The 144,179-nt window shown below is 46.6% G+C and overlaps 4 protein-coding genes and 1 long non-coding RNA gene across 25 annotated transcripts in view; 1 reads left to right on the top strand and 4 right to left on the bottom strand.

Annotated features, from left to right (window-relative positions):
• Positions 1–7,338, bottom strand: part of Glis1 (GLIS family zinc finger 1) — a 191,884-nt gene extending 184,546 nt beyond the window's left edge. Inside the window, exon 1 of the mRNA XM_052176926.1 lies at positions 7,083–7,338. Within this exon, the coding sequence (XP_052032886.1) occupies positions 7,083–7,338 (256 nt within the window). The remainder of the gene's footprint in view (positions 1–7,082) is intronic.
• Positions 7,339–27,434: 20,096 nt separating this feature from the next.
• Positions 27,435–76,423, bottom strand: Ndc1 (NDC1 transmembrane nucleoporin). 2 transcript variants are annotated; one of them, XM_052176924.1, is made up of 18 exons: positions 76,076–76,423; positions 75,291–75,411; positions 71,787–71,888; positions 68,857–69,031; positions 68,061–68,199; positions 63,698–63,806; positions 60,720–60,771; positions 57,475–57,610; positions 56,237–56,329; positions 54,415–54,496; positions 51,799–51,954; positions 50,922–51,164; positions 50,719–50,834; positions 48,345–48,395; positions 46,575–46,638; positions 45,580–45,680; positions 32,367–32,527; positions 27,435–29,809 (listed from the first exon to the last, which is right to left on the bottom strand). In XM_052176924.1, the coding sequence occupies exons 1-18, from the start codon at positions 76,133–76,135 to the stop codon at positions 29,746–29,748; spliced, it is 2,025 nt and encodes a 674-aa protein (XP_052032884.1). In that variant the 5' UTR covers positions 76,136–76,423; the 3' UTR covers positions 27,435–29,745. The 2 variants fall into 2 exon arrangements, with proteins under 2 accessions (XP_052032884.1, XP_052032885.1); XM_052176925.1 differs by having other exon boundaries at positions 63,698–63,803.
• LOC127681037 (uncharacterized) lies at positions 61,362–63,312 on the bottom strand. Of its 13 annotated transcripts, XR_007977060.1 has the most exons (7): positions 63,166–63,312; positions 63,022–63,061; positions 62,673–62,832; positions 62,233–62,272; positions 61,953–62,072; positions 61,633–61,752; positions 61,362–61,512 (listed from the first exon to the last, which is right to left on the bottom strand). It is a non-coding gene; the product is annotated as an uncharacterized LOC127681037 (long non-coding RNA). The 13 variants fall into 13 exon arrangements; XR_007977068.1 differs by lacking the exons at positions 62,233–62,272; positions 62,673–62,832 and adding an exon at positions 62,393–62,512; XR_007977056.1 differs by lacking the exon at positions 63,022–63,061.
• An 8,003-nt stretch (positions 76,424–84,426) lies between the features above and the next one.
• Yipf1 (Yip1 domain family member 1) lies at positions 84,427–126,657 on the bottom strand. 8 transcript variants are annotated; one of them, XM_052176916.1, is made up of 10 exons: positions 126,548–126,657; positions 124,996–125,075; positions 120,187–120,350; positions 108,903–108,983; positions 108,574–108,661; positions 103,367–103,483; positions 100,029–100,195; positions 99,488–99,670; positions 94,210–94,332; positions 84,427–84,668 (listed from the first exon to the last, which is right to left on the bottom strand). In XM_052176916.1, the coding sequence occupies exons 2-9, from the start codon at positions 125,024–125,026 to the stop codon at positions 94,243–94,245; spliced, it is 921 nt and encodes a 306-aa protein (XP_052032876.1). In that variant the 5' UTR covers positions 125,027–125,075; positions 126,548–126,657; the 3' UTR covers positions 84,427–84,668; positions 94,210–94,242. The 8 variants fall into 8 exon arrangements, 7 of the variants coding, with proteins under 7 accessions (XP_052032876.1, XP_052032877.1, XP_052032878.1 ...); XM_052176917.1 differs by having other exon boundaries at positions 126,521–126,650; XM_052176918.1 differs by lacking the exon at positions 126,548–126,657 and adding an exon at positions 126,267–126,309.
• Positions 126,658–138,243: 11,586 nt separating this feature from the next.
• Positions 138,244–144,179, top strand: part of Dio1 (iodothyronine deiodinase 1) — a 16,885-nt gene continuing 10,949 nt past the window's right edge. Inside the window, exon 1 of the mRNA XM_052175818.1 lies at positions 138,244–138,598. Coding sequence (XP_052031778.1) covers positions 138,244–138,598 — 355 coding nt within the window. The remainder of the gene's footprint in view (positions 138,599–144,179) is intronic.

Genomic DNA, 144,179 nt, shown 5'->3' with positions numbered 1-144,179 from the left:
TCACAGGAGATAAAACACACAGCAGGGTTAAGATAAAAAGGCACAATGTCAGCCCTTTCCTCTAGAAGAGGGAGGTGAGCCAGGCTTTGGGAGTGGACGCCACACAGTTTCGTTTTACTACATTTAAAATCATATTATCTTATCATTGTCTGCCGGGGGTTGGGGGGGGCAACACCTAATCACCAAAAACTATGACAAAATCTCCAACCCACGGAGGCCTGGCTGCACGCTGGTCCCTTCGTCTGGGGACAAGCCGCCACTGCTGTAGCTTAATCTGCTCACTAGGACAGAAGTATTAAGTGGTTTGGGATAAAAATTAAGCTTCAATTGACACAGTGGATCCTGGCTGCCTCTGCCGGCACGTGTAATTTATTTACAGGGTTGGAAAGTCGGCAAAATACATCATCAGCTCTTATACAAACTTCTACTAGGTATTAAATACCCAGCGCTCAGAGAAGTAATTCATATGGTCCAGCAGCGTTCCAAAGTAAACCCAATCCCCGGCCCTCCCGAGAGCTTAAAACAGCAAATGGGATCTGTCTTTTTCAAGTCAGGCTCGCGGTCCTTGGTTTCTTTCTAAAGCTCTATTTTCCTGCAAGCCTGTTATTTAAAAACAAAAGCAACTGCGACTAAAAACGTAACGTGGTGGCTGAAAGCACACAAATAGGAAGAACACAGGCCATGTCTCCGATGCTGCTTCACGCGGTCCCTTTCAAAACCAGCGTTACCACGGGGACCAGAAAGGCTCCTGCAGTTCTGGTCCCAGAATTAAGTGTGCCTCCTTCAGAATGTACAGGTGTAAGAGTCTTCTGGGTACATGGTGCAAGGCCAGACCAGCCCGGAAGGAGACCTCTGGGCTTCTTAGGACCAGCTCATCTCTTGACACAAAGGATCCACTTCTAAAACAAACTCTCCAGGTCCCTTAGGTCCCTGGTGTGCCCACAGTGACAAGCCTACCTTTATCTCACCAGGTGCTAAAAACAAAATCACTATTTCATAGATTCCTGAGCCACCGACCTCTGGGAGGGAGCCTTCCATAGCAGATGGCCTCAGCCAAGGCTGTAACCTGCAATAACCCTGGTGGGGTGCTGCTCCTGCCTCAGAGAAGGGGGCCTCCGTGGCCAGACCAAGAGCCCTCACAAGACCCCAGCTGCCTGAGGTGTACAGAGCGCTGCGGTGGGGGGCAGGGAGTGGAGAGCAATGCATAGCCAAGCGGTCTCCCCTAAAGCCCCGCTGTGGCATGCTAGCTGAGACTCAGTAAGGGGGACACCAGGGTCCTCAGCCAACCACAGACACAGCGTTATAAAGCTGTCCCGCTTTATGGGTAACTACTGGCCTTGCTTTCAGACAACATGGTACAAACACCAGGCTCACCGCTTCCTGCCTGCACAACCGTGGACAAGGCGCTCTCCTATGACCTAGCTTGTCCTCCATCTGCAGAATTTGGAGAATGTTTCTTCACTTTCCACACAGGGATGCCAGGTGTGATCAATCAAATACACTCACGGCTACACCGTGTCTGACCTGGCACGCAGTAGGTGCTCAAGTGCACCTCCCTTTCTCTTTTCCTTCCGTATTCACCCCCAACAGTCAAGACTTCGAAGGAACAGTCAAAGCCCTGGCCTGGCATAAAGATAAATATAGACTCTTTCCATGCTTAGAGTCCTCCCAACTCCCTCAGCTTAGGTAATGTGAATTCAGAGCAGAAAAGAGATCTGGGTCATCCAATCAAACTGCTCCCCATTCTACACGGGGAAACCAAGGCTCAAGGCAAAAAGCCCAACCCCTGTGCTTCAAAGCTGTATGGTGCACATGTAGGCTCCAGGCAGTTCAACCAGAATCACCAAACAAACTCAGGCCCTACAGGAAATGCGTCCTTCAGTTCACAAGCTGAAGGCTCCTCTCCACGCAAAACACTGGCTTTAACAACACAGCTCATAAGGCTAACACAATCCTCTCGCTCTGCCGCTCTGCCGGAACCTTCCGAAGGACAACGCTTTCGAGTTTAAGGGGAAGACGGAAAGAAGAAAACAGATGCATGCAGTGACTGGAAACTAAAGACCCCTGGGTTAGGGCTGTGCGCTCTCCACCCCCACCCAGCACAGCAGCAGCCTCATGTTTTCTTTCGGTTTCTTGTAAATAAGGCTTTGGGAGACCAAAGCAGCCACAGAACAGCCCCTCCCCTCCTGCTCCCCTTACTCAGTAACTCGGCCCGTCAATGCCCGGACTTTGCTTCCAACGCCTGACCAAGGCTTTTTTTTTTTTTTTTCATTGTAAACTATTAATTTGGGCAGCGGCTGTTGATAAACAAGTACTCCGTTTCCAACGGCTGGGATCAAGAGCACTGGGGGAGACAGTAGAGATACCTCACCAGCCTGGGGGGGGGGTGTTTCTTGGCCTAGAGTTACAGTTTGTGCTTTTTGTGTTATTCAAACTTTTCAAAATCCGCTGCAGTTTGCTTGATTTCTTCTTAAACTGGACAGTTTGTGCTTTTACACACTGAAATAAACTAGTCCCTACCTAAAAACACAGCCTGACTCCTTAGGACCAAATTAACTGCAAATAAAATCTAGTCTGGGAAAAAATTATTAGCAAACCACAGGTAATCATTTATTTAGTGTATGTATGGGGGGGTGCTATATCAGCTTCAAATTTTCTGAGAAAATTCTCTTACTGACAATCGACTTCCAAATAAAGTTTGTTTGTTTGTTGTTTTTGCTTTCTAATCCTATCCAAAAAAGGACTTAAACCCCTCTTCCAAACTTGTGTTTCTCTTCTCCTCTAGGATGTTAGCCAAACTCCACAAAATAAAACTGAAGAAAATGATAATTATGCAACCTTTAGAGCACGGAGCATAGGAATATAGCTTTAAAATGATTCATGCACTTATGTCCGTGATGGAATTTTAACACACTTCAAAAATAATTGCGGGGCTCACTTTGCTTCTCACGCAAATCAGAAAAACGGGATAAGCAATGAGAACAGCACACCCTGTCACCCCATGACACAGCCACGAGGATCCTGAGACCTTGGGCCAGCTAAGCCTACTACAGGTAAAAGACAGGGTCTCAGCAAGGCCCCAACTTAGGCACGGTCCTAAGTGACTGACAGCTCCCTTTCCAGTCTGCAGACCAAGTGTTGACTTCTAGAGAATTTAGAAGGCAGGAAAGGGAGAATTTGAAGGGAATCTCCGGAAACTACATTTCTACTACTTCTTCCGCTACAGAAGATTTGCTGGATCCGTAACTCCTGTGTCTGCAGACGCAACATGTTCCTATCTCGGTTGTATACCCCCACGGTACTTGTTTCTCTTTGTCTCAGTGAGCCTGACATTTGGCCAGCAGGTTTTACTCCCCCTTATTTGAAACCTCAAGCACTGAAAAAATTTGGATCTGATTATTTCCGGATCCCAGGACCAGCACTTTAAAATGGATGAAATGCAAGCAAATTGCCCACCAGAGCCAGAGGGAGAAAACGCTTTAGAAATAACTTATACCTTTCGACTACAGATGTGCCGGCCTCTCCTGACCTCCTCAGAACATGGCAGTAGCTTCCTGCTTTGATGAAAAAAACTCACCCAGATAGCACCCTGAAAGCATCATGCCCTGTTCCACACCAGAGCCTGACACCCTGGCACACAGCCTATAATTGTTCGCTTGCTTCTCTTTTTCTTTTTCCTTTCTTTTCTTTTGTTTATTTGTTTGTTTGTTTGTTAAGCTACAAGACTAACTAACTACTTTTGGAAATTCACAACCATGCTATGGGGACTTGGGGGGGCTGTTTTTTGATAATGGCAGAATTCACATTTGCAATGATTGTCAATCCCCCCTTTTGGCTTGTCCTGTACGATACATGGTTAAAAAAAAAAGGGGTCCAGGCCCACTGAACTGCTGGGAGTTAAACAGTAACATCATGAACTGGTTTGGACAGATGGAATCATCTGGTAAACTACAAAGCCTTCTAGACATGGCATAGAGACGATTACCAATTTCCAAACATTTAAGACAAGAGACATACCAAAAACAAATGCAGTTCAACTCTCCAGGGATGCTCAGAAGGCCCTACTTATGAACGCCAGCTCCCACGCTCAAGAGACACATGGTACAAGTTTCGGAACTAAAAAGAACTGGAGCTAGAGGCCTCGGGAACTGCCATTCACTGCCCATCGCTTTGAACAAATCTTAGACCCTCCATGCATTAATCTATACAAAGAAGTCCATTCCCTGAGAGCCTGCCCAATACACACGTTCCATCTCATCCCGGGATGAGCCCACGAGGTAGGCAAAGACAGAGACGGAATGTGCATGCATACGTTCTGAACCCTGTGACAGGAGGCCTGGGCGGAGGAGAGGCCATCGGTCATGGACACAAGCTGCTGTCCTCCAGGAAAAGTCAGACTGTCTCCCTTCTTCCCTTGCCAGGACTTACAAAACACTGTCAGGTGTTTAATAATAATTTTAAAAATGCAGGATTTGGCAATTTGGCCCCGTCAGCTGTTTGGAATCTGGATAAATGGGACTTGGTCATAAACAGTGATTCTTATCACAACTGATGACGGCGTTAGTCCATGACGTCACTCCATGCCTAGTCCATCCCAGTGCAGACCTGGAAATATTCATTAGTTCAGTCCCTCCCTGTGCTTAAGGTCTATCCAAGGCAGAAGGCATATATCATTTAAACCCTCACTCCACACCAGGCACGGACATCTTCTCTCCTCTCCCTGGCTAACAGAGGCCACCAAAGACCCAAGGCACAGCACCTCTTAGTGCTCTTAGCCTGACCTCTCTTAGCCAGTGTACCAGAGTTAGAGTCCTTCACATTTAATATTTTTAACCCTTTCTGATGCTCCAATCTGCTGCCTCTATCACTGTGTTCTGCAAGTGTTAACAAAAGCAACCCTTTCAGTTTATACAGCATCCGTACCACTGGGCGTTCTGTGCGCCCTGTGATAGACATCATCACTCACTCCATGCAAATGAAAATCCAGAGGCTAAGATCATCAAACACACCACTGCATCAATTCTAAACTGCTCTTGTCTAAGTCAGTCTGAAGGAAGAGACCTGAGGCTCAGGGGGGAGAAATGACTGTCTCACCCAGTGCAGCTCAGCTCCGCCAATAAATATGCTTCAGTCGGCATCTCTACTGGTCTGTTTCTAATAAGCTGGAGTGGATGGGCTGGACGACACACACTCAAAGGACTGCCAAGTCGGGGACTCTTTTGGTGGGAGGAGGCCTGGAGAAGGTGTCCTCTTATCAATGACTTTCCTAAGAGGGCAGCCTGAGATGACTGGGAGAGACTGCTCTTCCCTAGCCTGGCTCTGACGAACATGCAGATTTCTTTCTTTCTCTCTCTCTCTCTCTCTCTCTCTCTCTCTCTCTCTCTCTCTCTCTCTCTCTCTCTCTCTAACCTGTGGTATGCTAGAGCTCTAGGTCTCATAGCCAGAGATGCTACCTCTCCATTTTCTCACCTTTCAAATGGGTGCCATCTACTCCATCCCAACAGTCTCACAGCTGTGAAAAAAAAACAATTTAGAAGCCACTGGGAGGCTGTAGCCAGAAAGACCAGCTTCACATACAAAAAAAGGTCTCCTTCTTCCATTAAATTTCCCTTCTCTGTCCTTTCCAAAGGAAGTCCTGCCGTGAAGATCTTATATATATATATATATACTGAGGCTGAGAAGGAAGAGGCAGGGAATATACAAAGCTCCCAATGATAACATGACTGTGTGAGGGACAGCGATCGCTAGGACGCTGCAGGACTTGATGTGCCCGCGATGGGTCTGGGTCTGGCTGTAAGAAAGAACTGTTTAAGGGACCCGGTGAGCCGAGGGATTCTCTGCAGCCAACATTACTAAGCTCTTGCTACACAACACATTCCCTCTCTCTGTCTCTCTGTCTCTGTCTCTCTGTCTCTGGTAAGAATCCTCGAATATGCATCCCAGCAAAAATACTGAAGAAGCATTTTCCCATGTTCATGCAGTTACCCTTAAAAAATTATCTCTCCTTGGAGAAGAGACTGAAGACAAGAAATGCCTCTCTCCTACAAAGCCAAAGAGAAACCTCTCTACAGTTAGTTCTTCCAACCAGGCCGGCAACTGCAAGCAAGCTGGACTGAGGTGCTGAGGTGTCTACAACTACAAAGCACTGCCTTTCACTCCAAAAGAGGTCCTGCAGCGGATGCGATCAAACCCCAGAGCTGCTGGTGGGGCTAATGGGGACTGAAAGGGCAGATCGGCATTCCCCTTAACAATCTCTAATGTCTGGTTAATTATCTGTTAACATGAAACCTATAAATAACATGTCGGTAATAATTAACTGTGATTAGGTGAGGATGTTCAGGAGAATCCCGGCACCTGTCCCTGAATTTGCCCATAGCGGGTTCTAGGCCTGCCTTGGCTTTACCAAGCACAGAGAAGCGATTTCTAAGTCAACACTTGACCCAACCTGGATTACTGACTCAAAAGAACTTAGGTCAGGAGTCAAAAAATCACTTTAATTCCTGACTTGACTGATAGGGAAACTGAGGTTCCTAAGGGAGAGCGAGGTCCTGCCAAAATCCGGTCTTGTTTTGTCTTTCCTTCTTTCCTTCCTTCCTTCCTTCCTTCCTTCCTTCCTTTCTCCGTATTATTTTGTCTTCTTCTCTTCCTTCCTTCCTTCCTTCCTTCCTTCTTTCTTTCCTTCCTTCCTTCCTTTCTTTGAGAGATTGGGATAGTTCAAAATGTGCCTTCAGCTGCTTAGAAACAATTACTAGTCACAGAATACACTAATGTACAATAAAAATTTGACGTTTCACACAACTTTCACCAGAAACATAAAGAAGCAAAAATATGTAATGCAAGCTTTCCACATACACATCTCCTCTCAAACATGCCCATTTGGTTTAAACTGGATATTTCCCGGCATCAGTTCAGACTGACAGGAGAGTCCCAATTAACTACACAGATACTGAGACACTAAGGAACTCTGAAGAAGTCCCATGAACTTCTTCGAGAATCCCTACAGAGCCAGTGGCAGCGGTGCCGACAGCGCAGCTCTGACCTCTGCATGCCCGCGGTCAGCACATTGGTGCGCTCGGACTCACCCTTGCCGCCGCCGGCCTTGGACACGCCGTAGTCTCGAGGGCTCCGGGGTCGGAGGAGATCGTGGGCGCGTGGTGGTGGCACCGGCAGCCGAGGCAGCAGGTCTCGCGGGTTCCCGTCCCCGCAGCCGCCGCCACTCACGGCAATCCTGAAGGCCATGTGCGCTCCCAGGCCCGCAGGCCCGCGGCCCGGGCCGGGAGCACCAGGGGCCTCCTTTGGCCTCTTGTCCGAAAGTGCCTCGGCCACCTCGCAATGCATGGCGCCGGGGCGGGGCGCACGGCTGGGGGTCGCGCCAGGCTCCTGCGGAGGGAAGAAAGCACCGGGCTTTAGAAAGCGGGAAAGTGAGCCCTCCGTCCCTGGATCACAGTTTGGGTAGTCACGTTCTATTTAGTCCTGATCTCTAAAACAAGTTAGTGTCACCACACCAACCCCAACCCTGAGCCACCTGACCCTGCGCACTGTGGTCGTCGCCCTAGCCCGGCACGTTCCGGAGAAGCCCCCGCGCCCCCCCCCCACCCTTATCCGCTTCCACCCAGGGTCAGCCCTCTTCAGACGAATGGCAAAGCTAAGACCAGGGATAGGATGGGAGTTCGCTAAAGGGACAGGGAGAGGCCAGTAAACTAGGATGGGATGGGAGTTCCTGTCCGGAATTCCCTAAAGGGACAGGGAGAGGGCAGCAGCCTGACTCCCAGAGCAAGGTCCCGGGAGAGCCGGGACAGACTCAGATGGGTCCCTGGCTGCGCACCTCCAGGTGCCCCGGGCCGGGCTAAGCAGAGCCCAGGCACTGAACACGCACCGCCGCCGGGTGCAGACGCAGAATTTCCGCGAGCCCCGCCACTAGCCAGACACCCGGCTGAAGATCAGCGCACACGCCCACTGCGCGAGCCCACAAAGCGCACTCGAGAGACCTAAGTCCGGTAGAACCAGCGCCCGAGCGCCCGCACAGCCAGCGTCGCCCACGCACGCCGGCTCCCACGCACACTCGCGCCCCGTCGATGCGCCCTCCGAGACCAGCCATGCCACACACCCCATTCACCGGCTCACACTCCGCTGCGCCGGCAGCCGCAAGTCTCACGCCGGGAGCCTCGGCATCATTTCCAGCATCATTCCCGCGAGAGCGAGGCCTCAGGGCCCCCAAATTCGCCTCGCCCCTCGGCGAGCCCCCGCGCCACCCCAGAGCTCGCGGATTCGGACGCCGCTGGGTCCCCGGCGCCGGACGCGCCCCTTCTCACCTCGCCGCGGGCGCAGCGGCTCGCGGGGCGCACAGCACGGCGCGCCTCCTCTGGCGCCGCAGCCCCCGCAGCCGCCGCCGCCGCCACCGCCACGGCCGCCGCGTCCAACGGGGCGACACCCCGGGGGCGGGGCGGCCCGCCGCTGCCCACAGCCGCTCGGGCCGCGACTCTTGGGGGCTGCTGGACCAAGCCAATGGCGGCTCGAGGGCGTGCCGCTCGCCTGGGGGCCTGGGCGGGGCGGCGCGCGCTCGGGCCGAGGTTTTGACAGCGGCCGGAGCCCTGCACGCCGGCTGCCGGGACTCTGCCGGACTCTGCGGCTGCCAGAGGAGGAGGCTCGCCGAAGGCAGAGCCGGCACAACCCGGCTTCCTCTGCTCTCGGGCGGGATTCTTGCCCCTCCCCGGGTCTCGTTTTCTCCCGGGTAAATAGATGGCGGTACCTGCTAGGCAGAGGTAACAGTGTTTAGTAAGTTGTTTTGGTTTTGCAAACTCTAACCAGCTCACTTCAAGTCACACAGATTTCACGGCAAGACCTAGCAAAGCTGGAATCCGAACCCAGGCCTCAGCCCACTTTCTCACTTTCGTGTTATTTTTCTAGAAAGGAGCCACCGAGAGGAGAGAGGATCTCAGCGGTTCTCCTGTACCCGTTCCTTGCTTTGTCCCTTCTCAGCGCTCCAGACAGCAGGGTCTCAACTGTAGGAAGAGCCCTCGATGAGGCTTCACAGTGACTAAAATCAATGAGTCAGCCCCCATCTCTGAGGCATGCAAAATGGGGCAGTTCGTTCAGGTCTCTGACAGATTTTCTGGGGTCTACTGAAGGATCCAGGGTAGCCCCAAAATGTCTCTGCATGCTGTCAACACCTCCCACAATGCACTGGTGACAACCTGCCCAGAGTGTTTGAGAATGGAGGGCCTTAATCTTAAACTGTGGAAATGTGTTTCTGCAACCAGTCAGGTTCAGAGACTGGGGTTCCACACAGGAAGACAATCCAAGCAGTTTCCCAGAATCTTGGCAAAACAAAGATTTTCCAGTCACAAAATGTTAAGATTTAATTTCCTATGCCTTATTTGTTTGGAGACTTACAAATAGCAGAAGGAATTGGAAGTACCTTGACGGTTTACTTAACCCCCACCCCCACATTCATGGCCAGAAGCAACAGGTTAGGGTGTGGCAAAGCAGGCTTCCGACTCCCACACCGATGTTCTTCCTCCCATTATTACCAAGGTCAGGTGTCAGCCGACCTTGTGCAGGTAATGCACAGGCTCAGGGATGCACAGACATCTAAGAGGTCTTGCCTCTTTCTGGGGACTTGTCGTCAATGACTGTCACTTTTAGGGCAGGGTGAATGAGTAGAAAGGAGGAAGCTTGCCAACTGGCCACCCCCCCACTCCCTCCCCACCCCCACTCCCTCCCCACCCCCACTCCCCACTCCCTCCCCACCCCCATGTCTAAAGTGTAGGCCCTGGCTCTAGCCCACAGGTACGTGGCTTTAGACAAATAGCCCTACTTAGTTTATGCCTCAAGAAGGAAGACAGCTGGAATTATGCCAGTCTGTGAGGCCAGGAGCTGGGCACTCTGCTCTCTCTCTCTCTGTCTCACTCTCTCACACACACACACACACACACACACACACACACACAGAGCACTGCACATTTAGTTCAGACTGGAAACATTTGCCAGATGAGTCACTTAAACAACAGGACAAGCAGGCAAAAGCTCTCCAAATTTCCCAACAATAGCAACAATTCATTTTCTTATTCTTTACCGCTTTGCTACCTTTGACCAGCCCTTGTATTTGAAGCTAGCAAGGATCTTGTGAGTGCTCGCAGATCTGCTCCAGCAGGTGGCCAGGCAAACCTGCTGCCTGAGCTCAGGGTTCAGTGGGCCTCTCAAACACAGTGAGCAGCAGGACCCGCTTGTGGGTGTGCACACCTGGTACACTTGTGCACAATCTTCCTAGAGGGAGGTGAAGGACCTATTTCCAGTGATGAAGGGGCAAGAAGACACGAGAAGCTTGTACTTTTTTTATTTTATACTTTCCTACACGTTAGTATTTTCTAACAATCTAACAAGGTTAGTATTTTCTATAGAAGATGTGTTCTCCTTAGCTTTCCTCAAGGGTTATCTGATTATGGGGTATATTTTTTCTTCATAGTTTTGACACTAAAACTCATTAATGTTTTAGTCAGAAAGAGCAAGACAGGACCAAACCAAAACTCACTTCAGCAGACTAGACCAGAGATTCTTAAAGCTTTCTACTTGTGGCAACATTTCTAGAGAAAGATTTATACAGCCCAGGTAAATATACTTTTCACACTAGCCGAGTTCATATGCCAGTCCTAGACACGATCTACCAGAGCAGACATCGCTTTCCTACTCTTCTCTTGTCCCTTACTACCATGCCACTCTCTAATTGAATGACCCTTGTCAAATACTCAAACAAGAACCCGGAGCATTATCCCAGGCTCCTCAAGTATCTCAAATGCCCTAACAGTCAGCCCCTCCTCCCCATCCTCACTTTGCTTCTTCCTGTTCTCCTCGGTGCCTCCATCGCCTTCTCTTAATAAGCCATCTTCCACAGTGGTCTCCCCATCAGTCGGAAATGCAGATCTGGCCATGGTACGTTCTCAATGTAAACCTCACCAATGGTTCCCAATGGCCATATAACTAATATCAATAGTTTGTTGTTGTTGTTTTTAAGATTTTATCCATTATATATGTGAGAGTGTTTTGTCTGCATACCACATTTGTGCCTGCTGCCTACAGAAGTCAGAAAAAGGTTCCAGATCTCCTAGAATTAGAGTTAACAAATGTTTGTGAGCCATCATGTGGGTACTGGGAACTGAACTCAGGTCCTCTGCAAAACAGCCAGTGCTCCTAACCACTGAGCCATCTCTCCAACCTCAAAATCAAAGTTTAAAAAAAAATTTAGTGTGTGCATGCCTTTGTGTGTATGTGCATGTGTGTGTGTGTGTGTGTGTACATGCAAATGTGCATGGGCGGACACACCTGTGCTCAAGCATGAAGGTACACATGTGCCATGTGTGGTACATGTGCAAAGGTCAGAGGACAATTCTTGGAAGTCTTTTTTTTTTTTTTTTTTGCGGCCTTGTGGGATTGAACTCAGAACAGGTTACCAGACCTGCATGCAAGTGTATCTTTCCACTCAGTCATCTCCCTACCCATGAAGCTCATATTTAAAACACATGGAGGTCAGAGGCTAGCCTGTGGGACTCAGCTCTCTCTCCACCATGTAGAGGTCCCCAGGGAGGCCGCCAGGCTTCCCAGCTAGCACTTCCCCACTGAGCCATCTCAATGGTCTTTAATCAGAATACTTTTAAGCCTTAGTCCTGCCTAACTAGAACAGTTTCCATCTAGAGCCCAGACTGTATATGGATGCCACTGTATCTGTGGATTTTGTCTCCCAAGCTAACTCTCCCATGTTATACATTTCTATTCATAAGTCACCTAGTGCCCACTACAACTGTACCCTCTGCAAGGCGTTCTCAGGTGCCTGCCTCGGACTGTCTTCTCCGTGCACACACTCAAGGCCTTGCTTGCATCTCAGCACTTCCGTGCCGCTTTACCGTTTGTTTAACAGTGAGAGTGAGAGTTCTGCAAAGGCCGAGGTAGTCTGTAGCCTCTCCGTCCCCAGACCAGAAGAATCTCACACACTGGATTCTTAAGGACAAACCGCTGTTTCACTTATGCCTGCATTTCTGGTGAGTGCTTCTCCTCCCTGGAAGAGCTGCCCTATCCCCTCATTGGCCTTGTCCAGGAATGCAAGCTTACATTCAGCAAACGGATGGGACAAAAGCTCTGTCTAAAGCCCCCTTGCCCTGGAGTTCCCAGATGATAGACGGGCCACTGCTTCCTCAGCTCTGCTGTCTGCCCCTACTGTTTGCCCCGTGCCTGATCTCACAGTCCTGACAAGGCCTCTGAGATAAGAGGTTATAGGTAAGGTAAGTTCAAGATTAAAAAATGTATCAAAGTTCTCATAGTTCAGAGTATCCGACTCTGTGGCCAATTGATTTTCAGGAAGTGTGCCAGTCACTTGCTGAAGAAAGACCTACTACTCTCTCTGCAAAGGCTAACAGGATAGCCACATGCCGAAGAGGGAACCCCTTTCTCAAACCATCTATAAACAGCAGCCCAGGATAGACTAGCACCCTAAATGAAAACCATAAAGCAGAAGGAAACAGGATAAGCCATTACTTTGGAATCAACAATGCATTTATCTGACTCTAAAAACATAAGCAACTGAATCAAAAAATAGATAAACTGGGCTCATCCCCAATTAAAACATTTTTGCACCAGAGGATAGGGAAAAGATGGCTGAGCTGGGAGCTGTTGCGCATGGCTGAGACAAAAGAACTGCTTAAGTTCCAGAGTTCAAGACCAGCCTGGGCAACAGAGTGAAACTGCCAAAATAGAAAAGTATGGTGGCAGGTGTGTGTGGAGGCAGGTGTGTGTGGAGGCAGGTGTGTGTGGAGGCAGGTGTGTGGCGGTGGCAGCAGGTGTGTATGGCAGGTGTGTGTGTGTGTGTGTGTGTGTGTGTGTGTGTGTGTGTGTGTGTGGCAGGTGTATGGAAGTGGCAGTAGGTGTATGTGGCAGCAGGTGTGGTGGTGTGGGCCTTGAACCCCAGCCCGTGGAAGGCTAGGGCAGAAAGACCAGAAACCGATGCAAGTCTGGGCTACTTGCTGAGACCCTATTTCAAACAAGCCTCTCCTGCAAAGACAGAGAGAAGAAAATCTTAAGCCTAAATTGAATGCAGTTTTTATAATGCGCAAAGCTGGACCTGAGGGCACAGAGCCGTATCCTCAACCACTTGGAGAGCGGTCCAGCTCCAGGCCTACACCTGCTACAGAGTGAGTTCAAGGCCAGCACACAAAGCTTTGTGCGGCTCTGATTCACAATAAAGAAGTGAAAACATGTTCTGGGAATGCAGCGCACTATAGAGAGTTTGTCTGGCATACACAAGGCCATGGGCTCAGTCCTTAGGAAGCGGGGCAGGGGATGCAGGCAAGGGTCTGAATTGACATTTCACCAAAAAGACTCACAGAGATGTCAAAAGATGCCCAGCAGCTGGGCAGTGGTGGCGTACACCTGTAATCCCAGCACTTGGGAGGCAGAGGCAGGCAGATTTCTGAGTTCAAAGCCAGCCTGGTCTACAGAGTAAGTTCCAGGACAGCCAGGGCTACACAGAGAAACCCTGTCTCAGAAAATCAAAATAAACAAACAAACAAACAAAAATAAATAAATAAATAAATAAAGATGCCCAGCATTATTAGTCATTAGGAAAATGCAAAACCACAATGGAACATCACTGTAAATTTGATAAAGTGGCTGCAAAGGAGAGATGGGGAGGAGGAAGGGTGTGGAGATCCAGGAAGCCTCATCCATTGCTAGAAGAAATGTAAAATGGTCCAGCCACAATGGACAACAGTGGCAGTCCCTCAGAGACTTAAGCGAACTATCACACAGCCCAGTAACTGCAACTCAAGATAGGAGCCTGAAAGAACTGAAAGCACAGGCAAACACGCGTGTGTGCACTGCAGCTCACTTCACGACTGCCCAGATGCTCACTAACTGATACGTGTCCTGAGAAACTGGTACATGCGTACCCTGGGGTATAGTTCACTTTCCAAGGGAAAGACACCGAGATCTATTCCGCATTGTGAGTGAGCATCAAAACCATGCAAAGTGCAATAAACAGGACATAGGAGGCCTTAAAGTTCGTGCTTCCGCGTACATGGAATAATCAGGGAGGTTTTTTGTTTGGTTGGTTGGTTTGGTTTGGTTTTGTTTTGGTTTTTTGGATTTGGGGTTTTTTTTAATTTATTTATTTATTTTCAGGACAGGGTTTCTCTGTATAGCCCTGGCTGTCCTGGAACTCATCTGTAGACCAGGCTGGCCTCGAACTCAGAAATCCGCCTGCCTCTGCCTCCCAGAGTGCTGGGATTACAGGCGTGCGCCACCACTGCCTAACTGAGGTTTTTTCATGGAGACAAAAGCCCAATGGTGACCATCAGGGGGAAGAGGAGGTGACCGTCAGGGGGAGGAGGAAGTGTCAGGGGTCTGCTTAGTGGGCATGAGTTTCTTCTGGATCCTAAAAAAACAACATGTAGAACTAGATAGAGGTGACATTTCACAACACTAGGAATATATTAAATGCCACTGAACTGTCCACTTTTAAATAGCTAATTTTATGGTACATGAATGTTACTACACGAAACCAATTTTTTTTAAGTTAATAAAACATGGGTTGGAGAGATGGCTCAGTAGTTAAGAGCACTGACTGCTCTTCCAGAAGTTCTAAGTTCAATTCCCAGCAACCACATGGTGGCTCACAATCATCTGTAATGGGATCCCATGCCCTCTTCTGGTGTGTCTGAAGACAGCGACAGTATACTCACATACATGAAATAAATAAATAAATCTTTAAAAAATTAAATAAAATAAATGAAATGTGTCTGAGTCCAAAGCCAGGGCTTCCATTATTAACCCCACTGTGGGCAGTTGCCAGGCATGACCCAGAGCAAGGATTCTGTAGTGGCTGTGGCTGTGAAGCCAGCTAGACCAGGGACATGAACAAGCCCATCTCTAGTTCCTGAACACTATCCCTGCCAAAGAGAGATGGCAATATCTGACCTCATAGGGCTGCCAGAGACTTCGTGCAAATGCAGAAAATATAAACAAGTGAGAAAATGAGAGCTGGTTAATATTATCAAGGCACCCTCCCACCGCCACCACTCTAGAGTCTGTCTGTCAAAGATGTGTGCGTGTGCATGGTTTCTGCCCATAGGAAGCACTAGCACGCACACACACAGCCACAGGCGCGCACGCACTACCGCATCAGGAATTCTCATGGGCTCCAGGTATTTGAACTGAGGTCATCAAGCTTGCACAGCATATGCTTTGCCCACTGACCCATCTCCCCCGCACCAAAGATGCTTTTAAAAATAAAATATGAGACCAGGAAGATGACTCAGTAGGTAAAGTGCTCACTGTGCAAGCACGAAGACAAGAGTGTGGGCCCCTAGCAGCCACTTAAACAGCAGGGCATGGCAGGGCCTGTGATCTCGGCACTAAGGAGGCTGAGACGGGAGAAATCCCAGGGGCAGGGAGGCAGGAGTTTGCTGACCAGCTAGTCTAGACAATCAGTAAGTTCCAGCTTCAATGAGCTACCTTGTCTGAAAAAACAAAATGGAGAGCAACAGAGGAAGACACTAATAGTGACACACACACACACACACACACACACACACACGTGCACACACGGGGGGAACTGTAACAGGAAGATATTGATAGTGTTGATAGTGACCTATACACACACACACACACGGGAGGGGGGGAGGGGGGGGACTGTAACAGGAAGACATTGATAGTGACCTATACACACACACACACACATATGGGGGGGGCGGGGGGGACTGTAACAGGAAGACATTGATAGTGACCTATACACACACACACACACACACACACACACACGGGGGGGGGGGACGGGACGGGACTGTAACAGGAAGACAGTGATAGTGACCTATACACACACACACACACACACACACACACACACACACGGGAACTGTAACAAAGGAAGACATTGATAGTGACCTATACACATACATACATGGGGGAACTGTAACAGAAGAAGACACTGATATTTATCTACACACTCACACACATATACATATTGGGGGAGAGAAAACTGTAACATCTCTTTATTAATCACAGTTATAAGATGGTACTAAGGATGTTTTAGATAAAAGGTATGTATATATGAAAAGATACTGAGCACTAATATAGGACTAGACGGGAACTTTCTGATTAAACGACTCAACAAACAACAAAACCCACCAAACGTATAGCCAATATCACACATGAACACTGCACTTAGTGTAAAGACTTTCCCCTGAGATCAGGAACAGGCAAGGATATGGAGCCCCATGATTCCCCTGCAGCAGCATCCTGGGAGTTCTAGCAAATACAGCAAGGCAAAGAAAAATAGAAGTATTCAAGCTGAATAGGAAAAAAAAAGTCTGTATTGACAGATGACACACATGATCACCTATACAGGAAACCCCAGGGACTCTCAGAAGAGAAGCCTGCCTGGCCTGGAGAGCAAATTGGGTAAAGTGCTAGCCACACTTTTATAAGGACATGGGTTCTGATCCCCAGAACCCACGTGTGAAGCTGGACATGACACACACCTGTAATTCCAGGGCAGAGACGGGGAGAGGGGAGGGACCCAGAAGCCTGAGAGCCAACTGGTCCAGCTCATCAGTGAGCACCAGGCTCAGTGAGAGACCCTGCCTCAGAAGATGAGGTAAAGGGTAGAGGAGGCGACGTCCGATGCTGACAAGCCTTTCCTGGACACTTACCATGCTCCTAGCATCATCCTAGGTTCCAGAGATTGGCGGTGTTTCCAACTGGTGATGCACACAGGTATTCAGCTAGTCATATAAATGGATGTCTGATCACAGCAAGTCCTGAGGGAGAAATGTCCTGTGCTGAGAAGATATGAGACAGAGAGGGAAACCCCATCTAAAGGGCGACAGACTGTTTTCGCCATAGAGTCGGGCAAAGGCTAAGCCAGAACCTCCGAGGACACAGCTTAGGCTGTAGGACTTTCCAGTTCCATAGAGAACAGGTCCACAGGCCCTGACGCTCAGGGAATCAGAGCCCTTCCAGGCAGCAGAGACAGAGTGGTGTGAACTGGACGGGGAGCAAGGGCAGCAGGACACCACTTGCCACTGGGGGAGGGAGCCGGTCAGGTCCTAAAGGCACAGGACTGCGGCTGGAGACAGACACCGTCAGATCTGTTCTGAAAATAGTAGCCCAGCTGTCGTGTAGAAAATGGCAAGAGAAAGAGGCAGGAGTGGGTGTGGGAAGAGTAGGCAGAAGGCCAAAGAGAGTACTGAGGAGCCAGGACTGGGCACCGGGAGATGGGGAGATGGGAGGCAGGTCCGGAAAGCAGCAGAGTTTTAGACTGCAAACGACACGCTGGACAACGCAGGAGAGGGAGAAGAGAGGCTGCAGGACTGGAAAAACAGACCACCCCCCCCCCCCGGGCCGCCTGAAGCATTCTTCATCCCTAATAGCGGTTTGCAGAAGCAAAGAAGATGCCACAACCAACAGGCTACCAAGTCAGCTCCCTTCCTCGTGTTCATTACTTGCTGCTGCTTTGCTATAGAAATTTTAATTGGCTTTCAGCAAGCCACTGTGTTCACGGGGAAAACAGAATAAGACAATGCAAAACGCACATCAAATGCCCTAAGAGAGACAATAAGTTCTGACAGCTTGAAAAATTACGAAGGACCATCAGAGCCGTCTGTAAAGGAGAAGGGGGCCATGGAGGGGCAGCCCTGCCCCTGCGGCAGAGGCCTTCACACAGCCCACTGCAGACATCTATATACCTTCAATCCAGACGCCAATGCAGTGGCAAAATGAGCTCCAAAGACTCAGGGCTGGAAAGCAGCAGGCCAACGCTCACCCCAATGCAGGCTTGAACCTACCATACTATGACCTTCCCATCATGCCCTTTCTCCAGCTGAAATAGGCTCTTCAGATGGCTGCCCCACCCCCAGGACTCCTCATGGCCACTTCCCAATGTGTCCTGCCTTCCCATCCCTGCCCCAAGCCAAGCACACACAGCCTGCACTTTCTAGGATGCTATCCCCATCCGTCATCTAAGAATACTTGCTTTCTGCTGTGTCACAAACCCGTGTGCGCCTTCGCGGTGTTCCTGATACTACACCAAACTCCCCTGCAGGAGAGGCTGCGGGGAACACCACGGCAGTTACACAGCAAACTGGTTCATAAGGTCAAAAAGTAGGTCACTGAGGCTGCGCCCAGGCCTCTGTGAGCGAGCAGACCAGATGAGTCACGCCCGCTCAGTTCTCTCCCTACTTACAAGAGCATATACTCACGACAGAGCCATGCCCATGCCTTTTTTCAGGCACAGCTTGGTCCTCTCTGCAGGCACAAAGCATTCTCAAAACAAGAATGAAACTCTATTCAACAGTAAGTCTGACTACAAGTTACAAAATCTATTACAAAACCAGCTTTAAGGCATTTGAAAGACCTTTTTCTTTCTCCCCGCTTCCCCCCCCCCACCCCCCCATCCCACAGGTCCTCGCTATGTTGCCAAGAGTGGCCTCAAATCCATGAGTTCAAGTGACCTTTCTGTCATGATCTTCCCATAACTGGGACTACAGGCGCACGCCATCATGATGGCTCGATAGACATCTTCTTGCATAAACTTTTTCTCCAACACTTATCAACTCTGCATCTGCTCTCTGTGTGCAGAGCCCGGGGACTGATTCACAATGTTATAGTTACAACTTCCGAGCTGTTCGTTCTGGTTGGAGGGTTGGTGGAGTGGGAACCTCAGCTCAAGGTCATGAGGCTAGCCAGCCCGAGATGAGGCCAGAATGCACTTTCAAGACTGAATCTAGAAAGGAGAGCTGGTGCCCACCTTGTTCATTCTTCCATTTCTCTAGTAATAAAACCATGACTTTATTAAGGGACGGTATGAAACCTCTAAAAGACATTTCCCAGACTCTTGTCATCGAATACGGCCATGTGAGTCTGCTATGGCCAATGAGATGAGTGTAAACACAGATTTTCAGACCTGCTTAGAAAGGGAGAATCATCTCCCTCCCATCTCTCTCCTCCTTGCCGAACCCTGGGCAGCTCAGGGAATCCCATAACAATACCAATAGCCTAGCTTGATTTTTTTAAATGAAAAAAAAATGTAATTTCTGCTCCTTAGACCGCCATTTTGTTGTTGCTGTTGCTTCGGGAATAAGCGGCCAAAGATGACTAACCACTGAGCCGCCCCACCCTGCTCCCTGCAAACCTGTTCCTTAGCTCAGCAAAAGGGAATTCCTTCAACTAGCCAAGCTGGCCAAATCCTTAACAATTGCATCTCCTTCACACCTGCATTCATTCACCATTCTGCTAGCAATTCTTGTCAACCGTCCCTGGAAGACACCCAGTCTGCTGCTTCCCTCCCTGAGAACAAAAATGTGGGGGCAGAGCCAGGAGGGTCACCAGCAAGTTCAGGGACAGCCTGGGCTACAGACTAAGACTTTTTCTAAAAACCAGAGGAATAAAAATCTAAGACAATATCATTTTTATATTCTAAGAATAACTTTGATGGCTAACAGCAACACAAAGCATAAAAAGATTTGAAGACCAACGGCCAGCAGTGTGCCAGGCCATACGGTGTGTGCCAGGCCATACGGTGTGCGCCAGGCCATACGGTGTGTGCCAGGCTGATACGGGAGACTCTGAAATCCAAAGCGCTATCTTAGCACAAAGCTTTTTTCCCAGGAAAAGGGTCAGGCTGCCCACTTGCTCCCAATGGTGACCTAGCTGTCTTCATAGGTCTCTAGCTTCAAAGAACATCCAATTGATTACAATATGAATATATAAAGCCCTTTTCAAGTAGAAGCTTGAATAAATAATCCTTAAAATCCTGAAAAGAAAATACAAAGTCAGGCTACTTCTTCTATGGTTTTGCTTCAAGAATGCACACTTATCGGGCCAGCGAGAAGCCCGAAAATGACTCTGCTCAGAAAAGCACTTGCCACATAGGCCTGACTATGTGAGCTCAATCCCCAGAACCCATGGTGCAAGGAGAGAATGACCCCTAAACAATGTCTTCTGACCTCCACAAGTACACATGCACGAGCCTGCACACACACTCACACACACACACACACACACCATACACACATACCACACATACACATACCATGCACACACCACACACACACATACACACATACCACACATACCACACACATACACACACCACACACATATACACCATACACACATACCACCCATACACACACCACACACATATACACCATACACACATACCATATATACACATACCATACACACATCATACACACCACACACACACATACACATACACCACACATACCACACATACACACACCACACACATATATACCATACACACATACCATACATACACACACCACACACATATATACCATACACACATACCATACATACACATACAACACACATATACACCATACACACATAACACACATACACATACCATACACACATCATACACACCACACACACATATACCCATACACCATGCACACACCCCACACGCATATGCACCAGACATACATATATACACCATATATACCATGCACACATACCACACGTACACAAAGCATATGTACACACACCATATACACATCATACACACCACACACGCAAGAATCATACCCACATATGGTAACAATAATAAAATTAAGAATGCATACGTCTCAGCCAGGCCCAGTGGTGCAGGCTGAGAAAAGAGAAACTCAAGTTCAAGGCTAGCCTGAATTAGAGGCAATTCAAGGGTAGCCTCGGCAATTTAATGAAGCTCTGTCTCGCAGTTAGAAGTGAACCAGAAGAATGGCTCCTTCAGTGAGGTGTCTGCCTTGCAAGCATGAGGACCCGAGTTCCAGTCCAAAACTCCCTGTAAAAATCCATGAAACATGCTATGTACCCATCTAGCGCACCTCGCTCAGCTAAGCGGAAGTGGACGGTGTTCCTGAGGATGACAGCCACCACTGTCCTCCAGCCCAGACACATGCCAACAGTCAGTGACAGAGGGCTTAGCTAGCATGCACACGGTCCTTTACTCACCAGGTTGTTTTTCTTTTGTGTTTGTTTTTTAAGTGAAGAGCTGGAGTAATGGCTCGGTGCTTAAGAGCACGTACTGCTCCTCCAGTGGACCTTGACAGACTTCCCTTCCCAGCCCCCACCACAGACAATTCACAAATGCTTCTCCCTTCAGCTGCAGGGATAGTATGCTTTCTTCTACACACACACACACACACACACACACACACACACACACACCTAAATAAAAATAAATGTTTTTAAAGTGAAAAAAAGAATATACATACCTTCTACATGCTGTGTGGTTGCTGTTTGAAGCCACTGAAATATTCCTTAGGTAAAATAGTTTCCATAAAAGTTAAGAGCTTAGTTTTGAGCACAGACCTCCCTGCATGTGGATCTACACCATAAGTCATTTCGCTTCTCCCCATTGGCTTCCCCAGTGTTGCCCAAGAACCCTAAAAGGCTACGTACATAAAGATGTGTGTGCAGCCGGCAGGGCGCAGGTAGTCGCTATTCTCACTGTGTAAGCAATTGCTTAGAGAAGACTTCTCAAGCCAGCCCCACGTTTCAACCCAATGTATATGAATAACTCACTTTGTAAGGTACTTGGGAATCATGGAGAAAAAAAAATGAATTAAAAAAAAAAGTTCACTCTTGCAAACAAAAGAGGCATGTGGACGATGGGAAAATTCCCACTGACAACTCCGAAACAGTGACCTCTGCTGGCCAGTGGAAACAAGCCTCCCAAGGCTCTCTTCCCATGATTGAACAAGGTTGAGTCTACAAAGATCTAGTCTCTGTCGCTGGAACAAACACCAGGTGTTGCATTACATGGGACAGAAATCTTCACCAGGGTTACCACGATGTAATTGCGATGTTAACAAAATTAAAGGCCGGCCTTTCCACTTGCTCATCCACCCAGAAGATTCTTTTTTTTTTCCTTCAAACTCCATGGTCTCCTATTTTTAAAATACCATAATTGCATGCAAATGTTATAGCAGAAAAACAACACAAGGGGCATTAAAAATCAATCTTCCATGTAAGCCTCAGATTTTCCAGCATGAAGATCCAAGCGCAGAAGTGGTGACAAATGTGGAGAAAGCGGTAAAAAACGTCAGAATGCATCATTAGGAGCGTTACACAAGGAAGGAAGAGTCGGGGGAGCACGTCTGACTCAGCGGGAGTGAACAGCTCACTACAAAGGACGCTTTAAAACACTTCACAACCCCCTTAACACGGGGCCCAGAAACGCCCCTTCCCCCCCAGGAAGCAGTCGAACCCCTTCTTCAGGCAGAGTCTGTTGGCTGAGACGTTTACATATAAAGCACACGCCCATCTTGTAAGGTGTGAGGTCAAACAGGAGCTGTAAACTTGTCACAGGGCTGTGTGCTTTGGTTTGGTATCTACTGTATTAGTATTTTTGTTTGCTAGCTTGTTTTTAGTTAGCTTCTAACCATGTTAAAATGGAGATTTCCTATGATAATTCAACCTTCTGTCTTCTCATAAGCAAACGGAGCGTGCCCCTCAGCCCGGTTAGCCATGCCCCCCCTCAGTCGGCCCCACTCCATTCCTCCTCACCAAATGTTCACATTCACCCTGGGTCAGTGACATCCCTAACAGTGCCGAGGTTAGGTCTGAACAAGGAGCAGCCATGTAAAAGGTCCTTTAGTAGGCACTGGGGATATGAATTGGCCACGGTTCCTGAACCTGAGGAACTCACAGACTGGAAAAGAGAAGCCCCAAGATCACACACTGCAAGGCACAGGCACTGCAAACAGTGGTAGACTGCAGTGAGCACGTTGACTCTAGGCTTTGAAGTCATAATCTGTTCACCTCCAGCCTTTCTTTTCTAATATATGCATTTAAAGAAATCTAGAATGTTTCAACATAATCACTCACTGAAAAGAATTTTTCTTTTTTGTTTTTTTAAAGATTTATTTATTTGTTATATATATGTATACTGTAGCTGTCTTCAGACACTCCAGAAGAGGGTCATTACAGATGGTTGTGAGCCACCATGTGGTTGCTGGGAATTGAACTCAGAACCTCTGGAAGAGCAGTCAGTTCTCTTAACCACTGAGCCATCTCTCCAGCCCAAAAAGGATTTTTCTAACATCTACCTATATTTTCTTCTTGGGCTGTGGGTGATCTAAAAGCATCTTTCCTGATTTCAAAACATGGAAAACTCTATCATTTGGATCTACCTTGATTGTCTTACAGAGATACTTCAGTTTGTTTGCCTGTTTGTCTGTTGAGACAGGGTTTCTCTGTATAGCACTAGCTGTCCTAGAGCTCACTCTGTAGACCAAGTGGGCCTCGAACTCACAGAGATGTGCCTGCCTCTGCCTCCTCAGTGTTGGGATTAAAGGCGTGTGCTCCCATGCCAGGTAAGACATACTTTTAAGTAATTTTGATCCTCAGAAATTGGTTGAGACTTGCTTTAGAAGCAGCATCTGACCAGATGTGTGAACGCTCTGCACTAATAGCAAGGGCTGTTTTTCTCCAGGCACTCCTGTGTGGAGAGCAGGTCCTCTGCCAATCACACCACTCAAATATTCTAAATCTTGACTTCTAAAGTCTAGTCCTGTCTAGAACCGGAAAACACAAAGTGTCTTATTCTAATTACCTTTTTCCTTGTAATTTTGTTAAACTCTGAGTATTTTCCCTTGAGGCACTATGTACATCAAAGTATAGAAATCCTACATTCTCGATTCACTCCCATGATCCAAATGAAGACAATCCACAGGCATTCCTTTCCAAGTCAGCACATGGCCTCTCCCCTATCGCCATTCCGACTTCTGTTATCACGAACTGTCCCCTCCTCTTGAAATGTGTGTACAGAGGCACGGCTTGTGCTTCCTGTCTATTGCTTCCTTCACGCTGTTGCACAGCTTGCCCGTTGGATGACTATTAGCACTGCAAACTTAGTTGATACAGTGAGGCACACCTATAACTCCAGGGTGGCTCTTTCTAAGATAGCCTCAACTAAAAAAGGAAATCATGTTTTTAAGAAATAAGGGTTGGGTAGTGGTGACACCCACCTCAAATCCCAGTGCTTGGGAGGCAGAGGCACGTGGATGGATCTGAGTTCAAGATCAACTGGTCTACAAAGTGAGTTCAAGAACAACCAGGGCTACACAAAGAAAAAAAAGAAAAAAAAAGAGGAAGAAAAGAAGAGAGGAGGGGAGGAAGGAAGGGAGGGAAGGAGGGAAGGGAGGGAGGGAAGAGAGGGAGGGAAGAGAGGGAGGGAGGAGAGGGAGGGAAAAGAGGGAGGGAAGAGGGAGGAAGGAGTGGGAGGGAGGGAAGAGAGGGAGGAGAGGGAGGGAGGGAAGAGGGAGGGAAGGGGGAAAAGAGGGAAGGAGGAGAGGGAGGGAGGGGGAAAGAGGGAGGGAAGGAAGGAAGGGAGGGAAGAGAGAGAGGGAGGAGAGGGAGGGAGGGAAGAGGGAGGGAAGGGGGAAAAGAGGGAAGGGGAAAGGGAGGGAGGGAAGAGAGGGAAGGAGGGGGAAGAGGGAGGGAGAGAGGGAGGGAGGGAAGGAGGGAAGAGAGGGAGGGAGACCCATCTGTCTCTGCCTCCTGAGTGCTGGGACTAAAGCACTATGGTTGCTTTATCTTTTAATTTCATTCTAATTTCTATTCGTTTAGTGGCTATCCTTAAATTGCAGCGCACCTCTTGTATCAGAGCCTCCCACCCTGCACGTGGTAGCGGAGGTGCTTGGAAGCTTGAGAACACAGCATGCCTTTATCTTGCAGACACTGGAAAGGCTGAGAGCACTTCACTCCCAACGCCGACTAACCCGACATAGTGTGCACACACCAGTTCTCTGTGCACTGAAAGCCTGCGATGCTGCTTCTCAAGCCAGTGCCCGCCCACCCACTCGCTCGCTCGCTCGCTCGCTCGGTCCTTCCTCTGCTTTTCTTGCCTCCTTTACCATCTTTCCATTTTGGGGGGATGGAGGACAGGGATGGGGGTGGGGGAGCTACTTCCTAGGTGAGTTCATGTAAGAACGTCTCAATTTTTGTCTGGAGTGCACTTACTGACCATGCTTGAAGACATGAGTCCCGGAGCCGCAGCCCAGTGGGTGGAGTGCTAGCCCAGCACACACAGAGCCTTGAGCTCCATCCTAGCAAGACACCATCTCAGAGGCCTGCAGGCCCAGCAGTGGGAGGTGGAGGCAAACAGACAACAAGTTGTAGGCTATCCTGAGCTACTTGTCACCCCCCTCAAATAAAAAATGCTGGATATGGAATTCTAGGTTAGTAAACTCCTTCCAGGAGTAATTTTTTTGTTGTTTTCCTAGAACTTTTGTGGCTTTTTTACTCGTTTGTATGAACAAAAATGAATTATATGAATTCTGTGTATTCCCATGTTTTCCAATTCTCTGCTGAATTGTAATTCCGCTGAGGAATCATCTTTACTTTAGTGTGTCTGACAGCTCCATCGGGAACCCCTCCACACCTATCTATGATGGCCTGTTGATTTTGTTGGTTTTTACTCTGTCTGCCTTCCTGTGCCTGCCTGGTCACTTTGAATGGTGTGCAGTGTGCTTGTGGAAATCAGGGCCCTACGGTGTTGTTTTCCTCCAGAGGATTCATGATAGCTTCTTCCGGAACCTGGAGGTGCTGGTAGAGACCATTTAATTCAACTTAACAACTACAGTCTTCCTTGTTATACTTTTGCAAAAGGACATACACATTCATTTTTGAAGGCCCTGAGTTCCAAACTTTGTCTCATACCCCAAATCTCTGGCACTGTCTCCATCTTGCTCTTATCAATAAAGGTAGTAGGGTTTTCAGAAGCCACATTAGCGTGCTTCTGGTGTGCATGACCTACGACCTTGCCTCAAGCATAATCGGACACTTGATCCTCTTGGACCAATCTCCTTCCATCAGGAATTCGGATGGCATTCAGAAACAGCTGGTCAGTTTCCATTACATGTAAGCTCAGGAACTAGAGGGCAGCTGCGGGAGCAGTGGAAAGCCAGTGGGCAGGACAAGAGAAGCAAGCTGAGACTCAGACACTGACACTGCTTGAGTTCTTCAGGGGGCTGAGATGTGATCTATCCTTGGGCTCACTGACACTTCCTTCCTGTGCCTTGAGGATCAACTTTTCTGTTTTTATACCATTTGGGGGTGGAAACTGTCTTATAGCCAGGAGCGATGACACTGTGAGGAGGGAACCAATGGAGACCAAAGAATAAACCAATCAAGAGTCAGCATGGCTTCAAAATGCCATCAAGTGTAAGGCTTGTGACGGAGCAGCCATTTCCCAATCACTTCTCCACCAGTGATATCCCATAGGATTTCCAAAACCACACCACCAGCAGGATCGATCAGTATCCAGTAGAAGCTGCAGATGCAGGCCAGGCAGAACCCAGGCACTCGGTAGCAGGCCGCAGCCACACAGCTGTTCCACACACAGCAGAGTGAGCTAGCGCCAGGACACCTGAGCATACCGGTTAGTGATGAAACACTGTGGGAAGCTGCAGCGGACAAAGACAATCCAAACGGATCATCCCTCCATTTCAGGATTGCAGATTCAGGCTTGCTAAAGGTATAGACTGAATTCACTGTAGTGTAGCTCATGGGGCTCGAGGGGCAAACCCAAGCTCAGTCTGACTCAATGCTGACTAGGCCAATTCAATGGCTAGTCAACTTGGGGGCAGGTGAGCAGTCACTGGAATCTGCAGGGATATGTGGAGGTTAAATCCTTCTAAAGAGCAGGGAGCGCGTGCGGGGGGCGGGGGGGGCCCTCGAGGTGACTCGGCAGCTTACTGCTCACTCTTTCCGGAGCAGAGTTGCAGAGTTCACCTCACCGGGCACCTCCCGTAACCTTGGCTTAAGTGATGAGCAGAAGCCAGGCATGGCGAGACACACCTGTAGAGAATCTAGCACTCAGGAGGCTAACCGTGGCCCTGACCATACAAAAGGCTCTGCCTTCAAACTAATTAATTAGGCTAAAACATTCCTAACGATTAGAATGTTAGTAGACACCTGCTGGGAATGGTTGGACTGGTAAGGGATGGAGGTATTAAGTGATTGACTTTAAAGCTGACTGGGGGCTAGGAGAGCAAGAGCGAGCCTTCGCACCTAAAGGTGAAGTTCAAACTACTCTAAGTAAAGCTGACAGGACCATCGGCCTGGGGAATACAGAATGTTTAGAAATACTATTTGGCAAGAAAAGAAACCTCTGTTAAGAGATGGCTTTCAGCGCCTGCTGCCTTTGTTTATTTAGTTTTGAAAAAAAGAGCCAAGACAGACAGACGAAGAGAGGGAGAAAGAGAGTGTATATGTGTCACAGAATTCAGGCTCTTTGAAATTACTACAAACACAGATTATCCATCAAATTAGTCTGGTGTAGGGCCAAAGCTGGCTACTCTAAAGCTAGCCCCTGCAGGTTTCATAAGTGCCGACTCAGAAGCCAAATGGCAATGGTTAATGACACACACAGATTCAGCGTTCAATGAACAGTCTCAGTTAGGAACTGTCACTTTATTTTTCTACCAATTCAGTATTGATGATATACAGAAGGATGTAAACAGATTATCATAAATACTAACAGGAAGACACACAAAACACTCCTGAAGAAATCAAGCACGGGAACCCAGTGTGACTTCTCCCCGTCCACTCACTGGATAGATAAGGCTGAGTTCGCCATCACTATGTAGCAGCCTGTGGCTTTATATGTCCCTCTAGAGACACAAACAGAGGGGCTGAGAGAATGGTCTGTACTGACAGGAAGGAAGGCTTGCAAAGACTAATTTCAGGCCACTCCTTCAGTAGTCTTGTCAGCAGCTTGCAAATGCTTCTTTCCTGCTGGCCTCTCAAGTCCTCATTACGTGCAGGAGGAAAGGTGCCTTTTAGAAAGGGGTGCCCACCAATATACAATGCAGAAAAAGAATGAGTCCTCACCTTCCAAAGACAACACAGGTCTGAGGGATGGCAGTGTCCTGCTCCCCACCAGGCACGGTGGGGACACGGTGTAGTCAGTACCTCAGACACAGCACATCCAGAAAGATTTATATTGCTATCAAATATACTTTCACCCAGAGGATGTGGGAATGGCAAGAACCTAAAGTAACCAGACATTTCACAGGAGTAAGTCCAGGTTAAAATGAACGCCCTCTCTGGTGAGCTGCACACATGCCACAGTTCTTTATGGAAACAGGACATTGAGATTTGTCTCCTAAAGTGTCTCAGTCGGAGGCAGCCAGCCAGCATAAAGGCCTATGGCTTTAACTCATGGACTACGATGGTGCTCCGTTATCTAGCCAGGCTTCTCTGATTATCTGAAGAAACCAACATACTGGAAACCCAATTTTCACACTGAAAAACAGATCAAGAGAATTTCACACAAGGTAGAGGGGGTACTTAAAAGACCCAAAACTTAACAATCAAGGTGAGGAATTGTGCCACAGAGACACTTTTAAGGCTAGTGGGATTCAATTATAATTCGCCATGTGCTGGCTGAATGGGCAGTAGATCTGGAGCTAAAATCCACTACTCTAAAGGTGTAATATGTCATGAAGCCGACAAAGGCTGGGCATACACATCACCTTTAAGATTCATATACAATACTGTGCTTACTTTAAAGAAAAAGATAACAGGAAATGATGCATAAAGGGGGACGTGGCCCAAGGCCCATGCATGTCTGCCGCAGGAGCTCCCATGAGCCATCTCCAGAGAAACGATCTCATACATAAAATGTGTATGTCCACTCAGGACGGACATGCTCCTGGGGACAGTGGCACCTGACATTCCAGCTTCACTTGCTTATGTGATGACTGTGTATGTCTGGCTCTAAAGCTTGTCCTATTATATTTTAATTAGCCAGTTAACACAGCAGAGGCTGCTCCCCACATGAAGAGACTAGACTCACAACATAATTTGATCTGGTAAAGACAAACAGTAGGGAAAGGAAAGTTTCCAGGTCTTCTTACAGAACCTTTCCCCTCATTTGAAAACCTCTGCCAACTGTTTAATGTTATTTCAAAAAAGAAACCAAAACTGGCGGGGAAACAAGTCACCCTCACCCTTCCCTAGCATGATGCAATGAATTCATAGATGTTGCTCAAATTATTTCTCAAAAACCAAATGTGAATGCTTAATCATGTACCTTAAGATTTCAATTTTTCTGCATTCCTTTATATAGAGTTAGCATCTGTAAATCGAGACTCTTTTTGGACAATCATGCAAATTTAATTTGTCCCTGGAAACAAAAACACAACCTAACAGATTAACAAAATATGTCCTGTAGACAACATTTTTACTGTGAGTTTTTCTCCACTGTAACCATTTTTATCCTTTAGTAAACAAACTAATCTTAAGTTTATGTACTTTGAGTTTACGAAGAGCTAAGCTCTTAGAGCAGCAGGGAAAGGCTAAGCCAACCACGCTGCCTTAACTTCTGAGCTGGCTCCACTCTGTTCAAAAGTAAATTCTAAAAACAATTGTGAGTAATTATTATCAAGTTATATGAGCAAGAGACAGCTCCACTGCCATAGATGCTCCTGTAAAACTGAATAAAGATTTTATTATACCACACACACAAAAAGCATTTGGTACAGAAAAGGCAGTTTTCGGTTATTCTACTGAGAATTTCTTTCCATGATTTCTCCCATTAAAGTATAGTTTTCAAAGCAAGCACCACGACAAAGGAAGCATCTAATTAGTCCATTTTCTTCTGATCCAAGAATGCTGAACATTTACTGTCCCATCTGTAGTTGTATCAGCAGGGTAATGAACACAGTTTATATTACTTAGCTATTCTTTGAACTCCAAGAACTGCTGAAGTCTTCTCTGATGTTCTGCAGATGCCTGCACAGCACTAAATGAAACAGAAATGCAAAGCATAAGTTGCAGTCTGCATTAAGTGAACCACAGAGTGCAGAGTCAATATTTTTCAAAACAATTAAAAATGAATAGAAATCTTCACTTATTTAGTACTTCTGAAAAAACCGGATGAAACCCTTTTTTAATCTAATGAAGGCAAGGGCTTACACTGGGCAACGGCGTGTTTCTACCTTCTCAAAGACCAGAGCAAATTCAGACTGACAAGTGCAGGCATCGCGGTAACCTGCTCTACTATGGAACCTGCTGTGCAGAGTTCCAGGCCCTGCAGTACATTTTCTGGATTTTATTATTTTATTCAAACCAGATTCAAACATTATCTTTGAATTGTGGAGTATTTGAATTGCCTTTAATATAAAATCCTTTAAACTAAAATGTTTGGTTAAAACACAATAGATTCCATTAATCGTTTTCAAAGGTAACAGCTTGGTGGCTTAAATTTATTTCTCCCTTTGAACATGCACTATGTTATGGAGGGGAACAAAGTTTTCCCTCCACTCTCCATCACAAAAGCACATACCTTTGCAGAAGGCAGGCAAATACACCCTAGAAGTAGTATACAACTTCTTTGTAAACTTTTGGATAAAAATTGAATACATTAAAAATGTTGGTTTTCTAGTTCTTAATTAGTAATAGAATCATTGTTGAATATAAAATTCCAGACAGCTGAAGATCACCCTTTTCAGTACCACAAAAATTCTTGTTTGAATGCTTTTGATACAGATTATCCTGAACCATGAAGAAACCTCCCACGGAGCCACTAGCCATCAAGCTGCAAACTCGCCCTGTACTAGCCACCAAGCTGCCCCATAACTCCCCTTGCACTAGCAGACAGGGACTTGCCCTAAACTCAAAGTTCTGCTACTCAAGTACATTTTGATGCTGTAACCTGGAAGTAAACCAAATTTGTCTAATTTTGAGCCAATGGAGCTGGCTGTGATGGCTCACATCTGTAATTCCTGCATTCAGGAGGCAGAGGCAGGCAGATCTCTAAGATCAAGGCTAATCTGGTCTACATGGCAAGTTCTAGGACAGCTAGGACTACATAAAGAGACCCTGTCTCAAAAAATAGAGTTTACCTCGTCTGCACCTAGTTCACAGGGTGGAATTCCAGATAAATAATTAGGTATTACACAGTCATAGAAAATGTATTCCAGGCTTTAGACATATGCATGATCCCATTTTTTTTCTCTATCAACACCAAACAAAGCAAAGTAGGAACCTAAATACCATCTACAGGTTCAGAGCTAGGGACCAGGGGCTCACTGATAAGAGCACAGACACTGCAGCTAGAATCAGAGTTAGCAAGATCTGGTCTGAATCCTGGCTCTATAACTGACTGCCTGTGTGTCCTGGCCCTGGCTAAGATGCTACAGTAACTTCCTCACAACCAGACAACCGAACCTGTAACTAGATATAAACCCACCTGAATACGGCTTTCCTCAGAGGAAGGAGGAAGGCAGAATCTCAATCCGCCACCTACCACCTTTCTAAACTGATAAATCCTTGTCCTCAGTACTTGGCAACTAGTTAGTGCTGGGAATGGAGAGGAGAGATTTTTAAGAGCATGCTTTCTGACAAGATCTGACTGCTCCGTCTCCGCTGACACACCTCTGTGTCAATAAGGATAACTCCTGCCTCTCACTAAATTGTTGAGAAAAATAAGCAGAAAGCTACAACCCATGGCCATTGTACTGGACAGCATGGGTCTGAACATTAGTAATTTTGGTTTCCTTTTAGGCAATTAAATAAATGTCTCAATGATACAGGATCATTTACAGTTCTTTTCTATTCTCACACATAACCAGTGTGTACCAGGACTATCTGCTGTTACTACTACGAAAGTAGAAGAAAACAAAGCAGGCAGTATACAGTCTTCTGTTTACTGCCTGCATTCAGAAAGGCACAGCAAGCTCTCATGCCTTCTAGAGCGAGCTCATTTCTAATTACAATAAAGATAGCTTAGTTAGGAAGCCAATGCCCTTCATCCCTAGGCTAGAGAAGTTCATGATGGCAAAGCAGTAAACATCAATGAAACTAAATATAAACAGGCCTGGCGTTCGTGGTTTTGCTCTGGTTCAGTTTCTGAAGGTGTTGTGATCTGCCGGGGTTTTTCCAGCATGATTCACAAAGTGCCACAGCCTCATTTATGGAATATTCTGCTCACCCAAGTACCCAAGTCTTAGTTTCCTTACCAAAATGTAACAAGAAAATTATTTTTGATACTCTTTTTTGGAAAGGCACTATGGATTTTTTTCTCTTTTAAGAATCTTTGGTGACTTTTTAAAAAAAAAAAGTATGTATCATATACACACTATATTTGCTATTTTACAATTTTGTCATTTTCAAGAAACCCCCAAAGATAGTCATAAACAAAAAGTTTAAATATAAATTCCAAGTCCATATGTAAACTCTTAATCCCAGAGACCCATCAAGGACTTAGAAGAAAACTTTCAATACACAAGCCTTCTCATATTAGCTTGTGGAGAACTCCTGAGAGTAGGCCGTCAGTGTGCTCAGATGGGCTAACTTACTTCAGATGTTCACCAAACGTGGTGGTTATACGGTAGATAGCGGTTTTCAGTGAGGCCCTGAAAGCAAATCTTAATGTTTTGTAGGATGTGTCCACAAGGCTTCCTGAAATTCGGGGTGGTTTGCTAGAAGCATGAGGCAGCTTGAAGGACTTGTCGACAGCCTAGACCAGAAGGGAAGAAAACACATTAGTTCAGACTATCACGAAAGGCCTGCAATTCCTCAGTGGGTAATGACACTTGTAGGAAAACCAGATGACCTGGGTTCACCGGAGTCAATGTCCACACTCCACATAGGAGCGATCTAACTCTAAAGCTGTCCTCTGATTTCTACATGCACACTGCATGCCCATACTAAATAAACAAATGCAAAAAAAAAAACCAAACCAATTTTTAAGTAAAATTTAAAGTCAATCTAACAAATGAAACTGTTATTATAGATAACATATACATTTACAAAGTCTTGTGTGTTCTTTCATGAACCAATCACAATACTTTCAAAACACCTGTTCAAGGATGCAGCAGAGCCCCAAAACCCTATGTTCTGTTTATCACTGGTGACAGGATGATTTTTATCCCAATCTCAGCACAAAGGACCCAAATATTAACCTCTAATAAAAAGCCAAAAAAAAAAAAAAGAAAAGCCAATACCAGGCTCCTTTCCCTTTCTTTTTGATGAGCAGAGACTAAACAGGATGAAACTGATAGTTAGGAAGCGAAAACTTTTGAAAGGCCAAGGACAGATAATATAATTTAAAAATAACACAACTGCCGGGCGGTGGTGGTGCACACCTTTGATCCCAGCACTTGGGAGGCAGAGGCAGGCGATTTCTGAGTTCGAGGCCAGCCTGGTCTACAAAGTGAGTTCCAGGACAGTCAGGGCTACACAGAGAAACCCTGTCTTGAAAACAAAACAAACAAACAAACAAACAAAACAACCCACAAACAAACAAAAACAAGCAAAGCACAACTACCCCAGCAAGAGGAGGGAAAGTAAACTGAAGGACGCAGCCTCTGACGCAGGACGGAGTTCAGTGAGAGCACGTCGCACATACTTTATTCACACCGAAGACACAGCCACCAGGAGTGAAAGTACTCCAGCTGTCCTGTTGTCACTTCAAGCCCTTGTGTGTCATCTTGTTGTCCTTTCTTATTTTAGCTCAAGGATAAACATCCTGTGTTCTGTGGATTTTGAGGATAGTTCTTCGGTTTTTTTATACCTTCCTTGTTTGCTGCTTGTGGCCTCTATCAGCCATATTAGAGACTTTCCTCAGACCAGGTGATGCTTGTCTCCTGACTGTAAATGGAACCTCCCAAGGAACTGACTAATGCTTCCAGGAGCTGACAGGCTTCCCGGAAGGTGATCAGCATGGACTCTGAGATGAACTCCACCTCAGTCATTTGAAGTCTTTGTCCCTACGTCACCCTGGAAACAGTTACCTACTACCCTGTGTGACAGGTTGGGCCCAGTATTCAGTAGAACTCATGTTGTGCATAACCCCCACACTGCCAGGCCTCTGCCAGCCCAGGCCCATGTCCTGGTCTCTAGAGTATGAACCTCAGAGCAGGTGGCATTAGAGGACCAACTGGTTTCTGATTCACCCTCTTTGGAACCTAACCTTGGTGTAAAGGTACCCAGCCTTTTCCACTGCCAACACAGGACCTGCCTTTGGAATCTGGAAGCACATCAGTTCAACATCTGCTTTCCAGCTTCGCAAAGTGCTGCTATTGATTCCAAAGTGCTGCTTATGGATTTATGTATTTTAACAATAGTAGAATTTTAGAAAAGGAACAAAATTTAATGCATATGTTAAGTCTGCCATGTTAACTTCAAGTCCAATCATTTGTTCTTTTGCAACAATCACTTATTAGAGCATTTCCTGAGGCTGGGGCATACTTGAAAATCTTTTAGGCAGTATGGGAGGTGGTGTTCAGAGAAACCTTTGCGCAATATTAAGTAACCCTGCGAGTCATAATGGAAATGTTATTCTTGCTGTAATTTTCTCAGCCATCATTAGTTACTACCTGGATCCACTACACTTACGATTTTGATAGTGTAAAGTTACATTACCTCCTGGATTCCACCCTTAGGGCCACACATCCACACGCATGCATGCACACACGCAGACACATACAGCAGCCTACAAAACACTGACAGAAGAATGATGTGATAATGTAAAATAAATATACAAATCTAAGTCAGAACATAAAGGTAGCAAGCTTTACCCACCATTTTGCAGTTTTAGTCTGAAAGACAAAAATAACAACAACAACAAAAACAACAACAAGCAACTAAAGTATTACTATGCAATCCTGGCTGGCCTGGAGCTTGCTGTGTAGACCAAGCTGACCCTGATCTCAAAGATGTCCCTGCTTCTGCCTCCTGTTTGCTAGAATTAAAGGCCTGGACTACCACACCCGGCTCAGTTTTCAGTTTAAAGGTAAGATGCAACTGATATGGGAAGTTATCCTCTGTATGCAACTAGCTGCCCAACAGTTGCCAAGCAAAATCTGAAACACATCTCATCTGTAAACACTGATTTAAAACTAAAGATGTATTCCTAATATGTTCAAGCTCACCAATAGTTGTGTTGTGTTTGGACAATCAAAATGCAATTACTTTTTAAAATTTCAGGATTTTGTTGAAAAAAACAGACATTTCCTTTGCAATATAGTTACAAACAGTTCTACCGTCAGGTCAGGTTTATGAATACAACCCAAGGGACTGATACAAGGGCCACATTCACTTCCCCACTGTCTGTCCTTATTTGAACATCTCCACTACCTGCCATGCTCTCATAAAATGTTTGCTGCTGAGTGACTTACTAGTGGGAATCCACATATATTTTTCTTTCTGCTTAAGAAAAGATTGTTCTATGGCTGGCAAGACAGGGCAGCAAGCAAAAACCTTACGGCCAAGCCTGATGAATGAGTGTGAGTCTCAGAACCCATGCTGTCAAAGGCAAAGGCACACTTGTATACATACCAAAAAAACGTAATAAAAAAAGTGTTTGGCACCTAAGAATATTCTCTGGCCTCTGAAGGGATGCATGCATACATGCATGTGCATACAGTATGTGTGTATTCATGTGTATGTATGTATATATAGACATACACACACACACACACAGACTATTGTTCTGTCAGAACTATTTATAATGTATGTGAAGTACGTGTGACACAGTGCCCATTTGCAGGTCAGAGGACAGTGTCAGATGTCAGACTGCACTTTCCATCTTAAGACAGTTTCTCACTGTATATGCCAAGCTAGATGGCCAATGGACTTCCAGGAATTTTCCTGTCTCTGCCTCTCATCTTGCCATAGGCATACTGAGGGACACTGAGGCTGGAGATGGCTCAGCAGTCAAGAGCACTGGCTATTCTTCTGGGACTCATGTTCTATTCCTAGCACCTACACAACAGCTCACAACCTTTTCAACTCCAGTTCCAGAGAAACTAACACTTCTGGCTTACACAGCAAGCACTTTACAAAACTATCTCCCTAGACTTAATCTGTTTTTAGATAGAGCGTCTTTCCATGTTTCTAAAGCTAGTCTATAACCCAATGTGTATGTAGTCCTAGCTGGCTTCAAACGAGAATTTCTCCTGTCTGAGCTGCCCAAGAGGTAGTTTTTTTTTTTTGTTTGTTTGTTTGTTTGTTTTGGTTTGTTTTGGTTTTTTTGGATTTTTTTTTTATCGAGACAGGGTTTCTCTGTATAGCCCTGGCTGTCCTGGAACTCACTCTGTGGACCAGGCTGGCCTTGAACTCAGAAATCTGCCTGCCTTTGCCTCCCAGAGTGCTGGGATTACAGGCGTGCGCCACCACTGCCTGGCCCAAGAAGTAGATTACAAGCATGTGCTGCCATGCTTGATTTCCAAATCTTACAAGATAATCGATGTCACAATCATTAATTATCGGATCCATGCTACCCAACTCAAATCTCCTGTGATAAGGAGACGCGGACTACAATAACCTGGGTCAGGTCAGTCAGGTCTTTCTGTCAGATGGTGGAAGTTCAGGTCAGTTTTTGCCACCAGAAGAGCTCTATAAGTTTGATTTATTTTAGTTAGCTCAGTCATTTTACTGTGATCTGTGTACAGTTGTTAATGAGGTATTTTGTGCTCTTCACGCTGTCTTTGGATATCCAATGTGTATCTCACTGTACACCTCGTCTGAATGCAGTGCTGTCACATTTCAAATCTCACAGGAGATTTTTCTTTTTAGGGGACCCACCTCAGATACTGTAAGGAGCATAACAGAGTTTGCTTATGTAGAAGTCTAAAATGGTACACTTAAAATAATCCTTAGGGATTGGAAAGAGGACCCAAGTTTAGTTCCCAGCACCCACACAGCAGCTCACAGCTGTCTGTCTGTAACTCCAGCTGCAGGGGTCTCACCAAACACACATGCAGGCAAAACAATAATGCACACAAAATAAAAACAGATCATTAAAACATAATTTTAATCTGAATTCTCAAAATATATGATATGGTTTGAGACGCCATACTATCTTAAACATATGTCCTAGCTACAAGAAGCCAAATTAGATTTCTACTTTTAATAATAGTTGTTTCCTTTTAAAATTAAGTTAAAATGAATGACGTAAAATAGTACACGGACAAAAGCTCAAGTGACTAAGCATGGGAGGACAAGGAACATGTGGTGAGGAGCAGCTGAGATCAAGTTTGTGAATGTAGCTTATCAACAGGTTCAACATAGGCAGCTGTGGTGATAACAATCAATGTGGAACCTGCAGTTAGGAGAACTAAAATACCCATCAGCCCGCTCTACACAAGCATCCCTCACACGTGGTCCTTGCTCTCCATGTAGACCACGTGCGTGAGGAGAATCTCAAATAAGAAGCAAGTATCTCTGCTGAGCAGTGGTGGCGCACGTCTTTAATCCCAGTGCTTGGGAGGCAGAGGCAGGCAGATGTCTGAGGTTGAGGCCAGTCTAGTCTACAGAGTTCCAGGACAGCCAGGACTACACAGAGAAACCCTGTCTCGGAAAAAACCAACCAACCAAACAAACAAACAAAGCAGCAGCAGCAGCGGCAGCGGCAGCAGCAAGTACCTCAAATGAAGAGCGATAGCCAACACAGCATGCTGGTGCACAAATACCTTTGCAGAAAATGTACCACGACTTACACTTTTGGGCCCAAAGAAGCCTACAGAGAGACTGCTATTATGAAAGTAATTGCCAACTTATATTTCCACAGTCATACATTAGCAAAAGCCAAAATAAAGACAATCAGAAGTGTCTTCAGACATTGCTAGATGTCTCCAAGGGGACAAAATGGCCTGTGGTTGAAAGCACTCTCAGTAGTGATGACTTGACTAAAATAAGGGACTACAGTTACTGTGACAACTGAGGTAAGCGCTTCCAAAGCACCATCTCACATAACAATCTGCTAAAGCAGCCATGGATGGCAAGCTATGCTCGTGTTAATAGCAGCTGCTATTTAACCATATTCTCAACAGGAAAAGAAACCATTTAGACACTCATAGCTAAATTATTCCTAATAATTTAGGATTACAAGATACAGGATTATGAATATCACAATCTAAAATTTTGGAAGTCCAAAATGCTTTGAATCTTAAGTGCTCCAAAATAGATCCTGAGATATTTCAGATAAGGGATCCCCAATTACTAAAGTCTACCCAAATATTCTCAAATCTGAAAAACCTCAAAATTTAAAATACCATGTGTGCAGGTTCCAGAAGTCAACCTCAAGTAGCATTCCTCAGTCACTGTTTGCTGAGTCCAGCCCCTCACTGGTTAGACAGGCTGAGACTATAAACCAGCAGCCTGCTCTTCTGTAACAGCTGAGGATCAAGTTCACCTCACCATGCTGTGTGGAAGCACTTGACAGACTGAACTATTCTCCCTATCCCCAGAAACTGAAACCATTTCAGTACCCTGCACTTCAGAAGTGACAACTGACATGTATTTCCACTTTATGGTTATGACACTGACCCACTCAGAAAGCAGTATGAATGTGGAGCTGTCCATGCTGTGTGCTCTAGCCTGCTTGCTGGTGGCACTCCCTACAATGTCTTAGGGAGAAACCCTGATGTTGATGTGGAGGCTCTGCTGCACTGCACAGGTAAGAGCACAGTCATGAGAACAAGCTCTTACTAACCACTTACGAGGCCAGATAACCTGAATGCTGTCCAGGGTGGACACTTGACCCTCCACACCTCCTGAGGTGGGAACTACCCAGATGTGGGCCCTCAAATATATCCTTCTGTGTGTTTCATAATTTCCGACATGGATATGTAGCTTCTAATGAATGAAATCTTGAATGTGAAGAAACACAACAAACGAATTCTCCAATAAAACCCAACTCTGACTCCAGATCTGACACTGGCACTTGTTTCAGATTACCATTCCTTCTTAAGAAAATAAGTGAAGAAATGTTCACCCCTGCCCAGCCCTACAGAGGTAACCTGATACATGGACTGCTCGGGATTTGGGTCCAAAAGCCTGGTTTCCAATTCTGACTCAACCATTTACTGGGTATGATCTTGATTGAATAAATCATAGCAATATGTAGACTTAAGAAAAATTCAGTCATGTAAAACAAGCCTTGCTTCAACTTCCCAAGCTGTTACATTTTAATAAAGCATTTCCTTCCGAGTAAGGCCAATTTTCACTGTCAACTTGATGGGATTAAGAATCACCTAGATGTCTATGAAGGTGTTACAGGATATGTGTTCACATTGTGAACCTTGAGATTGGGTTATTTACTGAATAACACCCCCCCCCCCCCCGTTTCTGATTGTGGTGTGGCTCAGCCCTTAGCAAACACCTTTGATTCCCCACCCCTACCGTCAGAAGATAGACGTGACCTTGGTACACACCTGTAATCCCAAACACCAAAGGTAAGACGAAGTTTGCAGAAAGAAGCAGCCATGTTTGAGAGTGATGTCTAATTGGAGGAAAAGTGATGAACCAGAGAGAGATTTGACAGAACAGGATCTGCACAACTCTCATGAGAAGGGAGAGGGAAGGGAAGCTACTGAAGGGACAATGCAGAGAGTGTAGTTCTACGGACACAGGCTGAAGAGAACACGCTAGACACAGGTGAAGACAGAGTGAACCAGGGGATGACAAGGAGCCAGAGGATCAGAACAGTGTGAGGCCAAGCAAAGCACCTGAGGTGAGGTCAGAGAGAGAAGGCAGATTGAACCAGTCAGTTGGAGAGGAGTTCGAGCCAGAACAGCAGAGTAGAATCAGCCAAGTAGAGTTTGGAAAGAACTAGGAAAGGGTGAGCTTATGCAGCAGCAAGTCTCAGAAGCTGAAATCCTAGGCCTGGATTAGATTGTAGGAGGCCAGCCACTTCCAGGACCAGGCCTAGGTTAGCAGGCTAAGACGGTAAGCCTTGGAGATGACAATCAGGCAATTAAAAGGTACTATTACACGAAGGGGGTGTCCAGAGGTAAGATTACTTTCCTCAAATGTGGGTAACCCCATGCCAGAGATGCAGTGATGTCCAGACTAAATAAGGAGGACAAAGTGACAGACGATCATTGTCACTGGAAATCTCTTCTTTGCTTTTTGGTTGGTAGCATGGACAAAGCTGTTCCTATCGTCCTTCCTTCTTTGCTATGATGTTGTACTGTTTGCCTCTGAATCACACAACCCCTTCCTCCCCTAAGTCATAGCGAGGAGAAAATTAACCAGCACATCTTCAAACTTAAAGCTCTGGTCCTCAAGAATATGTCTTTCCCCCTCAATTCCTTCTAACCTCTTTATCCTCAAGGAAGCTACAGGCCAAGGACCCTTTCTACCTCTCATGCCCAAAACCATCTTAGTTTGGTTCTTACCAAACTATGACAGTTTAGTAGATAAAGGGACTTGCTATCAAGCTCGCTGCCCTGAATTTGATCCTTAGGACACACATATGGTGGGCAGAAAACCAACTCCTGCCAACTGTCCTCTGCCCTCCACCACAGGGCACATGTCCCAAGATATCAGTTTAGAATTATCTGTCATGTTCTGTCATCATCCAGCATTTCTATGCACCGAGTCCTTACAACAGTAATTAGTTCTAGCCTGCGGAATCCTATTGGACAAGAATCATGTCTATAGTTCCTACTCTATATGTCATTCCATGGTAACTCCTGGATAGCCAAGTATTTGTTGGATGAATGGATCTGTGAACAGAATCATGTTCAATGTTCCAAGGTCAAAATCTAACTTGGAGATGATGAGACAAAAACTAGACAGTACAGCTCTCCCGACGAACAGGACAGATGTGTTGAGGGTTGCACAGGATGAATGAATATACCATAGGCCACAACTGTCCAGAGACTTTTCTCCCCATCACTACTAGAGAATGTAGCCTAGAACTTTGCCTTTAGGCATACTAGAGGCAAATGCTCCACCCCTGAGCTAACACCGACTAACCTTGACCTCATTTTATAGCCAGGATGAGGAAAGAAGTTGCTCATCCTAGCATCCTCCCAGAGAACTGAAATTTCATGCCTGCTCATTAGGCCAAATTAAATAAAAGGAAGAAGGAAGGAAGGAAGGAAGGAAGGAAGAAAGGAAGGAAGGAAGGAAGGAAGGAAGGAAGGAAGGAAGGAACGAAGGAAGGAACGAAGGAGGGAGGGAAGGAACGAAGGAAGGGGGAAGGAAGGAAGGAAGGAAGGAAGGAAGGAAGGAAGGAAGGAAGGAAGGAAGGAAGGAAAGAAGGAAGGAAGGAAGAAAAAAAATATTTTTTTTGTTTTTTTTGGATTTGGTTTTTTTCGAGACAGGGTTTGTCTGTCTGTCTGTCTGTCTGTCTGTCTGTCTGTCAGCCCTGGCTGTCCTGGAACTCACTGTGTAGATCAGGTTGGCCTTGAACTCAGAAATTCACTTGCCTCTGCCTCCCAGAGTGCTGGGATTAGAGGCGTGCGCCACCACCACCCAGCTGGAAAAAAATTTTATTTTGTCTTTTTTTTTTTTTTTAACAGAGCTGAGGACCGAACCCAGGGCCTTGCGCTTGCTAGGCAAGCGCTCTACCACTGAGCTAAATCCCCAACCCCTGGAAAAAAATTTTAAAGACAGGATCTCACTCTGTAGTCTTGGCTGTTCTAGAACTTACAACCTAACCAGGCTGCCCTTGAACTCATGGATCCAACTGTCTCTGCCTCCAGAATGCTAAGATTAAAAAATGTGCATCACCATGCCTGGCCTTAAAATAAAAATGTTTAATTTAATTAATAGTATATAATTATTATATATTGATATATTATATTATAGATACTAATAATATTTAATTATAGATAAGATAGAGATAGATAGATAGATAGATAGATAGATAGATAGATAGATATAGATAGATCTTAAAATTCATAGCCAGATGATGATGGCACTCACCTTTAATCTCAGTACTGGAGAGGCAGAGGCAGGCACATCTCTGTGAGTTCGAGGCCAGCCTGATCTATAGAGGAAGCTCCAGGACAGCCAGGGCTGCACAGAGAAACACTGCCTTGGGGAGATGCGGGGGAGACACAAACAAAAAACATCTTAACCCACAACTTTTTCCCTCTAAGGACCTCTTAAAGACAACAACAATTACTGCAATGAAGCAAGAGGCAGTTGTTCCCTACTGGCTGACGACAAATGAACTGCCACAAACTCAAGAGTGCTCTCAAATGAATTTCTACTCTGACTAATCAAACCCCGGGGGAAGTAACCTGTTAGGATACAGGGTAACTACTCAGATGTGGACACCAGCAGAAACAACCTCGGGATAACTATCTCTCCATTCTTTGCCCTTGAATAGCTTAAACGGTGAAAACCTCCCAGGCCTTTCTTAAAAGGGGAGAGCCCCCCAGTCCTTGGTGAGAGCCCCCCAGTCCTTGGTGAGGGCCCTCCAGTCCTTGGTGAGGGCCCCCCAGTCCTTGGTGAGGGCCCCCCAGTCCTTGGTGAGAGCACCCCAGTCCTTGGTGAGGGCCCCCCAGTCCTTGGTGAGGGCCCCCCAGTCCTTGGTGAGGGCCCCCCAGTCCTTGGTGAGGGCCCCCCAGTCCTTGGTGAGAGCACCCCAGTCCTTGGTGAGGGCCCTCCAGTCCTTGGTGAGGGCCCCCCAGTCCTTGGTGAGGGCCCCCCAGTCCTTGGTGAGGGCCCCCCAGTCCTTGGTGAGGGCCCCCCAGTCCTTGGTGAGGGCCCCCCAGTCCTTGGTGAGAGCCCCCCAGTCCTTGGTGAGGGCCCCCCAGTCCTTGGTGAGGGCCCTCCAGTCCTTGGTGAGGGCCCCCCAGTCCTTGGTGAGGGCCCCCCAGTCCTTGGTGAGGGCCCCCAGTCCTTGGTGAGAGCCCCCCAGTCCTTGGTGAGGGCCCCCCAGTCCTTGGTGAGAGCCCCCCAGTCCTTGGTGAGGGCCCCCCAGTCCTTGGTGAGGGCCCCCCAGTCCTTGGTGAGGGCCCCCCAGTCCTTGGTGAGAGCCCCCCAGTCCTTGGTGAGAGCCCCCCAGTCCTTTCCATTCTGCCTTTAAAGGCCCATGGCTAAATGACTGATGCTATTGCCACTGAGAAGTAAAACAGACAGACAGACAGACTAGTGCCCCGCAAATGCCCCTTAGTAACTAGCCAGAAGCTAATGCCACACAGTTTGCCTTGAGCTGCTGAGATGCAAGTTCTCTCTTCACTATGAGCAACTGCCCCCTCAGAATCACAGAGCATAGAAACAAAGACATAAGAGAACTGGTATGATTGGCACATCTCTGTGTCCTTGAAGTAAGGAGCAATCAGCCCAAGGCATGAGAACTGCCACTCAATTGAACACCCAGAGGAGATGACTTCACTTGCTTATCCAGTAATCAAGCAGATCAATAGGCTAAGCACTGTCACTAGCCAGGCACCACAGCATATGCTAGGAGTAAGAAAATAAGAAGATGGGCTGGAGAGATGGCTCAGCAGTTAAGAGGTCCTGAGTTCAATTCCCAGCAACCACATGGTGGCTCACAACCATCTGTAGTGGAATCTGATGCCCTCTTCTGGTGTGTCTGAACACAGCTACAGTGTACTCATATACAGGGAATAGGAAAATCTTTAAAAAAAGAAAGAGCACAAGAGAACTAATCTTGGAGGACTGTGCCTGGAGGGCCGTGCCTGGAGGATGGGCTCTTGTCCAGTCTTTACTACATCTACTTTCCCAAAGCTCTAAATTATAATTTAGTGTTGACTTTAATTATGAATAGGGACATCAAATCAGTGAAATTTATTAAAGAAGTCACTACTATCTCCACATCCTATTATTGCTGTTACAGTTATCTCAAAATACCATTCACCCAACTGTTTGACGACAAAGCATGAACTCATGGACAGAGCCTCCTACTTAAACCAGTCAGAAAGCACTCGTATCTTGATAACTACAACTCAATATAATTAATTTCCTTCCTAGCCCTAAGGGCTTTAAGAACACTTCTCGACTGGTAGGATGGCTCAGCAGGCAGTAGTGCTGGGGTGCAGGCCTGAAGATGTCTGCAAATGCGACAGGAGCCTCACAAACGGACCTGAGTTCTCACAACTGTCAGCCCCCTGGTCCTAGTAGTCTCTGTCCCTCTGACTCTCAACTGCAGAGCACAGGCCTCTGCAAATCTGAAATTGTATCTTCCCACTCAAAGGTATGAGTAACTGCAATAACTATAAGCAGTTGCTTTTTTTCTAGAACCCTAACAATGGGGTAGGTGTGACCGGATAAGTGAAGCACAGAACACTTGTAGGGCAGAGAGTGAGGTCACCTGCTCACCTACAACATCATAGACTCAATTTAATGAGTTCAAGCTAGTACTTTTTATGAAAATTAAGCAACAAAATATTAAAATACATTGCAAGCAAAGTTAAGCACTGGGCCAGGAATCTTGTTTCTATTACTTACACACACACACACACACACACACACACACACACACACACACACACACACACACACACACACGAACAGTTGAATATAACATACTATATAGATGAGCCAAAAGGATAGAATCATTCTTTCAAGAATGCTATGTGGAGTGGGCATGACGTAGGCAGGGTCAGGAAGGATGATGGATGGGACCTGCTGCTGTTCTTCCCAGGGGCCACCCCACTGCAGCACCCCGCCGCACCCCCTCGTCTGTCAGGAAGATGCTCCAAGGGCAGACAGCCCTTATGCCCACATGCCAACTGCTCTCCTGCATGGCAGTGCTGGGCGGGAGTGAGTGGTGCAGAACTGTGCAACTATAATGCCATCCTTGGACGGCAAGGGCAAGATGATGAGGACTTTACTGGGTAATGTGAGCTACCTAGTAAGACCCCATCTGAAAAGGTCCCCAAAATAAAACACTCAGAATATTCAAAGTGACAATAATAAAAAGGAAAAGAAAGTCAGTGGTTTTACTGAGTATGTGGTGATATGAACTTCCTAAGTGATGACAAGAACTAAATTTTAAACAGAAACTATGGAGCAAACTTCTTCCTTCTTTCCAAAATGGTTCCCCAGACCAAAAGATACAATTGTACTCTTTGGGCCAAGCTTAGCACCTCCTATAAAGTCTATTGCACTCAAACACTATTTCCATATGCCCCAAGTTCCTTGTTTATACCTCTCATAGACAAATCACTTAAATTCGAAAGGGTTAGGTGTGGCAGCACTTTTCGTCCCAGCGCTGAGGAGGCAGACAAGTTAGAGGCTGCCAGGACTACAGTGAGACCCTATCTCAAAACCAAGCAACCCAACAACAACATCACCAACACACACACACACACACCACACTCACACACAGAGGAGGGGATACGGAGGCTTACACCCACTGCACTTGGGAGATAAAGGCAGAAGGGTCAGAAATTCAAGGTTATCCTTGGCATACAGTGAGTTTAAGGCCAGTCTGTGATACAGGAACCTGAACTTGAACAAGAAAGCCTGGACTAGCTACCTGAATTAACAGACTTTCTTCTTCAGTCTCTGGAAAAGTTTTTTTTTGTTGTTGTTGTTTTGTTTTTATTTTTTTTTTAAACAGAGCTGAGGACCGAACCCAGGGCCTTGCGCTTGCTAGGCAAGCGCTCTACCACTGAGCTAAATCCCCAACCCCTCTGGAAAAGTTTTAAGTAAAGTTTTTCTTGTTCTCTCTTTTAGATTGTAATTTCTTAAGGGTCAGAACAGGATTTTCATTTCCAACATATTTTATTACTGGCCTGGAGAAATAAACTGGGCACTGGAGGACAGCCTGCACTCGTGCCCAACACCGCCACTTACCTCCTGCAGAGTCAACAAAGTACTCAGGATAGCTGGAAGTGTGGTCTGGACAACTCCAAATCTATCTTCTGTAAATGATGCTGCTACTAAGTGAGACAGACCTCAAGAGGGGGAGAAAACAAAAAAGCAAAATTAAAATTAGACAAACCCATCTAGAATATATCTATTTGGGAAGACACTGACAGTCTAGGTATAAAGGGAATTATAAGAAGAGCTATAATACAAACTGGACAGCAGATGGGATAAGCCCCGAAGAAGCACTCAGATGCTTTCGCACCACAAAACACGGGGGAAAAGAAGGCCTGACAGCTGTGAGGACATTAACATGGTGAGGTCAAGAAAGGCCTCCCTGAAGCCGGGCGTGGTGGCACACGCCTGTAATCTCAGCACTCTGGGAGGCAGAGGCAGGAGAATTTCTGAGCTCGAGGCCAGCCTGGTCTGCAGAGTAAGTTCCAGGACAGCCAGGGCTACACAGAGAAACCCTGTCTCGAAAAACCAAAAACCAAAAACCAAAAAAAAAAAAAAAAAAAAAAAAAAAAAGAAAGAAAGAAAGGCCTCCCTGGGTCTCTATATCACAAAGGTAGTATTCATAAGGTGAAACAGTTCTTTACCAACCAAGTTTTCCTATTTCCATGAAAGCAACCGTAAAGTAAAGATTATCTATTGGTTGCACTTTAATTACATAGAAAGATATGGAAGGCTCTCAGCTTCAACTTCTTTATGTACAAAAACAATTCTAACCAAATGGAAACCCATCTAATCTTCTAGCTGAGACGCAGTGGGAGTGCTTGCCTAGCAGTTATGAGGCTCTGGTTCTGGGCCTAGGACTGGCAAGCCAGGAAGGAAGAAAAGAAAGATATCCCTAGAAAACAAAGATCAACATTTTCTGAAAATTCAAGAACTGAAAACCCAATACCAGAGCTGACCTCTCATGAACAGACTTCAATATTAACTGATTAGTCAGTCACCTATTACAGTTCAAAGATATTACTTACCTTCTAAAGCCCAAATATGCATTTGGGCTTCTGAAAAAACAGCCTGAATGGAGGCCTCTGGGCGCTACAAATAAAACAAAAATCTCTCAGTAAATTTCAAAAACTGCCATTGTACGACCCGTGTGGTCTGTAACAACAAGACTCACAGATGTCTCCCAAATTTTACACTGACAGAATTTCTTATGTAATATTAAATACAAGGGAACATCCAAACTTACTCATTTAAGGTAAGAGTTCCCAGCTCAGGAAGTCAGCACAATGATCACTCAAGGAGAGTGTTATTAAAGTTCTTTTTAAAACAAAAGAACTGCCTAACCAGGGTTACGTCTCATAACCGTCTACTACTCTCAACCCAGTAAAAAGAAACCCCATGTGACTTTTTTTAATTTGCCCTGGGTTAGACATTATGAAGCAACAACTGGCCCATCTAAATAAACGCAGGCAGGACTGGGCTGCACAGGCTAGCCAGCAAACCCAGTCACCAGGGAAGCTACAGCAGGAAGATCTGAAGCTCAAGCCTACGTGGGCTACAGAATGAATTCAAGACCAAGTGCAACGTATTAGGATCATCTCAAAACCCAAACTACAGGCGAGCACACTGGCTCTGGGTATGGACGGACTGAAGACTGGGCTGGTGACCACGCCGCTGCTCTACATACATCGTGTCCACTCACACCACATAACAGCTCCTGCAGAAGGAGAATCAAGGCAGATTCTGGCTTTTACTTGGAGGGAAAGGTTTTTCTGCTTGGAGCTTATCTTCTTGGTGAGGGCTATGACCCTTGTTGCTAAGATGGTCCTCGGTAGACTAGTTTGGAAAGGCACCTAACTGGTCGTTCTTAGATAGAGAGCCCTTCCTTCCCTGAACTGAGAAGGCGCATGAGGAGCTGAAACGGCTCTCACGCATGGGCACCTGCTCCTATCAGGTTGCTCCACTCTTCCCCATCACTGTTTGGCTTCAGAGAGTAAAATAAATAAGGAAAGCCTTCGTGTGTGTGTGTGAAAGGCTCCAGAGCCCAGCCAGCAACACTGCGGGATATACAGAGAGAGGTAAGGCATGGACACTAAGGGCAAAAGCACTCTGCCCTGTCTGTGCACAGAGGTTCTACCTGAGAAAGAACTGACACAAAACTGCTACAGCTAACTGAAAACACAAATAAACCTTTAATTTCTACAACTTAGATGTCCTGCCCAGAGACAGCTCAAACAAGTGGTAAGCCAGCTGAAAGGTTGTTTGTTCAGGAGTTTGAGGGGGATGGGGTGTGTGTGTGTGTTGGGGGGGGTGTCTTGGGACAGGATTTCACAAGTTGCCAGGTCTACCTTCAAACTCTCCATCTTCCTGCCTCAGCACCCGGAGTGAGATTACACCATGCTGGCACATAATACAACTTTGTGGTCTGAAATACAATGTTTTAATCCATCAAAATTTCAACATCTATCATCTAATTTAGTCTCCTCCTTTTTAACAGGCCACAAAGACGTGAGCAGGAAAGTGAGTCGCCAAGTACCCAAGAGCTGGACTGCTCGCCAGCCAGCATGGAAGGGTCAGAGCTGAAGCCAACATGACACTGCCAACAGTCCCAGGAGCCACGGGAACCAGCGCTGAGGTGAGGCCAGGCACCATGGTGGCATGTGTGTGTCTAGGCAGAGGGCAGAGATGCCAGCATGGCTTGCAGGGCGTGTCTGTGAATCCTTCTACATTAGATCCCGTCTTCATCTCACACCGATCTCCTCCCTCACGTTCTCAAGGCTGTAACTTTATAGTCTTACCTTACTGAAAAAGTACATTATCAGCACCCGTTTTGACAAAAAATTCTTAATCTGAGTTGGAAAAAAAGAATGAATGTGGTTATACTTTCAAGTCTACTCAAGTGTAGTACACATTTCTAAGTCCTTCCTGGAGAAGTTTTCTAAATTAAAATGTAGCCACAAACAATATTTACAATAAAGTTAGTAAGTAACTAAAGTTAGTAAGTGTTAGACTAGATAACCACAACCAGCCATCTCACCGTAACTGTGTTCCCATGTGAGTACACAGGACACCCAATTAGACCCTAGCCATAATAAAAGGAAATCTAAGCTGTCTGGGCAGTTTTGTCGATTCTTTTAAACTTATTTTTATTCCTCAGTTTGAAACAACTGCTGGCCCTTTATCACCCCCAACCTAAGACATTTCCTATAAGGGGACATTTACAGAAACTAAGTTTTCTATAGCAGACTCTGAGGCCACCGACTGGCTCTCCTCTCACCCACAGCCACAATAAAGCACAGGGAAGCAGAAGGCTGCACTGTCTAGTCACTATACAAAAACTAGCAGGACCAGAACTCGTGTCACATCAGCCCCTCTATTTAACCTCCTCGTTTCACCAGCAAACATGTTTCTATTTCTCTCTCTTAAGAAAATAAGATTCTTTAAAGTCCTTGACCCCTCAACTCCTACCAGGTCATTTTCTCTCCATTAAAAGCAAAAGTCCTTGAGAGACTGGCTTCTTTGGAGGTTCCATTTCCTCCCCTAATTCCTCCTGATTCAGCCTCCTCTACCCAAGAGCTCCTGTCCCAAACTTTGCAAAACACAGGCAAGATGGCTCAGGCTTCTAACTTCAGAAACTGGAGTTCAAAGACTGCCTAGTTAGGCTACAAAGTCTGAGGCCAACTGGGGCAACTGAGGAGATCCTGATCCCACATAAAATAAAAGCAGACTTGGATGCAGCTCACTGGTAGAATGCCTGCCTGTGTACACAGGAACCCTGGGATCCATTCCCAATAGTGGATGTGGTAACACCACCCTGCTCTCAGGCCAAAGCATTGCTCCCACCCATGCTGCTGCTGCTGCTTCTGTCACTGTCCTGTTCTGGGAAGCATGTTCTTTTTTTGCCTCAGTTGCTGCTCCTTAGAATCCTTTGCTATTGACCCTTAATGAGTGGAGGGTCCAGTTCTTTCCTTCTACAGTCATGATCAGCATCTAAGTATCATGGCTTTGAAAAGTGTCTGAACCTCAGGGCTTCCAACTTAGCCCCACACACATCTAATCTGCTTCCACACAGGCATCTCAGATCTGCCATGCCCAAGCTCAGACTTCGTCTTCCCACTTCACCCTGTCAATGCCTTCAGAATCAGTGGTAAATTGTCCCAGTCAACTGCGACTATGTTAGTCCAATGCCTCAGGACAAAGGCCTTAGAGGAAACACTGGAACTTTCTCCTGAAGACCAAGAGCAAATTATAAGCACACCGTGTCACAATGGTACAAACACATGTACCCAGACCTTGATCACACCCGTAACTTACAGCGGCCATCACAGTCGCCATGATCGCACCCGCTGCTCCCACTAAGTCACTGCAGCAGCTGTAACACTGGCTCTCAGCTTAGGCTGCTTAGGCTTTAAACTTCAGAAGTTCTAAAATCTCACCTCAACCCTGCTTTAGAAAAGCTATTCCACAACATAAGTAACATTATAACATCCTATGGTCAAAACAGTATGGTGGCTTCCTACCTCACTGGAGGAAAAGGCCAGTTTCGGCATCACCCAGTGCTGCCTGAAGTCTGGTTCCCTCCTGTGGGTGAGTGCACCTCCTGGCGCTCAGCCAGCCTCAGCTCTTCAGTGAGACTTGTGAGCAGTCCTTGGAGAGCACCACCCCTCCTGAGTACCGTCTTTCTTATCTGCTCTACTTTCCTATATAACATTTAGCACATTAAAATTCTCTTCTTTTGAGTATATTTTCCCCATCTTGGACACGATCTATCAGGATGCAGCTTAGAATTAATAGCATCTTTCAGCATGAAGCAACTTTTGCTCTTAATAGTTCCCAGAAGAGCCCTGAAATTAATTTAGTTAGTAACATTCTTAATTTTAAAGATATATAGAGTAATATACTTGCTTATTCATCTACTTCCCCTACTAAGATATAAGCATATGGGAAAGGGCTTTATTTACTTGCTGTTTAGCCCAAAGCCTAACTCAACCATCTCTTAAAGAATTAAGTATATGAAATGGAATATAATTCAGAACGCTCAACTATGGGTGATTTCATGAGTCAATCTGACTCCAGAAGCACAAAACAAACAGAGAGCTACTGCTGTGATAGCCCTGACCTCCCTCCCAGTGAAGCCCTCCCATATAACACAAACCCACAGATGCACCCTACCTGCTCACGCTTATTCTGAATCCACGAACACAGCACACTGGGCTGTCTCACTGTCTGACCCTCAGCAGTAACAGAGGCACAAGGAGATGGATTAGAAATTGCAGGCACTTGCTGATCTAGGAAAGAGAAATGATGAAGTGAGGACGTAAGCTCTCTAATCTGCAGCTATGTGACTTCAAATCTGGAAAGTAAGCAGCCCTCACCAGAAGTGTGAGTCCACAGCTTCGGCCCTCTTCTTATGAGCTGAGGACTCTGGGGAGAGCCATAGCAGGTGTTTACATCGAAAATTCCAGCCATTCGGTTCACTACACCGGAGCCAAGCGGAGTCCCAAAAAAAGGACTTGAAACATCGGGTGTACATAATTTTGGAGAGAACAGTGACGATTTAACTAAGGGCGGCACGGAAGGCGTCTGGCTAGGTTTTGGAGTCTGAAAAGCTGTCTCTTCTGTAACAGAGCATATGCAATGCAGATAAAGAAGCTGGCCCAGGCAGGCAGCACACAAGGGTTCAACTTCTACACCCACCCTTAAGGCATTAAACCGAAGCACAGGAAGTGGCTTCCATTTAAGTAAGTCCCAGTGTCTAGGTCTTATTTTTGTAATCCAGAACCCACTCTAGGAGGTTTAGATGTGTTTGTTTTATGCATTATTACTGTGAATATGTGCTTAAGAGCAGGCACACGTGGAGAGATCAGACACAACTTCACTGCGGGCTCCAGGATCAAAGCCAGATTGTCAGACTTGCGGAGCTGCGTCATGTCACCAGCCTGTAGGTACCTGCTTTCTGTCATCTGTGTGGTTCATTCCCTTCTAGCAGTAGATTGATTCCCAAGGCTCACTTCTCTAAGCACTGTGAAATAATCTCACCATTTGCATTTGACCTCATCAGTCTACCCAGCATGCTCTCAGTTCCTCTTTTAACTACTAACAAAACACATCAAACTTATGGAAAAGATGGGCAGGGAGAAAAATGCTAATTAGACACATATACCTCATACATGCAATGAGCCAGGAACTAACTACTGTCACTTGCCTAGGAAATAGATACGTTTTCCCTTTGTAGGACTAGGAGTCAGTCACCTGGAGAGCTCAGTTTCCTGGGTTCCACTGGGCATGATGAATACATCCTCCCATTTGTAGCAGCAGCTTCTTGGTAGAGAACCAGTTTCTGAGTCATATCATTTAAAAGATTCAAACACTCCCTTGAAATAGCAGTCCAATTATGGGGATGTCCACCTACAGTAGCCAAACAACACCTATTAAAATATAAAAAAAAAGTATTCTCTTCCCAAAGCTTGGGGTGGAGCGGTCAACAAGAGAACCCACTTTTCTTAGTTAAGCCATTACTGTTACTCAAGCCATCTAACACAGCAATTTAAGAACTACTTGGCTGAATCAATTTGCTCAAAAGCCTTCAAGGAAAAATTTGGATTTTACCCTTAAAAAGCTCTTAAATTGCCAAAATTAAGGCAAGGACTAGGCTGTATTTTTTTAAGACCAGAATTACTTCACTAGCAACGCTCAAAAGTGTTAAGTCTGTGAAAACTGAACTAGGGCAGTGAAAGCCAGGCCATGTGCCGGTGGGTACCTCCAGGGGCTGCTACACTCACTACTCATGGTGTTCCCTATATGTCCGTCACAGGAGCTCCTCCCAACTGTCAGTTGTACTCTGCATTCCCCAGACAATCACGACCCCAAATCAGCAAACAGAGCCACCCAAAAATAAATAATTCTTACATTTTAAACAGCTCTTCTGAATAGCATCACTTAATCCAGTGCTGTTCCATGAGACTACTCAGGACATAACTGCCCTCACATCCAGCATCCCGCACTCGCAGCGGCTACTAAGCCTCTACGTCGCGGCATCAGATGCTTGCTCTCTAACACCCCTACCTGATGTAAAATGGCCCCACTGCACCAGAGCAGAGACAGAGGCAACTCCATCATAGTGTGTTAGTATAACTGCTCTATTTTCTTCTTACAGCTGCTCACCCTTATGTGTTTGACTCAGACATCTTATCACAGGTACACAGGTACATATGCATCAGGAAGCCCCAGACAGAGGGTTCACCACCATCCAAGGTTTGAAGCACCATTGAGACTCTTAGAACACGTACCATAGATAAGGGAGAGACCATGTGTAAGAGCCGGTATTTACACCGGGTGTGCTGGTGCAGCAGGTGGATCTCTGAGTTCAAGGCCACCCTAGCCTACAAAGCTAATTCCAGGCAGGATAGCCATGGCCACACAGGTAGCACTGTCTCAAAAATTTTTTAAAAAAAGCCAGCATTTGCTATTATATGTCTAGGAGTGACTTGGCTGTTTGATAATGATCTTTACTTTTTTTTTAATTTTTAAAATCTACTTAAAACTTTAGTATATTAAAAGAAGGCAAAAAAAATTTATACACCAAAATTAAGCACACACAACTCTACAACTCAATTCTTCATACGTGGAGATTTTTATATATGGGCCATTATGTTATTTAACATGAACTACTAGTTCTCATTCTGAAACAAACAAACAAAAACCCTCATCTGTCTTTGATTTTCCAAGATCTTTGCCTACTAGAGTTGTCCCGTGTGCCATCGCATGTTAAGAACTGCGGAAGGCACTGTAAATTCCTCCCATCTCACATCATTCATTCCCTCCTCTCACAGATCCCTCTTTAACACACTCCTTTTGTACTACGTTCAGGGACCATCACCTAGCCAGCAAGCACGTGCAAGACGCCCATCAGCCTGAGGTGTAACTCAGGACAGCTAGGAGCTGTGGAACATTCTAAGTAAACCGTAATCACATGCCCCAGAGCAGTTCTCTGGCAAGGCTCATGCTATTTTGTCAGTTGCTTGAATAACGAAGTGCAGAAGATGAGCCCAATTGTGACAGAAAAGCACAGCAGTCACTTTTTCTCCACAATACCAGCACTGGATTTCTCACCACTAAAAAGAAAGCAGCTCTGACCCATTATATTTTTATATAACTGGGTTTCATTTCCACATCACATTTAACTACAGATGATCTTTTTACAGTCTGGGAATTGGCAAGCTTTGCAAAATGATTGAAAGCTAATTAGAAAGCAAATGAAAGGTTACCCAGGGTCTTTCCCACTGTGGACAGGGCTAGGGCTGAACCAGTTGCACACCAGGAACATGGTGAGAATTCTGGGAAAGACAGTCTTGAGCTTATACGGTCTTGGCAAGTACAGTAGAGAACGCCAGGCCTGTCAAAGTCACCCCAGTCACTACCAAATCCAGTTTCTGCCTACCTTTTCTTCTAAGGGAGGCAGTGTAACCTAGCAGGAGCAGAGCTAATCTATGAAGTCAAAAGACAAACCTGACTCCAATCCTTACTCCCACCTAGGACTGAAGCCACCTGGATTTTAAGGTGTTCAACAGCATTACTAGAGCTAAGATTCTTAGGTTGAACATTTCTGATAAGACACTACACAATTTCTTTAGGTTCAGGTATTTAAGGAGCTGGGGAAAAAAAAAAAACAAAATATCCAGAAATAAGTGCTTTTCCTGGTGACATAAATTCTATTCAGCAGTGTCACCATTTGGGCCATGTAAGATTCAGTCCAGTGTTCACCTAAGGACTCAGGGTGTGTGGTGTGAATAAACCGTACCCCTCTCCCAAAGGCTCTGGGCAGTCTGAGCACACAAGCCCAATTAAGTCTATGACTCTTGGCAATACCTGGCTGGCTGAGGCTGAAAACTTCTTGCCTTCGAGAAGGAGAATATTGAGAAAGCAACATCAGGTCCTGTAAGGCCAAATACTAAAAGGAACAAAGAAAGAAAGACTGTTAAAGCTCTGTTAAAGCTTTAACAAAATCATATGTAAAAATTAGACTCACAAATATCCAAGGGGGAAAAAAAGAGTATTTCAAACCACAAGCTTCCCTTCTAGATGTCAGGCCTCTACCTCCCTACACACTGTAGGCTCTGACTACTTAGAATAACTACAGAGTTCTGGGTATTTTTTCAGGTCTGTAGAGTTAACGCTACCAACCCTCCTATAACTTCCTGTACATTGTACATACATACATACACACACACACACACACACACACACACACACATAGCTAGGAGCCGACACACGTGCCTACTGTTTCATCTGCATCCACTCAGCAGCGCGAGGCCCTCAGGAATAGGGACATCACTACTGCTACACACAAAGGCAGGCCTAATACACAAAACACACAACTATTTCTCTTTCCTAAAATCTACCTTCTCCCTGGCAAGCCTCTTCTTCAAAGCATGAGTCCTGAGCAGTCTGGTACTGGGACCACAGTGTCCCAGTGGTGCCACTGCTCTTGCCAGAAGAAACTTAGCACCACCATGAGTCTCAGTCATCGTCCTACCCAACACAACCCACAGGACCTGACACTAACTATGCCTCTCTAGACTATGTCAAAAACACTGGGTCCCAACCATGTCTTTTAACTAATTTTGAAGAACTAACCCAGCTGGGCATGCCAGAACATGCCTGTTATTTTAGCACTTAGAATGCGGCTTAGGCAGGAGAATTGCAAAATCAAGTCCAACCTGGCCTACAGAGCAGGATCCTGTCTCAAAAACAAAAAATTATAAATAAGGCACTATAATCTTTCTACGGGGTAAGACATATCCTGTTATATTTAGATTTCCTTTACAATTTCAAATTGTAATGTAAATCAAAACAAGTTTTCTTTTAGTTTGATTTGTAAACTTCTTTAACTGTTATGATTTGTTTTAGAATTACAAGTATCTTGTACACCACTGCACAACCAAGCACACCACCTTTTACCACAAACACTACATGAATAAAGCATGTCCTGATCTGGCAATTTAAAAACACACTAGTGTTTCTGCTGGATTAGCAGGAATGGATCGTCAAGAGTTCTACGTTTAGTTGGCTACCACTGCATCTTACGTTTGAGAGGGGTGCATCTTATCCATGTCTTCTATGGATAAGTAGCTGGCTTAGCTAGTATGGTAGCACATGCCATGGTCTTTACCACTCAGGAAGCTGAGACAGAAGGACAATATGAATCCAAGAGTTCAAAGCCATTCTGGGAAACACACATACACAGCTGGTGCACACACAGGGTACTTCACTTCCATACTTAATCACTTGAATTAAAAAAAAACAAAAAAGACTGGCAAGTAGGTAATTTTTACAATACCAATACTAGAAGACTCTAGACTAGTGGTTCTCAACTTTCCTAATGCTACGACCCTTTAATAAAGTTCCTCATTGTGACCTCCAACCATAAATTTATTTTCATTGCTATTTCATAGCTATAATTTTGCTACTGTTATGAATCATAATGTAAATATCTGTTTTTGGATGGTCTTAGGTGACCCCTGTGAAAGGGTCATTTGACTCCCCAAAGGGGTCATGACCTACAAGTTGAAAATCACTATTCTATGCCCTCAAAAAATATATTGAAATGCCTAGCTATGCTAACTGTGACCTCTAATTCTATAAGGTAAGTCAAAGGTAACTGTAAACCGTAAGATGCACTCTGTGATACCTTTACAATGAGCGGGGGATTGCTGTTTAAGACTTTAGGAAGGCATTCATCTGATTCTTCCGCAAACGGTGGCTGAACAGGGAACACGTAAGCCTGTCGGATACAATCAGATACAAAGAATGTGACAAGAATTCTGCCCCTGACTTTGTTATAGTCAGTAAGCATTGGCCGTCATTATAAAGAAACCAATACAATCAAATCAACATCTTCAGTGCTCCTTACAAAAGCATTATTTAAAAAGAAGTGCTACTGTGTGGGCTGGAGAGATGGCCTAGTAGTTAAAGGAAGGTGCTGGCTGCTCTTGCAGAGGACCTATGTCTGATTCTCAGTACATGCATAGGGAGGGTGAGTGTCCTTATCGCCAGTACCAGGAGACTCGACTGTCTCTTCTGGCCTCCAGACACTAGGCACTCATGTGGTACATAGATACACAGGTAGGCAAAACACTCATACACAGAAAGTTTTAAATAAAAAGTTTTAAATATACTTTCTGATTTTATTAAACTGATACCTATTAATAGAAATAAAGTCCAGGAACAGAGATCCTGTGAAATCACTGAAAATTACCACAAAGATAGTAAGATAAAATAAAACACTATGACAACTACATAGAAATCATTAAAAAAAAAAAAAAGAAAGAAAGGCAATTCTTCCCTTAAAAATACTTTTGTGGAGCTGGAGAAATGGCTCAGCAGTTTGAAGTACTGGTTGCTCCTCTAGAGGACCCAGTTCAACACTCAGCATCCACTTGGCAGCTCATAATTGTATATTAATTCCAGCTTTAGGGTATCCATACCAATAGGCATGTATGTGGTGCATATGCATATATAATATATATGCATATATAATATGCATATATAATTATAATATTACACACACACACACAGACAAAATACCCATACACAAAAAATAAAACTGTCCATGTTAATTCAATTTTCAGAATCATTTCTTCAGTATAAATTTCAAGATGTTTTCCAAAAAGCAAATATTGAATATATATGTTAATAGTATCTACTTTAATAGCATAATTAGGCCTAGCTTGTACTCAAAGTTCTAGGAAGAAAGGCAGGCTCTACGTAAGCACAATCTATACCACCCTGTTTAACTTGCAGATACTCTGTCCCTCAGAAACACAGAGTGAGTGATAAGACTGACAACCAATTGAGTAATGTGGCTTTGAGCATAACTTTCTATACTCTGAAACACAACAGTAGTGACAAAAAACCTCCAATACTGACCTCTGTGGCATAGATTTTGAAGAGTATCCATGAGATATACCAAGATGTCAAGAGGAAGACACCACACAGCCAGACATGGTAGAGTAACGAGACGTTGAGGAGGCCGCCTATCGTGTCAAGAGGCCTGTGAGCCTGCCTATGAAGGCAACAAGAGCCATTAGCTCCATGGCAAAGACAGGATGCTGTCTGAGAAACACACCTATTTGCTGGCACCTCTGGAGCGCTTTCCCTAACTCTCCCTCACAGGTATGCAGGGAAGCTGAGGAGAAACCTCAGGCAGGGACTGGCCCTGCAGTGCCATTTTCGGGAAACCAGAGCAATGTCTACAGGCCTAACTACTTAGGACAGGTGGAAGTTCATTACTGCTAATTCATGGCAATTCCTTAAACCTATTAGACACGTAGGGAGCAGGGTATGGTGGCTCATGTGTGTCATCCAGCACACAAGAAAGGAAGGAGGCAGGAGGATCTCCAGTTCAAGGCCTGCAGTCTCTAAACCATGACTAGGACGTACGGAGCAGACATCAGTTTCACATGCTCCATATGCACCAGTCCAGCACATTGCACACGCTACAAAAACATTGCTCTCTGCATTGTAAACAATTGTTAGAAACCATTAGAATGTTAAAAAGCTAAAAGTTCACCGGGCAATGGTGGCGCACACCTTTAATCCCAGCGCTTGGGAGGCAGAGGCAGGCGGATTTCTGAATTCGAAGCCAGTCTGGTCTACAGAATGAGTTCCAGAACATCAAGGGCTGTACAGAAAAACCCTGTCTCAAAAAACCAAAGGAAAAAAAAAAAGAGAGAGAGAGAAGCTAAAAGTTCACATCCTACAAATCCTTGAGTAACTCATCTAGTACTGCTATAAATCCTAGAATCACAATACCAACAATTGTATGAACTAGGACTTGAATCTGACTGCTGCCTGTTCTGCTCTGAGGGAAACCACCACTGTCTTCATCCTCCTTATCCATACAGCAAGATGCACTCTTCACTCAGACTTCTCAGGCTCCCATGAGATTTCATCAGCTCCTAACAGGCTGTCCACGCAGTGCTCAGTATTCGTGGGGAAGGAAGGCCAAGAGATGACAGTGATGCTTAGCTGCTAAGCAGATGCTGCCCAAGGGAACCTTAGGCACTGGCCACAGTGTGGGAATTTTTTTTTTTTTTTTTTTTTTAGTTTAAGAACAAAACCTTAAAATTTCAATTAAATATTGTTTCCCTCTTTCCATTTGACCCATTAGCTAATTGAATGAATGGCTCCTGGGTATCCAGCTTCTCATCTAATAACTAAGCAGAAGACATAACTAAGTTTTACCTAGAAACTTTTAAAAATAATTGAAATCTACTGTATCTCTAAAATATCCAGGTATATTAAAATCTCAACTATCTAAAACTGAACCTGATGAATTCCACATATGATGATTCCACACAAGTCTCATAGTGAAGTAACCAAAAAATTAAAAGTATATACATCAAAGGAAACTAACTTTATCGAGCTAAATAATACAGGCTAAACCCTTTTTTGGTCTCTGTTTATTTGAAATAGGATCTTTCTTTAGTCCCATCTCACCTTGAACTCATGATCCTCCTGCCTCAGCCTCACTAGCCCTAGGGCTGCAGGAATGCACCTCCCTGCAGCTCAGATGAGCCTTCAGCTGTGTGTGACTCGAGGTGACTGAAGCAGTGCTCTCAGGGCATCCTCCTGACTGAACCTTCACCACACGGATGCCACACAGGCAAGGGCAAAGGAATGACATGTTATTAGTGTGCAAATTTTTTCAGTATTTGAGGATTAAACCATCACTACATCATCAAAAGTTCTCTGAGAGAGCCAGTGTAGGGCTCAGTGGATAAAGGTATTGCTGCAAAGTCTGACGACCTGAGCTCAATCTCCAGGACCCACATGGTAAAAAGAGAACACGGTGGAAAGAAAGAACAACCACAAGATGGCCTCTGGTGGCCACACAAACACACACTAAATAAATAAAGATAAAAAATTCTACGAGAAAACAATTGCATTTAGTTAGTTGTGTTTTTTTTTAAAGATCTATTTATTATTATACATAAGTACATGCAACTGTCTTTAGACACACCAGAAGAGAGTGTCAGATCTCTTTAAGTATGGTTGTAAGCCACCAAGTGGTTGCTGGGATTTGAACTCAGGACCTTCAGAAGAGCAGTCAGTGCTCTTAACCACTGAGTCATCTCTCCAGTCCTAGCTGTGGTTTTTTAAGACAGGGTTTCTCTGTGTAGCACTGGCTGTCCTGGCACTGGCTCTGTAGATGGTTCTGTCTGCTTCTGCCTCCCACATGCTGGGACTAAAGGCATCTGCCACTACAACCCAGCTTAAAGAAAATTACATTTATTTTTAATAAACCAAAGATAGGATCAACAGGATAAAATGTGACTATAGAGAAACCCTGTCTCAAAACAAAACAAATGAATGACAAAGACATGGGCCCCACAGCTCCGAAGGCTCGCCTCTCTTCAGTACAGAAGGTAAAGGGCAGCACTGCCACATGATGAATGGTCACTGGCTCAGGGTCTGGGAGAGGGTCTGAGTGAGTGCAGATAGGCAGGAGGCTACCTCCTGCTCTCTTGTTTTGGTTTTTCTGAGGCAAGGTCTCACTAACCTAAAACTCACTATATAGACCAGGCTAGCCTCCTGCATCTGCTCTCATGCCAGAGTTAAAGCTATGTGCCATACTCTTGTTGGATTGTTAAACTATGAAAGCTACGTGCATTAAAAATAAATGCATTTTCCCCTCTGAGAACTGTGTGCGTGTATACATAGATATCTTTGTTCATATGAGTGCATGACTCAAAAAAAATCTAGTGGTTTTCAAACATACATCGAGAGATGACATGCCTTCTGGCCTCCTTAACTTAGCTAAGGTGAAGCGGACTGATGTAATGGCAGAGCAGCGCCTCCAATACCCATGAGAAGTGTAAGTCCATCCAGGACAGACTGTGAGGGACCCAGAAAGAGCATGGAGTCACGGAAGCTTAGCCTCACCTCACTCCATGGCAGCTAAGAAGCGAGCAAAAGAGTGGAGTTTTCAACCTATAAACAGGATGGGCAGAGGCATGAGCCAGCACCTTCTAGTCATATTAAGTACCCCCCTTTCTTCTGTTGATTCTTATTTCAATTAAAAGAAGGTAAAGGATAAACCTAAACAACGCTCCTACAAAGTATCAAAATTTAAAAGGAAGGAAACAGAGATCAAATCACACTTGACTCACTCATCTGTATGAAGGTCCAGGGCGGTACTAATCCACACTTTGGGAATATGGCCTGGGAAAACAATATCAAGAGAGGATCATGAGAAGTTAGTAATACTCTTCACCATGCTTTACACTACGAGGTTCAAGTACACAGGAAAACTTAGTTAAAATTCCAGGCTATTTGATAAGGCATAAAGAAGAAAATAATTTCTAAATCCTGGAAGTCTTTTCTGGTACAATTCTGACATATGCATGTCTTAGTCACCGTGGTTATTAAAACAAAATAAAGCAGGACAACTATGATGGGCTGTGTGTAGCACTTCCAGCTTTTCTGTACACAAAGCGTGTGTATAACAGACGTGGACCACCATCAACTATGACCAATATCACAGTCTTAGGTTCACAGGTGAGAAGGCTCTCATCCCTACCTCTCACCCATGCAGAGAGCAAAGCACATAGCTGTGGAGCTTCAAGGCTGGTGAGATGGCTCAGCAGGTTAAAGAGCTCACCACCAAGTCTAACAACCCAAGTTCAATTCCCAGAACCCACGTGAAAGGAGAGAAGCCACTCATGCAGCTGCTCTCCGGCTCTGACACTGTTCCCATCTTCAACAGTGCAGTACAAGCTCTCCACTCTGGTCTGTGCACAGACCCCCTGCACTCTCTCTGCACTCTGACTGCTGTGCACAGACCTCCTGCACTCTCTCTGCACTCTGACTGCTGTGCACAGACCTCCTGCACTCTCTCTGCACTCCGACCGCTGTGCACAGACCTCCTGCACTCTCTCTGCACTCTGACTGCTGTGCACAGACCTCCTGCACTCTCTCTGCACTCTGACCGCTGTGCACAGACCCCCTGCACTCTCTCTGCGCTCTGACCGCTGTGCACAGACCTCCTGCACTCTCTCTGCACTCTGACCGCTGTGCACAGACCTCCTGCACTCTCTCTGCACTCTGACTGCTGTGCACAGACCTCCTGCACTCTCTCTGCACTCTGACTGCTGTGCACAGACCTCCTGCACTCTCTCTGCACTCTGACTGCTGTGCACAGACCTCCTGCACTCTCCCTGCACTCTGACCGCTGTGCACAGACCTCCTGCACTCTCTCTGCACTCTGACCGCTGTGCACAGACCCCCTGCACTCTCTCTGCACTCTGACCGCTGTGCACAGACCCCCTGCACTCTCTCTGCGCTCTGACCGCTGTGCACAGACCTCCTGCACTCTCTCTGCACTCTGACCGCTGTGCACAGACCTCCTGCACTCTCTCTGCACTCTGACTGCTGTGCACAGACCTCCTGCACTCTCTCTGCACTCTGACTGCTGTGCACAGACCTCCTGCACTCTCTCTGCACTCTGACTGCTGTGCACAGACCTCCTGCACTCTCTCTGCGCTCTGACTGCTGTGCACAGACCCCCTGCACTCTCTCTGCGCTCTGACTGCTGTGCACAGACCTCCTGCACTCTCTCTGCGCTCTGACTGCTGTGCACAGACCCCCTGCACTCTCTCTGCGCTCTGACTGCTGTGCACAGACCTCCTGCACTCTCTCTGCACTCTGACTGCTGTGCACAGACCTCCTGCACTCTCTCTGCGCTCTGACTGCTGTGCACAGACCCCCTGCACTCTCTCTGCACTCTGACTGCTGTGCACAGACCTCCTGCACTCTCTCTGCACTCTGACCGCTGTGCACAGACCTCCTGCACTCTCTCTGCACTCTGACTGCTGTGCACAGACCTCCTGCACTCTCTCTGCACTCTGACTGCTGTGCACAGACCTCCTGCACTCTCTCTGCACTCTGACTGCTGTGCACAGACCTCCTGCACTCTCTCTGCGCTCTGACTGCTGTGCACAGACCCCCTGCACTCTCTCTGCGCTCTGACTGCTGTGCACAGACCTCCTGCACTCTCTCTGCGCTCTGACTGCTGTGCACAGATCTCCTGCACTCTCTCTGCGCTCTGACTGCTGTGCACAGACCTCCTGCACTCTCTCTGCACTCTGACCGCTGTGCACAGACCTCCTGCACTCTCTCTGCACTCTGACTGCTGTGCACAGACCTCCTGCACTCTCTCTGCACTCTGACTGCTGTGCACAGACCTCCTGCACTCTCTCTGCACTCTGACTGCTGTGCACAGACCTCCTGCACTCTCTCTGCGCTCTGACTGCTGTGCACAGACCTCCTGCACTCTCTCTGCACTCTGACTGCTGTGCACAGACCTCCTGCACTCTGACTGCTGTGCACAGACCTCCTGCACTCTCTCTGCGCTCTGACTGCTGTGCACAGACCTCCTGCACTCTCTCTGCGCTCTGACTGCTGTGCACAGACCTCCTGCACTCTCTCTGCACTCTGACTGCTGTGCACAGACCTCCTGCACTCTCTCTGCACTCTGACTGCTGTGCACAGACCCCCTGCACTCTCTCTGCACTCCGACCGCTGTGCAGACCTGCATTCCGACTGCTGTGCACAGACCTCCTGCACTCTCTCTGCACTCTGACTGCTGTGCACAGACCTCCTGCACTCTCTCTGCACTCCGACTGCTGTGCACAGACCTCCTGCACTCTCTCTGCACTCTGACCACTGTGCACAGACCTCCTGCACTCTCTCTGCACTCTCTCCCCAGGCATGAGTGAGCACCTGGCCCCTGAGCAGTTGTTCCCCTTTGCCCTGCTCTCTTTCAGCCCCCACAACAGCTCTTCTGTTCTGAGTTGTGCAGCCTGTTTTTCTTGGTGAACATAATTGCTCACAATTTACTTTGTACTGCAACACAAGAGATTTCTCTCTGTTTAAAGAATATTTCACACATACACACCCCACATTTCCTTTAATAAAAAACTCCCTTACCAAACCCTGACAATTCAAACAAAGAAATCGGTTGGGCTGATCAAGCACAAAAATAAATAATAAAAAAAAAAATACTAATTCAATAAAGAGTAACTTTGTGACTGACATTTTCTACACTATGAGCTAATAATAAACTATATTAGAAAGTAGAAATTCTTACCAAAAAAATAATAAACAATGCAGAAATTTCTGACCATGAACAGGGATTCCACACAGCTATGTTTAACTAGTAAGAGGAGAGATCTCCGGAAACGCAAAAATTTGTACTGCTGTGAAAAACAACAAGAAAAAAGTCAAATGACACATTCAGCATGGTTCTGGGTGAAGGAGACTAGCACAGGCAGGTGAGACTCAGGCACTGGGAGCCGGGGCTACAGCTGGATCACAGGCATTTGGAGCCGGGGCTGCAGCTCGATCACAGGCATTGCTCGATGCAGCAGTCTTCCTAGCAGGCGTGACGCCTGGGTCAGTCCCGACCGCCCCAAATCAAATCCAAACGAAAACCTAGGAGATGGCTCAGTGTTAAAAGACGCCTGCTGACCTGAGTTCCACCCCACATGAGATCCACAGAGTACAAGAGAACCAACTCCCATAAGCTGTGTGCATGCGCACATTCACACACACACACAGAAATGTAATTTACAACCGAGAACTGTACAAAAAGACAAACTATTTTGATATTTAAGCAACTGAACAATTTTTACACTATACAACTAAGATCGGAAATAAGAAAATAACAATACCAATCCATACGATGTTAAGAACTATTGATCAGGAACGTACGAGAAAATATAATAGCTCAGTAACCACCCCCCTTTCAATGGGGAATATATTCCACGACCTAGTAGATGCCAGGTAGTGCCAAACCTAAATATACTGTACTTGTTCCTACATATACAACATATCTATGATAAAAATGTTTTAGTAAAATAACAATAATATCTAATAAAAGTAAAATACTCTTGTCTAGTTCTTGACTAAACTTTATTATTTGTGGAATTTTCTATTTAGTATAGTCAGATTGTGGTTAACTACTGAGAATAAAGTTATGAAATCAAATCCATGAGAAAAGAGAAGCAGACACCAGCGGAGTATGCTTTTCTGGCACTTATGATGCACCAGGCTGTTCTGATTATGTGTCAGTCATTTACACCTTACAACCCTGGGGGGGGGGGGCGACGGGGGGGGGGGGGGGGGGGAGGAGGATTACTAGTCTCGTCTTACAGACGACAAAAACCAAGGAATGAAGAGTATAAACAACCAATCCAAACAGCTAGCCAAAGGAAATCTGGACTACGGACCCCAGCAGGCCAGCCTCAGAGTCCATACTCCTACAAACTGCTCTGCAATGACCCTGCAGACTCCGCGCACTAACTATCGTCAGATAGATACCGGGTAGCACCAGCCCAGGCATTAGCATGTGCAGCCTCCTGTAGGCTGCAACCCTGAGCAAGTCACATTGCTCTATTTATCCGCAAAGTCAACAAATATGCTAAATAAAAATAGTTCCTTATTATTTGCAAATTCTAATAACAACAAAAAAACTTACCAAATTAAAAAAATAACAAAACCACACTTCAGAACCTCTGGCTAACCGCTTCCTCTCCCTCCCACCATTCACTCCTGAAATGCCAATGGAACACTGATATTGGAAGCTAAAGAAAAGCAAAGCCGGTGGTGGTGGTGGTGGTGGTAGTGGTGGTGGCGGTGGTGCACACCTCTAATCCCAGCACTTGGGAGGCAGAGGCTGGCGGATTTCTGAGTTCGAGGCCAGTCTGGTCTACAGACTGAGCTCCAGGACAGCCAGGGTTATACAGAGAAACCCTGTCTCAGATTAAAAAATAAATAAATAAATAAAATAAAAGCAAAGCAAAGAACTGCAGTAAGAGATGGAAACTACTTTGATGCCATGACTGTAGCACGGCTATGTGGTCACACACTGTACAGCTTCCACTGCATTGGTGCAGTTAAAGATTTCAAAGTACAGACACAGAGCTGTATTCCTCCACGTAGCTGCTGGGGCTGCCACCCATCACCTCACAACAGCAAGGACACAGTTCCCACAGCAGTTTTGGGCAAAACTACCGAGGTACAGAGCGCACCCACCACAGCTCCACGTGCTCCCAAGCTCAGATGTTTCTCAGTTAGGTTTGAGAGGGCCTTGGCTACCTAATGCATACAACATACTAGATGCCACACTAACGCTCTACAGCCTTCACCTGCTTAACACCTGCACCAAAGGCATGTTGAGATGGCTCTTCCAAAGGTCCTGAGTTCAAATCCTAGCAACTAGATGGTGGCTCATAACCAAACACAATGATATCTGACGCCCTCTTCTGGAGTGTCTGAAGACAGCTCTATAGTGTACTTACATATAATAATAAATAAATCTTAAAAAACAAGAGAGGCATGCAGGTAGAGAAGCCCGCTTCTCTGTCAGTACAAACATTAGGAATCTTTCCCCATCACTCTTGTCATTAAGGGGGGCTAGAGAGACAGTTCAAGGGTTTAGAGCTCTTCCTGCTTTGAGGAGAACTTAGCTCAGGTCCCAGAACCTACATCAGGCAGCTCACAACTGACTGTCACTCTATATCCCAAGGATTTTCCAGGCTCTTCAGGGCTCCTGTACACAAATGCACATACCTGCTCACAAACACTAATTTAAAAAAAAAAAAATCAACCTTAAAAACAAACAAACAAACAAACAAAGGAGGGGCTGGAGAGATGGCTCAGTGGTTAAGAGCACTGACTTCTCTTCCAGAGGTCCTGAGTTCAATTCCCAACAACCACATGGTGGCTCAGAACCATTGGTAATGGGATCCGATGACCTTTCCTGGTGTGTCTGAAGACAGCAACAGTGTACTCACATCTCACATACATAAAATAATTTTTTTTTTTTTTTTGGTTTTTTCAAGACAGGATTTCTCTGTGTAGCCCTGGCTGACCTGGAACTCACTCTGTAGACCAGGCTGGCTTCGAACTCAAGAAATCCTCCTGCCTCTGCCTCCCAAGTGCTGGGATTAAAGGCGTGTGCTACCACAGCCCGGCTAATAAATCTTAAAAAAAAAAAAAAAAAAAAAAAGGAATCTAGGCAGGGTGTGATGGTGCACAAGTTTAATCCCAGAATTCAGGAGGCAAAGGCAGGCAGATCTCCAAGAATTCAAGGCCATCCTGGTCTACATCTGGAGTATGAGCCACCCAGGGAAACCCTCTCTAAAATAATAGTAGTGGTGTTGGTGGTGGTGCTCAGAGTAATAATAATAAAAATAAATAAAATACCTGACATGAGCATTTTAATTGTATTAAGCAAACTTAAAGCAAAATAACTAATGGACTGATGAGATTTCCCACAGGTTACATTAAAAAGTACTGAATGATATGTATAACATGAAGCTGTATATGTAAACTCTCTTATTCTTAGGAAGCTGGCTGATAGGCAGCACCAAAAACAATTACGGCAATGATAATAATAATGGCTATTTTTGCTTGTTAAAAAAGGAGGGGCCGGGCCTGGTGAGGAGACTAGCAGATAAGGGGACTTGTTGCCAAGCCCGACCCCAGAGTTCACCCCTGGAGCCCTCTCAGTGGAAGACAGGAACTGACTCCCACTCATCCTCACTCCATGTACATTCCATGGCACACGTGTGCATATGAACAGACACACATGGACACGTGGACACACGCAAACACAGGAACACCATAAATAAGTGTGATAATTATTTTTCAAACTATTAAGCCTCTTTTCTGTTGAATTTGGCTGTGAAACTGAAGTGGCTATGCCAGGAAGGTAGTGGTATATAACCAGTAACCTCATCAGCTAGGAATTAGAGGTAGAAAGATATCCACAAGTCCAAGGTCGGCCTGGCCTACCTAGGTAGCTCTGGGACAGCAGTGGGTACATGATGAGATCCTGTCTAAAAAAATAAGTAGGCCAGCTGTAGTGGCTCAAAACTTTAATCCCAGCACTTGGGAGGCAAAAGCAGGCACATGTCTTTGAGTTCAAGGCCAAGGCACCCTAACTGAAGCATATTTTTTACTACACCGCTCAACCAGGTGTAAGGAGTTTTATTTACAGATCCATGTCTTGTTATGAAAAGGGTCTGAGACAATTGAATGTTCTTCAATCCCTAAGCAGGTTGGTTACAGCAACACTTCCGGTGAATGGAGCAGGTTGCCCCCTCCAGCCTGCTCGTCACAGTGAGGGTAACTACTGACCAGGAAAGAGGGAGCCGCCTTCCCAGAGTGACAGCAGGAAAGCATGGCCCAGCTCTCAAACACACAGGTAAGTTAAGCTGTGTTTAAAGTAGGTTCTCTCCACTGACACCCCAGGCTAGGTGACCGCAATGCATACTGGGATTACAGCCTACTGCACTTTCATGGAACCTGAACAATTTTACTCACAGAGCCATTTTAATTTTATTGATCAAATCTTGAAGTAATCAGATGAGGCTGACCATATGCACAGACATGGCAGTGTTGATATTACCAAATTATAGCTAGGAAATGTTCAAATTGTATCTTACCTGTATAATAGGGAACGGAAGATAATTCATGTTGTTAATGAAATACAGAAGACTGTAGCTATAGCCCATGAATGCTCCAGACAGTAGGAAAAACAGATGATATTCATTCACGCAGGTCTGAGCAGCAGAGCTATCTAAGCTGAGGGGAAAAGGCAAGCTATTAATAGATGAAAACACAGCATCGTTGTTTTACGGCTATTTGCCAGAAGGCAAAATTCCAAGTTAATAGCTTAAGAAATGCCCCAAATTCTAACCAATGACTCACTTTAGGTCAACAGGAGCAGAGGACTAATGAAGCTTCCCCTGACGCATGGGAGTCTCACTACTGCTCTGTTTCCTTGGAAATCTGAGGTAAGAATGCGTACAACAGTCATCTTGCTTCCAAGGCAAGCTGACTTCATCTGATAAGGAACTACAGATAACCTGCAGGTACCTAATGGAGGCGCTAAAGCTGCGCTTCTAGCACCTCTCCTATCCAGGCAGCCTTCTCAGGGCCTCTGGGTGCCTGGAAAGACAGCAGTCCTGGAGAGCTCGAGCCCTGGGGAGCACGAGCCGGGTCACAGCACTCTCAACTCTCAAGCAGCTAAGACTGTCCCTGAGTCACTCTCAGGAACACAACAGTGCCTACAATAATTTTCTCAAACATAAAACTATCACCTAACAACTTGATACACAGAAATAGGAATTCCTGTGAGAGTCTGGAAATGGGGCGCTACACTGGTGATCACCACAGGTCTCCTTTGACTTGGTAAATAAACAGGCTTCCTAGAAAGAAAAGAAGAAAACTTTACCATACCTCTCAGTTCCAGTGCAGGGACCCACAAGAGAACTGTACCGGCCCTTGGTCATGATGGCTGCACACCAAGCCACCACCATTCCCATCGAAGCGTGTATGAAGGAGTGTGTGAGCTGCTGGGGGTGAAGGATCCGCGCTATCAGGGCCAGTCGGGAGCCGGGTATGGAGGGCACCACTGCGGAGAGCACAGCACAGCTTTCTAAGTGTGCACCTGAGGTTGAGGAGAGCCTTCCCTCGCCATCCACACCAACCAAGGGGAATCCAACAGAAAACTCAAGCTAATGACCCCGACTTTAAAACTCTTGAAAATAAAGAAATACATATACAGGAAAAACTAGGGACTCAGATAGGGCCTTGAAGGGACATAATTAACACTTTAGCTTCCTTGTTTCTGTTCATTTGTCTTATAGAGAGGGTTCATGTTGGCCAGGCTGGCCTTGAACTGACTGTACATGGAGGATGTATCTGAACTACTGATATTCTCCTGTCTCTGTCTCCTAAATACAGATGTGTCCCCACACAACTGGCCTTTTCATTCCCCGATAATTAATATAATGCCAACTCTGATGTTTTCCTAAGTAACATAAAGTAATTTAGAAGATAGCTCCAAACCGCCTTTATTCAACATCTGAGATTCATTAAGAGTCCATCTGTGAAAAATAAGCCACAGAGACATAAATCACAATAATTAATATCAAATGCTTGTAGAGTTATCACAAATGTGTGTGCCACTACACCCACCTCTGAATAGGTATTTTCATTACATTAAGTCATTTATTTGCAGGACAGTATGTGCAGAGGTTAGAGCTGGTTCTCCTTAACCCCCTGAGCCTCATACTAGCTCCTAGTAGTATTATTATCCATACAGGTAAGTTTTAGGACCTCCCCAACAATACAAAAAAGTTCTTTGGAATGAAGTGGTGAACAGCTGCGGGAAAGGAGTGAAGGGTGTCTGTGCCTGAGACCCGCCGGCCCAAGACTCCCGACACAGACACCTAACAACCGTCTTTAGTACACCCAAGGAAAAGCAATGGCAGTGAGGGCAACAGCCAGGTGTGGGAAGAGGTCAAATACTTGGCATTTTAGGAAAGAAGTGGCTAACACCTCCTCTTCCCCACCAAAAATGCCCCTGAAGCCAATTATGTGACTGACTTCCTAATGTGACAAACCCTGCCATGTCCCTCAATGTTCTTTCAAGCTCCATCTTCTCTCTAGAAAAATCATTTCTCTTTTTTGTCTGCTTAATACAACTTTTCCTTCAAAGTCCAAGCAGCCAGCAGCTCCTCAGGGAAGCCGCCACATAGGTCAAAGGCGCCCCTCCTCCCATCCGCCCTCAGCCCTGCCCAGTGTACACTGCACAAATCTTCAGGGGCAGGCTGGGAAGACAGGATACATGGCACAAGGTGCACACGCAGGGCCTGCTCCTACAGGATGAGCCAAGTGACCAGTGAGGCTTTAAAAACACCAGTGTACGCCTTTAATCCCGGCACTCAGGAGGCAGAGGCAAACTCAAACACTCTGACTTTGAAGCCAGCCTGGTCTACAGAGTGAATTCTAAGACAACCAGGCCTACATAAAGAAAACAGGTCTCAAAATATAAAAATAAAGTAAAATAAAAATGCTAACTTGCGCGCCCTCACCTGGCCCTACACAGAAGGCCCGGGAGCACAGGAGAGAGGGAAGGCCATGAGCCAAGGAGCTCTGAACAGGGCCAACCAGACAGAGGCCTAGCCACCAAGAAGGCAGAGAAAAACGATGCCTGTTACAATGTCCACTAGGGACTTAAAATTTTACATACTATTTTCTTTTAATACTAAAGAGTTTAAAGATGTTACAACAAAAAATATGTTAATAGAATACATGAATAAGTAAGTAAGTAATCAGAAAAACCCTAAGTGACCAGCTGAGGAATCTGAAAAGGCAGGAAAGGAAGCAATGGAGTGGGAACTGCTCTGGGATCCAGGATGCTCCCAAGGAAAAGCCTGTTTTTCTTTAAATTAAATATTATAAAACCACAGACTCTGTTACTTGGGGAAAGAAAAAAATAAATCAACACCCACAAATGCAGTGGCATATGCTTGCAATCTCAGTGCCCAGGAGGCTGAGGCAGGAGAATTATAACCTTGAGGTTAGGGCTAGAGAGATGGTTCAGTGGTTAAGAGCATTGACTACTCTTCCAGAGGTCCTGAGTTCAATTCCCAGCAACCACATGGTGGCTCACGACCTCTGTAATGGGATCTGATGCCCTCTTCTAGTGTGACTGAAAACAGCTACAGTGTATTCATATACATAAAATAAATAAATCTTAAAAAAAAAAAAAACCTTGAGGTTAGCCCAGATGCAGTTCCCTTACCTTACAAGGAATTATCTAATAATTCATTTGCTAACTCACAGCTTTAACACTAGCTGTGAACTACTAAAAGGTTTACATTTATTTTTTTCATTGTGGCAAAATATAAAATAAAATTATCCTTTTTAAGTGCATAGTTCTGAGGCAGGAGGACAGTCACACTGCTGGCAAGTCGCCCCTCCCCTCCTAGCCCCTTTTTCCTACCTTTATGACTTGACCTCTCTATGTACCCAGTTTCCCCGTAAGCAGACTCATAACCATCTATCAAGAAGGGTCCCAATGTCTCTTCACAAGAGAAACACCAAAACAATTGTAAGTAACTGAAAGGCTAACAGAATACAGCTATGCGCATGTTCTTCGATTCTGCCTAGGTAAGATGAATTTTTGTTGTTGTTGTTTTGTTTTGTTTGAGACAAAGTCTACCATTGACCTAGGCTAACTACCTAACTTGCTACATGGCGGAAGCTGGCCTCAAACGTAAGGTGACCCTCCTTCAAACCTACTCAGTGCTAGGATCACTGGCATGTGCCGCCACACCTGATACTCAAACTTTTAAAAAGATTAAAATTCTGAAACCTACCTGTATAGAACTCCACATTGAAAATACTTATAATTATAACGACCACTGCCAGCAGCAGGAGGTAAGAGATCACTTGGGAACTACAGAAGTCATTGAAAGAATCTAAGACACAAGAGAAAGGAGTTAGTGACGCTCATTCAGGCTTTCAGTCTCCTCAGCACAGTGCAAGGTGAGTGTGAAATACAACTATGGTGTTTTTAACTTCATTTATGTGTATATGCAGATGTATCTGCTGTACACAGCAGAGGACTGAGAGGGGACTCATACCTGGCTTGTTCTGGGAGTGTTGAGATCCAAGCCCGGGTCCCCACACTTAAGATAGCAAACATCCTTAACCACTGAGCCATCTCAACAGATTCCACAACTATGATTTTAACTTTTGAAGTCTGTCTTTTTTTTTTTTTTTTTTTAAGAATTTCCTTGTATGCTGCTGTCAGGTCCAATAGGACATCAACACAAAAACTCCAAAGTGAGTTATTCAGACTTTGTTTTGGGTACTCAGAAATGGCATTAGAATTTCTTTTAAATAACGCAGATGTTACTAACAGAGAAAATACAACCATATGCAAACATTTCATCATATGAAAGCTACTATAGTAACATACCAAGTTTCTTTTCAAAATGTAAACACTATTTTTAAACTTTATGTAGTAAATACAATTAGTGCCTACAGCTAAGTAAAAGTAACGTGGGAACTGTATTTCATCAGTCCTCCAACAACAAAAACCAATGAGGTTCCCCTGAAAACTAAAACACTCAGAAACCAACATGTTTCCAGGTTTAAACTATGTGTACGTCACTACCTAAAAATATGAACAAAAGAAAGAGACATAAAAGCCGGGCGGTGGTGGCGCACGCCCTCAGCTCTTGGGATGCACAGGCAGGCGGATTTCTGAGTTCGAGGCCAGCCTGGTCTACAGAGTGAGTTCCAGGACAGCCAGGGCTACACAGAGAAACCCTGGGGGAGGGGGAGAAGAGACATAAGACATGTTGGCTGAGTAGACTCACTTAATAATGAAAGCAATTATTTTCAAAGTAGAATTCAGAAACCAAAATTAATCACAGATTTCCTAGGCCTCCTACAATTAATCATCTGCCATCTCTGCATTGACTGACAGGTTAATCTCATCAGTCCTGCATGGCTCAGCAAAGATGACACATCAGCTAAAGCAGGGCTGTAGTGCTTGGTAGCAATATTCGGTCAAACAACAACAACAAACTCTAACTCCTTGATAACCTATACTTTCTTATAAGAAAAATAAAGGAATATACTATTGAGGAAAAAAATTCCCAGCCGGGCGGTGGTGGCGCACGCCTGTGATCCCAGCGCTCTGGGAGGCAGAGGCAGGTGGATTTCAGAGTCAGAGGCCAGCCTGGTCTACAGAGTGAGTTCCAGGACAGCCAGGGCTATACAGAGAAACCCTGTCTCAAAAAAAAAAAAACCAAATCCAAAAAAAATTTTAAAAAAATTTTAAAATTCCCAAAGTAATTTGTTTTTTAATCTTAGGGAATATTTTCAAGACTTCAAAACCTATTCTGTATCTTTATGCCTTTTTAATTTTTTTTTCAATTATCTATTAGATCATACTGTGGGTAAACAAAATCTGAAGACAGAGATTTTCAGTTTCTCACTACCTGGACGCTGTGAACAGATCATCTTAACCTGAACCTTAGTATTACATCTACAAAGCAAATATAATAGCACCTTATTAAATGGTATTATAGGAAACAGATAATATACATAAGGTACTCAGGGCCTGGTACACAGTAATGGCTACCACTGACATAAGACAACAACTATGGGGGCTGGAAAGATGACTCAGCTGTTAAGAGCACTGATTGCTCTTCTGAAGATCCTGAGTTCAAATCCCAACAACTACACGGTGGCTCACAGTCCTCTGTAAAGAGATCTGACTGACGCCCTCTTCTGGTGTGTCTGAAGACAGCTACAGTGTACTTACATATAATTATAAATAAATCTTTGGGCTGGAGAGAGCTGGGCAGGAGTGAGCAGAGGTGCTGAGTTCAATTCCCAGCAACCACATGATGGCTCACCACCATCTGTACAGCTCATATAGTACATACAGTGCACTCATATGTTTCAGTGAAGTCATGGATGTTAATTACTTTTGTGTGAGCGTGCCACACAAGGCCACAGGGACACTAGCTCTCTTCCTCTGTGGCTCTCCATCTTGTTTGCTGAGCTAGGGCCTCTCACTGAACCTGGAGCACAGCAGCCAGCTGGCCGGCCAGTGAGCCCCAGCACAACACTGGAGTTATGACACACTTCACTCAGTTGGCTTGTGTGTGCTGTGAATCTAAATGCAGGTCCTCAAACGCAAGCAGCAAGCACTTTACCCTCTCAGCATCTTTCCAGCTCTTGAACATCATAATTTCATTTTTACATCCAAAGATTCCAATAAACATTCAGCCTCCTTCCATCTTCTCTTCCTCAGCAAACTTTATAGTAAGTCTTCCCTGACATTCTTTATTTTTTTAAGATTTAATTATTATTATATGTGTGTACACTGTAGCTGTCTTCAGACACACCAGAAGAGGGCGTCAGATCTCATTACAGATGGTTGTGAGCCACCATGTGGTTGCTGGGATTTGAACTCAGGACCTCTGGAAGAGCAGTCAGTGCTCTTACCCAATAAGCCATCTCTCCAGCCCCGACATTCTTTATTTTTTGGACTCTCTTATCTTTGATGGCTACAATATAATAAAGTGTTCCTTAAACAATTGTTTAGCTTTTGCTTGTTGCTTTTGAAATAGTTCCTCTATATGTATCCCAGGCCAGCCAGGAACTCCAGAGCCTCCTGTTACAGTCTCCTAGAGCTGGATATAGAAATGTGTTACTACAACTGGCTAGCTTAGACATTTTTTTTTTTTTAAATATGGGTCACAATTTCCATCTACAATTTTAAATGGACAGGGAAAGGAGAAAAGAAGGGTGGGGGGAACCTGGGACTGGAGAGATGGCCCAGTAGATGGCTCTTCCAAAGGACCTGGGTTCAGTCCCAGCACCCACATGGTGGCTCAACTATCAGCAACTCTTTCAGGGGAATCCATAGGCACCAGGCATGCACATGATGAACATACATATACGCAAATTAAATATTTATACATACATAATTTTGTACATACAGAAAAATAAAAATTAGCCGTCTTTTCTTAAGGAAAAGACAAAAGGACAAATATTTGTGTGGCTCCCTTTTCTCTTTTACTATGTATCTAGGGTCTTACTATATGCACCCAGATTGGTCTTGAACTCAGAGGTCGTCCTGCTTCTGACTACCGTGACACTGGACCATGCCATCTCACCTAGCTGTTTATGTAGTCTTCTAATGATCTGTCCTGTTAATCCCTGACACACTTACTAATTTTGTAGAACAAAAATGGCAGTTCTGTGAGTGCAAAAATGCAGGGAGTGAGTGACTTTATAGAATGTCAAAGGGAATGCTTTAATGTCAGTACGGACAGTAATTGAAAATCACCACTTACCTGACAGCCACTGTATAGGGTGAAATAGATCGATGCCGCTGAAGACTATAAAGGCTGCGGTGCACACGGGCAGAAGCAGTACTGACCAAACGATGCTGGTAACTATCCTCCAACCCAAAACCTAACATTAAACACAACTGCTCAGTCATGAAGTCAGTTATTCTAACTAGTCATGCAAATTCTGCTTCTTCGTTTGGGCTATTAACATTAACTACTATTTGCATTCGAAAAAGATTCTTTACTTCTCTCTTTGCGCCGCCCCGCGACAGCCCCCCCTCCCGCCCGCATCTCCCTCCCAAACACAGAATGGATGCAGGGAAGTGAGATCTCCTTAGCAGAAGCCCGGAGTAAGCAATCTTAAATAAACCAAGGATACCTACTCGGTTTAGCGTCTCCCCCAACCCCAGCGCCGGCTAAGGCCACATTCCTTCAACACAGAGCACCCCTTCCCGTTTCCCATCCCAAGGAATCTAGCCATTTATTACACAGCAGCTCGAATCACTAACCTTTTGCTCTACATCTTTTTCTACCCTGTCCAAATTTCCATTCAGGTCATCCCACCCACGCTGACAAACTTCCACTTTGGACTCCAGCTCAACACCCCAGATCTAACTTCCACTCAGTGACGCCCACACACCCATGCACCCAATCCCGAGGCGGTCAGGTTTCTATGCGCTATTCCTAAACCGTCCCAAGACAGGTCCCTTTTAGCCGAGCGCGCAGGCACCGCCAGAGTCTGGCCGCTCCACCAGGGAGGCAGCGAGCGCCACGGCACGCTAACTCACGCGCCAAAGGATGTCCCGCGGCGACCCGCCGGCGCAGGGCCCGCTCGCAGCCGTGGCCATGGAGATGGCGGCCCCAGCTCCCAAGCGTGCCGGGGACAGAGTGCCCGCCCGCCACCACTGTTCAAAGGCAGGAAGGCCCCGGGAGGACCCAGCTGGGGCTGCCCGGAACGCTGCCTGGGCAGAGTCCTGCAAAGCCGCCAGACCATCTCTCCTCAGCTTCGCCTGAACAGACTCAACCGGCCAGAACTTCCCCGTAGCCACATGCCCCCAGGTGGGCTGTGACTCAAGGAACCGTCCTCTGGAGTCCAAAAAGTCCTTCCGAAGCAGGGTCCACCGGGGCGTCAAAAACAAAGGGCGACGGTGCTGCATGCTGGGAACTGTAGTCTCGACGACCCCCTGAGAACCAAGGGGAGGAGGAGCGTTGCATTCTGGAACTTGGAGTTCCAAAATACAGGCTCGCGGTGTAACGTGAAGCGTGCTGGGGTGTCCTAGAACTGGAGTTTGAGTTGTTAGCTGCTGGTGGTTCCTGGGAATTGAACCAGGATACTCTAGAGGAGCAACCGGTGCTCTTGCGGGATGACACATCTCTCCAGCCCCTCCCGTTCTTTTCTTCTCTTTCTTTCTTTCCTTTTTTTTTTTAAACTAAAACTGTAATAGCCACTGGGAGTGAGGAAGGATGTTACACAGAACTGAAAATGTGATTTTTTTTTTCTTTTCAGAATGACATCTTTCTAAAAGTGAAATCATGGGATACTGAAGCCGTTTTAATACTTAGTAACTTCACTTAATTCCTTTAATTAAAAATGGGTGTTTTGCCGGGTAGTGGTGGCGTATGCCTTTGCCGGGTAGTGGTGGCGTATGCCTTTAATCCCAGCACTTGGGAGGCAGAGGCAGGCGGATTTCTGAGTTTGAGGCGAGCCTGGTCTACAGAGTGAGTTCCAGGACGGACAGAGCTACACAAAGAAACCCTGTCTCAAAAAACAAAAACAAACAAAAAACAAAAACAAAAAACAAAAAAACCCAAAACAAACAAAAAAGTATGGAGGGAAGTCAGTGCCGCAGGCAGTACATGGGCTTTGTTCACTGTAGACCTCTTTCAACTTGGTTGCGTGCTTGAATGGCCCACTGGATTAAGGTTGAAAAAAATAAAACACAACATCCTGTCGCTAGGGTGAAGATGTGAATACTATGCTATAAGGCAACCTTTGACAGCTGGGGTTGACTGAATGCTTTACTGATGTGTACCAAACCCTAGGTTTGATCTACAGCACCTCCCAAAACATGGCAGCACTCAAGAAATCAGGGCATGAGGATATAAAGCTCAAAGCCATCCTCAGCTAGTGAGTTTGAGACTAGTCTGGAATATGTGAAACAGCTGTCTCCAAAAAGAAGATTCTCATAGGTGGAGAGGTAGCTCAGCCAGCAAAGCACTTGCTTCATAAGCATGAAGACCAGCGTTCAGTACCCGGACTCCAGGTGGAAAACCTGAAGATAGTGCTGGGCAGGTGCTGGGCAGGCGTTGGGCAGGCGCTGGGCAGGTGCTGAGCAAGCGTTGGGCAGGCGTTGGGCAGGTGCTGGGCAGGTGTTGGGCAGGCGCTGGGCAGGTGTTGAGCAGGTGCTGGGCAGGTGCTGGGCAGGTGTTGGACAGGCGCTGGTCAGGTGTTGAGCAGGTGCTGGGCAGGTGTTGAGCAGGTGCTGGGCAGGTGTTGGACAGGCGCTGGGCAGGTGTTGGGCAGGTGCTGGGCAGGTGCTGAGCAAGCGTTGGGCAGGCGTTGGGCAGTTGCTGGGCAGGTGCTGAGCAAGCGTTGGGCAGGCATTGGGCAGGTGTTGGGCAGTCACTGGGCAGTTGCTGGGCAGGTGCTGGGCAGGCGCTGGGCAGGCGCTGGGCAGGTGTTGGGCAGTCACTGGGCAGGCATTGGGCAGTTGCTGGGCAGGTGCTGGGCAGGTGCTGGGCAGGTGCTGGGCAGGTGCTGGGCAGGTGCTGGGCAGGTGCTGGGCAGGTGTTGGGCAGGCGTTGGGCAGTTGCTGGGCAGGTGCTGGGCAGGCACTGGGCAGGTGCTGGGCAGGTGTTGGGCAGTCACTGGGCAGGCGCTGGGCAGGCGTTGGGCAGGTGTTGGGCAGGCGTTGGGCAGTCGCTGGGCAGGTGCTGGGCAGACATTGGGCAGGTGCTAGGCAGGCGTTGGGCAGGCGCTGGGCAGGCACTGGGCAGGTGCTGGTAAGGTGGGGATAGGGAGCCAAGCCTACTCTGATCTGTAGGCCACTGAGAGAAACAAGGTGGAGGAGCCCAAGGAGCAACACACGAAGTAGACTTGTGGCTTCCACACCCACGTGCACAAATGTATGCGCGCGCGCGCGCACACACACACACACACACACACACACATGCACACATACACACAGCTTCTCACTGGTACAAATCCCCCTCTCTAATTGTTGCATGGCAATTTTGTCTGATTTTGGTCCTTTTTTTGGGAGGGGGGACGGATTTCTTGTAGCCCTGACTGTCCTGAAACTCACTTTGTAGACTAGGCTGGCCATAAACTCACAGAGATCAGCCTGTCTCTGCCTCTGCTGGATAAAAGCCATTCGCCACCACAGCTTTAGTCTTTTCCTCTTAATCCCTTTCTCTATTCACCTGCCAGGACTCAGGGTGTGGTTGGGGACTAGAGCCATACTGCACCACAGGAAGAGGGTCACAACTGTGGAAAAATAAGCCACGGAGCTTAAAGGAAACCGGCATTTAATGCAACCACAGCAATCCTAAGGAACTCCCCTTCACCTCCTCAGTTAATTTACACAGGAAAGATGAAGTCTTCTGGATCAAGACTGTTTACGTTTTATAGAATTTCTCACATTGTTTGCTTTGCTTGGACTTGTGAGGCAGGGTCTTGCTGTTAGTCCAGAATGGCCTCAGCTTACCTCGGTGCTAGAAGTCCAGGCCTGAACACGGTGCCCTGCTTATTACAGTCTTAAGTCATCTGATTACCCTTTTTGTCTGACTCTGTCTTGATGTTTATTGTTTCCAGAGGGCTCGTCGCATTAACAAAAGCCCAAGAATGCTTATTAAGTTGACAAAATGAGGAAGACAAAAGAAATTAAGTATATCAGTGAATGTGCATCCGAATGACTTTTGATATCTAGTTTAAAGAAATGTGTAATGTGGAAAACTGTCCAAAGTGTTGGAAGGCTCAAAGAGAACAGTGGGCAAAGGACAGATGGCAGGGGCGAGTGGCAGAGCTACAGCCCACACAGAGGGAGCCACTGCTTCCCAGCACACATCCACAGAGACGGAGACCACGTCCTGGGCCGGGCCGGGCGGGCAGCAGAGGGAGAAGAGGGGGTGCTCCTGCTCCCACAGCTATCGGGCAGAAACGGAGGAGCTAGTCCCCTGAAGCGGTTAAAATGACCACAAGTGCCCACCCCATGCAGCCGCTGTGTGAGCTCCAGTTTCCTTGCCAATAGTGAGACCATTCCTAAGCTGTTGTATTGAATGAGGTTTTGCTCAGAAATTATCTGGTACATTATAGGAAGTTACAGGCTCTTGGTCAGGTAACCATGTTGTAACTAACTCCCTAGCCACTCAGAAGCTGTTACGTCACTTCCTCTTTCCCTGCCAGTGAAAACTAAACAGGAATTCAGAAAATGTTCCCGAGACACATGAAACTGTTCCTCCTCCCCCACAACACCCCCCCCAAAAAACAGAATAAGATTAACTAACATGTGATGTGAATGAATCAATACTGCTGTGTGTTACAAAAACTCAGTAATTATAGAATTTAGAGAAAAATAAAAAATAAATCACAAATGGGAGTTGAACTAGAAGGAATTCAAGGGCTAAAGAACACAGCAGCAAAGGATTTTTGGTTATAAAAAAATAAAGCAAAAAGGACTTTTAAAAAGTGACTGACAGCTGGGCAGTAGTGGTGCACGCCTGTATTCCCAGCACTCAGGAGGCAGAGGCAGGCGGATTTCTGAGTTCGAGGCCAGCCTGGTCTACAGAGTGAGCTCCAGGACAGCCAGGGCTACACAGAGAAACCCTGTCTCGAGGAAAAAAAAAAAAAGTGACTGACGAGACTGGAAGGGTGGCTTGGCCATTAAAGGGCAGGCTGAAACCAAAAATATAAAGTGACTAATAGAAAAAAAACAAAAAACAAAGTGCCTAGGAGAGGGCAGAGAGACGGCTCAGCGCTCAGCGTGACAAGCACTGGCTGCTCTTCCAGAGGACCATAGTTTGAGTCCCAGCAGTTATGTAAATATGACGGCTCAGGACCAACTGTAACTCCGGCTCCAGGGGGTCCAACGCCCTCTTCTGGCCTCTAACGCCACTGTGCACACGTGGTACCCAGACATACTTGCAGGAAAAAAATGTATCTATAAATAAATAACTAATCTTTAGAGAAGACTGTATTAAAAATAAATAAAAGTGGCCAACAGAGACGTTAGGCAAAGAAGCTCCTGGAAATCCCGGACCCTCAGGTTAAACCACCTAACCACACACAGAAATGCACGGATTTCTTTTTTGTTTTAAAATTGCTCTAGTATTTTTTAAATATTAAAAAAAATTAAATCATCCATTTCAAATTCAATTGTATAGATTTTTATATTTTATAACTAGTAAAAATAAACAGGCTTGGGGTGCTAAACAACCCTCCGGTCTGCCCATCTGGTTAGCTTCAGGCTCAGTCGTTCCTGGAGAGAAGGCTGCTAGCTCTTACTATATTTACTTATTTACATCTCATGTACATTGGTGTTTTGCCTACATATATGAGGGTGTCAGACCTCTCATTGTTGGGCTCCCAGGGTCCCACTTAAGGTGCTAATAATAAGGACACAGAGACATCTGTAGAGTCTGAGGCTGTTGGCCTTTTTGCTGGGGCAGTCTCAGCTAGCCCATCTACCTAACCTAGGCAGTTTCTCTGCCACCGCCTCTCTCCCGTGTGGCTCTCACTGCTCTAGCTGCAGCGCCATCATCTCCCTTCAGTCTAAGCCTCCTCAGTCTAAGCCCCAGCTCCAGCAGCCAGCTCTTTATTATGTAAAAGGCCACACTCCCTGGCAGTGAGGTCAGCAGTATATGACCTTCACCAAAGCATCTAGCCTTTTCTTTGTGCAAAGGCAAGGAAGTGACATTTATATATCCTGCTAGCCTGCACAGCAATTAACAATTGAGAACATAGGGAAGACGTCTGATTCAATCTGTGGGTGCTTTCCTAACATCCCCTAGACCTGGAGTTACTTTGTGAGCTGCCATGAAGGCTCTGGGAATTGAACCTGGGTCCTCTGAAAGAGCAGTCAGTGCTCTTAACCACTGAACCAACTCTCCAGCCCAGGCTATACACCTCATCTCTAATTCACTCTTGACAGAATGAAATTAGCCTTTGCAAGAGGACAATGAGAGACATTTGCTTTGAAGGATAGCTCCCTGGATATCCAGCATCTCTTGTACAACCTCATTTATTGAATGGGGCAAGAAAAGGAATTTGAAACACAAGGGTGAGATTTTCCTGTGGTGTAGGGACGCATATCTCAGGATAAGAGCAGGCCACTGTTCTAAAGACCCAATCCCAGGCCTTGGCAAAGACTTGGAAAAGTTCAGTCCATTAGTAGACAAGCTCAGGCTCCTCCCTCTTCCCCAGGGGACAGGGGACCATGTGTTTCACAGGGGTCAGAACTCTGGAGAAACCAATGCTGAGAGAATCATGGGGAAGCCCACGTAGGATGAGCAACCCTACAATCCAGGCACACACAGAGTTTCACCCTGCACAGATTTTCTACACTGCACAGATTTTCTACAAAGGTAGATTTAAGCCTATGGCACAGATGGTCAAATGAAACCCCGAAAGTCAAGAGCACCAAAGCTTCCCATCTGGACACTCGGGCGTGTACAAGGCTTTGGAGTGAAGAGGGGGGAGACCCCAGAGCCCTGTGAAAAGCAAGAATCTGAACAAGTCGATCAGCCTCAGTGTTGAGTGACTCAGCTGTAAAAGAGGACACTACTGTATACTATTTATTCCCACCAACATATTGAAACTGAGACCAGGGGGCTGGAGAGATGGCACAGGGGTTAAGAGCACTAACTGCTCTTCCAGAGGTCCTGAGTTCAATTCCCAGCAACCACGTGGTGGCTCACAGCCATCTGTAATGGGATCTGATGCCCTTTTCTGGTGTGTCCGACGAAAGCTACCATGTACTCATATAAATAAATAAGCCTTTTAAAAAAAAACAACAACTGACTCCTGAGTGTTCACTCACTATATGAGCTCCTGTGAGCGGGAGCGCCGTGCACATTTACAGCCAGCAGATCTCATCACACTGTGAGATGCTCCAGAGATCTTTTGCTCCGACACAGTGACCAACAAGGTTTTAGAACCAGTTGTACCCCTGCCTCAGTACCTGAGCGATGGAATGAACCATTCCCCCATTGACTCGGGATGAATATGTAATATGAATAAGAAATACAACACTGGTGTTTTAGGTTGGAACTCTGGATTTGATGGAAGACATAATATACTACCCTCTCACACAGCACAAATTCCGAACACTCTGCTGGGAGCCAGGCTGCTACCAAGGCTTTCTCAGAGGCCCCGAGGAAAGGACAAATAGAAGCAGATCTAGATCTGTGTCCTTGTCCGGGGCAGACTTGGCAAACTCCAGCCTGGGACTGGGGATAGGGCTTTGAAGGAAATGGATTTTGGTTCCTGGGAACCTGGCTTTTTTTCCGTGAAGAGACCAGAGCTATTAACCCCAAGGCCACTGTGCTCTGTCCATGATGTAACACTACTTACTAGCTGCCTGCTGACTTTATTTCACTGTATGATAGCTTTCTGCTGACTCTGTCCCATCCTCCCCAACCCCCCAAACTGTATATAAGGTGCTTTATTTCTTATTGAACTTGCTGGGAATAAGACATAGCTTATGGAAGACCTCCTGATCCTGAACTTTCCTATCTCTTCAGTGTCTGATTCCCAGTCCTCCCTCTCGGGAACCTGTCACTGAACAGCAGCCTGCTGGTCCAGGACCATGAAAACCCTGTTGTCTATACCACTTGTAATCCACCAGCACCCGCTAAGCGAAGAGCAGAGCTAGGCAGAGAATAAGCACTGAGATGCTTCTGGCTGTTACTGAAGATTTGTGTTTAGCCACTCTCTGTCCTCATGAATATTCAACCAGTATGTCTGGAAGAACTGGTTACTAGTGTTCTGCTTACATGTTGTTCTTGGGCATTGGACTAAGACGGGAAGCAGAGGTCTAAGGAACTGACATTATGGGCTGGAGAGATGCTTAGTGGTTAAGAGCACTGACTACTCTTCTGGAGGACCTGGGTTCAATTCCCAGCACCCACATAGAGGCTCACAACTGGTTTGTAACTCCAGTTCCAGGGGATCCAACACCCTCTTGTGACCTCTGAGGGCACCAGGCACACACAGTGTACAGACATTCACATAGGCAAGATTCATTCATACACAGAAAACTCAAATTAAAGATACTAAAACTTACCTTTTTTTTTTTAATATTTTTATTTATTGTATGTATGTGAGTACACTGTCACTGTCTTCAGACACACCAGAAGAGGGCATCGGATCCCATTACAGATGGTTGTGAGCCACCATGTGGTTGCTAGGATTTGAACTCAGGACCTCTGGAAGAGCAGTCAGTGCTCTTAACCGCTGAGCCATCTCTCTAGTCCCCAAAACTTACCTGTTTATAGACTAATCCCCATGGACCCCTTACTGTCCCCTAAACATGTTGTTTTCTGTTCTTATGCCTCTGCTCACGGTGGACTCTACCACCAAATCCCTTTATGACTCTGCTGAAGGTGAACTCTACTAGGAAATCCCATGCTTTCAACAGTGTACATGGGATTCATCTGTAATCACAGTACTTGCTGAGGCACAGATTTAAAACTAGCCTGGGCTACATAGCAAGGTGCTGCCTCAAAGAAATAAATCAAAACAAAAATCCATTCATCTTATAAGATTATGTCAAAGTGTTTATTTCTTTTTATAGATTTATTTCTTTCTTTTACGTATGTGAGTACACTGTCATTGACTTCAGACACACCAGAAGAGGGCATCAGATTCCACTACAGATGGCTGTGAGCCACCATGTGGTTGCTGGGAATTGAACTCAGGACCTCTGGAAGAGCAGTCAGTGCTTTTAACGGCTGAGCCAGCTCTCCAGCCTCTAAGTGTTTACTTCTGTGAGGGTTTCCCCAGGTACAAAGTGTGTCCTGTGTATACACTGTTATGGGGTTAGGAGATTAACTGGGCATCCCCACCCTCACCTTTCATCCCCAGTTGGTTTCTGTCACTGTGATGGTCAGTACGCAGAAGAATGAGCTGAAGGACACAGGCTAAGCATCATCTGCACTTTACTTCAGGGCTGGGCTTTCAGGGCCTCGCATATTTGAGGCAAGTGTTCTATCCTGGGGCTGACACCCCAGACCAACACTTAATTCTTCTTAAATGGGTGAGGAGGCTTCAGTGCGAGGACACTCAGTTTGGCTCTGCTGATGCTGGCCCTGCTGATGCTGGCCCTTCTGCTTTCCAGTAGTGGATGCTGTGTCCAGAAGAGCCACACCCCAACAGTTAGAGAGCTGAAAAAGAAAAAGTGAGGTTCAAGAGAAAGATCCCGGAGCTAAGAAGCAGAAAGGATCTTCAGCTTCAGTCCCAAGGCTGCCTGCCGCCCCCACGCCACTTATTCTCAATGCAGAACATTAGGGCATGGCAATGCCTAAGGTTTTCTTCTACTTTCCTGGAAATGCAGTTGACCTTCTCTGACCCAGACCCCCCAAGATTTGCTCACCAACCCACTTCTATTAAGGCAGAAGCATGATAAGATACAGAGGGACTCAAAAAGATCTGAGACTAAGGAGATGGCCCGATGGATAAAGTGACTGCCACACACCGTGAGGATTGGAGTTCAGATCTCCAGAACCTGCACAAAAGCCATGTGGATGCGGTGACCCAGTGCCCAGCAGGAAGAAATAAGGGACAGACCCAGGGCAAGCCAGCTAGGGAACAAGCCAAATCAGTGAGCTCCAGATTCAGCGGGAGACCTGGCTTCAGTAAATAAGGTGGAAAATGATAGAAGACACCTGAGTTCAGGCCCTGGCCTCTGCATGCCTATACATGTATACAAACACCCCCACCCCCACATGTGAACACACATACACACAAATACAATGAAAAAGATCTGGGAACTTGTTAGAGGGAAGCTCCTTAGACTCAGACTGTTCTAAACCGCGATGAAAGGTTCCCTAGGGCAGGGAAGCTCCATGAAGACACAAGTACACAACTCAAAAGCTTCAGGAAATTCCTGAAACTGAGCAGATTTACCAGCCCCTCCCTCCCCAAGTTGACGGAAAGACTTGGGACTGTGGAGAAACACTCTCAGACCAGCTGAGCGGCCTAGAAGAGACACTTCCAACCTGTCGAGCTGCCTGCCTGCCAAGTCGTGCTCACATGAGCTCCAGGTTTTCAGCTGTCTTGAGCTATGACTCATGGTGGGCCTCTGGTGATACTTATGGTGATGCAGTCGTCCATCTTTAAGTTGTTTCTGTTCCTGTAAGTAGCCCTTCACCCACACTTCCGTAAATAAACCCAACAAACACAGTAGTTCTCCGAGCTACACTTTGGAGGTATCATTTCTTTGATCTGTTGTTGGTTCCCTCTCTGGGGTGAGTAGACATTTTTTCATGTCTCCCAGGAATAGTGACACAAAACAGGCCTGGAAAGGTAACTGTGGTAGTTGAGACAAGAGGGTAAAGGGCATGAGGAAGGACACAAAGATTAAGGCAAATCATGGCAAACCAGGGAGCTTGGATTTTGAAAGTGGTATGGGTGGGCATGTTTTAAGATAGACCAGAGCCGGGCAGTGGTGGTGCACGCCTATAATCCCAGCACTCTGGGAGGCAGAGGCAGGCGGATTTCTGAGTTTGAGGCCAGCCTGGTCTACAGAGTGAGTTCCAGGACAGCTGGGGCTACACAGAGAAATCCTGTCTCGAAAAAACAAAAAAACAAAAACAAAAAAGCAAATCCACAAAAAAAAAAAATACTGGGATTGCACTTGCCTAGTGATATGATGTGGAGGGTTAGGGGAGGGATGTGTATTGGTTTTGGGATTTCTATCCTGGCCAGCTGTTTTAGTTCTTTATCTTGGTGCTGTAGGGAGGCACGGTTTATATTGGCTTACAGTTCTAGAGTATACAGTCCATCCTGGCAAGACAGGGATGGTGGCAAAAAGAGGTCTGGCAGGCTGTACTGCATCCTCAGGCAGGATGCTGGGAAAGAGGAAAGCTGGTACCCAGCTTGCTTTCTGCTTTCTATGCAGCCTAGGACCCCAACTCATGGAACAGTACTGCCCATGATGGGATAGTACTGCCCACTGGGACCCTAGTCTAGATAGTCAGGCAGGCCCAGAATTCTGTTTCCAAGGTGACTCTAAATCCCACCAAGCTGACAACCAAGATGAACCTTTACAGTGACTGAGGGGTAGGTTTCCTCCTCTACCTCCTCCTTTCCATCTGCGATTAAACCTAGAGCACTGTGTATGTAAGACAAGTCCTCAGCCCCTGAGCTATATCCCCAGACCTTTTTCCTCTTTAACTTCTCTCAATTTCTCGCAAAGTTGCCCAGGCTGTCTCTGACACTGGACTCCTCCTGCCTCCACTACCTGCGTAACTGGGATTACAGCCTGCTCCAGCAAGCCTGGTGACTGCGAAGCTTGGTTTTGTTTTCTTGATACTAGAGATGAAAGCCCAGACATATGAATGGATTTTTGTTTTGTCTGATTTTTTTGTTTTGTTTTGTTTTTGTGTCCTCCTACCCCCTGCCCAAGGCAAGGTCATAGCGCTGTGTAGCCTTGGCTGTCCTGGAACTTACTCTAGACCAGGCTGGCCTCAAACTCAAAGATCCACCTGCCTCTGCCTCTTGAGTGCCAGGATTAAAGGCGTGCTCTATGCTGTCTGGCCTCTGTGTATGGATTTCTTTTTTCTTTTTTGGTTTTTCAAGTGGATTTCTTAATCTTATTGAAGACCCACGTGCTAGGTTCTGTCACAGACCACAGGCACAATGATGAATAAGCTAGGTATGGTCTCGACTCTCAGGAAAGAGTGCCTAGCAGCAGCAGGAGCAGGACAGGGAAACTCATACAGCATCACTTAATTAATTATGACTATAAATGACTGAGACAGGCTGGAGAGATGGCTCAGCGGTTAAGAGCACAGACTGCTCTCCAAAGGTCCTGAGTTCAAATCCCAGCAACCACATGGTGGCTCACAACCATCTGTAATGAGATCTGATGCCCTCTTCTGGGGTTTCTGAAGACAGCTACAGTGTGTACTTATAGCAATAAACAAGTAAATCTAGAAAAAAAATGGTTTCTTTAAAAAATAAATAAATAAATAAATAAATAAATAAATAACTGACTGAGACAGGGCGCAGCAAGGACTCTGCCCTTGTACCAAGTCAGAGGTGAGTGAATGGCACTTCGATTTGTCACAGCAGAGAAGCACACTGGGCCACTAGTCTCCCGGAGAACCACTTTAGCTTGGGAGGCGGCAAAGTTGAGGCATCTCACTGGGCATCGGTGAGAGAGGGAAAGGAGGGTTGGAGACAGCTGCACAGGAGAGGAGGGGATTCAAATGCACAGCCTTCTTCTCATATGAAGAGACCAAGCCTCCAAGGAGGGCTTCCCAGGCAGGGTGACGTTCAGTTGTGTATCCTGGACTAGACCACACAAGAGGCTGAGTCCAATCCACACCACCACTGCTAGCCTGCAGCGCTCCAGTCAGAGGTCTCCACAGAGTTGTCTCTTTAATTTAAAAGGGCTTTGACTGTGTTATGTGTGATATGAGTTAGAATGTAGAAGCCAGTGCTCTTAACTGCTGAGCGCTCTCTCTCCAGCACCATAAAAATAAATATTAAAAAAAAAGAAAAAGAAAAAAGAAAACAGTGAGTCAGGCAGTGGTGGCGCACACCTTTAATCCCAGCACTTGGGAGGCAGAGGTAGGTGAATCTCTGAGTTCAGGGCCACCCTGGTCTACAGAGTGAGTTCTAGGACAGCCAGGGCTACACAGAGAAACCCTGTCCTGAAAAACAACAAAAACAAAACAACAACAAAAAATGAAAAAAGAAGCAACTCTACCCCAATTCTGGGTGGGTGAACCAGTGGTTTTAACCAAGTTACTCACAGAAATATAGGCAGTGGACAGTCAGCTGTACCGTGGACAGAGACTCCTGTGAGCCGCTGTTGGGGGCTTGATAGTCTTTGGGAGGGTGGAGCCTTTTGAGTCCCACCCCCTCTCCACAAGGGAATGTTAACCAGTCCAACCTTATGAGGGTCTTGTGAGTACAGATAATTACAACTGTTCTGACTTCAAGACACTAACTGTCCTGTTCAGGCTGGAGGTCCACAGCTACCTGTTCAACCTTTCAGTCACCCCAGGTCCTCCGATCTACCTCAAAGAGGGAACGGAGAACAAAACTGAGAAAGCAGCACTCCAGAGACCGGGAAGGGATTTTCTAGCAGACCACCACGAGCATGTCTGGTGTGGAAAGGACAGGATACAGTGGGGGTTAGGGTGAGACCATGCAGGCTGGGGGACATACCGGGAGATCCATGGAGGATAGACCTGAGGAGGACTAGAAAGCAGCGAAGGGTGAATCCGACCGAAGCACACTGTATAATGTATACATTCTCAAGGAATTAGTCCAAATAGTATAAAATAGTAATTTATTTTCAAGAGAGGGCCTCACTATGTAGTTCTAGCTAGCACGGAACCTGCTATATAGACCAGGCTGGCCTTGAACCTGCAGATATCTGGCTGCCTCTGCCCCATAAATGCTTGGATTAAAGGCACATACCAACACACACACACACATACTCACATATGCACACTCATACATACACCCCATATTTTTAAAAATGGGAGGGGGACAGCTTGCAGTGTGAAGTCAAAGCTGATTTCCTGATAAAAGAACTAATGTATAGAAACCTGGGAAAATGGTTTGTACTTTAAACTTATGAAATAAGCATGCTTGGACCAGCAAGAGGGCCCTGAGGACAAGAGACTTGTCTTTATCCACTCCATTTCCAGAACCGACATGTAGAAGGAAAGAAGCAACTCCTTCAGGATATTCTCTGGCTTCCCACACTGTGCTATCTCACACAAATGTGCACACTCACACACACATACACATGTACATACTTACACACATACATACACATGCACACTCACACATGCATTCACGCGCGCACACACACACATACACACACACTCACACACTTACACATGCACAAATACACACTCACACACAAACAAATGCATACGCACATACACACACACCTACATGCACACATGTTCAAAAAGAATAAAAAGAAGTGCTCATGGCATGGGCCAGGAAGGATGACAGCTAATAAACACATGTGACCAGTCAGGAGGATTTTTCATACAAAGGCCTCTCCAGAAACCCTTTGTTCACCTCTTATTAAAGCCCTCGTCATAGTGCAGTCTGACTGTGTGCTAGCTGCTCCTCTCTGTACACTTGTACTTGTCACTGTCCGTGGGTGGTGCCTCAGCCTGGACATGGTCTTTCATACAATCCCACAAGCCAAAGCAAACCTTCGCACATAGCTTCTGGACCTTCCCAGGGTCTTGACACAGGAAAAGCAGCACTGAGGCCAGGTGACAAGGCACTGCACAAGAAAGGACAGATGCAGACCCTCTGCTCCCTGCTTCTGTAACTTATTTGGGGCAGCTTCCTGCTTACCAGTAATTCGAGGCTCCCCTAGGAGACCAGTGCTCCCGGGAGAGGAGAGGTTAATGTTCTCACCAGAGTCCATTCCGGCTGAGCAGTTCCCATGCACAGATTTATGCAGAAAGGTTACTGTTGAGATTCGGAGCCATTTTTCTTCACTGAAAGCTAGGAGCCCAGAGCTTACAGTAGAAGGCATAGCCAGCTCATAAATCCACGGTGCCGAGCCTCTGAACAGCCCCTCTTATTGGCAAAGCGACGGATGCTCTGCTGAGGAGGCCGCACAGAAGCTGTTCATCACTATCTCATTTGGAGACTTGACACCTAAATGGAGCCACCCCAGCTCACGGATCTGTGCACAGCCCAGAGGTGCCAGCTCTGTGCACACCAGATTGGAAATCTCTTCCCAGGCCCTGCACCAACTATCGGAAGGGCCACAGACCAGGAGTAGTGCACCCAGCTCCTTTGTACTAAAATGTAAAAATGCAAAATAAATAAATAAATAAATAAAAACCAAAAGCCTTAAGTCCCTGCTCAGGAGTTAGTCAACAGAGTCCTCAGGAGCTTGATGTTGGGCAGTCTGGGCCAAGGAGACGACAGTGGCTGCCTATGTTCACTCTGTCCCTCTCTCTAGCTGGACTCGGTGTCTTCTCAGAGATGCTTGCCTCTGAGGTATCACCGTGTCCCACTGAACAGCCCAGACTGTCCCCTTCTCTAAGCCATGAGAAGAGGACAGCTCTTTCGGGACTGAATAACTAGTTCTTGTACTGACTGTCAGAACCCAATCCAAGCCAGAACCTCCCGTGAAGCCTGCGTCACCTCCTCCTGTACCCTACAGGGCTCGGCAGACAACCTACTTCAGTAACTACTCCCTCCCACCATGTAGTGTGACCTGTTGAGGTTGGTCTGACCCATCAGTCCGAGGCTCCTTGAGGTAGAGGCCAGATCTGTCTTTCTAGGTCCCACAGAGCCACCTCAGTGAGGGTATGAGAGGGAAGGGCTGCGCTCAGTGTAGAACTGCCATCCTGTGTGTACCCTCATCTATGTGTGCCCTCACCTGGCAAAGGCTGGTTCACCCTCCCAGCATGCACTGCTCACCTGTGCTGTTCATGTCAGCCAGGCCCCAGGCCTGCCGCTACAGAGGCCAAGTCAAATAAGACCCTGCCCCATCCTCAAGAACTTTGGCCGAAGGACAGGTCCTGTCTTGCAAGGATGTCTCCATTAACGTCAGGAGTCCAGCTGCAGAATGAGGGACATGATGCAGCTCCATGCTAAGGGAGCTACACCGACCCACTGAAGAAGTGAAAAGAAAATACCAGAACCTCTACGTACATTTCCACGAAAACTTAGGTTTCAGTAGTTACCCTATGGGTTGACCACAGTGTGTGCAAATATGTAAAGCACACATCACTGGCTTGCACTGGGTAAAGAATGGGTAAACAATGGTGGCTGTCTCGGGTCCTTGTAACACTCCCTCATCACTTTAGTGTGAGCTAGGCCCATGATGTGCTTCTAACCACCGAATAAAGCCAGGGAAGGCTCACTTCCGGGTCTGTGCTATATAGGACAGTCACTTCCATTTGATCACCTACTCTTATTGACACACACACACACACACACACACACACACATACACACACCGTCTATTTCTGGCTTCGATGAAGTATGCAATCATATGAAGAGACCTACATGACAAGGAGCTGACGGTGGCCTCCAGACAACAGCTTGCAAGGCTCCCCCACTCTCATCAGCCATAAGAAGCTAAACCCCACCAATGATCCTAAGAGTCGAGTTCTTCCCCGAGTCTGGCCTCCGGATGAGCCGCAGCTCCAGCCCGCACATACCACAGCCTTGTAAGAGGACCTGAAAGAGGAAGGCTGGGGAGCTGTGCCTAGATGCCCCAGCCCACAGAAACTGGGGGAGGCAGCAACAGACACGGGGTCAGACTCCCCGTGAGCAAGAGCTACGGCTCTCTAGACTAGACAAGAGGGCACCACAAAAATGTGACCGGCAGCAGCGTGGCCCATTAGGTTTCGGAGGTAGAAAGAATGACACCGCTAAAAATTGGGGAGGATGGGCTAAGATTGAGGCTGGCCCTCTGAGACCTGGGGTCAAGTCCCAGTTTCTGTTTCTCAGCAGCAGATGACCACAACCAACTACACAGTCACCTTCCTCATCTACACAAGCAGGTGACAAGGCTGGGAAGAGCTGCCAGTAAGAGCAAGCGGGGAACAGGGTGCAATAGGGTGTGATAGGTGTGTGCTTGCCACCAAACTCGGTGGCTGTGAGCAAGGAACCACGCCCTCTTGGCTGTAGCTCCATCCATACAGACAAGGAGGAAGACCCAACCCACTCTGGCCGTCTTTCATTCTAAACTGTGTCTCCTTGAGAAGGGTGGTGGCGCCCAGGGAGGCATTCCCACGGTCACGGGAGGCACCTGTCATGATCACATCTTGTTGTTGTTTTGTTTTTGTTTTTTTTTGAGACAGGGTTTCTCAGTGTAGCTCTGGCTGCCCTGGAACTCTCTCCATAGACCAGGCTGGCCTCGAACTCTGAAACCCACCTGCCTCTGCCTCCCAAGTGCTAGGATTAAAGGCGTGTGCCACCACTGCCCGGCAATCACATCTTGTTAACTTAAAGGACTTACAACCAGAATTCCTCAGTGAAGAAAGAAAAATCCCCACATTCTACAGAAGGGAACTAAACTATCAGAGCAGAGTCAAGGAGACCACCACACCGTTGTCAGGGGGACGGTGGCTTTCATTTTACCGGCGAGTGCCTACATGCCACTGTCTCTGAGAGTGACTACAATCTTCTCACATGGGCAGTATCTTTATTTTATAGATAAGTTACCTATGGCTCCAATGCACCAGGTAAATACCAGGCAGGAATAAGCTTTCATTCTCCTTCTAGCTGGCCACTAACTGGCTGGTGGCTGCACATCCACTTTGTCCTGGGAGATAGGACAGCCATTCTTCACAGAGCAGAGTAAAGGCTCTGTCCCACAGTGAGCTCAAATGTATGTCCCAAACAAACACTGAGCACTCACTGTATACCAGGTTATACAGTAGGCAAGGAAATCCAGCCCTTGTCTGACCGGGGAGTCGCATTGGTACACAGAGCACAAATGGATGGCTAAATGACTGAACATATTAACAAAGAGGCAGACGACAGTTAGTGCTCTGAGCATCAGAGTACAGCATAGTACAGTGTCAGGGCACCAGGAAGCTGATGACTGTGGGAAGGGCAGAGCACGCTGTGCCACAGGACTGCACTTTCTAGGCTTAGAAGGTGCCAGTCACAGCCTTAGCTTTTCTTTCTGATATCTTCCAAACGTTCCTCTCGACTGAAGGTTTAATTCCCTTCAGAATGTGTATAAAGGGCACTTATCTCTGGCTCTCCAGTAGTAAAAAACAAACTGGGAACTCTTCCATCTTATTTCAGCACCTGGAATAAGTCACCAAACATGAAAAAGCTCAAGTCAAGAGCAGACGAAGCCATCGTGTCCACTCTCAGCCTTCCTTACCCTCACTGATGTGTGCTGCCCTGGAAAGCTAGGAGTCTAGGTGGAGACCCAGACTGCTTGGCACGAGGAACTGTAACATGATCAGTAAGTGTCTCTCCCCACCCAAGTTCATCATGGTGTGTATGAGAAAGTACTTGCTTAGCTTGTGCAGGCCCTGGGTTCAGGTCCAGTCCTCACCCACAGGGAAAGGGGAAAAGGCATATTGGGCAGGATGAGACACACCCACCTGTAACACTAGCATCTGAGAACCAGAGGCAGAAGGAGGAAGTAAGGACAAGAGTTCAAGTTCAGGGTCATCCTTGGGTACACAGTAAATAGGAGGCTAGCCTGGGCTACATGAGAACTTGCCAACCTCCCCCCCCCCCCCAAAGGCATTAAGAAAGTAGAACAGGAGGCAAGGAATAAGTTATGAAGATAGATCTTTTTCTTGCACTCTAACCTGCTCAGCTAACATTCATAGAGGAATAACTTCAAAGGCCTTCAACCCATGAAGCACAAAAATCCAGAAGCCTTCAGAGAAATCCAGAGGTCCTTCGAGAGAGGGCAACACCGGTTTCAGAGACCAGCCTGAGACATCACAGAAGGCAGAAAAATCACTGGGACAATTCGGAAATGGAAGAAACCCTTCCGTGCTACTGGACAACGTAGTGGGAGGTAAGAAAGTGGATACGATGACCAGAGCAGGGACCCCGTTACCCCAGGACCTACAAGCTGGCCCTTCTCAGCTCTGTAAGGGGAGAGGACTTTGGAATGGGATGCTCAGCATTAGGAATGCTGTGCAGAAGGACATGGGGTCTATCCTTTGGTCCCTGATGCTAATGCAGAACGAGTACACCTTCCCATTCGTGACGTACCATGAAACATAACGCCACCACCTGCTTTCCTGGTTAGCTGGATCTGGCCGCTGCTACTGTCTGGTTGGGCGTGGTTACAGCTGCTGGGAGCTGGTCCATCTCTGGAGCATCAAAGAAGTAAGCCTGCAGGAAGAGAGACACGGAAGGGAGCCATGATGACAGGCCAGGGCCTCTCTCCTCCCCCATCAGGTTTGGTTGTTGGGGTTTTTTTGTTTGTTTTCTTTTTTGAATTTGGTTTTTTTTTTCGAGACAGAGTTTTTCTGTATAGCCCTGGCTGTCCTGGAACTGACTCTGTAGACCAGGCTGGCCTCGAACACAGAAAATCCGCCTCCCTCTGCCTCCCAGAGTGCTGGGATTACAGGCGTGCGCCACCACCGCCCAACTCATATTTGTTATCACACCAAACTGTAGACACCTCTGTGTGTCTCCCTAACGCAACCTTTAAAACTCAGCTCCCATTCACTGGACCTGCTATGTCGCACGCCTGACTCTCCCCCACGACTGTGAGGGGTGGTTGCAATGCTCTCACTCGCAGGCGCAGAAACCAAGGCTCACGGAGGCTGTCCCCGGACAGGTGAGCATGGCGCATGAGCAGTGGAGCCCGGACTCACAGCAGTGCTCATCTGCGGACAACGCTCACACCTGCGATTACTGTGTCACACGAGGGGGGAGGGCAGGCTCTGCCTCTGCTCTGCTTCCCCAGCATCTCAGTCTGGCATGACAGTAAGTAGCAGATGTTTACGGGCTGACTGTTGCTAAACCAGTTAGCTGGCTCTCTGCAGAGACCTCGGAGATAAAGTGCTAGGCACGCTTCACTTCTTAGGACTTGGGCTTGAAAATGAAGAGCGTGACATGGGAACCAGGAGGAAGTGGTGGGACAGAGAAGGTGGCAAGGAAGACCTTCCCTCCTGCCTTAAGGTTGGAGGAAGTTAGCCTTGAGCTCCCCCTTCAAAGGGAGGGTGAGACTGTTACTGGATGGATACTCAGGATTCCCTAGGCATTAAAGAACCATTTCAGCTGCTCTGCCCTTGTTAGCCAGAAGAGGGCGCCAACACAACACGCTTGGGCTTCCCAGCCTGCTCCAACCTTCACACTTAACAGATCTTTCTTTAGCTTCTCTTTGATTTTCCCCATAAACTACCTCTAGCTTATCACAGCCCCAGAGCAAACCTAATTTAAAGGTTTTCCTTGCAGCTGTTTTCTGGCACCAAGGAAAGAGATTCCTCTACTTGGGGGTCATGAGTGAGACAGAGGACAAAGTGACCATATCATCGTTGGCCCTCAGGAGCACTGAGTGGGACAGCCAGTAAAGGAGTGGCTCTCCTCCAGGCCACGTGAGGAAACGCCCTTCATGACTCTATGAGTCTTGGAGCTGAGCGGCCTAAGTGCCTCAAGAGAGGCCTCGCTACCTCCTCAGTTTTGTCTGGAAAATTGGAAAAAGAAAATCGTCTCTAAAGGGCTTCTTCTCCCAGTCTCTGCACAGCCTGTGATGCAGCACAGGGTCTGTGCTCAGCCTGACCCACCCTGAGGCACTGCAGCCAGTAGGCCCCATTCTCTGAGCTCAGCCGTAATCATTCAGACGTTGGCTTGGCTGACTCACGACAACCCGCCAGGGATCCATGCTCTGTGCTTCCTGCGCTATCCCTGCCAGGTGTGTGCAGTGGAGACCTAGAGATCGCTTTCCAGTGCAGTCACCGAGGGAGCCCAGCAGATGTGAGGCTGCCACGTCCATCACCGCACTGAAACCAGAGCACCGATCCCAGGGGAGCCGGAGAAAGCGGGCTAGGCCATCTGGTTCAGCTGGTGCCCCTCAGCTTGAACGACTCCCCCGGCGACTCCTCCCACGGCTTTCCCATAATAATAATGTCCTCTGATTACATGAACAGACAGCTTTCTTTCTCTATTTTTCCATATGTGTGTCTGTGTATGTTCATCTGTGTGTGGTGTGTAGATACACATGTATGTGTGTGTGCGGGCCAACCTCAAGTTTATTCCTCTGACACAATCCTCCTCCTTGAAAATCACACCAGGTCCCCCTCACACATAGGCTGGCTAACTGAGCCTCACCTGTCCCCATCTCCCCAGTTCTGAGGTTAAAAGCATGCACTATGGCCACCTCCTTTTATGTGGGGTCTGGACTCTGAAAGCACTTTGCCAGCTGAGCTGCCCATAAGTCAGGGTCTTGCTTTACACCTCTGAATGGCCTGGAACACACTATGAGACCCAGGTAGGCCATGGACTTGTGGAAACCTTGCCTCAGCCTCCTGAGAACTGGGATGACATGTGACACACCTGACCCAGCAGCTGACCTGTCATAATTCTCATGCTGCAAAACTTATCCAAACCTTCCAAGAGAACAGATGGCGCTACAATGTGCACAGTCAGTTCCTTTATCTAAGGAAAGAGAAAGCAGCCAGAGGAATAACCAAAGCGTGGGTGTGCGATCCAGCCGGGACCTCGCCTCCTCCATTTTGATGACCGACCCCCCCACCCCCACCTCTAGAAGAGAAAGGGGGAACCATGTCCAACATGGAGGAGACGGGACAGACACAGGGCTCTGCCTTAACATCTGGCCATCAAGGGCTCCCTCTGCTCAGGAGAACACAGCGACTTCTCAAGAGGAGCCTTTCTCCCAGCAGATTCTCTGCCCCAGAGTCCAGCCTGCCCTGATGAGGAGACCTTTCAGAGCTGGGAGGAATGAGCCTTTCTCCTACCTCTGCCTCTCCACCAACTTCTCAGCCAATTATACAGTGTGAAACAAACCCAGGACTCTCAGTTGTATCAACAGAACTACATCCCCAACCCAAAACAGGTTCTTTTAAAATTTATCTTGACTTTATTTGGGTAGTGCCTGTGTGTGTGTGTGTGTGTGTGTGAGAGAGAGAGAGAGAGAGAGAGAGAGAGAGAAGAGAGAAAGAGAGAGAAGGGGAGAGTGAGTGTGTGTGTGTGAGAGAGAGAGAGAGAGAGAAGAGAGAAAGAGAGAGAGAGGAAGAGTGAGTGTGTGTGAGAGAGAGAGAGAGGAGAGAAAGAGAGAGAGAGGAAAGAGAGAGAGGGAGGGGAGAGGGAGAGTGTGTATGTGTGTGTGTGAGAGAGAGAGAGAGAGAGATGCAAAGAGCAGATTCATGCATGTCATGTTCATGCAGAGAACATGCAGAACATCATGTCCCTCCCACCTTACTGGTTTGTGACAGAATCCCTCACTGAACGGTGAGACTGGCCAGTGAGCTCCCGGCATCAACCCGCCCCACCCCCGTGCTGGAGGCTGGAGTGACAGGCACACGTGGCTGTCTCATGAGTCAGGGTCTCACTCTGGAGCTCTGGCTGACTTGGAACTCACAGATCTGCTTGCCTCAGGCTCCCAAGATCTGGGACTCGAGGTGTGTACCTGTGTACCCGCCATGCCCACACCCCTAGATTTTTATGTGGCTGCTGGGGATTCAAACGCAGGCCTTCCTGCTTGTAGAGCAAGTGAGTTCACCATTAGGCCATATGCCTAGTCCTCCACAATGGGTGCTGCTTCTTTTTTCCTATTTATTTATTTAATGTGTAAAGGTTTCCACCTGTATGACTGTATGTGACCCACGGGTGTGCCTGGGGCTTAGGGAGCTCAGAATTGGGTACTGGATCCCCCGGAACTGAAGTTCCTGATGCTTGTGAGCCTCCATGTGGGTGCTAGGAACCGAACCCAGGTCCTCTGCAAGAGCAACAAAGTGCTAACAGAGGAGCTTTCTCTCCAGTTCCTGAAATGGGGACATAGTAATGATGATGTCACATGCCTGCTTCCCTACTCTAGACCTCGCTTTTCCTTCTGCCTCCTCCTCCTCTCCCTCCTCTTCCTCCTGCTCACCTTCTCAGCCTACCTAACAATGTTAAAAACCCAGAGGTGGGAAGGTGTGGGGGGAGGCAGGAGAGCTGGGAGGTTACTGACAAGGGAAGGGTGTTCCTCCACAGACAGGAGGGACCTCGGGGACACTGCAGCATCCCAAGCACTTGGACACATTTCTGTAGGAGGATCCCAAACCAGACCAGATGCCTCTGCGGTCAGTGGCTATGCTCCTTAGCACGTGCTACCCGTACCTTGCTTTGTTTGATTCTGGGGTCAACCTGTGGCAGGAAGAGGCCAGTCACATGACAGATGAAGCAGCAGGATTCAGGAGCACAGAACCACAGCTGAGCTCACGGAGCCACCACACGACAAAGCTGGCCTCCTACCAGGCCTGCACGACTCAAAAGCACGTGCATTTCCCAAAAGGCACAGGGACTCAAATAACCTTCACGTACTCTGCACCTTAAAAGCAGCCCAGTTGTCTATAGTGAATTCCAATCCTAAGCTTTCCACCCACGAAATCTTTTTTTTCTTCTTCATTCTAACCAGCTGGGAAACTTTAAATGTCCAACATCTGTCAAGATGTGAACAGGAAGCCAAAAGGCACCAACAGGCAGAGCCTGGTGCTGCTCCCCTGCCCTGTACAGAGAGACGTGATGACCACACAAGCCTCTCTGGCACTCAATCTTTTTTTGTTTGTTTTGTTTTTCAGGACAGAGTTTCTCTGTAATAACTCTGGCTGTCCTGGAACTCACTCACTCTGTAGACCAGGCTGTCCTGGAACTTACTCACTCTGTAGACCAGGCTGTCCTGGAGCTCAAGAGATCCGCCTGCCTCCGCCTCCAGAGCACTGGGATTAAAGTCATGCAGACTACCTGGTTTAAATGCTGAATCTTAACCAACCAGACATTACAACCAAATCCTCACCCTTCTACCACACCTTCCCTCCCAGGACAGTCTTGATGTTTAGTTCATAGGATCAGTTTTAAATTACCACGACGTCTAATCAGCTTTAGAGTTTTGCAGAGAAAGTGACAGTTGTGTATGATACACACCCACAGTGCCAGAGAGACAGCGTGTAAGGTGAAGGGGCTTGCGGGGCAGCCTGGTGGCTGAGCTTGATCCCCCAGATCCCACGTGATGGAAACAAAGAACTGAGTCCTGGCCGGGTGGTGGTGGCGCACGCCTTTAATCCTAGCACTCGGGAGGCAGAGGCAGGCGGATTTCTGAGTTCGAGGCCAGCCTGGTCTACAGAGTGAGTTCCAGGACAGCCAGGGCTACACAGAGAAACCTTGTCTCGAAAAACACAAACCAAAAACAAACAAAAAAGGTGCCCTCTGACCTCCACACGCTAACTGTGGCTTGCACATGCCTACATTTGTACATCCAAGATAAATAAATAAATAAGTAAACAAATAAATAAAGTACCAAGCAGATGCAGTAAGAACATACCAAACAGCCCACGGACAGCAGCACATGAAGCAGCACGATTGTCACAATGGTGGCCAAGGCGACACGCCGGTTATCCTCACGAACCGCTGGCCAAAATGTCATTGCCAACACAGACCCTGAGATGCCCAGGGCAATCATGACAAGGACCCATCGAACAACTCTCTGGGGAATGATCCAGAGGACCTGGGGACGGAGAGAGTGTGAGGCGAGTTCCTCTGAGGTGTCTGCTCATTCCTGGCACGCGTGTTCGCTCAAAGTCCCCGAGCCCGCAGTCAGCAGCTGGGCACGCTGCCTTGTGGCTCTGCAGAGCACGCTAGTACATGCAGACGGATGGATGACGGCCTAACCAAGGGCTCCCGACACAGCCAAAGCCTTGCCTTCCCAGCACCCATTCATCCTGTGATTTAAATTCAAAAGGAGCCTCCAGGGGCGTGGGAGCATTAGGCTGGAAATAACAAGGCCCTGTGGAATACTTTGTTGAATTTTCTAATTTTCTACCCAAAACAGCAGGGCTCTGCCTGCTCACCCGCACGGTACTCACCGCTGTGGGGATGTAGATGAAGAGCGAGTAGCCGTAGACACACACGATCTCCAGGAACGAATAGGAAACGGTGCTCATCACTTTGCTGCTTCTCCACAGGAGGAATCCCCAGAGGGCCAGAGGGACCAGCCAGGCGTAGGCATAGATGACAGTCGCCGCGATGGACACTGTGGATGACAGGGCAGGTCCCTCTCCATGAAGCCTTTAGCAAGCTCCCTGTCAGGGTGTTCACACACTTTTACTGCTCCGTAGTTCCTGCCCCTCCCCTCCCCGCACACAATAGGTGCTTTATGAACATTTGCTGATCTAATGAACCCCTAGCATGTGTCTTTGTGGTAGTGACTAGTGTCTCCCAAATGGTTTAATAACTGACTTGGCGACCAAAAACTTCTAATAGGAACAACTGAATTATGTAACTGAAATACTTCAGAGAGCCATACTAAGTGTCTGAATATATTTAGCTTTTAGATCAAATAAAATCCAACGATCCCCTTGGAAGAACACGTTTTTCCTCCCTAGCAAAACAAGACCTGACATTTCTTTAGTAAATGTATTGAAATGCCCTGGGTGCAGATTAACCTGCTCTGCATGCCATCTAGTCATCTGTCTCTAAAATACGGAGTTCCAGCTCAGAGGCGCCTGAAATATCTCCACGCTAGCTTCTTCCCACATAAATAACTCTGTGTCGGCGGGGGAAGTGCTTGTTAGCAGCTCCTGGGAACCATTGCTGGATGCTCTCCTGGTCTTCTGTCCTCTCCTGAAGAGCAGCATTCCCAGGACTGCCTTCCTTCTGAAGTGACAATCCTAGAGCACGCTAAAGCAAGGCACCTGCCCTTCCAACGTGAAAACTGCGGAAGTAATTCAATTAGTGCCTCCTGTAGAAACAGGCCCCTCCTAGTAATTACAGTGGCACTCTGTTTAAAGCATGTTGCCCAGAAGCCTTGGAGGCTCCATTACAGTCTTTTTCTTTTTCATGTTGGAATGGCCTAATAGAGTCACACATAGCTTGGCAGACATAATTTCTCTTCCTTGGGTAGGTGAGGAAGGGGAAGGAAATTCTACCTTGGCTATAGTCACTGCTTATTAAGCACTGGTTAGCCATCAGACATGTGGTGCCTGAGGCAAACCAGACTCCAGGCTGTAGTTTCTAAGCTTAGGCAAAGCAACATGGGGTGGAGAGTTATATAACCTTCCTGTTTCAGTTTCCCTGCCTGCAAAATGGAAGGAAGATTACCTTGTGAGGCTCTTAGGAGAACCAAACAAGTAAACACAGGTACAAACTATTCTAAGCAGTGACTGACATTATACATACTCAAGAGTTAGAGATGGGAGCCGGAGATGGCTCAGCAGTTAAGAACACTAGCTGCTCTTCCAGAACCCAGGTCCAATTCCCAGACTGATATGACGATTCACAACTGTCTGAATCTCCCATTCCAATTTGATTCCCTCCCCTGACCCCTTAGGACAACGGGCAAGCAAGTGCTACCCAGACATACATGCAGGCAAAACACCTGTCCACACACATACATTTTAAAAATAAATAAAACTGGTCATGGTGGTGAACGCCTTCAATCCCAGCACTCAGGAGGCAGAGGCGGGCAGTTCTCTGTGAGTTCAGGACGAGTTTGGTCTACATAGCGAGCTCCAGGACAGTCAGAGCTATGTAGAGAGACCCTGTCCCACAAATAAATATATACAAGCAAATAAGTAAAATAAAACAGTGATCTTTTTAGTTGGGCATGGTGTCAGAATCTGTAATCTGAGCACTTGGGAGTTGGAGGCTGGAGAACCAAGAACTCAAGGTGCCCTCTAACACACGGAGAAATGCAAGCTAGCCTGGGCTACACAAAGACTTGTCTCCAAAGAACAAAGCCTGGTCGTGGAGCTGAGTGGCGAGTTTGCTCAGGACCCCGGTTTCAACTCCCACACCACACACACTCATTAACTGACTGTTAACGATGTGGGCAAGACAATTATAACAATTATAACTTCACGGGCTGAACTATATGTCGAACCATGTTAAAATTAGAACCGCCACTTTATGTTATCAGCATGTATACAGACACAGTGGCTTCTCTATTTTCCCTTCAGAGAGGAAAACAGGATGAGAGCGGTCAAGCGCTTGATCAAGGTCACACATGAGTTGATAGAGTGGAATCTAGTGTCAGATATGTCTCATACTTTAAACAGTGTTTAAATTTATTATTAATATAAATGTGGTGCGCGTGTGTGTGTGTGTGTGTGTGTGTGTGTGTATGTGTGTGTGTGTGTGTGTGTGTTGCCAAAAGCCAAACTTTCCAGGAGTCAGTTTTCACTTTCCACTGTGGTTTCTGAAGATCAAACTCAAAGTGTCCAGTGTGTATGACAAGTACTTTACCAACTGAGAGACCGCGAGCTTAGGTCGCACGGGTCTTCATGTAAGATGAGAAAATGCCCATGGACAGAGCGATGATTGTCTTCCTGGGCTAGAAAGTATCATGACTGGAATGCCCAGCATAAGGGGATAACCTTCCTGTGTTGTTGCACGTTTACATTCAAATGAAGATTTTTAATAAACAGGACTGACTCTGTGTCTAACTCTGTGCTGAAAAGGGACAGAAGAGAAGAAAGGGTAAAACGGGAGAAAAAGAAGGATACATGCTCTCGTTCTCTCTCTCTCTCTCTCCCCTCCCTCCCTCCCTCCCTCATACATATACTCACCTCACAGACACACATCTCTCTCTCTCACACACACACAGAAGAGGTAAATTAAGGAAGGACACTATAAAGCAAGAATGTCATTTACAAGCTCCAACTGGGGTCACGTTCTGTGTGGTCCTCCTCTCCACGTCTTGACCACACAGACTTGTCATTAGCAAAACGGCCAACATCACAGGCCCCCGGCTGGCCGACTTACTGGTTTCCCACAATGCTCTAGGTGCTTTATAATTGGTGGTTACAGGCATCTCAGCCAGCTGAGCCATCAGAACTTAAAGAACAATGCCTCTGTTGTTTCTAATCGCTGCATAATGAAAACACCGCTACAACCAACACTTTGTACACGCTGTATCTTTTTAGAATAAACGCCAATCAGTGCTCAGCTCAACAGCTTCCCTAAAAATACTCTACATTTACAGCACTGTATGTATGCCACTGAGCAACATGCACTTAGGATAGAAAGTTGTATGCAATAGGATTGTGCTGTGGAGGGAGGGCTGTGGGCTCATATGGGTGGGTAGTGGAGAGCTCTGAATTCGAGAGCAGAGCTGCAGTGCACAGAGACTGGACAATGTGCTCGGTGAAAGCGTGCCGTCAAAGGCAGGCGACACCGGAAACACACAGTCAAGCTAGTCACCCACCTTTCTGGAATTCGGGCACGTAATGGTACGTCTTCTCTCCCAGATGGATCAGGAAGTTAGAAAGGTTCCCACTAATTGCTATGGCAAAGACCAACGTGGCACAGATCCAAAAGGGGCCTGCAAAACAACCAGAAGACACAGAGGGGGGAATGAAGTGCTTGCTGTTAGACTCTTTCCCAATCATTTCTTTTTAAAGATGTATTTATTATAAATAAAGTACACTGTAGCTGTCTTCAGACACACCAGAAGAGGGCATCAGATCTCTTTACAGATGGTTGTGAGCCACCATGTGGTTGCTGCGATTTGAACTCATAACCTCTGGAAGAGCAGTCAGTGCTCTTAACCACTGAGCCATCTCTCCAGCCCTCTGAATTATTTCTTAACAGCCTCTTCCTGGTCATACCTTTTTTTAAAAAAAGATTTATTTATTTTATGTATGTGAGTATACAGTAGCTGTCTTCAGACACACCAGAAGAGGGTAACCATTACAGATGGTTGTGAGCTACCATGTGGAAATGAACTTAGGACCTCTAGAAAAGTAGTCAGTGCTCTTATTCATGGTCATACTTGAAGCAGGAGAAAAAGAATTTTAGGTACAATCAACACTTACTTAATGGGAACGTTCATTTTCGAAAGGTCGGAACCCAATTCAGTAATTGGATGCCTGAAAAGCTATGGAATCGCAGGTGACAACAGTCCCTACCTGACGAATGGAGATGCCCCTAGTAAAGGATCATCAGAAACACACAAGCACTTCAACTAACAACAGAGGACACACGGGTGAACCAGTCAGGTCCTTTTGCATTATAAATGAAGAGCAGCGCAAGAAGAAAACTTCAGACAAAAGTCAACTTGGGGGTTGGATAAATGGCTCACTGGTAAAGAGCACTGAGCGTTCTTCCAGAGGACCCAGGTTCGATTCCCAGAAACCACACAACTGCCCATAATTCCAGATCTAGGGGAATCTGACGTCCTCTTCTGACTTCTGCAGGGCCCAGGTATACATGTGGTGCACACACATGCATGCAGGTAAAACACACACACATATATGTATGTGTATATACATATATATGTGAAGAAAGAAATCTTAAGAAAAAAGGCTGAAACATACTTAATCACCATCATTGTGTGAGCACATGTGTGCATGTGTTTGTGTATGTCTGAGACATACCAAGATAGTCAGAGATGGAGAGACAGTTAAATTCTGTCATTTCTTCTTTTTGGACAAACTTACATGTTTAAAGTTGTATACATGTATGAAATGTGCAGTGAGCACTCTCATGCCACACCCTCTTTCTCCCTGTTACCCATCTACCCCTTCTTCCCTACAAATCTCTCTCCCATTTGTGCCTTTCTGTTTTGTTTTATGCCAAGTCAGAGTCTAACAGGGCCATCCATGTGACCACACTGGGAGCTGTCCTCCTTTCTCTTTCTAATGAAAAAGTAATCCACCAGCTGGACATAGTCCATGCCTGTAATCTCAGCAGTCAGGAGGCAGAGACAGAGGCAGGAGGATTGCTGTAAGTTTGAGACCAGCTTGGTCTACATAGTGAGTTCCAGGCCAGAGAGACAGCCTGAAAGACCCTACTGAACAAAAATAAAATAATCATTCCAAGTTCAAAGAGAATACAGGAAAAGAGCAAGCCAGCTTCCCTCCTTCCCTGTGCCCAGCTCTGTACCTGACCTGGAGAGCTCCCCACTGTTCCTGGTGAATCCTGCCACAAACAGTCAACACAAAGCCAGGCAGAGGTGGCAGAGGCCTTTAATCCCAGCACTCTCGAGGCAGAGGCAGAGGCAGGAGGACCTCTGTGAGTTCCAGGATACACAGGAGTACACAGAGAAACTTAGTCTCAGAGAGAATAAAATTTTTCCTTTAAAGTATTATAAGCCTTGGAAGACAACTGAGTTAGTATAGGGCCTGTCACGAGGATCCATGTTTGGTTCCCCAGCATCCCTGTGAAAAACCACATACAGCAGGAGCACATGCTACAGGAGCACACGCTATAATGGCGGATTTGGGTGGGAGGAGGGTCAGGAAATAGAAATGGGTAAATATGTGAAGCTCCCTGGTCACTCAGACTAGTCAATGAAGACTAGTCGGTGTCCTAGAACTCACTCTGTAGACCAGGCTGGCCTGGAACTCAGAGATCTATCTGCCTCTGCCTCCTGAGTGCTGGGATCAAAGGCATATGACACCTCCGCCCACTTCCTTTGTTATTTTGTTTGTTTTGAGGAAAGTTTCACGCTGTATCGCTTTTCTATTTGACTAGTACATCTGGCAGTATCTTTGGGGCTAATTTCTGACACCTTGAAATTTAAAATGAAGAAAGTCATTAAACTTGGAGAGAATACTGCAGGTGGGTGAGTTCTTTTCAAAGCCAAGTACCAACTTCTTAGAGTAAGAAAGGGAACCTAAGCAACCAACAATTTCGCAGAGCCCCTGACACCAGCCCACAAGTTGCCTGCTTCCCCACTAGAGTACAGGCTCTGTGCCACAGTCCAAGGTTAAAAAAAAAAAATCACAGTATTATTTTAATACCTTATACCATGAAAGATGCAAAAATCAAAGCAAAACCTACAAAACTTCAATACCAAAAAGTCTGCTAGGGCTGAAGAGGTGGCTCAGTGGTTAAGGGCTGCTCTTCCTGAGGGCTGAGGTCCAAGTCCCAGCACCCACACAGCACTCACAACAGTCTGCAACTCCAGTTCCAGGCCTGCTGACACCCTCTCACAGACGTACATGCAAGCAGACCACCAATATACATAAAATTAAAATAAAAATGACAACAGTTTAAGGTGAAGGGAGGAGCCACAGTTTAGAGATGGCCAGGGCCTGAGACTTCCTGTTAGACAGAGGAACTTATCTGCAGCAAGAGATGAAGGAGCAGTTATGCAGCTGTCTGTCTGTATAAGTGAGAGACTGTCTCCTGGCTGCTCAAGACCTTTTGTGTGAACGGATACACTATCGACGTATCATCTCCGCACTGCCTCCCCACACTTCCATCATCTCCAGATCCCTGTAATACCTCACACAATGCCAGCGCCACATAAGGTTACCACACTGCACCACTGGGGGACAATGACAGAGTCGGTGTGTGCTCAGCACGGGTGTGCGCCTCTCCAAGCTTCCTTCTGAGCTCTGGCTGGTTGAATCGCAGACACAGATTCTATGGACAAGGGGTTCCCTGTGCCCTTGGAAGCTGTCCTGCCCGCTACGCTTCGGCTCTCCCAGGCCCTAAGCTAAAAACCCAGCCACTTCCGGCCTAAAACGCCACTGATACCTGCTTACCAGTCTGCCAGTTGAATTGGAATGCACTCACTCAGTCCCCCTTGGACAGAAGCAAGAAGCCTGCCCTGGCTCTACAGTCTTCTGAGAGCAGGCTTTAATGAACCCAGGCTTTAATGAACCCAGGCTTCTTCACCTATTATTCTGAGATCCAGCCATGTCGATGCCCACGGCTCTCGCTCTAAGAGACACAGAGATTCCATTTGCCTCAAAGAATACGGTGAAGAAGCTCCTCAGGCCACGCATGCGCAGAGTGCCCCGCACGACACACACGTATTGGGGTCGAAGGACACCTTCTGTGGGTTGGCTCTCTCCTTCCGTCCCTGGGCTCTTAATATCAAAAGGTGTCAGGCTCCCTCAGCAAGTGCTGGCCCATGGGCCATCTTGCCAGCCTGGTCTTGATTGTTAATTTGACTTAGACTCATGTAAAACCCCACCTCTGCGTGACTGTGAGGGCATCTTCAGAAAAGATGAACTGAAGGAGAGGAGCTGCCCTCCGAATGGGCAGCCCAGCATTGGGAGACATGCAAGGAACAGCGCAGCCTTCTGGCCTCTTCTCCCCTCAAATACAAAGGCCATGGTGTGCAACCCTTCCCTCAGGAGCTCCGGGTGGGCCTCTGCGTTTTCCTTAGCCAACCCTGAGGAAGCCAGTACTCCACACGTACCCAGACAGCTGAGAAGGAACTCGGATATCAGTGACAACAAAGAAGAGAACTGAATTAGTCACTTCTCTATTACTGCCATGAAGCAACCTGACCAAAGCACCTCCTGGACGGCTCGTTGGAGCTTTGGGCCACACCCGTCACCACGTGGTGAAGTGCGGCATCAGGCAGGCGTGGCAGCAGGGACAGCTGATAGCTCGCATCCTGGAGCCAGAACAGCGAGGAGAAAGAGGGAACCTGGAATGGCATGTAGCTTTGGGAACCTTAAGACCTGCCCCATAGCAGTCTCCTGAGAGGCTCTGCCAGAGCCTGACAAATACAGAGGGGAATGCTCTCAGCCGACCATTGTACTGAGCACAGGGTCTCCAATGGAGGAGCTAGAGAAAGGACCCAAGGAGCTGAAGGGGTTTGCAGCTCCATAGGAGGAACAACAATATGAACCAACCAGTACCCCCAGAGCTCCCAGGGACTAAACTACCAATCAAAGAGTACACATGGAGGGACCCATGGCTCCAGCTGCAAATGTTGCAGAGGATGGCCTTGTTGGACATCAAAGGGAGGAGAGGCCCTTGGTCCTGAGAAGGCTCGATGCCCCAGTATAGGGGAATGCCAGGACAGGGAAGTGGGAGGGGTGGGTTGGTGAGCAGGGGGAGGGGAATTGGTTAGGGGGTTTTTGGAGGGGAAAAGAGGAAAGGGGATAACATTTGAAATGTAAATAAAGAAAACATCTAAAATAAATAAATAAATAAATAAATAAATAAATAAATAAAAACTTGCCCCCATCAACACACTTCCTCCAGCACGGCCACACCTCCGCAACCTACCCAAACATCACCTCAAATCAGAGACCAAGTAGTCAAATGCCCAGAACTATGAAATATAGTCAAACAGCCAAAAACAAAAACAAAAACAAAACAAACAAACAAAAAAACACCCCAGAAAACAAAAAACAAAACAAATTAAAAAAACCCTTCTCCATCCTGAGCCTACACCACCAAATCCTCCAGTGAGGAAACACTGCTCTGTGTCAGGCCTACACTAAAGTCCCCTAAAGCCCTTTAAAGGAGGGTAATAATTGCAGCCACAGGAGGAACAGTCACAGTGCTGACGTGACAGGAAACTGCATTGTCTTCTAAATTCTTTGCAAAGATCGTTCCTACAGGGAGTCAAGGCAAAGCGCTGGACACTCCACTAGCAGTGCGATTACCTAAGCTTCGCGGCTGCCCAGCATTTCCTGACTTAATCCACAGGGCACATACCGTAGAGATCTGGATTGCTGCGGACGTACAGCCTCACAAAGTTCTTTCCAGGAACAGGCAGCAGAGACCCTTTTATTCGGTCAAAGACCTGTAAGGTAACACAGCAGTAATTCTACTCAAGGTTTATTTTCCTTGGGGCTTAATCTGTTCAACTACCACAAAACTCAAGGTGGGTTATTTGAGCTTTTACAACGGTGTTTTGACCTGCAGCAAGCCTTTGTGCTCCAGGAAGACCACTTCTAGTGCCAGGGCTCTAACGTGATGGCTGGCGTATCCCCGAGAAACAAGTCCCCACTGTGGAAAATAAGGGTTGAAGCTGCGTCACCGACCTGGTAAGTGTCCACATCAAAAAACGTCTGATAGTATTCGAACGTCCAGAAGGGGGAGTTTTTCTTCTGACCGGCAAGTAACTGTCAGAGGGGAAATGAAAGATGGTGAGCAACAGACTTCCCAATTTCTTCTTTTTAATTATGTATTTGTTTATTTAATTATTTATTTGTTACATAGGTATTTTGTCTTCATGTATGTCTGCATACCAGAAGAGGACTTCAGATCTCGTGGGATCTGATTATAGATGGTTATGAGCTCCCATGTGGGTGCTAGGAATTGAACTCAGGACCTCTGGAAGAACAAGCCAGAGCTCTTAACCACTGAGCCATCTCTCCAGCCCCCGACTTCCCTATTTCTTGAGACACCGAAATGCAAAAATGATACTCAGTGACTAAGGATACTCATCACGGCCCACTCCCACCCAGCCTGACACGGAAACAAGTGTTCGTAAGGAGGGAAGAGTTAGGATTGCAACAGACGGCAAGTTTTCTACCTCAGGGAGCAAAGGAAGCGTCAGACTGAGCAGAACATGGAATGTGTTATTCTGTACAACTGAGGGAGGCCAGATGGGCATAAGGGAAAACGGGGAAATGGAATAATGGCTAAAGGCTGACAGAATTACAGTGGGCTGTGACACGTCTGCTCAAACAGCCTAGACACAAGACCACTTGTCACCGGCTGGGACCAAAATGGTCAACTAAGGTGGCTGTTAATGGCCTTTCCTACATTATATTGGCATTTCTATACCATCAGCCCTGAAAAATTGCCTGTTCCTTTGCGTATCTGAGGCCATGATACATCTTGAAGAACCCATATGCCTTATTTAGGTTTCCATTGCTGTGATAGCCCCTTCCACCACATGTGTGGAGACAAGGTCTCTGGATGAAGCTGGAGCTGGTGCAGTGGCTAGACAGGCTCTGCTCTCCATCTCCTCAGTGCTGGGATTACAGGTATGCACCGCCACATCCAGCTTTTCATGTGGTACTGGGGATCTAAACAGGCCGTCCATCATGCATTCCTGGCAAGCGCTTTAACAATTGGCCATCTCCCCAGCCATAAAACGGAAATGTTTTATCTTGTTCCTACTAGCAGTCATACCCTTTAAAGTATATATTTAACTGCAGCCACATATGTCTGTAATTTCACTGTTGTATAATCCTGGCACTCTAGTCCCAAGTAAAGGCGGGAAGATCAGAGGATCAAGGTCAGCTTTGGTTATGAGGTAAATGTGCGGTTAGCCTGGGCTATGTGAAACCCTGTCTCCAATAAACCAAAAAACAAGCAAATAAATGGGGCCTGAGAGGCGGCTCAGTAGTTAAGAGCACTTGCTGCTCTTACAGAAGATAGAGTTGGGTTCCCAGTGCCCCTGTCAACTAATTCACAACAGCCTCTTACTCCAGCCCCAGGGGATTCAGTGTCCTCCACAGGCCCTGGCACATATGTGTAGACAAAACACACACACAAAAATAACACAGCACAAATAATAAACTCATCTCACCCTAGTTAATAGGAAAGAGAATATTTGGGGTAAGAAAGGATTTTGTATGATAAAATTAGGCTTACGCTAAAGTAATGATTATCCCCAAAACAAAACAAAAGAGTCAAGACCAAGATGGTATGTCACAGTGATCTTGTGGGCAGCTGTATACAAAATGGTTTAGGCGTGGGATCAAGTTGTGTCTAATTAGAAGGTTAGTGTGGGCTGAAAAGACGGCTCAACAGGTACAAGCATTGGATCCTCTTGCAGAGACCTGGGTCCAATTCCCAGCACCCACACAGGGGCTCATAACTCCAGTCCCAAGAAATCTGAAACCCTATTCTGGCTTTCTCAGACACCAGGTACATACACGCAAAAAAGTCCACCCATAAACCTAAAAGTAATTTAAAGAAATTAAAGGTTGTTGAAACTATTTCCCAAGGTTAAAATTTAATACACTGACATAAAACTAAAATATATCCTTTATGTTTAAGTAAACAGATTTTCGGGAGCTAGAGAGATGGCTCGGAGAACCTGGATTCAATTCCAAGCATCCCGGTAGTGGCTCACAACTGCCTAGAACTCCAATACCAGGGGATACTACGCCCTCTTCTGGCCTCCTCAGGTACTGCAGTCACAAGGTACACAGCCACACATGCAGGCAAAACACTCATGCACATAAAATAAAAATGAATACATTTTTCTAAAGGAACATATTTTCTTAAACTACTGCTCTACTCTTAGTAACAGTTACAAAAAATTGGCTACAGGACAATTCTTCACTTTAAAAGACAATTGCTTGTGTTGGGGTAGGGCAGGGGCACTCCCAATTACTAGGGAATTTAATCTTAGCACAATCAATATTTACTTAACTATTTGTTCTGAAGCCTTTAAAATAACCACTGCAGGGCCAGCAAGGCAGTGCAGCCAGTAAGGGTGCTTGCCTCCCAGCCTAATAACCTGAGTTCAATCCCAAGGACCTACGTGGTTAAAGAAGAGAGCGGATCCCCACAGGTTGTCTGCTGACCCCCCAAAAGCACCATGGCATATACACACCCACACACAGATAAAGAAGGGAAGGCTAAAATCTGGTTGTTTGAGCAACTATTATTTTAGGTTATTATAGACTATTTAAGAGTATATATACATATATATGACCACATATGCAAAAACTGAGGCTTGTACATTCAAAATACACAAGGTGATCTACAGGTAATCTTGCTTCTACAAGTCACATTAAATCCAGGCCTCTGACATATACCATGGCCAAGTGCAACTCTGATCTGTATTCAGAACATTCAGATAGAAAATAATCAGATGAATTTCAGACAGGGGATAATTTTTTTTAAAGATTTATTATTTATTATATGTAAGTACACTGTAGCTGTCTTCAGACACCAGAAGAGGGTGTCAGATCTCTTTATAGATGGTTGTGAGCCACCATGTGGGTGCTGGGATTTGAACTCATGACCTTCGGAAGAGCAGTCGGTGCTCTTACCCACTGAGCCATCTCTCCAGCCCCAGGGGATAATTTTTATCAGCCCTGCTCTGGACCTTGTGCTCCAACTTGCTTGTTTCTCTTCTGAGACCATCTGCCCAAGAACTCCTGAGTGCCAACCCAAGAGCCAGTGTGCCGCCATTTCCCCTCTGACAGAAGGAAAGCAACACTCGTGAACCAGGAAAACACTGTCTGACTGCAGGAACAGCAACACACTGGTGGAGCAGAACTACAGCAGAGTGGAGGTCTCAGTGTGGAGAACAGCTGCAGAGATGGGGAAGACTCCAGACCTTCTGACAGAAGTTAAAGGTGAGAATATCTCACCACACAGTGGGGGCGCATGCCTTTGATCCCAGGAGGCAGAGGCAGGCAGATTCCTGAGTTCAAGGCCAGCCTGAGCTAAAAAGTGAAACCCTGTCTCAAACACACACACACACACACACACACACACACACACACAGAGAGAGAGAGAGAGAGAGAGAGAGAGAGAGAGAGAGAGAGAGAGAGAGATTAAGACAAAAGCTAGTAAAGTTCTATTTAAAAAAAAAGTCTGACTTGCATTTACTATTTGAATAAAGTGTGTTTCACTATTGTATAGCCTTGGGGTGTCAGTCTGTAATCACTGTTTTTTTTTTTAACTAATTCATTTATATACCAGTGCTCTGTCTGCATGTAAACCTGCACATCAGAAGAGGACATCAGATCCCATTATATATGTCTATGAGCCACCATGTGGGTACAGGGACTTGAACTCATGACCTCTGGAAGAGCAGCCAGTGCTCTTAACCACTGAGCTGTCTCCCCAGCCCCTGTGGTCACTGTTGATGCTTCCAGAACTTCTCAAACATCTAAAATCATGCTTTGATTTTTCTGGGGGTGGGGTGGGATAATGTGGTTAATAGATATGGACCTAACATCCTGCCAAGACAAGAGTCTAAATTTTACTTCAAATGTAAAATTGAAGCCAGGTGTTCTATAGCTCATGCCTATAATCATGTCACAAGGATCACTGTGAGCGAAAGGTGGGCCTCAAAAACAAAACACAAAAAATCAAAAGTAAACGCAAGCCAGGCTTGGTGCTACACACCCATAGTCCCAGCACTCAGGAGGTGAAAGCCCAGACACCAACTAACTCTGCCTTCTTTGTTTATTTAATGTACTTATGTTCCCCAATGTGTAAAGCTTCTAAAACGCAGAGCTTAGGGGTGTCCTCCACACCAGAACTGGCAGAGGAGCTGACTGGGACTCCTATCTGTGTCCTCTTAATTGTATACTGACTAGCATCCTCGAGTGAGGACAATGAGTCCTGCCCAAACACGACACTCCAGGAAGCCAGTGGCATTGTGACAATGGAAAGACCTAGACATTAGTCACCTGGGAAGTGCGTCTGTAAACAGGAGCAAAGTGTAACAGGCATTCTCTTTAGTTTTGGTTTTGCTTTTTCATTTTTATTTTTTGTTTTTGCTTTTGTTTTTGAGACAGAGTTTTGATATGTAGCCCAGGCTGGCCTTAAACTTTAGATTCTCCTGTCTACACCTTCTTAGTGCTGAGAGTGCTGGGGTTACAATATGACCCAACATAACCAGCTATGCAATGAATAATTATTTATGCCATTTAATGTTTCATAATTTGATAAAAGTAAGCTCTTAATGAGTTATAAGGCCAGGCATGATGACACATGCCTGTAAATGTAAAACATAGACGGGAGAGTCAGGAGGATAAGAAGTTTGAAGACAGCCCCACTACCCAGTGAGTTCGAAGTCCACTTGAGCGACAGGCGACACTGTCTTAAAACAAAAGCTTTTTATATTTATGCATTTGTTTTGTGCACGGGTGTGTATGGAGGTCAGAGGACAACTTTGTGGAGTTGCTTTTCTCCTTTCCTTCCAGCTCTACATGGACTCGAGGGTTACACTCAGGTTACCTGGTTTGTGGGGCTGTGCTGATAGTCCTGGGGTAAAAAGAAATTATTTTAAAAAATAATGAGGGCCTTAGTCCCAGCTCTCAGGAGGCAGCAGCAGGCAGATCTCTGAATTTGAGGCCAGCCTAGTCTATAGAGTGAGTTCCAGAACAGCCAGGGCTACACAGAAAAACCCTGTCTCAAACTCACTCACTCACACTCTCTCTCATACACACACACACACACACACACACACACACACACACACTAATAGTAATAATAATAGGAGCTTAATTAATTAAATGATGACATGTGAACACTTTAAGATTCCTCTCAGAGACCCATCTTGGCTGGACGAAGGCCCCACTTCTTACCCTGTTCTGTGTTACAATGGCCCCAACGTGAACAAAATTAAGCCCAGTTAAAATTCTGTCCAGTTGATATATGTATGTCCAGAGACATACACATTACCATCAATCGGGGATCGCAGCAAACTCAAAGCCAGCTTGGTCTGCAACAGTAAGTTCCAGAACTAATCAGGCCCACAAAGCAAGGTCTGTCTCAAAAAACAAAACAAACCAAGCCAAGCCAAACCAAGCCAAATTCTATCCAAAAGGTTATAACTTTGTGCTATAGATTTTACAGTCTTAAATGGAGCAGCCATCTGGTTTCTCTTTATAAATCAAGGTGTCCCCTGTATCCATAGAAATTACAAAAATTAAAATGAAAACCTACTTACTCCCCTTTCACAACTGGAGGAAGTGACCCAAGCGTACTCAACAACCAAAGCTCAGAAGCACTGCCAGGAAAGACAGGATTGCTATTAAAAGCCAATATTCAGTGCTTGACCTCGACAGTCAGTCAACATCTAGAGGATGAGGGATCCCTCTAAAAGGAGCCTGCAACCCCAGTTCGTCACCAGTGCTCTTGCTCAGAGAGGCTGTAGCTATTTGAGGCTGGCCTTTAGTCAGGATACATTCTACAATGAGAGCCACTGGACAGGGAATGTCCCCGTGTTTCCAAGGAGAGCCATGTGGCGGTGAGACTCTGAATAGATCCTAGCAGAACAGCAAAAGATTAAAGGACATTAGAGAGGAAAAGGGCATTGTGGGCCACCTTCTCAGGCTGAGACGCAGGAAGGCACAGTCAAAGAATGCAAAACTTAGCAACATTTTAAATCTGTAAGAGAAAAAAAGCAAACCTAATGGACTGATTGCAGTCTGAGATCACAATCCATGGTTGTCCAAGTAAATCAAGCTGTATTTTGGGGTGCACCCAGGACTGGCCAGCCAGCTGTCTCATCCTAATTGAGACAATTGAGAGAGCAGCCCCTGCTGGCCTCTTGAAGTCTCTTTTATAGGAGAAATCGGGTGTTCAGAGGGGCATAGGGAGATACAACGTAAGGGAAGGAACAAGGGTAGTGCTATGCATCATGGGAATGGGTTGCAAGCAGTTTACATCAGATCTAACAAACAGCAACTTATTCTTAATTTCAAATAGAAACCTTAACTTGCAAGGACTTAACACAGGACAACAGGCACTTATAACTGTCTTAACTGCAAACAGAACCCTTAACCTGCGAGGTACGTTTTTCCTGTTATAGTCACCCATAACTTGCAGTGGATGTTGTTCCTGTCTTGTTCATTCATGGAAGCCCACGCCTTTAATCCCTGGAGTGGGGAGGCAGAGGCAGACAGATCTCCAATCTACAGGCCAGCCTGGTCTACAGAGAGAGTTTCACACCACCCAGGGCTATATAGACCCTATCTCAAAAAAAGTAAAATAAAATGAAATAAGACAAAATGGGCTCAGTAATGTCAGCTGTTTATTATAGGATCTGCTCAAAAAGAACACCAGTGGTCACGGTGGTCAGTGAGAAAAGCTGACTGATTCCAGCAGGCCCTGGTCACCCCTCTGTGACTCTGACCCACAGCCATGCCGTGCTCAGATCCCCAGTTCTACTGGCTGTTCCACAGATGGGACTACCAGCTCTTCTTAGCAAACTGCCGGTGTTATTTTGATACAAGTATTTTCTTTTTTCTTTTTCTTTTTTTGGATTTGGTTTTTCGAGTCAGGGTTTCTCTGTGTAGCCCTGGCTGTCCTGGAACTCACTCTGTAGACCAGGCTGGCCTCGAACTCAGAAATCCACCTGCCTCTGCCTCCCGAGTGCTGGGATTACAGGCGTGAGCCACCACCACCCGGCTAAGTATTTTCAATTATATAAGACATCTTTCTGTGTCTCCTTCAGGCCCACATTTTAATTATCTGGAGCCAATAACTACAAAGGTCTTTAAGATCTTAGGGTCTGGTCCCATACTAGAAGTTATTCTTACATGCCTCTCTACTGGATGGTTGATGGTCACAGGTTACACAGAAGCATAAAAATCTTCATTTGGCTTTCTGTCCAGCTGAATTCTTTTCTGTGCTCTGCCCTAGGACTAAATTATCTGGTTCCTTTTTTTTTTTTTTTAACTTTTTAAACTTTGATCTTTACTCATGTATCTGTATGTGCCTGCATATTCATGCAGGTACACACAGAGACCAGAGGTGCTGGATCCCTTAGCTACAGTTACAGGCAGATGTGGGTCCCCTGATATGGCAAACCAAACTCTAGTCCTCCTGTAGAGCAGCAAGTGTTCTTAACCACTGAGCCATCCTTCTCCAGCCCACTTGGTTGTTTTATTTTCAGTTGTGAGTCTGTCTATCTAGCTACAGTTTCCATTGCTGTAAAAAGGCACCATGACCAAGGCAACCCTTATAAAGGACAACATTTAATTGGGGCTGGCTTACAGGTTCAGAGGTTCAGTCCATTATCATCATGGCAGAAAGCATGACGGCAGCAGGTAGGCTCGGTGCTGGAGGAGCTGAGAGTTCTATGTCTTGTTCCAAAGGCAAAGAGAAGACTGACTAGCAAACAGGAGAAGACTGACTATTCTGCACTGGGCAAAGCTTCAAAGTCCACCCCCATAGTGACACCCTTCCTCCAACAAGGCCACACCTCCTAACAGTACCACTCCCTATGGGCCAAGCATATTCAAACCACCACATTCCACTCCCTAGCCTCCACAGGCTTGTTCAAACACCTGAGTCTATAGGAGCCACTAACTAGCCGTAGCATAATGCAAATACATTTAGTCTAATTTAAAAAGCCCCCAGACTCTATAACAGTCTCAGCAATGTAAAAAATCCAAAGTTCAAAGTTTCTACTGCAACTCATGCAGTAATCCCCTACAAAATCAAAATGAAAGCGTAGATCGCACACCTCCAACATCACAGGCTATACATTACCATTCTAAAACGCCAAAGTGAGGAAAATACAGGACCAAAATAAGACCAAAAACCAGCTGGGAAACTCCAAACTCAGCATCTCCATGTCTGATGTCAAAGCATGCTTCAGATCTCCAACTCCTTTCATCTGTGTTGACTGTAACACACTTTTTCTCCTTGCTGGTTTCACTCCTTGTTAGCAGCTTTCTTCAGCAGGAATCCCATGGCTCAGACATCTCTAACACCTTGGGGTCTTCAACTTTATACCTTCTTGTTCCAATATCTGGGATCCACACATGATCTTCTGGGCTCCTCCAAAGGGCTTGGGTCACTTCTCCAGCTCTGCCCTCTGTAGCACTCTAGACTCTGGTTGACTCCACTCCACTGCTGCTGCTGTTCTTGGTGATCAACCCATGGTACTGGCATCTCCAATTCGCTGGAGTCTCCTGCTGCAACTAGGCTTCACCAATAGCCTCTCATAGGCTCTCTTCATGATGCCAAGCCTTAACTTCTTTGTATGACCCCTTCAGTCCTGGGCCATCAGCTGTAACTGAGGCTGCACCTTCACCAATGGCCTTCATGGCCTCTCACAGTGCGAAGCCTCAGCTGTTCTTCATGACCCCTTCATGCCTTTAAAACCAGTACCATTTAGGTGATTCTTATACATTACCAAGTCCAGCTGAAGTAGAAGGTATGACCTTGGCTATCTCTGGAACACAGTTTATTTCTGCTCTCAGAAAACACTTCCCAGAAGATTTTACCTAACGCTTCTCTTCTTAATCACTGCTAATTTCTTAGCTCCAGCTAACCAGCATCAATTGACCTTCCTGGAGCCTGTACTCTATTTCCTTTTGTTGTTGTTTTTGTTGTTGTTGTTGTTGTTACACTTCATCAAAACACTCTTCATGAGGGTAAACCACGGCATAGAGTCTAAACTGGGATGTTTTGAGACCTCCTTTTTCTTTCTTTCTTTCTTTTTGTTTTTGTTTGTTTGTTTGTTTGTTTTGTTTTGTTTTTTTCAAGACAGGGTTTTTCTGTATAGCCCTGGCTGTCCTGGAACTCACTCTGTAGGCCAGGCTGGCCTTGAACTCAGAAATCTGCCTGCCTCTGCCTCCCAGAGTGTGCCACCACCACCCGGTGAGACCTTTTTCTTTTTTCCTTTTTCTTTTCTTTTTTTTTTTTAAAGATTATTTATTGTATGTAAACAAAAGAATGGTCAGGCCTATCACAGCAATATCACAGTCCTGGAACCAACTTCTGTCTTAGTTAGGGTTTCTCTTTTTGTGAAGAAACACCATGATCAAGGCAACTCTTATACACACTTCCTTCAACAAGGCCACACCTCCTAACAGTACCAACACTAAGGGCCATGTATATTCCAACCAGCATGTAGCCTTTAGCATTAAGTCATTTCTCTCCACCCAACTTTGTTCTGTTAAGGTAGTATTTTATATACCTGAAGGCCAGTTGGTCAGCAGTGAAAACTGCCCTGTTCCCCTAACTTGGCTCCTACCTTGGGCTAGCCCTCTACTGTCTATCGTTTTGTTAGTAACCTATCTTCAGTCCTTGCCTCTATAAACATTTTGGCCAGGTTTGTGTTTCTAGGTTTCAAGTATCCCACGTAAAGTTAACATTCAAGTGCTGAGGCCAGGAATTTCAACAAGAGAGACAAAAGGCCGAGACCTGCCACTGAGCCTCACACACCTTTAAGAAGAGAGGTGAGCCAGGGAACTGCAAGTGGCCTACAAGCAAGAAAATGAAAGACCAGGAAACTACAGGCAAACTGGTTAAGACTAGTCACTACTCAGGGGACACTCATTCTGACCAAGGACAGGATTGTCCTTAGGCTTAGTTAGTTGTGTTCCTGTTTATTTGAGATAGAGTCTCACTAAGGAGTCCAGGCTGGCCTTGAACTCTCAATCATTGGGAGTACCTTGATGTCAGGGGAACTTGCAGGCCTCTGGGAGCTTCCTTACAATGGCTACTGTAAAGTATCTTAAGAGCCTTGTCAGCGGAGCTGTACAGCACGTCCAAGCAAGCGTTGAGCCATGGGCGGAGTCTGAGTTCCTGTCCTCTCCTGGAGAATACATACATTCAAATCCATCCCCTCTGGATGAGGTGTAGTCCCGTGCGCCTGGCTGCTCCCCCTGTAGGGCAGCCTGTGGCTCGCCACTCTAACCCCAGTGCTCTGCAGGCTTCTGGATGTCTTCTCTGTAAGAGACTCACTTTCCCTTCACTGCAGAATGATTCCTGGTGACAATGGACCCACACAGCTGGTGATGGTGCCCAAGAGTTGTGCAGTGAAGCCAGTACTACACACTGAGCCAGTGCTCCTCTCCTGGGCTGTGGACATAATCCAAGTTGTGGAATACTGAAGGAATACTACTCCCCCCCTATACCCCAACCGTGTGCCCAGGGTCACAAAGACCCACTTGATTTATACGCCACCCAACCAGCAGGGGGCCTCCATGCCTCCCTGTGGCCCTCCTGGTGTGGCGTCACCTACACCGTTTCTCAAGCCCCACTGAGTCCGCTCCCACTGCTTCTAGTCAAGACCAATCTGCTTGGCGTTGTCCGGTCTTCTGGCCTAGAGGTCTGTCTTCCTCCAATTTATATTTTAAGGCCACCAAATCTAACTAATGTTTGAACATGGCTAAACCTTTCACTGGCTCCTGATGCTTTTCAGAATGCACGAGAATGAACTGAACTCAGCAGGTCCCCGTCTGTTCACAGTCTTACCTGCTGTGAACTCTGCTGCAGTACAGGAGAGGAGGCTGCCCTCCCCTCCCCCCCCACCCTGTCTGCACGAGCTCTTTCCCGCCTCTGCTTGCTCCACCCCCTTGCCGATCTTCCCTGGGCCATCTTTCCCTCTTGCAGCAAACATGGCCAGATGTCAATGACCAGAGGACGCCCTCCCTAGCCTCCTGCTCGCTTCCCAGACACACCCCCCACACAAGCTTCCCGCGGGGAATGATCTGTTTATTGCCTGCCTGTTTCCCAGCCCCAATGTGATGTCGTGGTTCTTGTGTCTTGGTGTGACCACTGCCTGGCACTGCACCAGGCAGGAACCAAAAGAGTAAATGCATGGACTCTAAGCTCTGAGAAAAGTCAAAGGGCAGAAGCTGGAAGCTTAGCGCAAACCTCGGTCTCGTCAGACTCGTTGTTCCCCAGCAGCTCCTCATCCTCTTCTCTCCTCAAGCTCCGGGGGTGTCTGGGCTGATGGCCGAAAGATACGCTGGGGTCCTCGATGTCTATCGCAGTAGCATCTGGGTTGGCTGCTAACAGTGTGGCTCCATCACCAAATTCTGGAATGAAGCAGAGCACAACGGCCTGGAAGCCCTCCCACACTGGCAGCTGGATGCGTCTCTCCGAAAGCTCGGTGCTGGAGATGTAGCGCCGAGGTACAGCACACGCACACGCCAGCCTAAGGACCTACTTCCAGTCCTCACGCTGCTTGTTACCTCTGCTCTGCCATGAGCTTTATCTGTGACAAGCAGCAAGCGGCTTTGGAAACAATCTCTGCACCAGGGAGGCTGAAGCGGGAGGGTTTGACTCAAGAGCCACCTGGGCACACAGCACAGCGAGGAGGGGAGCTGGGGGATTATCTAAATAGTCTTTAGTAGGGTACCGGATCCATCTGAACATCTCTGACTCAGGCAAGTCCTTATCACCATAGAAACCATGAGGACCAAGAAGCAGAGTGGAAAAAACAGAATAAGAATCACTCAGCTCCACCACAGGAAGGCAAGCGCTAGGAATGTCCAGGCGCCCTTCCTTTCCTTACACAGTGAGATTCAGGCCAGTGATGATCACTCCCTCCTAAAACAAATGGTGTCCTCAGCTGAGAGGACACCAGGTCCTGCTCTTGGGCGTGCTCACGGCTAACAATTATAGAACCTGCTTGTCTGCTGGTGACTGTATAGGAACAATGAATTCTGTACTATAATAGTTTTGGGGGTACACAAGAGATGGCAGTGCACACAGAGCTTCTAGTGGAGGGACTATGGGCAAGAACACACTATGACATATACATATGAAGATGCCACAGTGAACCATTTACTCTCCATGCTAACCTGAAAAACAAGTAAATAAACAAACAGAGAGAATCAAAGGAAGAAAAGTAAAAGAGTAGGGGGCTCTAGTCTTAAGATGGCCACTAATCAGGGTGACCAGTAAGTCACATGTGTGTGCATGTGTGCATATGTGTGTCCATGTGTGTGTGCATGCACATGTGTGTGACCATGTGTGTGTGCTGTGCATGCGGGTATGTTTGTGTGTCCGTGTTTGTCCATGTATACATGTATGCATGTATGAGTGTGTGTCCATGTGTATCTGTGTGTGCATGTGTATACATGTGTGTGTGCATGTACGTGTGTCCATGTGTGTGTGCATGCACATGTGTGTGACCGTGTGTGTGCTGTGCATGCGGGTATGCTTCTGTGTCCGTGTTTGTCCATGTATACATGTGTGCATGTATGTGTGTCCATGTGTATCTGTGTGTGCATGTGTGTAATGTGTGTGTGCATGTGCATGTCTGTGTGTGTGCATATGTGCGTGTGTGCCTGTGAATGTATATGCGTATGCTTGCATATGTATGGAGGGAGGCTGTGACTGACATCAGGCATCTTCCTCCGTCACTCTCCACTTTACTTCCTGAGGCAGACACTCTTACTACAAACCCAGAGTTTGTCAGTCCTGGCCAGTCCAGCTAGCTGGGAATTCTCTCTGCCTCTCCCTAGTGCTGGATTACAGGCAGCCTGCACACCTGCCCATATGCTTCATGCAGTTCTCACACTAGCATGGCAAGTGCTTTATCTACCAAGTCATCTCTCCAGCCCTAGGACAGTGTTCTAAGGCTCCTGGGCGGTGGTGGCGCACGCCTGTGATCCCAGCACTCTGGGAGGCAGATTCGGGCAAATTTCTGAGTTCGAGGCCAGCCTGGTCTACAGAGTGAGTTCCAGGACAGTCAGAGCTATACAGAGAAACCCTGTCTCAAAAAAACCAAATCCAAAAAACCAAAAAAAAAAAAAAAAAAAAAAACCAAACAAACAAACAAACAAACAAAAACAAAAACAAAAACCAGGCTCCTGGGCTCTACTGTTAAATCACATCCAGAAGAACTTTCCTCATTAACTTCCTCCAGCAGTGATGGAGACTGTCTCTGAGAATCCCAACACTTTGACTAGCTGTGTTGAAGAAAACTCAAGACAACACTGAAAATGTTCTTTTTTCATTTTCCTTTGAGACAGGACTTCACTACTTAGCCTAGGCTGGCTTTGAGCCTGAGATCCTCTCGCCCCTGCCTCTCAAGTGCTGAGATTATATGTAGGCGCTGACACACCTAGCTTACCTCTGAATGTCTGAAGACCTGAGAAAGCACCAGTAGTCATGGCTATAACACACACTGTAACATACAGGTCCCAGCAGTGGGGTGGGGCTTAGCTAAGCTCTCTTTAGTGTCCCACAGGTCCATGAATACTTTATGCAGAAAATCAAAGCAGCAAGGCTGAAGAAACAGGCTACTGTGTAACACCTGCCAGAGCCTTGTGGCCAACTTTTGGGGTGCAGGAACATGGGATGACCTTGCTTCAGTGAAGACTCCAATCATAGGCCAGGCCTGGTGGCACACCTTTAATCCCAGCACTTGGGGGGCAGAGGAAAGTGGATCTCTGAGTTTGAGGCCAGACTCATCTACAGATTGAGTTCCAGGGCAGCCAGGGCTACATGGAGAAATTCTGTCTTGAAAAACCAAACATAAATAAATGAAATAATAATAATTAATAATAACTCCAACCATGCATGACCCTAGTCTTTGGAGAAATTATTCCATGTCTTTGAGTCTGACTCTTCACCTAAACACTGCAGACAATACCTACCCCACAGAGACCTTCGGAGAGGATACAACTCCTACCATATATTGGCAGACAGGGCACTGACATTTAAAAGATGGTCACAGTGCTCTGAAACAGAGCCACATGAAGGGAGACACACTTAAGGTACACATATTTCAAAAGCACCATTTTGCTGGCGAAAAGGCACACCAGGAAGAGGAGGAAGCAGAGGGCCACTGTGCACGCACGAGGTTAGAGGGGCTCGAAGGAAGAAGACACAGCTCGCAGCGTTGATGGGGCCAGAGGCTCCTGAGGAAAATGCCCAACAAGAATGGCCACAGGTGCCGGGCGGTGGTGGCACACGCCTGTAATCCCAGCACTCGGGAGACAGAGGCAGGCAGATTTCTGAGTTCAAGACCAGCATGGTCTACAGAGTGAGTTCCAGGACAGCCAGGGCTACACAGAGAAACCCTGTCTTAGGAAAATAACAACAACAACAACAACAACAACAACAAAACAAGAATGGCCACAGGTGCTATACAAAGGGCAAAGAAGGAGCCGGGGCAGAGCAGGAAGCGTATGCAGCTGGCAGACAGGGACGGCACCATCTGGAGTGTATCTCTTCCTACAGTAACGTTCTCTGTCATTGTGTCCTGCCTATCTGAAGCCATCTTTTATGTCCATCTTTTCCTAGCACAGTGACTTCTGCCAGAAGACACCTGGACTCCACCTTCTCGTCTACCATCCTTCCAGGCCACCCCAGGGACCGCGTGCTCCTCCCTGAAGCCGAAGTCCCAAACACCATTTCATAGCCCCATGTTCATCACTGCCTGCCCCCTCTCAAGTCGCCTTGGGCCATCAACCTCTGCTGCCCAGTCTATGATCTGAAACACAGACCAACTTTTTGCTCTTTAAAGAGAAAAAAATTAAGCAATCTTCCTCCCGCCACCCAAGGGGCTTTGCAAATGCTGTCCACAACACTTGCACCTCCTCGCACTGTGCAAGCAAGATCTGAAGGAAGACAACTTGGAACTGGAAAACAGTGCAAAAGCCCTAAGCTGGATCGCTGTTAGGTCAGAAGCCTGGTGTGGCAGGCAAGGGTGGGAAAGGCCATGAGCTATCTCATCAGGAGATGAGAGCAGAGGCCGTGGACCCTCTGTTCACTCTGTTCCAGTGAGATGAAAGCAAGGTGCCGGTGGAAGGCGGGGTTTTAACATAGGTGACGGAACCAAAGGTGATCTTGTTCCTTATGGGATGGTGAGAGGAGGTGAGGAACAGGCAGGCGCTTAATTTATTATTATATATATTTATATCATATATATTTAATAACATATACAATACATAATATATTATATATTATATATTTATATTATATATATTAATAATAGTAAATTATATAAATATTTATATATTTTTTTTATTTGTGTGTATGTGTGGAGGTGGGAAGTATATGACTGCCTGTGTGCAGTCCCTGTGGAGACCAGAGGAGCATCAGATCCCCTGAACTGGATTTACAGACATTGCGAGCCTCCTGATGTGAATGGGCACTGGGCGTCTGCACTGGAGCGCTTGCCCAGTCTGAAACAAGGGGTCTGAAGCAAGATGGAGAATTATGGCTGTGACAGTATTTGTCCAAGATGTAATTTCTATTTTAACATCAAATCCTCCTCAGACAGTGAAGAGTCTGTGATGTCACAGGGCCCGGGTTCCAGTCCTGGCTCTCTGGTTTATTAAGTGTGTGACTCTTAGGCAGACAGCTTGATTTCTTTCTGGGCTTTGGTTTCCTTACAGAAAAGACAAGCAGAATGATTACTTTATAAAACCTGATCTAGGAAGGATTACGTGAGTTGTCGCCTGTAAAGGATTTACAACGGTATCTGCACAGCGAGTGCTCAGAAAACACGAGGCAACTGTTATTGCCTAGTTTATGATGCCTGCTGCCCATCGGAAGAGTTCTGTGAGAAAAAGAAAGAAACCAGAAAAACCTGGGTGTGCCCAACAGCCTCTTACCAAGATGTTTGAGATCAAATCCTTTAAGGTATGTGTCAGTACTGATATCCGCCGCTGTGGCAGCAGAGGCTGCCATCACAAGGTAAGGGGGACCCGCCCGCCTGCGTACCTTCAAACCGTGAGCCATCCGCAGCTGCCATTCAGCCAGAAGCTCCTCTCCCAGTGGTGAGGAAGAAAATGTTCCGGGGTCTAAAACAGAAATAAGTAAGCTTAGGAAAATGGAACAATCTGCAAAAGGAATTCAGAGTAAAGGAATTCTAAGAGCCAGCTAGGGTGCTAGCTCATGCCTTTAACCTAGACACTGTGAAGGCAGATCTCTATGAGCTTAAGGGTAGCCTGCTCTACATAGTGAGACCCTGTCTCAGAAATTAAAAATGATTACTACATGTTTTTAAAGATTTATTTATTTATTATATGTAAGTACACTGTAGCTGTCTTCAGACACTCCAAAAGAGGGTGTCAGATCTTGTTACGGATGGTTGTGAGCCACCATGTGGGATTTGAACTCAGGACCTTCAGAAGGGCAGTCGTGCTCTTAACCGCTGAGCCATCTCTCCAGAGCCCCCTCCCCCATTGTTACCTTTCTTTATCTTTTGTGGCTATGGGTCTGGTCTTTCCTTCCACCATGAGGGACCCAGAATGGGACTCGAACCATGCTTGGAGACAGCCGCCTTTCCCTATGAGCAATCTTCCCCCGCACAAATACTTGCCTACTCTTTCAGTGGGGATTGATAGTTTATATCACAGGTCATACAACTTGCTACTTAATATAGCTCAGGAAGAGTGCGTGGAGCTGAGCAGGCTCACGGAGTTAAAGAAGAGGAGTGAACCAGAGAAGGCAAGGAACCTGTGAATAGAGTATGTGAGGTGAGAACTAAACACAGGAGAGTCTAGACGCACTGAGGACTCTGTGAATGGGTGTCTGGGCTAGCCTGTGATCAGGACGTCTCTGAGCGGTGTCCACCCAATGCAGGAAAGAACCAGCCAGAGCAACGCTGGACAGCCTAAAAAGGAACAGGAAGCTGGGGGTGTAGCTCATTTGAATGCTTGCCTAGCATGCACAAAGTCCTGGGTCCAATTCTCAGGACCTGCAAAATCTGATGCATGCCTGCAATCCCAGCACCTAGGAGATGAAGGCAGGAGACTGAGCAAGTTTAAGGTTATCCTAGGCTATCTGGTGAGCTGGACTTATAAGAGGGCCCCTATCAACAAGAAGAGACTGGCTGCAGGGGACACTCGCCGCCGCGTGAAAGTTTAGGGGGCCAGGTGCAGCCTGGAGATGGAAGAAAACGGAAGGGGAGCCTAGGATTTGGGAGAGGAGATGGGGAAAGCGTGCGGGTGCAGCCGGTTTAAGGTCCCAGATCCTGGGGTCAGACAGACCTGGGTTTGAGTCCCGGTCCTATTGCTTCTCTCCTGTGTGTGTGCGCTCCTTGAGGCTCCTGATCTGTAAAATGAGTTCATGATGTGTCTAGACCATTCTATAAGGTAGAGCGTGTGAAGAGCTTAGAAAGAACCGGGCAATTAGCAGCGCTTGACTGTTAGCGACGCTGCAGTCGGACCCTGGGAAGCACAGACAGGGTTTGGGGGGGAAATGCTTAAGCAGCAGAGACCCGGGCGGGTAGGAGATTCCCCACCTGGCTCAGAAGCCCTGACGCCCTCACCTCGCAGGGAGAGGGTCCCGCTGTCCAGGAAAGGTTGGGGCCTGGGATGCTCTGCACTGGTAGCCGGTCAGCCGGGTCCCGGAAGCCGGAGATCCGGAGGGAGGGCGTTGGATCTCTCCGCCTCCTCCGGGCAGAGCACCGCCCCCTCTCTTAAAGCAAACGCGATCACCGAGCGATGACTTCGAAAACGTGGAAGGCTCCTAAGCACGGAGGACGTCTGAGCCTCGTCCGGCTCCTCTCGGTGGTCTTAAAGAGGCAGGCGAAGTAGGGCGAATTCTCAGGAGTTCCGGAGTGTTTATTCATTGTTTATACATTTTTCCTTATGCAAATAGAAAAATGAAAAATAATTGAGAAAAAGAAAATAGGTCGAGCTGGAGAGTTGACTCAGCGGTTAAGAGAACTGAATGCTCTTCCGAAGGTCCTGAGTTCAAATACCAGCAACCACATGGTGGCTCACAACCATCCCTAATGAAATCTGACGCCCTCTTCTGGTGTGTCTGAAGACAGCTACAGTGTACTTGCATATAATAAATAAATAAATCTTTGGTCTGGAGCGAGCTGGCCGGAGCGAGCAGAGGTCCTGAATTCAATGCAATTCCCAGCAACCAAATGATGGGCTCACAACCATCTGTACAGCTACAGTGTACTCATATACATAAAATAAATAAATCATTAAAAAAAGAAAAGAAAATAGGTCACCAATTCCGGGTTTCTCTGGTCATGAAAACTTAACCAGCAAGGAAGGCCCCATAGCAGATGACTTGTGAAAAAAAGCCTCCTGTCACTGTTCTCAGGAGGGTGGCCCCTCAGCTGTACCACCTAGGTGTCTGAAAGTCACCTGGAAACAGGCTCAGCAACATTGGAGTAGCCTGGCGAGCCACCTTGTGACCTGCTTCCTGCCTGGACCTAGTTATAAAATCTAGGAGTTCCTCCAGGCTTGGGGAAACTGCCTCCTCCTTCCCATAGAGGACTCTACCTTTTCCTCTGGGACTCCTGTTGCTCTATCAGTCCCCTGTGCTTCCCCCTGCTTTGCCTGAATTCTGTTTGCTCGTCTTCGCCAGCCTGTGAACACTTTGAGAACAAAAAGACCTGGAATGATTCTAGTCACCAGTGGCCAGTACCAGCCAAGGCTAGCATACAATTTCCATGCACAATATTCTAACACGGACTGAAAGGGTCCATAGACAGTTCTTGCTGTCTGGGAGCAGTGTAAACAGTAGACCCTTGATTCACAGTTCGTAAAAGAGAACAGTCTTTTAGCCTCCCCGCAGGGTACTTCCCATATGACTTCTAAAATACTCTGAATATTAATCATGATTAATAATGTTTTTCTCTTTTTAAAAAAGATGTATTTATTTATTTATTTATTTAATGTATATGAGTACACTGTAGCTGTCTTCAGACACACCAGAAGAGGGCATCTGATTCTATTACAGATGGTTGTGAGCCGCTGTGTGGTGGCTGGGAATTGAACTCAAGAACTCTGGAAGAGCAGTTAAGAGCAGTGCTCTTAACTGCTGAGCCATCTCTCCAGCCAGATGTTTCTCTAACTGGCAAGCAGTCAGGTGTAGTGACACATTAGTCATTTTCACTCATAAGAGACTTTGTCTATGCGGGTCCTCTGACTCTCAGAACAATGCTGCAAACCTGAAGGGGTGCCCTTGTATATAGGAAAACCTGGGCATAGAGTGTGTGCCAAGCACTTTTGGTGAATGTCAGGAGTGGGCATCAGCTTACGAATTCAGTCGTGCAAGCATACCCAACACCTCTTCTTTGTCTCACACTCACCTACTCTAACCCTCACCCCCACTGCTCTTATTCCAGCTACAGCGGGCAGACCCTGAGCAAAGGTCACCCCAAACCACGCTATGGGCTCCTCATCTTCTGCACCAAGCCCTGTTTCTTTATCCACAGGTCATAGGGACTCTACTAAAACCTCCTAGAACCCAGGCTGGTTCATCCCAGATGTGCAGAGGAGAAAGCAGCTAATGCCTCGTGGGCAAATCCTTGACCACTAGAGTCAACACCGGTGAACCCATGTATTTTCCCTCACATAGATTAGAAGTCTGCAGATGCTTTCTGCAGCTTTCAAATACACCGGAGGACTGAGCAGCCAAATCCCCCGATGATGCCTACCTGAGCTGGCGGACCTCTCTCCCCTGACTTACACTACCCGATCCCTGCCTAGTCCTTGGGCTCACACTGAATTACCCACATGAGAGACTGCACTAAAGCAGGCATGTGGGCACCAAGCACAGGCACAGTCGGGTGTGTAAATGCGTGTGGTACAAGTGTTCACAACTAGGTCAAACTTTTCCTCTACCAGCCGCTTGTATGGCACCTTCTGGCTCTGTTCCATTTTGTTTTCTATTTCTGTGGTGAATTCCATGACCAAAGCAACTTGGAGGGGAAGGAGTTGACTTGGCCTACATGTCCCAGACATAGTCCATTCCTGAGGGAAGTCAGGGCAGAACTGTGGAGGAATGCTGCTTACTAGCTTGCATCACATGGTTTGCCAAGCTTGCCGCCCAGTACCACCTGCCCAGGGGTGGCACAACCCACAGTGGGCTGGGCCCCACCACATCAATCATCAACCAAGACAATGCCCCACCGATTCACCTACGGGCAATCTGATCGGGGCAAATGCTCACTTAAGGTTCTGTCCTCCCAGATGACTATAGCTTGTGTCAGACAAAAATACCAACCTGCACAGGTACTATGCACACTAGCCAGTAGGGAAGAAACTCTGAGGTCAGTCCTAGCTTGAATTCTTCATGTCCTATGACCCTGTGTGGGGTCGCATCAGCAGAGGGTCTTACTGTGTCTCTGGTTGGTAACTATGAGCAATGACAATGGCTTGGTTTGTCTTGGGGAGGAGGAGTCTGCGGAGCCCCCACCTTGAATAATTGGAAGGTCACTATCCCACAGCTAGCACTGGGCAAGAACTGGACACGAGGCTGACCAAGCGTGCTCAGTCAACAAGTTCTCCAGTGCAGGAGTGAGGATTAAAATGAGACAATTAGACAAAACTGCAGCATGACCCCAGTCAATTCTGAGACTGAAGGGCAGGATTAAGAATTTCCAATCCACTTTTATACCAATTTAATTACATGCAGGAATTAAGATCAATAGTAGTACAATGAGGAACAAGCAAGACAGTAAACACAAAATTGTCAAGGCAATAAGCAAAGTTCTGTGACAGTTGTTTCCAAGGCCTTGTCAGAATGACCAAAATCCCTGAGCCCACTTCCTTGTCCAAGCCCAAAATCTTGCCTGAAGCCTGCTTCTCTCATTCCACCCTAGGATAAAAAATTCCTGCCATAATCTACTTCCCTATTATGACCTAATGTCAGATTCCTGCTTGAAGCCCTTGTCCTTGGCCAATGTCAAGTTCCTGCCAGGCAGCACAGCACCCCAATAAGGCTCTCCACACCAGGCATTCCATCATTTCCCTTATTCTTTTAAGAACGGGTCTCTCACTGAACTCAGTATTTAGGCTAGACTGGCTAGAAAGCTCCTGAGGAGTTTAACTCCACCCCACCCCCAATGCTGCGGTTACAGGCACACAGGACCATACCCAGCCCTTTAAGTATGTGCTAGAGATTCACACTCGGGCCCCATGCTTGCAGAGCAAGTGCCATGACCCACCACGCCATCTCCTTAGCCCCAGGACAGGCATTTGGAACCAGCCCACCCATGAGTCAGAAAGCAGTGACAGCCCACAGCTAGTGATAAAGTAGGTGGGACATGGGAGGAGAGGCAGGCAGGCTGGCAGCATCCCAGTTCCTAAAGAGTCTAACTGTGGCCAACAGAGAAGAAATGCACATTGAAGATAAGGTGCTGAGGTCTGGAAGAGCAAGAAGTCGATGTGACACTGAATAAGAAATAGACCAACTCTGTTGCTCTTGCTGCTTGGACCAGGTAGCTCTGTAGACCAGGCTGGCCTTGCATTCATAAAGATCCCTGCATCTTCCCTTCAAAGTGCTTAAAGTGTGTGATACCAAGCTGGATACCATCTGAAGACACTCCAGAAGGGGGCACCAGATCCCATTACAGATGGTCGTGAGCCACCATGTGGTTGCTGGGAATTGAACTCAGGACCTTCAGAAGAGCAGTCACTGCTCTTAACCGCTGAGCCATCTCTCCAGCCCCCAGACTAGCTTTTCTTACTTTCATTAGAATCCCTGAGAAAAAAGGGTCAGAGCAGTCAACTGTCATCTTAAGGCACACTGTGAACACCACAGAGTCTCTGAAAATGCTTTGAAGGAAACTTGTTTCCTTTTGGGGTTTTGTTTGTTTTGTTTTGTTTTTTTCCCAAAGAAAAGCTGAAAATCATTTTATTGCTAGAAGAGCCAAGTGCCAAAAAGTCCTCGTGCACAGTCTCTCAGTCTCCTCCATCAGAGTCCCAGCACAGACGGGAGAAGTGGAAACCTGAGGATTGGATGTAGATATTTAGGAAGAAAAGCCATACACAACTGAATGTCCCCCACTCCCATACTCCCTTGAGTCTACCATAAAGGCAGAAGCAATTTTTTTCTGTTGTCCGAGAAAGAGATCTTCCCTTGCTTGCAGATGCTGTAACAGTGCCAGGTAACTTTTTGTAGCAACAAATACCCAAGAAAAGCAATTTAAGAGGGACAAGGTTTGTGTAAGCTCATGGTTCCAAGGGTTCAGTGTTGTAGGATATTTGATCGCATTGTGAACTCCAAGATTGTGAACTGCAAAAACCTCCTCTTGTTGTGGTGTGGCTCAGACCTAGCACGCACCTTTAACCTAAGACCTTTCTGTAAACAATTAAATAAAGTCAACCATAGGTCAAGAGGCAGGACAAGCAATCAGTTGACATGGAGTGAACCTAGGAAAATGCAGGAACAAAAAGGGAGAGTCTTTGAGATAAAGGGTACTTAAGACCCCTGAAGAAGGGTTTTTTCCTTCTCGGATGTCAGTGATGTAGGAAGGTCAGATGGGTGCTTTCTTTGCCTCTCTGAACTGGCAGGTTTTCACCCTAGCATCTGGCTCCTGAGTCTTCATTGGTAAAAATTAACAGCTGAGATTTTTGTTTTTAAAACAACAGTTCAGCCTGAGGTGATCTGGATCCATTCCTTTGAGTCTAAGACAAAGTGAAATATCACGGTGGCAGGAACAGGTGGCTGCTCCCCTTGTGGCATTCGGGAAGTGGACAAGGACAGACTGCAAGAAGTGAGATGCTCTTGAGAGGTGTGTGTGCCTCCAGTGATCTGCTTCCTCCGAAGTCTCTCCTATCTCCCAATAATGCCTCTGGATTATGATCCATCCTTGGATGCATCTGCGGTGTCCTCATGATCTGCTCCTGCCCATAAAGCCCCAATGAGCTAGCAACCTAACCTTTAATCCGTGAGCTGCTGGGGGATTTCAGTTTCAAAGCCTGACATATAGTAATTTGTTCGTCATTGTTTCAGACTAAGGGACTAAAATAATTGGAAAGAACTAATGACAGCGACATCTGACCTGGATCTATCCGGAACTCAGTCACAGAAGGAGTCAGCCTAGCAGAGTCCAGTAAGAACTTGCTGAAGACACAGCTAAGGCACATTTGAAGAGATCAATGTGATGGCAACCCTGTCCTCCACCAGGAAGTGCACGGCATCAAACCAATGGCTTACCAATTACAAAGGGCTTTGCTGTGAATATGTAGTGTTCACGGCTCTGTAAGCCACAGGGTAGTGCTTTTCTCATCATTTTTCAGCAAAGCAGCCCATGCAGGAATGTATGCCCTTCCCCAGGTTAAAGTTCCTCTTTGTAAGAAATCCTGCCTCCCAGGGAGAGATCTCGGAGAAAGAGATCAATTTTGCTTCCTAATAAGTTCCATTAGATTAGAGGCTGTGACTATCTCTCGGCATTTTTGGTTCCTCCCTCTAGTGCTCCACTGCACTAGAGGAAGGCTGAGTGGTAAGAAAATCAATCAATTAACCATGAGTAACTTTAAAATATTGAGAGAAGGTGTGGTGGCCCACATCTGAAATCTCGATATTCAGGAAGCTGAGGCAGGAGGGTTGCTGTGAGTTCAAGGGCAGCCTGAGCTACACAGAACAGAGACAAAAGGGAGTTCCCTGGACATCTCCTGGAACTTCCACACCTAGCAATAAGGATAAGCAGGAGCCTTAAGCCACTACATTCTTGCAAGGGCATCTAAGCTCTGAGTTACTCAGGGAAAGCATTCTAAAGCATTCCAAAATGGCTTAGGCTGAGGGAAACTGGGGAGAGGCTGTGGAGGTTCCAATGGCCCCGTTAGAACGCCTCATTGTGGACTGAACTGTCCTCTTCAGTGAAAGGATCCCTGAGAGATGTGACCTGATCCTCCTCACTCTCACGGACCAAGTCCCACTGCAACAACTCATGAGACAGAGTCGGGTTGTGCAGGAGCACAGCCTCTCTGTGGATGCCATCCAACGCCTCTCAAGCACATCTTCTTATCTTCTTGCCTCCACCTCTCGCCTTCCAGGCGCCTCTGCATGTCCTTGTGTGGGCTCTGACTAGCTCCTCACATGTACCAGCTGACAGGACTCTGCCTCGGGGCTCTCCCACAGGGACCCTCATTGCTTTACATACGTCCAAAATGTGATGGAGTTAACAGCCTAAGGACAAACAAGGTCTCACTATATAGCCCAGGCTAGTCTCAAAGTTGTAATCCTCCAGATTCAGCCTCCAAAGCACTAGGATTGCAGGAGCGTGTGTCAAAAAGTCTCTCTGGGAGACTTCTGGCCAAGGAGATGAGCTCCAGTGGACAGTTGTCTCTCACTAATGTCACTAAAAGTTCTGAGATGAGTTTTCTAGTTAATGAAGCATTAACCTGCTTTTAACTTTCTTAAGATTTTAATAGGTTTCTCCTCCTCCTCTTCCTCCTCTTCCTCCTCCTCCTGCTCCTCTTCCTTGTTCTTTTGACAATGGTGAGTAAGATTCCAACTAGTCCGAGCTGGCCCTAAACTCAAAAGTATTAGAGGTATGTGCCCCTATGCCCAGCTTAAGATTTTCTTTTTAAAATAGAAGGAGTGAGCTGGGCAGTGGTGGCGCACGCCTGTAATCTCAGCACTCTGGGAGGCAGAGGCAGGCGGATTTCTGAGTTCGAGGCCAGCCTGGTCTACAGAGTGAGTTTTAGGACAGCCAGGGCTATACAGAGAAATCCTGTCTCGGAAAAAAAACCAAAGCCAAAAAGCCAAAAAAGCCAAAAAGCCAAAAACAAAAAACAAAAAACAAAAAAAAAAAAAACAAGTGAATAATTTTATAGACACTTTTTCTAGGCTAAATGAGGAACCATGTTGTCTTTCTGTTGTTAAAATGTTGTGTAGCTGAGCTGTAATCCCAGCACTCAGGAGGCAGAGACAGGAGGATCTCTGAGTTCAAGGTCAACCTAGTCTACAGAGTGAGTTCCTGAATAGTCAGGGCTTCACAGAGAAACCCTGTCTCAAAAAACAAAACAAAACAAAGAGTGTTTTATTTATAAGAGATAAATTTTTATAAGTTTATAAGTGTTTATAAGAGATAAATTCAGTGTTGGTGAGATGGCTCAGTGCTTGCCGCCAAGCCTGACAACAGGAGGACCCACATGGTAGAAGAAGAGGATTGACCCCTACAAGTGCCCTCTGACCTCCACACCATGGCCTGTGACCCCTGCCCCACCCATATACTTACACACACACACACACACACACACACAGATAGACACACACACACACAGACACACACTCACACACCACCACCGGAAACCCCCACCATTACCACCACCTATATATCACATAGACAAATTCTAAGGCCAAGATATTTGAAGAAGCAAGAAAAACAGTTTACATACAGCAGTGAAATATTTACATCTTAGGAAGAAAACGAGAACAGTGTATTTGAAAGAAATTATCCCTTGGAAATCAAGAATAAATAATTTCTCAGGCAAACAAATATTGAATTTATTGCCAATGATTTATCTCAAAGAAACATCAAAAGAACTTCTCAATAGAGAAAGAAAATGATATCAGTAAGAAACAGTTTTGCATAAAGAAAATAGCACTGGGGGAACATGAGCAAAAGTAAATTAAAAGCTTTGATTTTCTTTATCCCACACAATAAAGGCAGCAATCATTTGGTGGTATGAGTGTGGTGCTCACACTTATGTGCATACACACACACACACATGCACACACACACATATGTGGACTGGGAATATCACTGAGTGTGTGCATGCATGTGTGTGTGTGCATGTGCATTTGTGTGTATTAGTTACTTATATGATGGGTGACAAAGTACCCAACAAAATGCGAATTTAAAGGAGAAAGGTTTTATTCTTCCTCACAGTTCAAGGTCACAGTCCATCATGGTAAGGAAGGCACAGCAGCAGGGACTGGAGGCAGTTGGTCCACTGCAACCACAGTCAAAGGGTGAACGCATGCTGCTGCTCAGCTCCTACCTCCATTTCACAGTCCAGGGTCCCAGCCTAGGGAATGGCACCACCCACAGTGGACAAGTCTTCTTACCTCATTTAATGCAACAGAAAGGTTCAGAGTCATCCTCTGGCTGCTGTCCCCGACCCCTGACAGGTGATCCTAGATTCTGTCAATTGACAGTTAAGATCAGTGAATAGCTGAATAATGAAATTCAAATCACAATACCATCTATATTAGCATCCCCAAAGTAAAATATCTTAGTATGAATCTAAAGATACGTGGACAAGATCTACAAAACTCTGACAGAAGAAACAAAGAAGACCTGAGAAACCAATGTGTCTTCCATGTTCACACATAGCAAGAACCAACACAGCCAAGGTCTCCATTCTTCTCAAGTTGATCTACAGACTCAACACAACCCAGAGCTACATCCAGCAAATTACTTTGCTGATACAGTGCCTTAGTTAGGGTTTCCATTGCTGTCAAGAGACACTATGACCAAGGCAACTCTTTTTAAAAAAAGATTATTATGTACATAGTGTTCTGCCTGCATTTATGCCTGCAAGCTAGGAGAGGGCTCCAGATCTCATTACAGATGGTTGTGAGCCACTATGTGGTTGCTGGGAATTGAACTCAGTACCTCCGGAAGAGCAGATAGTGCTCTTAACCTCTGAGCCATCTCTCTGTTCCCCAATGCAACTCTTATTAAGGCAAACATTTAACTGGGGCTGCCTTACAGTTTCAGAGGTTCAGTCCATTATCATCATGGTGGAAATTATGGCATTAATCAGGCAGACATTGTGCCAAAGAAGCCAAGAGTTCCACATTTTTTTTTTAAAAAGATGTATTTATTTTATTTATGTGAGTACACTATCACTAGCTGTCTTCAGACACACCAGAAGAGGGCATCAGATCTCATTACAGATTGCCTGTGAACCACCATGTGGTTGCTGGGATTTGAACTCAGGACCTCTGGAAGAGCAGACAGTACTCTTAACGTACTTTGTTTGTTTGTTTTTTGTTTGTTTTTGTTTTTTTATTTTCGAGACAGGGTTTCTCTGTGTAGCCCTGACTGTCCTGGAACTCAGTCTGTAGACTAGGCTGGCCTTGAACTCAGAAATCCACCTGCCTCTGCCTCCCAAGTGCTGGGATTAAATGCATGCACCACCACCGCCTGGCTTAATTTATCTATTATTAGCAGGTGCTCTATAGCATGTGTCATCAGAGAATTGCAAACTGTATTGAGGGATGCTAAGGCACATGTACCCAAATAGCAAAAATGAAAAATGCTGACAACACTGAACATTGGCAAAGGTATGAAGCAACAGATGTGAAATCTTGTCATTGCTGGGGGCAGTAAAATATCCCTAACACATTGCAAGACAATGGGGCGATTACTTACAAGTCCAAGCACACTTCTACTACACAAACCATCAGCTGCACCCACTGGAGAGCCAAGTGAGTCGAACTGTCTCCATCTGCCTGTGATGCTTGCATCTGCTTTGTCTATGACTGGGGAGCAACCCAGATGTTCCCCAGTTGATGAATGGATCAAGTTCAGTACAGTCAGACAATGGGAATTACTGCGTTCAAAAGAAATAAGCTAACAAGTCAGGAAACTTAAGTGGGTGCCACTAAGTAAAAGAAGGGAACCAGGAAAGGCTGCAGATAAGATTCTAACTTACATGGAATGCAGGAGCAGGGAGAGGGCCTGGGGCACACTCTCCCCAAAGGACTCAGTCTCCAGAAACATGCAGCCATGCACTGCCGGCCATGACTGAGTAAAGTGTTTTTCATTATTGAAAGAACCAATTTTATCTTATCTGTTGTATTTTATTTTGTAGTTCTGGGGATATACACAGGGTTTGTACATGGCTGGCAATTGTGTTATCCTTGAGACACAATCCCAGCCAGCCTTTGTATTATTAAAATATATACACACATGCACTCCCCCCTGACACATACACATACAACATAGAGACAGAGAGAGACAGAGGAGAGAGAGAGAGAGAGAGAGGGAGAGAGAGAGAGAGAGAGAGAGAGAGAAGCAGGGGAAGAGAAGAAGAAGAAGCAGAAGCAGAAGAGGAAGAGGAAGAAGAAAGGAAAAGGAGGAGATATGGAGAGATGGCAAAGATAGTAATTTTGTTGTTCTTGCAGAGGACTTGGGTTCTGCTCCCACATCAACCATCCATAACTCCAATTCTAGATGTTTCTACACTCTCTTCTGACCTCCTCAGGTACCAGGCATGCACACGATACACATATATTTAAAAGATAGCTAACCTTAAAAGCTAGTCATAGTCAAATAGTGGCAGTGCACACCTTTAATACCAGCACTAGGGAGGCAAAGGCAGGCACATCTCTGTGAGTTCCAGGCCAGCCTGGTCTACAGAGCTAGTTCCAAGACAGTCAGGGCTACATATAGAAACCCTGTCTCAAAAAACAAAAACAAACAAAACAAAACAAAACAAAAAACACTAGTCAGCCAGGTGGTGGTGGTGCACGCCTGTAATCTCAGCACTCTGGGAGGCAGAGGCAGGCGGATTTCTGAGTTCGAGGCCAGCCTGGCCTACAGAGTGAGTTCCAGGACAGACAGGGCTACACAGAGAAACCCTGTCTCGAAAAAAAAAACCAAATCCAAATAGCCAAAAAAACAAAACAAAAAAAAAGCAAAAAACAAACAAACAAACAAAAAAAACCACTAGTCATTTGCAAGTGGCTATTTTTTCTTTCCCTTCCTTCCTTTTCTTCTCCTCCTCCTCTTCCTCCTCCTCCTCTTCTTCTAGACAGGGCCCAAAACATACACCAAGCTGATTTTAAACTCACAAAGATCCCCCTGCCTCAGCCTCCTGAATGCTGGGTAAAAAGTGTGCTGCTATAGCATCTGGGATTTTCTAACAGACTCCTTTGTTCTTTTTTTTTTTTTTTTTTTTAAGTGACTGGATAATAATTGTATAAAATAGTGGAGTTCATTATGTTCTACCAGGGTCCCTTTCAGTGTGATCTTTTCAAGTGTTTGTTTAAAAAGAAAATCAGAGGGAAACTAAGAAACTCTCAAAGGGTAACAAAGAATCCGGTAGGGTAATTATTAGAGAGGCCTCTGTGCCCTGGTTTGGAATTTTCCATCTGATTGACAGCAAGACAAACACCTGCTGTCCTGGCACGGTCCCCCTGTCAGGGTTGGCTGCAGTCCCCTGCACCTTTGTCCAACTCCACCCAGCGCTGTCTGGCTGGGGCCTCTCCTTCAGTGCATAGGCCTCAGAGCCAGTTCTGCCCCGAGCTGAGATGGGGCTGTCCTGGCAGCGGCCATGGCTGTGGCTGTGGCTGTGGCTGAAGCGGCTTGTGATCTTCCTGCAGGTGGCCTTGGAGGTGGCTGTAGGCAAGGTGCTAATGACACTGTTCCCAGACAGAGTCAAGCAGAGCATCCTAGCCATGGGCCAAAAGACCGGGATGGCCAGGAATCCCCGGTTCGCCCCTGACAACTGGGTCCCCACCTTCTTCAGTATCCAGTACTTCTGGTTCGTCCTGAAGGTCCGCTGGCAGAGACTGGAAGACAGAGCTGAGTTTGGGGGGCTGGCCCCCAACTGCACCGTGGTCCGCCTCTCAGGACAGAAGTGCAACATCTGGGATTTCATTCAAGGTGAGCTCAGGGGCTCAGTGCAGTGGGGATGGCTGGGGTGGAGGTGTGGGATGGGAAGCACCGAGCTTTCTGTCATCCCTCCTGCTGTTCCTGGGTGACTTCTCGTCCTCCTGCTCAGTGGTGCGACTCTCCCAGGTTTTCTCTCTCTTGGCTGGTGTCTTCCCAGGGTTCATATAACAAGCCATGTGCTCTGGCCTTCCAGCGCCTAGGTGTAAGCAATTCATCTGTAATTTGGTGAAATCTTCCTCAGCTTCCAGTCTGATATACAGTGCCACTTCTTACAGGAAGCCCGCCCTGACTTCCCCAGGTTACTCTTCATATGTGCCAACTAGCATCCTATATTTTGCTTTATTGACACAATTCGCAGATATGAGTGGGTACCTATGTTTCACCACCCTTACCAGTCTATAAATTCACAGGGGAGTGCCCCGTGTCTGATGTGGCACAGGACAGTAATTTATGAGTTATGAGATCTCTCAGTTCTCCATCCTCCTCTCCATCAGATATAATGGTCTGTTTGGGTTCTGGAAACCCTAACTGGTCCCCACCACTCCTCTCCCTGGCAAACCGTCTCTCTGCTCTCTTTCTTCCACTCGACAGCTGCCAGATCACCCTTTCCCAAGATCACCCAGCACAGCACCCTGCGGCATCTCCCTCCTGCGCTCAGGGGGAGCCCTGGGCTCGGGCTGGTGTTCACAATATTCCACAGTCATGCTTGGAATTTTCACCCCAACGTTATTCCCAGGATTCCTTCACGCTCTCTCTGCTAGACCTGTGTGGGGTTTGCTCATCCTGGGCCTGACTTCTGTGTGCCTTTCTGACACCGTTTAATGATTTGGAACACCCTTCTGGGTGGCCAGCCACCTTCCCCTGCGTACCGGGGTCCAGCTCTCAGGCCACATCCTCTGAGATGCCACTTCAGGTCTCTCTAATGAGGGAACCGCTGTCTCCCTGCTGGACCCAGGCTTCCCTGCCTGACTCTTCCCTCAAAGAACTGCCTCTTGCTACCCAGGTGCTGCCACCCCTGCTCCCCCCCAGCAGAGCTCCCCGGGAAAGAGCTGTTTGATTCAGTTAACCCCAGGGCGCCAAGACAGGGGGATAACCCAGTGCTTTCTGTGTTCTTTGGAATCCAAGCCCCCTCAGATAAGCTTCACAATGTAGAGTTTCCAGGGCAAACCAGTTTGGGAACCCCCATATCCTGTGTCAGCCTCCTGTGATTGCCACAAGACAAGTGGCACATGAAGCATCCAGAAAGGCTCTGTAAAATATGTCCCCACCTCCTCTCGGAAGGCCTTTGATCGTCACGCTGATTCCTAACACCACCCTTTGGGAAATGTTGACCTAGTGGGAGCCCCTCATTCTAGAGGGGAATGGAGAGGTCTGAGAGGCTAAGCTGACTGACTGAGTGTCAGGTCAGACTCAGAATCAGCCTTCTTCTATCCAGCTCACAGTGCACCCCGTGGACGATCAGGGGCTGTCCTCTGTGTGCCAGAACGTCAGCTAGACATCAGGAGCTCAGGCAAGATCCTTCTAGACGGAAGGGCTTTACAGTTCCATGGCAGAGATGAATAGAACAAGCTAATTCAATGGTCCTGTGACATGCAGGGGACAAGGAGGGCCTGACCTGCCTGCAGGACTTGGAAGGCTTCCTGGAGGAGGTGTATTTGGAACTAATGAATATGATTTTTGTAGACTGAGAAGGATAATGTTCAAAGTAATAGAAGAACAAGAGTCTCTCTCTCTCTCTCTCTCTCCTCTCATTAATGAATTTAAACTGTAACATGAAGAGGACCTTAATTTATTCAGCCAACAGTCAGCACACAGCACTGAGAATGAGAACAGTGAGGGCAGTGGTTTACACGATGTTTCCTGTGTGCCAGACACTCGTGGGCAGAACCGAGTGCTGGAGAGCGATCTGGGGAGCAGCGCCCTGGAAGCCGCCAGGGCCAGTGCACGGGACACACTATGTCTGTTAACTGTCCTCTCTCAGATAAAAAGAGTTCTGTTTTCTAGGTGTGGTGGCAAACACCTGTTGTCCCAGCACTAGGGAAGCAAAGGCAGGAGGATTGGAGTTCAGAGCCAACCTGGGGTATATGACGAGAGCTATCTCAAAAACTCCTGGCTTGGGAGTTTGCCAGCATACACAAGACTCTAGGTTTCATCCCAATCCAGAAATAAGAACAAAACAGTGCTCAGCAAATCAGGCATGGTGTCAGGTGTCTATAATCTTCGAACTCTAGAAGTAGAGGCAAGATCAGAAATACAAGCTCATTCTACTTAGCTGTAGGCCAGCCTGGGCTACATGAGACCCTGGTTAAAATAAAGAAAGTAGGATGTAGTGGACTGGAGAGAACGGCTTGGCAGTTGTGAACGGCTGCTGCTCTTCTAGAAAGCCTGAGTTTGGTTCCCAGCATCCATGTGGGGCAGCTCACAGCTGCCTGTAACTCCAGCTCCATGTCGTCCACTAACTCCACAGGATCTGCCGCCCTCTTCTGGTCTCTGCAGGCATGCATGCATACACACACACACACACACACACACACACACACTTTTCAGGAAAAGGTCCCTGATCCCTGCTGCTGTATCAGAAAGCAAATGATACTGGAGACAGATATAGCCCACCTAACCTTCATTTATAAAATGAAGTTATTTTCAGCACATTGAAATCACAGGCATGGGTGAACCAGTCACAAGTGTCACTGGTCTCTGCCCCAGCACACTTCACAGCTCAGAGGGAGAGATAAAATAGGAGGGGAGAAGGTTGTGGAGAACTCAGGCTCCCTGCCTGAGTGACTGGGGAGGCGGCAGGGAGGACACTGGGAGCCCAGCAGCCCTGAAGCTCTGGGGCATATGAGGACAGAGGGGGAGGGGCAGGGGCAGGTGAGTTCCCAGATGTGGAAACTGGGTGCAAGGGGAGGCTGCTGAAGTCATGAGGGACCAGAGCTGGAGGGGTTCTGTCTCCTACCCATAGGCACACACACACACCTCAATGTCAATTACAAAGTCATCCTATAGTTCTTCAGAAACTCCCAGGCCTTTGACATGCCAAAGGATGCTTTGGGTATAAACACAGAACTCATTTTAGAGCTAGCTACCCATTGGAAGTCCAGGAAGATTTCTTATGGATAATCTAGTGTGACCCCTGGACTGTTTCGGATGCAAAGGACTAGAGTGGTACCTGACCACTCAAAGTCCCATAGCGAGTTCTCAGTGGGGTAGAAGCAACCGCTTGTGTTTCGGGCCTGCTTTCTACTGTTGCACGGAACACCGGGCCTCAGATTCACACACAGTATGCACATACTCCTGAACATCACACGCATGCACCCAGGAAACTGTTGATCTGCTGTCTCTCCAAGTATACAGAGGAGATATCACCTAGTAATGATAAGAGGGGCTTCTCTACGGAGAGAGCCTGGGCCAGAGGCTCACACGCTGACAGGAGGAGGCGGGTGAGGGGATGGGAAGAAGCACGAGCCCAGGCCAATCGCACTCGGGAGCTATTTTCCTGTTTATACAACATTGCAGACCTAACCTCGAGTCCTTACCTGACACCCTCACGATATGGCCTGTGGCCTGTGGCCTGTGGACACTAGCAGTGTGCCAGCCGCAAGCACCCACACTTCCTCTTTCTGCTGCCAGGTAGACTTTGTCCTTACTGCTCATCGCCATGCTGACCACACTTGAGATCATTAGACAGATGTGCCTGTCCTTTTTTGCCCATTAAAAGCAAAATTCCAGACAGCTGACATTTAAAACTGGTCTTAACTCGAAATCGGTTTTCTTATCATCTGAAGAACCATTCTCTAGGGTCATTATAGTCCAGTGACCAGACACTTGTCAGCAACTGGCCTCAGAGCCTCCCCTACAAAGGCCCTGTCAGATGGGGAGGAATCATTATTCAATCAACCATCAGGGACAGAGAGGGCCCCCCCCCCACTCTGGGGCCTCCCAGGGCCTCCTAGAAAAACAGTTTGTGAACCAGATAAGGAAGGAGGGCTTCCTGTCTGCAGAGAAACCAGCCTGGCTTACCTTTACATGGAGGCTGAACATTTATTTATTTACTTATTTTTTTAAATGTACTTTGTGTGTGTGAGTGTACATGTGTGTAAGCAACAGTGCATGTGTGAGGATCAAGGGGTGACGCACAGGAGCAGGTTCCCTCCTCCTACCATGTGGGTTCTGAGAACAGAACTGAAGTTGTCAGGCGTGGCCGCAAAGCCTCCTTACCGCAGAGCCACCTGCTGGCGCCAAGTTATGACACTGTAACTACTTGTTCTTCTCTCTTTACCTGAGTACTAGAAAACTCAGAGTCAATACATAGCTGTGTTCTAATGAATGTGCGGATGCTGAGGACCCAGTTCACTATCTGGCCCAGCATGTGTGAGGCCTTGGGTTTTGACATCCTACATTGCCAAAAAGTAAAGTGAATTTCAAGGTGCTACGCACCTTGGAGCCTCTCTGTCCATTTCCTGTCCTGTTCTGTGCCTTTCAGAAGGCCGTGATCTCTTTCCTCGGTTAGTACTTGCTCTTTTTCCATGTATGCAAGCTGCTTCGAGTCCCGTGCATAGCAAGGAGGATGTGTAAGGGATGACATGAGACACCAGACAGCTGAGGCGCCTCGGCCACCGTCAGGCAGTGTGCTCTTTCTACAGCTCTGCCTCTCCCCGTGTGCATTAGCGGTGGCTCCCGCTTCTCCAGTGCCGTCCGGTACTGCTCCCCAACTCTCATCCCCACTCTGTCTTTTCTCCACACGGCAGCCAGTGTGCCACTCCAGTGCGAATCTGATTGCGACATGAAGTTAGGGATTTTTGAAAGCCTCAGACCCTACTCTGGCTTCCTTTAAAAAATAATTTTATTACATTTAAAATTTTGTTTTTATGTACATGTATGCATATATGTACATGTGTGTGGGTACGAGTTTTCCACAAGTGTGCCATGGTTCAGGCAAAATGGCTCAGTGGGTGTAAGTGTCTGTAGCCAAGTCTAACAACTTGAGTTTAATCCCCAAGGCCCACATGGTAGCAAGAAAGAATAGATGCTTGCAAGTTATTGTCTTCTGACCTCTACACAGGCATACCTACCCACATCCACACACCCATATACATCCACACACCTACACATACACACTCAAACACACACTCACACACATAATACACATACATAATACACATACATATATACCCACACATACACATGCACACATAAACACACACATGCAGACATATACACAGAGAAACACACACACACACACACACACACACACACACACGAGAAGTTGCTTGGGTTCCAGAGAACTAAAAGCATCTGGAGACTTGGATATAAGCTGCCTTTTAAGGACAGTTAGATCACATCTGGCAGTCACCGTGGTTGGGATGTGTACCGCCGGCCACCCCTGAGGTACCACTACCAGGCTGAGAATGAGCTCTATCTCAGTGACTCCAGAATAAAAGACATGAATGGGGAGTGCTGCCTGCCCCTGGCTGCCAGGGCAGGGACATGGCTGCTTCTCTGGTCTTCCAGAGAGCAAGGCTGGGCACACTGTCCTATCAGTCACACGCAGAATAGGAATTCCAAATGAGAA

Source organism: Apodemus sylvaticus, chromosome 3 (assembly GCF_947179515.1).
Source record: "Apodemus sylvaticus chromosome 3, mApoSyl1.1, whole genome shotgun sequence".
Taxonomy (NCBI): Eukaryota; Metazoa; Chordata; class Mammalia; order Rodentia; family Muridae; genus Apodemus; species Apodemus sylvaticus.
Note: the sequence above shows the minus strand (reverse complement) of the source record. Positions and strands in the feature narration are given on the sequence as shown.

Coding starts and splice junctions, on each gene's coding strand:
- Ndc1 (XM_052176924.1), bottom strand. CDS start 76,135: ATGGCCACGGCTGCGAGCGGGCCCTGCGCCGGCGGGTCGCCGCGGGAC. Junction 54,497..56,236: donor ATCCCCCGCTCATTGTAAAG/GTATCACAGAGT, acceptor TGTTCCTTTTAG/TATTTGGCCTTACAGGACCT. Junction 46,639..48,344: donor TAATGTACTTTTTCAGTAAG/GTAAGACTATAA, acceptor TTTTATTTGTAG/CGCCCAGAGGCCTCCATTCA.
- Yipf1 (XM_052176916.1), bottom strand. CDS start 125,026: ATGGCAGCTGCGGATGGCTCACGGTTTGAAG. Junction 108,662..108,902: donor TTGATGTGGACACTTACCAG/GTCGGTGACGCA, acceptor GTTACCTTACAG/GTCTTTGACCGAATAAAAGG. Junction 103,484..108,573: donor CAGCAATCCAGATCTCTACG/GTATGTGCCCTG, acceptor GTTGTTTTGCAG/GCCCCTTTTGGATCTGTGCC.